Here is a 143433-nt window from a genome sequence, read left to right as displayed (position 1 = left end):
TTTCCTTTACTTGGAAGGGGTTCAAGATTTCCTTGGCTTGAGAACTAACTGCAAACTTGCTGTGAAGACTTTCGGGATCTCCAACTTCTTGAGTGATAATCCGGTTACAGGTGACTTCGTTCTCTTCAACTCCATCTAGCGTGGGATCTTGTCTTGAATTCTTTGCAGATGTGGCCACTTGTTTGCTATCCCGGGTCGAGGAATCTGGTTTCTCCTGGAGGGAATTGCATCACGCGAGTACACCTTTGGGAGCTCCACTTGCACTCTTTTGTCGTATCTCTCGACCAATAAGCCATTTACTTTCTGGACAGGTATCTCAGCCTTTCCATGCATTGTGTAAAGCTTCAGGTTGATCTCTGGACCTTCAACGCCGAGCTTCTTTAATACGGAGGATTTAACAAACGTAGTATCACTAGCGTTGTCCAGGAGTGCATACACCAACACTTCGGACTGTGGGCGGTCCTTGTGATGAAGCCACACGGGGAGAATCATGGAATTAGTCAGGTTGCCGTCTGGGGTGTTGGAGCAATTGCTGACTGCTTCCGGGGTTGTGGCTTCGCTGCCACCGTCATACTTCTTCGGAGATTCTTCTTTGTTCCTTGAATCGTCATGCAAGGACGAAGGATGGGACTTTCCACACACTCCACACTTCAGTCTTGTCGCACAAGCCCTTGAGAGGTGTCCACCGTTAAGGCAACCGAAGCAAAGGCCGTTCTTCCTTATGAAGTCCATGCGATCTGGTAGGCTTCGCTTCATAAACTCTGGGCAATCATCCAGGCAGTGATTTCCTTGGCACGAAGGGCAACGTCCTTGCGATCGTTTTGATTTATTCTTATTCGCCTCTGGCCTTGTAGAAGTTACCAGGCTGTTCGCTGAGGGAAAACGTCTTGTGTTGCGACCTCTGTTGTCACGTGGCGTAGTACTCGTGTCACATGACTCCTTATTTTGCTCTCGCTTTAAGGCGTTGGGAGAGAAGACGGGATCAGTTGCTAATTCAGCCTCCAACTTTACAAATTCCACGAGGTCACTGAAAGAGACGACGTCCTTTGTTTTTTCTCTCCGATCACGTGCGTAGCGGCACCACTTGACACCGCAATAAGACGGAAGTTTTGCGCTGATTTGGATGAGCGTTTCTGTTGAGTTTAACTCGCCCATATACTGCATAGACTTCATAGCCTCTGCAACGGATCAGGAAGTCGGAAAGTTCTTGAATTCCCGCGCTGTCTCCATCGCGAACCCTTGGCCACGCGCGTAATCGAGACTTGAAGCTTTCAGCGACATGATAGGGTTCTCCAAATCTTTGAGCTAACAACTTCTTTGCTTGCTCATAGCCATCGCCTGTATTCATCGCTACGAAGCCTTTGATCACGTCATTAGCCTTTCCGGTCGTGTACTTGCTGAGGAAGAATAATCTATCTCTACTTGCTTCTACTTTACTCTCGATGATTGTCTCGAAGGCTTGTATGAAAGCAGGATAGTCCATAAAGTTTCCGCTGAAAGTAGGCGGTTCCTGTACCGGCAAAGAACTGATTTGTTGCTGCTTTGCAATCGTGGCGCTAAGTTCTGTTTGTTTTTCTTGCAATTTAATTAGTTCTTTAATCGCGCTTTCATTTAGACTACTTGACTCTTGGTTCTGTCCGTTTTCGACCTTTAAGTTTGGTTTCACTTCTGCCGAGTACGAGGGCTCCATTTGTGAAGGGTCTAATTTCAGTATAAATGGCGGAGAATAAGGGTTCATCTTGATTTGTTTTCCGTTTTCTTGATAAGTGAATTTGACATCATTCTTGTTATCTTTGTGGTTATCCTCTTGAACGGTGTTAATTGGCGATTTCTGATTTTGATCATCGGTTAATTTGAGCTCATCATTGTCACCACTCGTCTTATCTTTGCTGTCGATCACTTTGACATGGCCAATCTGCGGTTTCTGGTCAGCGTGACCGTCGGTTTCGAGGTCATAGTCTTCGTTTAAGATCCTTCTCATTGCATTCACTTCTGCCTCGGCCACAGAAATCTCCTTTAGCAATTGCAACCTTCTTATTTCGTGTTCTTGGTCTAGAAACTGCCTTTCGACCTCGAGTCTTGCCTTTCGTGCCGCTGCTTCGATCCTACGTGACCGAGCCGAGACCCCAGAGGTGTTAGATTTCTTAGAGCTTCTAGATCTGGTCTCGCCAGACAGCACGGATTTTGGTTTTGGTTTCTCGATCTCCTTCTCTTCTGAATAGATTTTGTCGACAAGTTTAGTTCTCATTTCCATGAACACTCTATCCTGAAGATCGAACCAACGATACGAGGATTCCCTTTCTTCTTCTGAGTTGAGGAATTCGTGAAATTCGTGATGAGCGTCATTGAATTCTTCTTTTATTTTGTCAATGTTATCGCGTGCGAGCTGCAAGGAAACCCACGGAGGTTGATCGCGATCCAAAAGTTCCTTAATTTTGTCCAGTTCCTTTCGCAATTTGGAGCTGCATGCCTTTTGTTTTGAATCAAGTAAATCCTTGTTATATTCACGTCCCTTTTCAGTGGGTTTTCTTTAGCGTGAATCTTTGATCTCGCCGGACGCCGCGCCCTCGAGTTCTTGACATTCCTTTGAGTTTGTGGTTTTTTCTTCGACAGGTTCGTCTTCGTTTGTTTCAATTTCTTCTTTCTCAGTTGATTTGGAACTCATTGCAAACGACACTTTAGTAGTTCATTGACAATCCAAAACACTTAAGAGGCAACGTTGATATTTTACTGTAGCGGCCGGCGACTCTCGAGCGAACTAGAGGTGTCGTGAGCCGGTGAAGACGACTTTTAAAGATAGGACTACTTTACGGGCTGACGAAATAAAGCACGCTGATGTGTAGGACAAATTGATTTATTTCCTTGACACCAATTGCGATAATCGTTGTTTAGCCGTAAACTGAAATTTGATTAAAAATAAAGCATAAGCTACTAAAGAAACAGTTCTTCTTGTGAGCATTGAGGTCCACGTGATACTTATGTACTTAACTTACACTAAACTGCGACGAAACTAGAAACTAACCTAAACCTTATGACTGCAGGGCAGTAGAAAACAGCAAGTCTATATACGGAATTGCAATAACTAATAAGATACGATCGATAAGAAAACTAACTGAGAATTCCGTGGAAACTAACTATTAAAAGGTAAAGACAACACTTACATATCAGTCCTACGCTTGCCTCTAAAGGTAGACTGCTTTGGCTTCACTAGGCGGTCACTTTTAACTTCTTCAACTTAGGTGACTTGCGTTCGTGGTGAAAGCGAGGATACAACTGGCAAATCTAATAGCTACGTGCACGTACAGAAACTATAAGGCTGAATTGTTCCTTTGATTAGAACGGAACTACGTAATACTGCAGTAAGACTACAATAGATCATTGAGCGTTCATCACATCCAGCATCGCCTTCGCTGGTGATAGTACATGCCAGTGGATTACTGGGTGGTCCGACTCTTAATACATTCAGTTTCTCTGCAGTGTATTTTCCAAGCAAAGTTTTTCCAGGGCCCTTAACAACAGTGAACACATCCAAACAGCTTTTCGCAGAAACTTCACAGTGAATTTCAGCTTCAAATGTTCCCAGTACTTCAATTGGTTCAGTTTGACCATAGGCGAATAACTTCTTGCTGCATTTCTGAGATGTACACTTCACTCCCTTTTGCTTCAAACTTTCCCATGTAGTTTTGTCCACTATGTTGCATGATGCTCTAGAGTCGATTAGTACATCCTTCAACTCTACACCTTCCACTTACAGATGTACAATGCCACTTGTTTTGTTTCCATCATTCACGGCAAAGGCATAATCATCTCTTTGATCCAACTCTTCTTCCACTTGATACGCACCATTTGGATTAGGTCTGCCACTTGGAGGACGTTTAGGATTCTTTGTCTTGCAACAAACAGCCAGATGACCAGTAAAACCACACTTACTGCATGTTTTGTTTAGGGCAGGGCAATTGTGGGCAAAATGACCGGTTTCATTGCATCTGTAGCACTTCGGATGTTCCCCTGGCTTAAAATCTTTCTTCTCAGGTTTTCTCTTCTTTTTCTTTTTGTTTTTCCCCCTATTTGGGGTCGACAGGTCGCACGGCATTCACTTGATCATCTTTGCTCGAGGTCTCCAATGACTGCATTTGAAGTTTGACAGATTCATGTACTCGTGCAACATCTTGAAGGACAGTAAGGGTTCCATCCTGGGCTTTCTCCAAAAATTTCCATTGGAGTTCCAGATCTCTACACTTCTCAATCAATTGATCCCAGATAGCCTCATCCAACTTGTCAAACTCACACGAGACAGCTTTTTGCCAAAGGCGGCACACAAATTGATCGATTGTTTCACCTTCTAATTGTGCCATTTGTCAGAATCCGTGTCTCTCAAAAGGTATGTTCACTTTTGGCGTAAAATAGTTGTCGAGGACGGTTAAACAATTGTCGAAGTTGTTCTGAGCTTCATCTTCTGGTGCAAACATGTAAATTTCTTGCAGTTCCATTCCACCTGAGTGCAGTAATAGAGCCACTTTTTGCGCTTGATTTGTTACACCTTTCGATGTCACATACAAATGAAAAGCACGTTTCCATCGCTTCCATCGAACGGAAAGAGTAGTCGGTTCTCCCTTGGGGTCGAAGCAAGGAAGACCACGAACTTCAAGAGATTTTGGTTCAACAGTGGAGGTTGTCGGTAAACTTGGTTGCGTGTCGCTGGTTTCACCGCTCCCGGTTCCAGGCATGTTGCGAAATTCAACTGAAATATACAGAAGAACCTTTTTCCAGTTTGATACTCATCGCCATATGTGGTGATGGCCGATAAAGCACACGGATTTAACATGGATTAAACTCCTCAAGACTCTTTTATTGCACTGTACAACACGCCATGCTTACAACAAAACGAGATCCTTTTCGAACTTATAGTACATCATGTATACTATCACAAAATGTCTCAAGAGTACTAACAGCTAAACACTACATTGTTGAAACTCTATTTTGTCTATATGTTTACTCTATGTATTTTAATAACAAATTCTATGTATTTGCTAGTCAAATGGAACCTTTACATAGTCTATGTAAAAGCTATGTATTTAAATGAATTTTGAAGTGAGTTGAGGACACTCAAATGAAATAGCCTTTAAATAGCATCTGCATATATTTGAAATACAACTTACATAGCATAGCTTTTACATAACACTTAATGGAGCTGGAATATTCCCTTATAGTGATTACATAGCATCAAAAGGAGAACCTATGCTATGAATAGCCTTTAAATACTATTAACGTACCTTTTAAATAACATTGAAATAGAGTAAACATATGATATAAAGAGCTTTTTAATGGAGGTGAGTATTTTTCAAATTAACATAGGTAAAACATATAATATAAATAGCTTTGAACTAGTTACAACATAGTGTTTAAATAACTTGAAAGTGATAACAATTCTGATTGAATATGTTTTGCATAGAATTCACATAGAAAAATTATAGTGTATAGTGAATGTAAAATGGAAATTGCCCAAAATGTAGAGAAATGACTTAACAGTGTTTTTTTTAGAAAACAGCATAACAAGAATAGACATGGTAAAAAAGGGCTCTTGAGGAATGAACCATTTCTCTTATACAGCAGTTGTAGATTGAGATAAATCTGTTAATTACAACAATATAAAGGGACAAAAAAAGTTAAAATTACAGAACGCAAATGTAAAAATTTCGAAATTGAATTTCTTTTCAATTTGTCCATTCAGTGAAGACTTAGAACAATGACAAATTAAGGATAAAGTATCATTAAGTCACAAAGTCAGTTCTAAAATCAATTGCAAAGACGAACAGTGGTACAATTTACAATAGAAAGTTAAATTTTAAGAAGATAAGGAGGTCTCTCTGGTTCCTGCAGCAGCGGCAGCAGTTTCCTCTCCCTTTAAAAAGAAATAACATGTATGTATACATCAAAATGGAAAAATTAAGCATTGTTTCTATTAATAGTAAGCAATCTAGTAAGAACTTAAAATTTTAATAACAGGATGCGATGATATAAACTGATACCTTTTTTCGTTGTAGGGAAATCAGGCTATTGCATTTCATCCACAGGGCTTGTTTAATGCCACTGCGGGATACAGGTGAAGGCAGTTTCTTCTCTTCTCCATCTTTGGTTTTTTTCAGTACAGGCTCTTTGGTGAGCTTAGCAACAAGCGAAAAATCTGAAATTAATAATAACAAAGATAGACACTAAGTGAGAGTGTTTACACTCATCCTGATAAGGATTTTGTTACGACATTTGTACACTTAAACTTATCTTAAAGACCACCTGTGGGCCAGCCTTACTGAAGTAATGGCTTCATTAACAGCCATTCTACTTGCTTTTCATTTACAGTGAATAATATGGAAAATTTATTCAGCAGCTCCCAAAATTTTCCACATTCTGGGGTTTGTAGTGCTTAATAGTCATAATAATTCCAACATGAGGCCAATGGAGTTAAGCATAAGTATTCTCCACAGCCTATACTGTGTGTACATACCAGTAATTGCTTCAATGATGTCTTGATCAAGTTTATGAAGCCTTCTTCCCTTTATTTCTTCTTTAGGGTAAAATATGGGAAACAGTGTAAGTACCAGTGCTGTGCGTGTGGCAGAGGTTCTTATGGCTGCCTTTACCTTGACTGGGCAGCACCAAACACCATTCAAAATCTCTTCCCACTAGAATTTGAGAAAAAAAGGGTTGCAATAATTTTAGGCTGGCCTGGAGAATATAGATCACACTTTTTATGTTGAATTTACCACAAACTAAATTATGTCCTTCAAGTTTTCTCTGATTAAGCAAACAAACAACTGAACTCACTCTTTTTGATTGGAAAGAGAATGACTAATTGACATTGTGAAGGTGAATTACTCAACATGACACGAGCGTGGGACAAATTTAAACTATTATTTGTATATCTAAATTTGAACCTCACTATTCTGAACTCAGTTATCCCAAGCTCCCTGCTATCTGGAATTGAAATGATTTTTCCTTGAATAAACATTTACTTCTCAGTCATTTACTGTTGCCTATATTAAACCCCCAGCATCTCGTTTTTCTTTTTTTTTCATTCAGCTGTAATTCTGTTGAACATCTTTAAATCAAAAAGTAAAACTTACATTTTTAGTCATACCCATTGATTGTGGGACCTTTCCGTATTTTATAGAGTCGATGGCAGTGGTGCTGGGCTGCAAGGCTTTTAGCGTGTCTGTAATAAAAGGTTAAAAGAATCAAACCATTACTCGAAAAGGTTATTAAAATGACACAACTTTTTATATTTAACTTAACAGTTTCTGACACTGATTGCAACCCTAGTCAGGTAAACCTTCTCCTGGTAGCATCCTATATTTAATAATATATCCAATGCAAAATATCAGATCCTCTGAATTGCAGGCATTTATTTTATTAAGTTGTACTCACTCAATTCTTCTTTTGTTCTCTCTAACTCATTGCGTATTTCTGTCAGTTGCCCTTTCATTTCATCTTTCTCTTCCCTGCATATCACACTGATACACTTTGGAGGCTTGTGCTGTTTGGGCTGTTTTCCTCCAAAGTGTGGATGCAATGGAACTTTTTGGGGGACTTGGAGTAGCTCCTCTGCTGTTTCGGGGGCTTGTACATGTGGCTCTTCTGCTGGATTGCCCCCCAAAATCTGTGTTATGACCAGCTCATCATGCTGGGAGGAAATGTTTAATTCTCTTTCTTTCTGTGCGGAAGATTTCCGTTTTTTCCCCTTTTCTTTCTCTGCCAGCTTATTGGACACTTTCTTACATTTGGCTTTGTTTCCTGTTTTAAGGTGAATGAAAACAAGTATTAGCCAGTGTTTAGTGAACACATCACTAACAATGACAGAATGAATTATGAAAGACAAGGAAGAATACCACAATGTAGTATTACTAATTCTCAAGAAAGTTTTTCAAAATTTACACTTGGGTGTCTTTTACCATGAAAGTTAGGCAGCGTTTTGCTGTTTAGAGTGTTACTTGTGCGCCAGTATTTTCATTATCATTATTATATGGCTCTGTCTCACAAGAACTGGGAACTGCCAAATTCATGAATTTGATTGGTTGAAATCGATATTGAAAGCGGTCTAGATTTTCCCATCTAGGCTGGCATCTACATGTAGATCACTAATGTTTTGCAGTGAAAAAGTTGCAAACCAAAATGCAAGATCATTGACTATTTTCATCTAAGAACATTTATTTATGGAAGTGCCAAAAGGCCTGATGAGAAAAAAAAGTAAAGAGGACGAGCAAACTTTGGCGGAATTAAATTTAGCTCATGGATGTTTGCAAGCAAAGTGTCAGTTAGTACAAACCAGTTACATTAAACTAATTAAATTGTTCTTGTTTGTGCCATATAATAAACATCTTATTAACTGAGCTTAGTCGTTCTGTAAGGGAGGATCTTGACCTCGGTTGTGTGTACAGACCTCACTTCGTTCGGTCTGTACTCGTCCTCAGTCAAGATTCTCCCATACAGACCTCCTGCTCGATTAATAAGAGCTAAGTCTGATCTTTTCCACATTTATCACAGGTTTCACTGCTAATTGTGACCATTTAAATCTAAACATATATTTCTGTATCTTTTACCTGGACCATTTGTTTCCTTAAGTACTGGAGAGCAGGTTGAACCTGAAAATCAGGCACAAAAACAAGTTTCAGCGTTCTTGTCATTTAATACTTTTTTAGTGTTGATTGGTTTTGGTATAATTTGTCTGTTCATTGATTCTTTAGAAGGACTCGCTGGTTTTTATGATGAAAACCCAATGGAAATAGTATTTATTATTAACCATGTATAGAGCAGTTTTCAATTGAGTTTTGGTTTTACTACAATTTGAGATTGGCTGAGCACTCTAATTGGTTTCAATTGAAGTAATTGGTTTGGTTTTGGTTTTATGCATTTGTGATATTTACAGAAGTGAAGCAGTACATACTGTTATTTTCTTCACTGTTGTCACTCTCTTCAGTGTCATCATTTTCCTTGAAGTCTTTTCCATAACTCTTACTCTTTCTCTTCCTTTGAGACTTCTTGCTTGAGCCCTGATTTCCAGTAGTCCCTGAAACTTCTTCCACATTGCTGACATCACCAGGGGTGACCTATTTTTCCAACTGTTCATCTGCATCCTTCTTTTCATCTGTTGAAATGCCAGAACAGAACTTAAGTGCCAATTAATTAACTATGCACAGTACACCTCTTCCTTTCTCACTTAGGGACAAGACCTACAGATCTTGATCTTTCTGCTGAATTACCGTAATTTCCGGCAGTTTACCCGCACGGCAGATTACCCGCACCGGTCGTTTTTGCCAAAATGAGAAAAAAGATTCAGCAGATTACCCGCACTGGCAGATAACCCGCACCAAAAAACAAAAGAAAGTTATGCTAAATAGTTCGAGAACTCACAAATTTGAAGTGATCGAGCGAGACTAAGCCTTTCATGTTCGTGTCCATTTGGAATAAGATAAAAGTTTCTGCTACTTGGCCACCAATAGGGCAGTTAAAAGCACTCTCCTCAGCATTACTTTCTTAAGTTTGATTTTACAAGTTAAATATCCAATGTATTGATGTTTAAGACTTAACGGAATGCGAAGCGTTCGTTGTTGGAGCAATTGATTGTTGAGTGCCATTTTTGTAAGGTCGAGAGAAAGCTGGGACGAATGTAAAAAGTACCCGCGAAACAGCAAAACTGCAATTTAGAACTTATAACAATACCTTTAATGTGCTAAGTAAAAACGATCTTCAAAACTCTTTTAAAACACTAGAAATAACAAACAGTTCTTAATGTGCTAAGTAAAAACGATCTTCAAAACTATTTTATAACACTAGAAATAACAAACAGTTCATTCACTTCTAAAATGTTCGAAAAATACCTGAAACATGCATCCCTTCACTAAAACCTAAATGATCCCAGGCTAGTGTTCAGTTTGATCAAGTTCAGTTTAAAATCCATTAAAGTCCTCATCTTCCGTGTCACTATTTAACAAGTCAATTAAATGGGCATCCATAACAGGATCCAGAGCGGTCGCGGATTCCATTTCGTCATAGTCACTGATGTCCGACTCATCGCTCGCTCTATCCTCGGCACAACCCGTAATGCCTGCCTTGCTGAAACCATTTGTGATTGACGTTGTTTTCACTGCCCTCCATGCTCGAATAACCCAATCGCAGACTTCCGCATGTGTTGCCCTCCTCATTTTCCCGGTTTCGGTGAAGGTGTGTAGGCCCTCCGACATCCACTTTTCCCACTCGGCATGGATATGGTTTTTAAATGAGCGATTCACAGAAATGTCTAATGGCTGCAATTTCTTAGTAAGGCTGCCAGGAATCACTGCAGTGGTTGTTTTGTGCTCGTTTTTGAAAGTGTTCCGAACATCTTCATCAATGTGCGCGCTGAAACTGTCGAAGATCAGAAGCGATGTTCTGTCGAAGAAAGACACAGGTCTTGGTCGCCAAACTTTCTCACCCCAAACAGCCATTCTGTCGCGATCCATCCATCCTTTGCCGTGGCAGTGGACAACCACACCATCTGGGAGCTTTTCTTTTGGCATTGTTTTGCGTTTAAAGATGACCATTGGTTTGAGCTTTTTCCCTGACTCCGAGCACGCAAGTACAACAGTGAAGCCAGTTCTCTCGTGACCGGTGGTTGAAACAGGAACGCTTTCAGCACCGGTTGAACCAACAGTTCTGGAATGAGGAGCATCAAATGACATCGGAACTTCATCCATGTTGAAAACACGATCTGCTTGGATGCCAAGCTCCTCTTTTCTTCGCGAAACAAACTCGCGAAAGTTCACAACTTTCTCCTCCCAGTCATCTGGCAGCTTCTGGCCAACAGTGGTTCTCGCACGCACGGATAGGCGATTTCGGCGCATGAATCTGCTACACCAGCTCGGACCACCAACAAATTCAGCGACATTCATCTGTTTTGCCAATTCCTTCGCTTTGAAACGGATCATAACAGTGGTGACTGCACGGCTCTTTTCTCTTTGGCTGATGACCCACTCTTTCAAAGTTCTCTCCAATGCAGGAAACTTCACTTTACCAGTACAGCAGGTGCGTTGACGCTTTGGCATTTTCATCATTACAGCCTTCTTCTTTCGCCAGTAACGGATCATGGATTCGTCGATCTCAAACTCTGGTGCTGCTGCTCTGTTACCGATTTCATCTGCCCGGGTGATAACTCTCAGCTTGTACTCAAATGTGAAACTTTGTCGTGGGCGTTTCAAACCAGGCATTTTTAAATTGAACTCGTATTAAACTCGTAACTGACTCGTGGATGCACTTATCGTAAATGATTGATGTTTGTAAAACTTATTGAGTCAGTTAGCCTTTTATAACGATTTTACATCGAAGAAAACTTTATTCATTGTTTTTTGTTAACAAAGCAATTTCCAGCATGCAATTAGTAAATTTTCACACCCATTGTTTTCGATATTCATTGAGAGTTGAACTGACTTGTAAAATTCGGCTCGCAATTTTCTCAAAAAAACAATATCTCGGGATCTACTTGGTCTTAGAAATCGCTTGAAATGGGAAAATACTTTTTAAATCAAGGCAGTAAACTGTAAATTTTCCACTGATGCGTCGAGTATTTTTGTATTATTTCTTCACTTGTCAGTGTTTTGTTTACACTCGTGCCGACAATTATATTTTTTATCACGTTCCACTAATTATGCGGCGCCATGAATTCAACAGATCACCAAGATATTTATGGTATCTCAGGTTCTACTGGGTCTAAGAAATTGCTTGAAACGGGAAAATACTCTATAACTCAAGGCTGCGCTAGCTAGGAATATTTCGCTGATGCGTCAAGTATTCTTGCATTTTTTTTTATCACAGTCAATGCTATTTTTTCACTGCACGCGTGCTGACAAACGTCGGCATCATGTTTCAGTTAGGCTTTGTGTTTTCCACAATAAAACACACGTGAAAAGGTTTAAGTGAGAATTTTTCTAAGGAAAAAAAACTAGCTGTGAAATTGACAAGGTAAGAAAACTATCAAAGCACAAACGCGTAGCGAAAAATTTGTTTGTATGGAATTTTTTTTGTATGATTTCATCCAACTTGCATCAGCTATAATCGATCAACGTTTAAAAGAATTTTATAGCAAATAAAGCACGATACAAGAGTTGATAGGACGTGTTTCTCATTTAAACAAATGAGGCATTACATAGGTTTGTGGCAAGCGTATATTTAATGACTCTTATCTTTGTTTTATTTTCTGTCAGTACTATAATAATTACTGTTAAATACTTACGGGAAGATTAAAAAATTATCAGATAACCCGCACCACCCTATTACCCGCAGCAACGGTAGTTTACTGAAAAATTAACGCATTACCCGCGGGTAATCTGCCAGAAATTACAGTACTGATGTGTATTTGTGTATTTGATCTTTTTAACTACCGTACTCATAATTAGCTCTAAATGATAAATTGTCCTTACACTGAAAGAGTACCAGTATTAGTTACTACAGCATGATAAAAAATTCAAGCAGGCATTCTTTTGGAATACCACTGAAGAGCAAGCTACGCCAGGGAATAAGTCAGGTTTATAAATTTAGTAACAAGCTTCATAAAAGTCTGGTAAATGACACTTGAACTTACCATGGAGGAATTGAATCGTGCCCCCCAGATTTCTTTTCCGAATAGCATGCTGACAGTTGCCCCTGGCTCCATCTTTCCTCCATTCATGACTGTTAGCTTCATTGTTAATCTCACTTCAAGTTCTTCTCTTCCTAGTGCTACACCATTCTTTGAACTCCAAGATATTAGAGCATACATCTGAAAGCGAATGAAGAGGTCACATTCATCCATAAAAAATGGTTTAGTTCAATTAGGAATTGAGATAAAATTTGCTTACAGTTTCTTGCATGATCAAACGCGTCAACGTTTCAAGTAGGCTAAGTTATGATCTCCTTTCACCTCTAATCACATCGGTTTGCAGCTTCAAAGCAAATTCACAACTTCAGCTAAGCTTAAGTACATGATAAAATCTTACCTTTTAGAAGTTTCAAGGAAAAACGGGAATTGACGATGTAGAATCTTCCGTAAGTGAGAAGGAAAACAGCCACGGAGGAATCTAGCAACCTTTGTAAACTCAGCTAGACTCTGAGGAATATCACACATCGATCACATTCCATTTTAATTCTGGGAAGCATGTACCCTATTGGATAGCGAGAATTTCACACCTAAAAGATGTCATTTGATTTTTACTGCACTTCAATTAGCTTCAATTCGGTCGCGCTCTTTTAGCTTCGCCGCTTTCAATTTTACCGCCATTGCACCAGGTAACCAGGCTTTTCTGAAATAAAGGAATATGGTGGCCGACTTGCATGTAAGGGTGCACAAATTGCAAGGGAAATTAAAAGGTCAAATGTCCAAGTCAAGGTGGAGTAAATGTTGGTTATATGACCCCACAGTAGAAGTGCCCAGAACAACGAGATGGTGATGTAACATTGAGTTTAGCGATCCTGCTTCTGATGAGGAAATTGATGACATTCGCAGTGAGTTTTCATCAGAAGTATACGAAGACTTGGGAAAGAATACTTCACCATTTAAGAAGCGAAAGCTTTTAGATGAATGTTTGCAAAACAAAAATAGTGATGGTCAATCTTTTTACGACAATGATTCGCCAACTACGGTTGGTGGCCAACTGCTCAACTGCTCCCAGGTAGATCGTGAATTTGCAGAATTTGGCCGAGTAGAGGACAAAACGGTTAATTGTGAAGGTGAGTCTGAAGCTTTTCACAATAAGCTTATTTATAACTCCTGTCTGAACTTTAGCTTTTGGAAAATCCGTCCAGGTTTACCCAGTAACCTTTAAAATGTATTGTTGCTTTGAAATAGAAAGAGATAAGGATTCTGCTACCAGATTGACACATATTTGTGATCCATATGAAGGGACTTATCACTGAGAAAGATCCTGAAGTGTTTCATTATCATGACGGCCCTTTATTAGATGATTTGTCTCTCAATCATGAGATTCCAGACATGGAATTCTTTAAGGAAACCTCTGCTTCAAGCCAAAGCAAAGAAACAGACGAAGATGACTTGCCTTTGTATGAGGACTACAAAAGCACAGTGTTGCAGAGAGTTCCTTGTTAGTCATGGCCTTTGCTGTACGTCATAAACTTTCTGGAATAGCCCTTGAAGATATGTTAGAACTTATTCACTTCCACTGCCCAAAACCTAACAACTGTATTACTGAACTGAAGGAATTTCAACTATTTTTCCAAGCTCTGAAGCAACCAATTTTAAAACATTTTTATTGTCCAAATATGATTTGTAAAGTTTACCCTGGCACATCGCCCCCCGAGGGTGGAGCAAAATGTACAGTATGTGGAACCCCACTTAGTTGTTCATGCTACTTCATTGAAATACCCATTTTGGAGCAGCTAAAGACAATTTTATCACAGAAGTTCATTGCTTTTGATATAGCCAATTTGAAGTCATGAAGTTTTGGTGAGACTTTGTACCTGTCAAACTTAGGGGTTAATTGCTAACAGTTCAATTATTTGTAGTGGAAACAAGATGTTTGGTTTTGTGAAAATACATGTACATGTAGATTCATTGATGGAATTTTTGCTATATCGGGTACAGAATCTGGGTAATTACACTTGTAGGTGTGGCACTGGAACATACGGAAAGACAGTCATACTCAGTGTGAACTAGTCATAAGTGCATTTTGTCTACATAGTGGTACTTTCTTTATCTATCAGTCACTACACTTTTTAATCCATTTACCCATGTTGTGAGGTAGTTGTTGTTTGAAATCCTTCACCAAACCAAGCAACTTCACGGGATGTTATCACATGGCATTAAATAGATTATTGTGCAAATTTTTAATACAATTTTGATAGGTCCCGACATAACTGAGAAACTCCAGTACCGTTTTCAATGAGCCAAGATAGACTCTGATGCAATTGAAGATGTCTACGATGGAGAATTGTACAAGCAACACTCCTGTTCTGATGAATTCTTATTGGATCCACATAACATATCCTTCTTGGGTAACACAGATGGTGTTACACTGATAAGGTCAAATGGCTATGGAGTTTGGCCTGTGTACCTCACAGTCAATGAGATTCCACCACTTGAAAGGTGTGTTTACTTCCTTTCCATAGCATGATATAACATTAATTAACTCCATGTATAAGGTTACTTTCAGACATATAGCCAATTTTTACAAATTAGCATCAGAAATTGACAGTACTCAACATTTTTTGTCTAAATATTGCTACAGTATCAACTGTCACTAATTGGCAGAAATTGGCAATAATTCAAAATCCATCTTGTCATGAATTAATTGATGGTTTGTAGTTTTTTATTCCTTTATTTGTGTTATTTAGAACTGTACTTTATTTTTGTTTTGTATTATTTCTCTTCAGACTCAGTTGTTTCAGTGATATAACCACTGTGCCCATAAAAAGATCTTGAAATGTCTTGTTATTTCCACACCACCAACTGCATATTAGATTTCCTTTTTTTCTTCCTTTTAGTCAGTTTATACTGTTCTACAATCTTTAGTGTCAGTCTCTGGATGAATCAAATACACTTGCACAAGACAACATATTTTACCATTTTATATTTTTTTCCGTAAAAATTGTTCAGCAGAATGTCACACCAGCCTGCATAGCAGGGTCTTGGATGCAGCAAGAGTTAAGGTGTCAGCAAGGAAGAAGTTAATTGTATGGACCTCAGATTGTACCTCTCTGAGAAATCCAAGGTGGATTTAGTTGCTCATTACTTTTACGGTTACTCTTTTGCAGATTTAGGCGTGCCAATCGTATATTCACAGGGCTGTGGTTTGGAAAAGGAAAGCCACATTTTCCAACATTTCTTCAGCCCTTTTCCCTTGCTATACGTGAACTTTATCACAAAGGTAACAAATCATTCAGCTGCTACATGGTAAATAATATGTTGAAAATGTTTTAATTTAGTTAGAGTGATTTCACCATTCGTACAAGGTCTATGTCAGGGACTATGCAAAAGCTGTATACATATATTGTAAAACTTCATTATCCTGTAACATCACCTTTTGAGCCAGTTATTGCAGATTACAGTGCATGCAATGCTGTGGTTAACATTTTGTGAAATCCCTCTTTGACTGTCTATTATATGTGTGTCAGTAAAAGATTCTGTGGTTATTAAAGGTATCTTCCTGGACATGTCAGTTGATGCTCCAGCACGCTCCATGTGGCAGGCTATTAAACAGTTTAATGGTTATTGTGGTTGTGGACGTTGCAAAGAAACTGGAGAACATCTTGACCTTGGTTGTGGTAAAAAGAACAGCAGACAAAGGTGCCATGTGTACCCTTTCAACAAAGCTTTTGCGGCCACAACAGGACATGCTGGGTTAAGAACACATGAGGTCAAAGAACAAGCCCTTGAAGCATTAAGGCAAAGAAGTCAAGGGAAAAGAAATGTAATTTTCATTTTGAACTAAAATGTGCATGTATAAATCTTATTTTCTATATAGAGCTAGGTACAGTGAAAGTGATACAAGCATGAATCTGTAGTAGTAAAGTAGTAGTAAAGAACAATTTACTTATGACAATCAATCATTTTAAGTGGTGTTACTTATAAAGATTCCTGATGCATTAAACAGGGCTGTCATTAAGAGCCGTAAGCCGTAACACCTGTTACGGCTGAGTATGCTTGATTTTCCCTTGATGCTACGGGTGAAATTCCTTGTTGTTTAGAGAATTCACCCACAAAGTAACAAATTTGCTATGAGTGTGGAAAATAAGGCTACAGGTGACTAAAAAATTAATGATAACCCTGCATTAAATAATGTTAATTTCTTTAGTTTGCAGTTGAAGGAATTGTTGGTTTGTCTTGGGGATTTGGTCTCCCACTATATGACGTTGTCAGAGGAACAGTGGTGGATTATATACATTGTGTCTGCGAGGGTGTAGTTGATCAGCTGATTTCAAGGTGGCTTGATAAGTCCAACTCCAAAGTTGAAGAGATCAGTAAGGAGTTAACTTCAGTAACACTAACTTGTGAAATAACCCGTAGTCCAAGGAGTTTAGCAGATGTCAAAGACTGAAAAGGTAATTCAACTTTGCACGTGATGTACTTTTACATGTAGTTACTGATATTGAATGTTGCTTTTAAGAGTAATTCTTTCTTTTTTTGTGATAAATTACATCCACTTTGTGTGGGAAGGATATGCTTACAAGTAGTGACTGGATGAAGTTTACATACTTAGCTTTACCACTGATTACATTGATACGTGACTCTCAAATCAAAACTCCTGTGAGCATTTGGTGATTTCCTTCCATCAATCATACATTCCTTAAATGGTGTTATAGGAATGCTGCTCTTGTTTTCAAAAATGTGGTGGCCATGCACTGCGTACCCTGTTCAGTTAACATGGTTCCTTGTTATTCTTCAGGTTAACGTTAGTGAGTGGTGTATTTGCTCATGCATGGGTTTAACATGATCATAGTAAGATTTCTGCACCCAGGGAAGACATTTGTGACAAAATTCAGGAAATCCTCACCTCCATGTTTGATTACCTAGCCTGGACAGGAAAAGCAAGACAGGATGGTACATGTAGGTGAAAAAATAACCGCATAGATTGGCATAAATAAAAGAACATGCACTAGATGACAATGATCCCTTGACATTTTGTTGGTAAGGAGAGTTACTGAACAATATCCTGGAGTGTACAAAGATGAAGTACAGACTGAGTTGGCTTCAAGGTGACAAAAAGCCATCTCCAGAATGCCTTTTATCTATTTCAACAATAGGTAAAAGGCATGGGACTTAGTTTCACTTCTAAATCCATTGCCTTGCAATCAAACTTGTTAATAAATAAACATCTTTCCATTTATTTATGCTGATCTATGCAATTCTTTTCTCACCTATCATCCTGTCTTGCTTTTCCCATCCAGGCTAGTTAATTAACCGTGGAGGTATTTCTGCAGATTTCCCGAATTTTCTTCACAAATGTCTCCCCGACGTGCAGAAATCTTACTATAATGCTCACACTAAACCTCTGCATGAGCAAATACACCACTTGCTAACAATGTTAACTTGAAGTATAGCAAGCAACCATGTTGAACAAACAGGGTAGACAGTGGCTGCCATATAACCAATGCGTGATTGACGGAAGCAAATTGCTAAAATGCTCGCAGGAGTTTTGATTTGAGGGTCACATATCAATAAAATTGGTGGTAAAAGTGTTTGTTTTTTTTCAGTGATGTTCCTGTTCAGAGTTAACTTAAGTTTTTTTCTCTCCAGCGTCAGAAAAGCTGGCATTTCTTCTTTACTATGCGACACCTTTGCTGAGCAGATACCTCCCCTCTGATCATCTCTTCTTCCTGAGGCTGCTCACTAGTGGTATGTTCAGATTATGTAAGCAGTCCATTTCACAACAAGAATTAAATGAGGCACATACATATTTGAAGCTTTTCGCTGCTCAAGCTCCTGTCTTTTATGGTAAGCACGATGTACATTCGTCAAAGTATAAGGAATTTTTTGGTTGTCTTAGCTTTTTGCAAGAAATCCTTGTTTTGTTTTTGAAGAGAAGTCATTCCTTTCAGTGGGCTGAAGGGATCACAAATTAATTCTGCATTTTTAACCTTGCAATAGGCTGGCATCCTATACGTGGAATAATAGAAAGCACCATTGTTTTCAAGAAATACCATGTACATGTATTCCTTTAATGATTGATTAGCAATCTCCAACTCATTTTATCAGAAATGAATGCATTGAAACTGTTTTCTTCCAGGCAACCAGTTTCAGACCTTTAATGTCCATCAGCTCTTGCATCTTCCAGAAGTTGTGAAAGATCTGGGTCCTCTGTGGTCAAATTCATGCTTTCCATTTGAGGACTACAATGGTGATCTCAGAGAGTTATTCCATGGCACCAAGAATGTGGATGGCCAGGTTTGTTTCCGCATCATGTTCATGTTATAGATGCTTTATCTCATTGCCTACCGATGAGATCATGGCGTACGAGGTAATCTTTAACTAGGAATATATTTTTTAAAGAAAATTATATGTTAAGTGACTGCTCAGACAAGTATTTTACTGTTAAATTTATGTTTTTCACATAATTATTGTTAATGTATAAGTATTACTGTAATGATGCAATCATGTATTGTTTCAGATTGTTACAGCTGTGTCAATAATCCAGAAGTTGCCTGAAATTGCAAGATCCACAACCGCCTCTCCTGAACTCCAGGCATTCTATGAACAGCTAACTAGCAAGTGTTACAATGCACGGTAATCAAATGTTGCATTGTTTATTTTGTTAAGTGTGTGCCAATGAGATTTTGCACATATTATTAGACAGATATTCATCAACACAGTGAAGTTTATATGAGAGCTTTAACAGTACTGATAAGCAATTAAGAGTACCAATTTTTGGTTCCTTTTTTCCGGTTGTGTAGCAATGTGTTCTTTCAGAGAGCACTTTAATTACCAGTGTTCAAAGAATTTGACATGATTAATTTGATAACCATTAACAGGCAAGTCAAAAAAGAGGTCAACATACAGGTAAGTCACTGCTTGGCTAGCAGAAATTGCCAATACCAGTGAATAGCTTGTTCAAAAATTCATTATAATGCCATTTTTACTTTTGACTTCAGGTCAATAAAAGAAGACATTGGAGAAAATGCACATGTTGTTGGTTCTTTGGAACACGTATGGAGTAATTCATCATTTCTTACTGAAGAACAGCTGGCAACACTGCCAATGCATCGAGGGAAAATGTGGGTGTTCCGGCGCTGTCTTATAGGTGGTGTCCTGTTCCACAGCAAGAGTTATAAACGAGTCATTGCAAGAAATGATTACAGTGTGAAATTTCAACATCTTGACAACATGCACTATGTTCCATACATGTTTATGTTAGAGTTGAAGAAAAGTGCCAGGAAGCATTATATAATTATCAAAAGTGTTCTTGTCATTTGCCCTGCAATTACTTTGCCATTGTGGAAGTATTGGAGAAAGATGATGAGCAGCTACCCACATACAGAGGGAGGACAGTTGTTAACCACATCACTAAAGTAAAGACATCAAACAGGTACAGTATTGCTATACCATATCACTTGCTCTGACAACATGTATGTGTACATATAATAACCTGTCATTAGTCTCTGCTACAACAAATTCTACCTTAGAATTGCTAAATTTACCAAGTCTAACCAATGTCCTTGCAGGTTATTAATTTCAAATGAACTTTACCTCAAACACGACATTTGATTAAACAATTTTTTCCCTTGCTTTTAGACTTGTGGCTGTTCCTGTGATGAATGTTATAAGAAAATATCTCAAAGTGGATGTTTCCTCAGGATGTTATATGTGTTTGTTACCAAATCGTTACAAAAAAGACAGCTGAATTTTCAATAATTCATCTGCAACTAAATGCTAAGTACTGATATATGAAAATACATGTACATTATTTCCAAGTTATTTCATCAAAATGTCACTTGTCCATTGTCATTACTTTGACAAAGAATAAGAGTCATTTGATTTTTGACCCAAACATGCTGATCGATACATTTACATTGAAGTATAAGTATATTTAACTCCAATATGTAACCCAGTAGCATTCATTCACTCAATCTACTTTACAATAGATAGTTTCAAATTAATAGGTAATGCACATTTAAAATATCTCCAGAAGCAGGATTCGTTGCTGACTGTCCTTTAGCAAATATACAGCAGTATGTTTAAACTATCATGTATACTGACTTTTGATATTTCACTCAAACATGCTATATGCTATGTAAAATTGTCACATAGTAAATACATAGAATGCATTTACTTTTTATGCCCATTACATAGTAAACAAATAGTTCTATGTAAAAACTATGTCACCCATTACTTGTGATATATTTGACTTGAAAGATATTAAAGCTATGTTAGATGATGACATAGTGAATACATAGGATGCATTCACTTTTCATCTCCATATGTGAAAGCTATGCAACTTGTCACTTAAAAAAATTGGTTTTCATCATGCTATTTAAACGCTATGTTAGACTGCTACATAGTTAATACATACAGTGTAGGAAGTAAGTAAAAGCAGGGCTATCCATTACGTAGTAAATAAATAGCTATTTTAAAACTATGTAAAGATTCTACACAGCATTGACATAGATATTTAAATACTATGTAAATTTCAAATAGCTTTGGCATAGTTCCAAATATGTTTAACATACCCTGAACTATGTAATCAAGTATGTTACATAGTTACCACATAGGCAGTCTGAAGCAATGCATCGCTTAAACATAGTTCAACATAGTGAAAAAATAGTGTCAACATGGGTTTGACATATGCCTGGTTCTACAAGGGATGGATTATGTACTTTGAGCCAGTTAAGAACTTGTATTAACTCTGGTCATACTGCTCGAAAATAAACATGTCCTCTAAATTGTAACTTTCTTTTAAGCTTAAGTATTATTATACCAGGTCTGTCAGGTGGATGAGGAGTTGATTACATGTCTGATCACATTCTACAGGTACATTGCATTTTGCACCGTTAATTCTTCTCTGTGCTTTAGGCATGACAGCAATCTTCTCAAATACTAATTTTTGAGCTATTAGTACTTGCTCTAGTTTTTCTAGGGAAGCTAGTTGTGGGGGTATTTCATCAACATACATGTTATTCACTACAGCCTGACATGGTAATTTTCCTTTTATGACCTTTGAATGACATGTGTTGCATATGTATTGTTTTCCATCAAATGACTGTTGAAAATTGAAATATGTTTGGAAAGTGTACTTCTTGTTTTTGCATGTTATTACTGATTTCTTATAATGTATTTGATTACAGACCATACATATAAAATAAAGCCCTACTCTTATTTTCTTAAACTGGTTAATACATGATTCAACTGATCTGGATTTCTGTAATTCTTCTTTGTAGCATCCATTGTTGAATATTTTTTTAAAATGTCTTATAGAAACCTTTTTTTGGCAAAAGGTTCCATCCTGTCATACGTATGTTTTTTTCTGTGTTTTCTCATGATGCGTTTCCTTTCAATTTCAGTAATTCTACAAGAGCAGCAAATAAATTATATATCATACTCCATAGTCTGACATTCCTGTTTATTTTGAATTATATTATTAATTTCCTCTACTAGATTATTCACACTACGAATGTGTTTTGTGTGTTTCATTGCAGGTGAAGGACTGTCTTCGTATGTCAGAATAGAAATCAGTTGCTTTATTTTTGTATTTTGTTGATAGATACAAGCTATACAGTAACTTGAAATTCACATTAAAAGCCTGTTTTCCCAATGTGGTTCCTTAAAATCAAGGTCTCTAAAGATATTCTGCTTTTAGTTAAATTATTTAATTCTCCTTGACTTACTTCATTAATGTGTACATTAATCTTAGTGTCAAAAATTTTAACACTGTCAGGCATGGCAAAAGATGCAACTAGAGAGTGCTCATTGTGCATTGTGTTGTTAAGCTGAGATCCATTTTCAATGATTGCATCTAAAGTATTTGAGTTCCAGTAACTACAAGGTGAAATGATCGAGTAACATATAGAATAAAGAACTACTGCAAAACAGTGGTCTTTGAAACACTTGTGTTGACCTGATCCTTTTAATACCTGAACTTCTCTTACATTGTTGCTCATTGCCATGTCGTATTTTGTAATTTGTAAACCTTTTAGTTCATACAGATCAGTTGCTCCATATAAACTTTGAAAGTAGTGCACTAAGTTGTCTGTAGATGATATATCTAATAGAACACGTCCCTCGAGGGTGACTTTTACCATAAATATCTCTAGCATGCACGTCAAACACTTGAAAATGGCCATTATCAGCACAGTAACTAATACCCACAGCCATACAACCAACTGTTAAAATAAATAACCTATATCATTCTGATATCAATGACTCAAAAGCTCTTTTCAGGCCCATACAGTATTGATATCCCTCAATGGTAGCCTCACCATGGACATCACCAGTGTAGCTTTCACTGCATTCTAGCTGGTAATCTTCCTCTAGTATTGTAAGCATTGATGGTAAATCTGTTAGCAGTAAAAATGATTGTCTTGATAATTGAGACAAACTGCTATATAGTTGATTTCCAATGTGCATTATTTGTTTTAAGTCATCAGGATTGCCTATTCCTTTCATAGTGTGGTATATTAATGCACATAAACTCATTGCAACATGTTGTCCTGCATTTTGTCCAAATACAACAACATCCCCTTGACTATGTGGTGCTTTTATTGTTTTACTAGGATCCACATGGTGCATACCAGACCAGGGTTTTTCTCTACATCATTACAAAGCTTGTTCTTTGTACAGTTTCCTCTGTGAATTACACCCTTGTACTCACTGTATGGCAAATTACACGAAAAGAACCTTAAGTATTTGAGATATTTCTTTCCATGTTTATCTCTACTAGAACTGTAGACATCTCATTGAAGAGTTAACGTTTCTTCTAAAAATTGGTTTCCTTCTCATTTTTTGTGCAAACCTGGCACTTGTTTTGTGTGTACTTTTCTTTCGTGCTGCAATATTTTTAATAAGACAATGGACTTTCGATGACTTTGGTAGGTTTTTACTTGAACGGCTCCGCGCATAGCTCTGAAGTTTTCTACTTTTCTGAGAGAGGCGTTTTAACATCTTTACTGGTACTCTGCTTGGTTCACGATCACGTTTTTTGCCATGGCATTCACACAAAACACGAGTACAATTATAATAAACATACTTTGCATAACGAGATCTAAATTGTTGTACTTTTATTGACACTGTAACATCATTACATTCATGTACATTAGTCATATTGACAACTTTTTCTAGTAGATCACAGTCATCAAAAGTATTCATCATGTCTTCTACTAAGCACATACAACTCCATGCGAAGAGCAAATCAACATTCATGATCACTTGTACAATTATAATAAACACAGGCTAAAACTATTCCGGAACACACAAAAAGAATCTGGAATGAACTAATAAGTACACAATAAGCCAATCACAGATCGCTAACTCATTAAGTTAACTTCACTGTACTGAATAAGTATTTACCAACCAATCAGGAAGTAGGATGAAGACAGGTCACCAAATTTGAACTCAATGAGTAGAAGTACGACTTCTTTAGTACAAAATAAACCCAATCAGTACGATTGTGAACTTAAAAAGTCTGCCAACAGCAAATCAAAAGCTAACATTCAGAATGAAGCGTTCGTGTTCCCCTTTGCTTACCAAAATATGGCAAAGAAGGCATTAGTTGTCAATCATCGTTTTCCTTACAAAAAGTGCGTCGATAAATTGTCGCGTGAAAAGTTGTCCTGAATATTATATCCTAAAATGTCGCATATGTCAATAAATTAAATAATACAGCATTTAAGTCATATTGATGGCAGCATTTTCGGCGAAAATTGTGCTGTCCGTTGATGTATTTTCAACTTAGTATAAACGCGGCCTCGATTGCCTTGGGTTATCAACAACCTCCCGGGACAACTTACAATCCGGCAGAAACAAATATTTCAATGGAAACCCGTTATTTCTAGCTTAGTTTAACCTCGCATTTAAGTCGGAATTTACAACTAGTAAATAAATTACGGTATCAATTCTCATTCTAATTTACCAGAGCTCTGTTTATCCACGCTTACCTTGGAAAGTCGGAAAACCCTGCCGCCACTGGCGCATTGAATTCAAGGTTTTAACATCCATCCTCATGGCTCGAAGCATTAGTTGTCCCTCGATGTAAATGATATATTTCCCCTCACTTTCGTTGGATTATCAATAAAATTGATACACTGGAGAAACAAGTACTCCAGCACAGGTACATGTAGGTTTACAATCGTTCAGCCTTTGCACAACATTGAACACGCGTCACGCAACGAAATACGAGACTGTTCATGCAATAGACTACGTCACTCGACAGTATGTCACGCTTCAGGAATGGATGCGAAGGTGTCATATGACTTAATTTAGTGCTCGAAAACTCTCACCTTAGTATTCATTGCCTAAATTTCGACTTGGTGAAATAATTCTGGGACTAAATGTGACGTTGCAAACAATGGTTAGGTCGCTTAGATAATCTTTTTGAGGGGAAGAACCAAGAATATAGTAAACAAGTTATCATATTTCACAGACAACAATTCGTTCCAATACCTCTCGACACACTCCTAAAGACTCACTCTATTTCCTTGTTTGTTACTACTGATACTTTCTATTCGATAATCTTGGTGTGAAAGAGCAAGTGATGGCAATGTTCTTCGAAAGGTCCGTGAAACAGCTCAAAGCATCTAGTGCAGTGCAGTGCTTATATTTTATTGCGAGAATATAATGGTTCAAAATAGAGGACCATAGCTATGTGCGTCCATGCCGCCGTTGCAATGCTCAGTACTCAGTGAGTGCAAATGATACTTTTTAAGTAAATCCAGAAGAAGACTACCAAACATCGACAGCTTGACTGAAGATCATCGAGAATTACGCTTAACATTAACTCAGTTGCTACCTCATACTCAATGAGTACAAATTATACTCTTTAAGTAAAACTAGTAGCAAGGCTACCGAAGATCGAGAATTACGCTTAACATTAACTCAATCGCTACCTTATACTCAATGAGTATTAATTACACTCTTTAAGTAAAACACGTAGATAGAGAATTACACTTAACATTAACTCAGTCGCTATCTCATACTCAATGAGTACAAATTATACTCTTTAAGTAAAAGCTACCGAAGATCGATAATTTCACTTAACATTAGCACTATCGCTATCTTGTACTCAACGAGTATAAATTATACTCTTTACATGTAAGTAAAACCAGTAGTAAGACTACTAAACATTGACAGCTTGACTCAATATCATCGAGAATTACAATTGAATATTAAAAAGTGTCATGATTTTCTTTTTAATTACTTTACAAGTTACTACTTTTTAAGTCAAAAAAGATCGGCACAGCTCTATTTGCAACTTCTACAGTGACACTGCCTTTATTCGCAATCAGATTTAGGTCGGCAAAATCGAGACCGAGAATTATACTACACAAGAAATCTGTGGCATATACTCATTGAGTACAAATTAAAACATAAGCACCACTTTGTTTGCAATATATTGCTTGGCAATAAAAAGACCTAGAGGAGAATTAAATCTCGATAAAGCTAAGCAATCGAGTAAGCGGCCCTGGAAATGTCACCGATACGGGTTTATTCTGTCTTAGCATCATGCCCAGTGCTTCTATGATGAAGACTGCCGAACATTATCCTTTAAGATAAATCTGTGGTGACGTTGTACTCAATTAGTACAAATTATACCGCTCTTTTTTGTCAAGAACAGCAATAAGCAAAGACCAAGAATTTTACTTCCAGTTGAAGCTTTGGCGATGTCAAACTCAGTGACTACACATTATATTGTGTAAGTGAAACGCAATACGGTACGGTTACAGAGAACAAATGGTTGCAACCTCAACTACTTTCCTAAGCTGTTTTATTTCTCTTTGCCGTTAGTTTTCTGCTTTGTTCTGATTCCTCCTGGTCGCCTTTTCTTTTTCTATTCCCTGTTTTTATCTCGTTCTTTTTCTTTGCTACCTGAAATGCAGAGTATAGCACACACTGAATAAGACTTATTCGGCCCGAGAAACTGGTGCAGCACTCGGCTATAAATAAGTGCTTTTCTAATACTTCTTATGTTCCAAACAATTCCCGGCGTCACATAATCATGTACTCAGTGCGTTCAACCGTGATGAATAGATGAAAAATTTATTTAGAAACAGGGCTTAAAAATATCCGTTTTCAGCATTGTTCATGTGCAATTCAGCAATTCTCTTAAACTTGCTGAATTTTTGCGGTGTGGATTTCCTGGAGCCAGAAATACTTGAAATTAATAAACACCTCTCTTAATAGCCCTCTTTAGCTTGGGCGGTTTGTTCTCCCATTGTAGACCACGTGATATTCTCTAGAGAGTGTTTCTTTTATCCATCTTAAAATTAATCATTCATACACATGCGACTATTTAAAAGTTTGAAAGCAAGAATTCTCTAGAGTATCAACACGTGGTCTGCAATGGGAAAACAAACCGCCCGAGCTAAAGAGGTCTATTTGGCCTAATGAACTTGCTCAACAGGATTGTTTCGTAGAGAAGCACCACTGTAGCTAAAGCTGCACTTCCGAAGGCAGCTAGTTCTTGGTTTGGATAGACAACACCCAACGCAACAAAGCCAATTCAATGAATGTTACTAGAATTAGAGCAGCACACGGGGCACCGGTTATCATGTAAGGTGAATACCTGTCATACCTGAGTCTTCTTTGGCCGTCCTACGACTACCTAAAATCAGATAAAAGTATAGTTAATGCAGGCAAATCGTTGACTTTTGCATTCATTCCTACTTGGTTTATACGTGCATAAAATTTGTTTACAATAGAAGTAATGTAAGGTGTACTATACTACCTAAAAAGTGTCAGGTTTACGTAGGCTTTTTGCAACTGTAATATTTGAAAAATCTTGTATAAATACTTAACAGCGGAATATATGTTAGAACGTATTAGGAACATGAAATTAACACAAGCTATTAAACTTATAGTACTACCTCTGGAAACTTGTTAACTTTTTCTACAAGCATTGCACGTTTCCCATCCATATCTGTTTCGTTTTCTCCTGGCAATGAATTTTCTCTCAGATCTTTTTGGCTGAAGGGCGAGAGAAGGGAAATGAACCACCCTTCTTTGCCCATCTCTAACAGTTGTTCTTCACTGGCAGAAGGCCACAGCTTCCTTATTTCCTGTTCTGACGAAAGGTACTCCTTCCACCATCCACGCTGGCAGATATCGAGTCTCATGCGACACTTCTCAACTTTGTTTGCTAGCTCTTGTATTTCCAAAGATTCCTTGTAATCTGGTCGGAGGAGACTTGGTGGAAGAACAGAAGTTGGAGAGTGATGATGAACAACAATGAAAGAAACAAGATGAGGTAAGAATGGGAAAATTTCTTGGGATGAATAGTGCTGATTGATTCACTGATTGAAATCTTGCAAATTCGTAAGCCACTGCCATTTCCCTCTCTTCAAGGTCCATCCCAAAGTCAATGAGAACTGGGTGGTGTACTGCTCTAATTGGGGTCAAGAGACCTATGATTGGAAAGGTCTTAAAGGTGAAAGAAAACAGTATTACATTAGGCTGGCTAATTGGTGGATACAAGCACACTTGGAGTGACTGGAATTGAAGAGGGTAGGAAAGCACCAAAAGCAGGAAATACCGCTAGAAGATGTACTTATGAAAGTAGAATTTGTTGAAAAAAAGGGGAAAAAATAGTTAAGCAATGAAACAATAATGAAACTTAAAGAGAAATACAATGATAAAGAGAAAGCCCTATAAGATAAAGATTGTTTTACTCTCGTTTTATCACAAACTGAAACATTTGTTTTAGAACCTTGTCCTGTCAATCTGTGACAATTTGAAGTTCCGCTGTTCCTCAGTGTAGCAGATATTTGGTGAGGAATCTTGTATGTCACACATAGGTCAACCGTATGTTTGAATTACTCGCATTAAAATTAGACATTTTGATTGCCATGTCGATTGCCTCAGTTCGCTTTCCTACAACTAAGAAAAAAGCTATTGTACTCATTGAGTATGACATCGCCACAGCCAATTGAGTATAACTTGTACTCGCTGAGTACAAGATAGCAATTGAGTTAATGTTAAGCGTAATTCTCGATCTTCAGTAGCCTTGCTACTAGTTTTACTTAGAGTATAATTTGTACTCATTAGCTCTCATTGAGTACGAGATAGCGATTGACTTAATGTTAAGTGTAATTATCGATCTTCGGTAGCTTTTACTTAAAGAGTATAATTTGTACTCATTGAGTACGAGATAGCGATTGAGATACAGTTAAGTGTTATTCACGATCTTCGGTAGCTTTTACTTAAAGAGTATAATTTGTACTCATTGAGTACGAGATAGCGATTGAGATACAGGTAAGTGTTATTCACAATCTTCGGTAGCTTTTACTCAAAGAGTATAATTTGTACTCATTGAGTACGAGATAGCGATTGAGATACAGTTAAGAGTTATTCACGATCTTCGGTAGCTTTTACTCAAAGAGTATAATTTGTACTCATTGAGTACGAGATAGCGATTGAGATACAGTTAAGAGTTATTCACGATCTTCGGTAGCTTTTACTCAAAGAGTATAATTTGTACTCATTGAGTACGAGATAGCGATTGAGATACAGTTAAGTGTTATTCACGATCTTCGGTAGCTTTTACTTAAAAAGTATAATTTGTACTCATTGAGTACGAGATAGCGATTGAGTCAATGTTAAGTGGTCTTAAGTGTAATTCTCGATCTTCGGTAGCTTCTACTTAGAGTATAATCTGTACTCGTTGAGTATGAGATAGCAATTGAGTTAATGTTAAGGGTAATTCTCGATCTTCGGTAGCCTTGCTACTAGTTTTACTTAAAGAGTATAATTTGTACTCATTGAGTACGTTATAGCGATTGAGTTAATGTTAAGTGTAATTCTCTGTCTACGTGTTTTACTTAAAGAGTGTAATTTATACTCATTGAGTATAAGGTAGTGATTGAGTTAATGTCTAGCGTAATTCTCGATCTTCAGTCAAGCTGTCGATGTTTGGTAGTCTTCTTCTGGATTTACTTAAAAAGTATCATTTGCACTCACTGAGTATTGAGCATTGCAACGGCGGCATGGACGCACATAGCTATGGTCCTCTATTGTGAACCATTATATTCTTGCAATAAAATATAAGCACTGCACTGCACTAGATGCTTTGAGCTGTTTCACGGACCTTTCGAAGAACATTGCCATCACTTGCTCTTTCACACCAAGATTATCGAGTAGAAAGTATCAGTAGTAACAAACAAGGAAATAGAGTGAGTCTTTAGGAGTGTGTCGAGAGGTATTGGAACGAATTGTTGTCTGTGAAATATGATAACTTGTTTACTATATTCTTGGTTCTTCCCCTCAAAAAGATTATCTAAGCGACCTAACCATTGTTTGCAACGTCACATTTAGTCCCAGAATTATTTCACCAAGTCGAAATTTAGGCAATGAATACTAAGGTGAGAGTTTTCGAGCACTAAATTAAGTCATATGACACCTTCGCATCCATTCCTGAAGCGTGACATACTGTCGAGTGACGTAGTCTATTGCATGAACAGTCTCGTATTTCGTCGCGTGACGCGTGTTCAATGTTGTGCAAAGGCTGAACGATTGTAAACCTACATGTACCTGTGCTGGAGTACTTGTGTTTCTCCAGTGTATCAATTTTATTGATAATCCAATGAAAGTGAGGGGAAATATATCATTTACATCGAGGGACAACTAATGCTTCGAGTCATGAGGATGGATGTTAAAACCTTGAATTCAATGCGCCAGTGGCGGCAGGGTTTTCCGACTTTCCAAGGTAAGCGTGGATAAACAGAGCTCTGGTAAATTAGAATGAGAATTGATACCGTAATTTATTTACTAGTTGTAAATTCCGACTTAAATGCGAGGTTAAACTAAGCTAGAAATAACGGGTTTCCATTGAAATATTTGTTTCTGCCGGATTGTAAGTTGTCCCGGGAGGTTGTTGATAACCCAAGGCAATCGAGGCCGCGTTTATACTAAGTTGAAAATACATCAACGGACAGCACAATTTTCGCCGAAAATGCTGCCATCAATATGACTTAAATGCTGTATTATTTAATTTATTGACATATGCGACATTTTAGGATATAATATTCAGGACAACTTTTCACGCTACAATTTATCAACGTGCTTTTTGTAAGGAAAACGATGATTGACAACTAATGCCTTCTTTGCCATATTTTGGTAAGCAAAGGGGAACACGAACGCTTCATTCTGAATGTTAGCTTTTGATTTGCTGTTGGCAGACTTTTTAAGTTCACAATCGTACTGATTGGGTTTATTTTGTACTAAAGAAGTCGTACTTCTACTCATTGAGTTCAAATTTGGTGACCTGTCTTCATCCTACTTCCTGATTGGTTGGTAAATACTTATTCAGTACAGTGAAGTTAACTTAATGAGTTAGCGATCTGTGATTGGCTTATTGTGTACTTATTAGTTCATTCCAGATTCTTTTTGTGTGTTCCGGAATAGTTTTAGCCTGTGTTAATAGTAATTTTGCATGCAACACCAAATCGTACATTACAACTATTGAAGCCAGTAAAAACCAATAACAGAAACAGGATATTTAACAGAAGAGCTAAGCTTAGATATTTAACCTTACTATTCAAGTTGCTTCCGTCAGTGAAGAAACAGGACTCTTCAATGACAATCAGTTCGTTTAATCTTAACGATGAACGAGTCCTATTACAGTAAGATAGTATACAATACAATAAGTTCCTGATTCTACTACACACAAATGATAATGGATGAATCAAGTTACATAAAATAATAAGCAACAATGCAAGAGCACTTAGGTGTTTGTAGAAAAAACATGGCCGACTCAGCAATATAGTCAGCGGTAAAACCTATGAGTCCCAGGACCCGGTGGTCAGCGGTAAATTCTTCATCCCCCCAGTTCAGGAAGCTACGGTCTGCGATAGGTTGACGAACTCAAGGTTGTAGCCACTTGCCTGTCTCTGGTTCAAAGCGCTTCGGTGGCCTTCTGATATGGCATGCATGCAAGGGCTGGTCCAGCATAGGTGGTGGCTGTGTTAAGGTTACCGTATACCTTCAGGGGTGTCTCACGTCCAAGCGATGAGGCACGTCCGGTTTAAGCTGTAGATACCTAAACCCCTATATCAAATTAAAGCTTATAGAACTGGCTATCAAACCATACCAAAAATTTTGAAATAAAATGAAGTGCCGATTTTTTCACGGCCACTAAATGCGAGCGTCCTAATCACCTTTTGGAAGCTACAAGTCAAAGCGAATTTTGTTTTTCGCCAGTTTATTTTTTCCCTCGGTTTCAGGACAAAAAGCGCTAAAAAAGCGTGTCTGCGTTTTGCCATATTCAATTGCAGTAAAAAGTTACAGAACATTTTCAAAATAGGATTTAAAAAATGTGAAGTGATCATACAAAAATTGCTCTCGGAGAAGAAATATTTCGAAATAAACAATTCGCAGACACGTTTCTGGTTTTTATATGTTAATCTAGCTACTGTTCAAATTTGAGGGCAATCAAACAAATCCCCTTTGAGTTGTAACTCTTTAAAGTGTGCTTCAAGTGAAAAAATTTATTCAAGAAAACAGCGCGAAGAAAAATCTCTTGCTTCGCAAACAAACTCTGCCCACAAACGCCTTCAACTGGGTTCTCAGATCACTAAGCCAATCAGCGCTTGGAAAATTTACTACCATTAACTCGCGGTGAAATTTACGCGTGAATCTCGAAAAAACCCTTGTGTTTCGCAATCCGCTCAAGGCGGAGAGATAATTTTTCTGTAGCTCGGTTTTTCTTGAAGCTGGTCTGGCAAAATGGGGAAGACAAAAAAGGATACGAATGCTAGAGTGGCTGGGCGACGAGAACAAACTGAACAAAAGAAAGCGTGGCGGAGCAAATGTGCATGGATAATATTCCAATGGATCTCAATGAGTTGGGCGATTCATCGGTATCGGACTCAACAAAAGAGTCAATGTACACGTCGCTGTTATAGCTGTTGAGTTACCAAACTTTTACAGAATCTTTCTCTACTCTTGACTCGATCTTTTTGCCTGCTTGATACGATAGCTACAGCTTCATCCGCGAGGCCAACTTTCGCTTCTTCACTCATTGATGTGTTTTCATTCGTTCTTCGCTTTTTCGAACTGGTAAACAGAGTTTTCCGTGGTCCATGTTTACTTATAACTTAATAGAATTACATCTAATACGAAAAATGCTTGGATCTGAGTAGCCAGCCAATTCGTGGTATCCATATATTCCCGCGAAAGTAGTCTCAGTTGATTGCGTACACGTTATAGGGCTGTCAATCAAGAGGGAACTTTTACTTCCGGCTGTAACGTAAAACCTCCATTTCTCCGCCAATATTGAGTTTTTTTCAATTTTGTTTTCAGAAATTAGATATTACTCTTCGACCATTACTTTGAACCAAAAATCCAAATTTGAAGAAAATTGCCGATCTGAAGGTATACTGTAACCTTAATGCAGCTGGGTTGAGGTATTGGTGGAAGTGCCAGGGGGCTGCAGGTATCTGGTTGTGCCTGACTCGGAGGGTCGTGAATGGGTGTTGCATCTTGTGTAATGGATGGTGGGGGGACATCTGTAGGTGTGGCGCGTGGTGCAGTCAATGATGGCTGGGGTGCTTCCTGTGGTCATGGGGGTGGCGACGGTGGACTTCAGTGGGATGGGGGCTCAACAATGCCAGTAGGTAGAGACAGTGCGGGGGACTGTTGCAGGATGGAGGGTGTAGCTGGTGTGTAAGCATGTAGAAAGCGAAGGTTATGCAGGGTGAGTTTTCCGGAGCCATCCACCTTTACCCGCTACTGGTCGTAGCCAGGCGATTCCACTACTGTTCCTGATCTGTCCCATTTTGTGAGGTGGGTTCCCCGCTGGTTCTGGATGAACACTCTTTCCCCAATGGGGTCTGGAGTGGGTCGTCAGGGATTCAGTGGTACGAGTGAGTCTTGTGCAGAGAGCCTCCTCTTTAGCCGCCCACGCCTGGTGCCAAAGAGGGCGGATGTGGGGGTTGGAGAACTTCTCTAGTTTGTTGACAAAGGACAGTGTGTCTCGTAGGGGGCAACCGAAGATAATCTGCACTAGTGAAAGGTTTCAGTCTCGATCGGGCGTGTTTTGAAGCTGCAGCATGGTGCGCAGGAAGCGGTCGTGGTCGACACTGCCTGTGGGACCCGTGTTACACATCAGGAGGTGCTTGGCAGTTTTTACTGCAACTTCTGCCCTGCCGTTGGACTGTGGAAAGCCAGCAGAAGAGAGGCGGTGCCATACACCCCATAAGCGGAGGAAATTCTCTGTTTCCCCTGCTGTGAACTCTGGGCCACCGTTGCTGGAGAGCTCTTCCAGCACACCAAATGTTGCAAAGAAGGAGCGCAGATGGCATACAAGACCGGCAGAGCCTCCGAGATTGGTACCTGCTGTTGAGCTGAGGACTTCTACCCATCCTGAGAGCTTATCTCCTACTACGAGGTAGTCGCGGCCACTGTAGTCAAAGAAGTCGGCGAAAACCGCTTCAAATGGTGTCGATGGTGGTGAGGAGGGTAGGGGCGGTGTTGCGGCCTGTGATGGGGTGTTTCTGTTGCAGTCTGCACATCCCTCCCTGGTTTCACGGATGTCCTTTGACATCCCTGGCCAGAAGATGATGGCACGTGCACGGCATTCCATGGCAGAGGTTCCCTGGTGCGCAGCATGGAGGTGCTTGAGGAGCTGGGGGCGAAGAGATGACAGGACTACTACCCGGTCCTGATACAATAAGACACCCTTGTGCGAATATATTGACTCACAGATGGGCCAGAGGTTGGAAAGGGCAGGCTCTGTGCGGTCAAAGTTTGTGATGCCTTGCTCAACAAGCTTGAGGAGGTGGCTCGGATTCATCTGTGGCCATTTCTTGGGCGAGGAGTGACCATGAGATGATTCCGAGCTCTTGGGTGTCGTGGCAGATAGAGGCCATTAGTGCTGACTCTGCAATTTCAGTGTCGTTTGACAAGTCTAGTGAGTTCTCACTTCCTGAAGGGGAGGGGTGCCTTGAGGTTGCATCAGCAGCATGGTTGCTGGTGCCTGGCAGGTGTACAACTTGAAAGCGCCATGGGAGGGTTCGCTGCTTGAGATGAAATAGGCGTGAGTTTGATATCTTGTGAGTTTGATATCTTCACCAGTGGTTTATGGTCTGTAACTATGACAAGGTTGTTGCAACCCTAGGTAAAGTAGCGTGTCTGCTCGAGGCCCCAGGCGATGGTAAGTGCTTCCCCCGTGACGGCTGCATAACGCTGCTCTGCTGAGGACAGGAATCGTGAGCCGGCCAGGGTGATTCTCCATCCCCAGGGCAGCAATCAGGGATACCTGAAGGACAGTTGCAGTGCTGTTGGAGGAGGAAGTACCTGATACCACACCGAGACCAGTCGGGGCGGAGGCAGGTGCATCGCTGCATGTCATAGATTTTGACGCCTTGATGGATGGATTCAATAATTGATTCCTTAGATTTCTGGAACGCTGACTCAAGCTCCAGCGACCACGAGAACTTGGAGCATGGGCTAAGAAACAGCTTGAAGGGGGCCATAATGTCGCACAGCTGGGCGTAGTTAGACACCTGGTTGACAAGGCCAAACCAGCTCCTGATATCCGTAGTGTTAGTCGGGGAGGGGAAGTCTCTGATGGTGTCAAGATACTTTGGTAGGGGTTCAATGGCGCTATGCGACACTCTGAAACCAGCAAAGTCTACAGTCCTCTCCGCAAATTGAAACTTGTCGGGGTGTAGAACGATGCCTGCTTGGCTGACGCGGGTGAGGAAGTCGATTGTTCTCCACCAGTGCTGCTCTAGATCGCTACCATAGTGGACCATGTCATTGACGCATCGCTCCTTGCGCTCGTACTTAGCCAGGACAGCATCGAAGCGGCAATTGTAGCCATCACCCAAGGACAAAAAGCCTTGTGGTGCACCTGTGTAGCGCCATCGGCCAAATGGGGTGATGAAGGTGGTGAGGTGGCGATCAGATTCATGCAGGGGGATGCTGTGGTAGCCATTCCAGGCGTCCATGACTGTCTTCCATGTGTCCTTCGGGATTTGACGTTCAAGGTGAAAAGGGGACTCCATGGCGAATGTTTCTCGTTGGCAGAACTTCTTCAATGGTGAGAGGTCAACCGTGTGCCGCAGGGAGCCATCATGCTTCCGTGTGATCCCATGTGGTGACACCATGTCACAGGTTCACGATAAGGTACATGTTCAATAACTCCTAGAGCCTCGTCACGGAGGAGATCCTCGTATACTCGCTGCTGCCAATGAAGAGGAACACTGGCTGGGGTGTGGCAGGCCCTGGGTGTGGCAGCAGGATCGCTATCGTTGAGCGGGAAGTCGCTTGACAGGAGGCCGAGGTTGAGCAACGACTCATAGGATAGGTACATGTCCTGAACGAAGCTGCTGACGTAGACCATCGAGCAGCATGACAACACTTTGCCCTTAGGAGACCATGTAGTGAGCTTAGCGAAGAAGGCTCCTTCGATCGAGATTGGGGAGCAGTTGGTGGCTGACAGACTTAAACGTATGGGATGTAGGTTGGCGTGAGTAAGGCCGCGGGTAAGAAAGTCTGCGAATGACCATAAGTCAGACTGCGATCCGGTATCTGCTATGGCAGTTACATCAGCATGGATGTCGCAGGACTGGTGCGAGTTCCCGGTGTTGCCCTGGGTCGACTTGTCAAGCAAGATGGTGATAGCTACTCTGGGGTGCTCTCGAAGGGGTGCTCTCGAAGGCGGGCTCTCATCCATTCCCCCTTGGAGAAGATATGGTGGCTCAGACAGGGTGGTAAAGGCTTGTTGATTGTACTGTGTAGTATGACCGCCGGTTCGACGACACCGTCGGCGCTTGTGGTGTGAACCGGCTGCACTTGTCTGAAATGCCGCGATTTTGGAGAGGGATCTGTTTCCAAGTCCTGTATGTTTGGCGAGGTATCCTGGGAAGAGCGTTTTTTTGTGCTTTCTCCGGCAATGGGAGCGGTAGCAGTTGATGCAGACTTGGTGGAGTTGGGTATTCCAACCCCATGCCCCTTCTGTAAATATTTTAAACATTATCTTGCAATCAGGGCAAACTGTCTCTTTATTCCTGTCTGCTTGGGGTGGGGCTTTGACAGGGGCTGTATTGCGCTGGTTCTGGAATGTCAACAGCAGATAGTGTGGAGGATGGCAGGGCGTTGCATGCCATTTCCTTGCCTTCTATAAGAGCAACAATATCATTTACCGGTTTGGTGAGGATGTCTTTCGTCCCCAGTCTACATGTTAAAATGAAATTTGTTTTGCATTTCTATGAAGAGCTAAATCAGGGATCAAACACCTTGAGCAATTTAGCCAGAGCTGTTTTCTTTCAAAATATTTTTTGGGCATGTCGCAGGACATGACTCAGTAAATTATACCAGAATGAACTCAAGACATTGTTTTTGAAAAGAAAACAGATGTTGTGGTTGGACATTTGATTTTACAACAAGTAAAATGGTACAGAAAAAAGAAAAGCTGAATGGCTAAAAAAACAAAGACCAAAAACAAAGTATAACACAACTGATATGGATGTATCTCAATATGCTTCACTGACCTTTTATAGCAGAAATTATCTTTGGATCCAGTGGCGCAAGGTCTTTGGTCCCGTAAACTGTAGACTGCATCAAGGTTGCTTTAGGGAATAGTTTGTCTGCCAAGCAGAGAGCCATCCCTGATGGTTTTGATGCTGCTTTGACGAAAATGTAGTCATTTCTCCCTAGCTGTACGTTTCCAGATCCACCAATTTCAACTGTATCTATATAAATGATAAATAAAAATCAACATGATAACATCAACATCAACAGTCCCTATCAATTTGAAATTCAGGTAAATTAACCGCAAGTAACTGGGAAAGCTGACAGATGGGAATACTACAAAGTATCAAAGATAGCCTAATGGTGCTCATACATCATCAAGTGTCCAAATGAAGTAGGAGCTATGCAGTCTGACCTGAAAAATAGCTAAAAGCACAAAATGTCATTCACAGAAACATTTGACACTTTCATTGAAACGTTATCAATTTTACTTTTATTATTATTATTTTAATTTACAAACAGTTTACAACGTGTAATAAATGTCTACTTACTTAACAATATATTTGTTTGTTAACCTAATTACTTTACAACTTTGCATAAACCTATGCTTAGTAACCCTAAAAAATGAGAAGACAAAAAAGTAAAGCAAAAAAGACAAAAAATACAAATGTTACAAAAGAAATCTATATATAGTCTTGAACTTTGTAATTTTGTTATTATGAACAGCAATTTCCCGTTGTATATTGATTTTCGTTTGTTAATCAATTTTACTTTTTAGTGTTTTATCGTTTATACTGTCACGATGCATCACTATGAACATAGGCATACTATGGTATCTTTGCTAGCCAAATAAAGATGAAAATACCTGTCAATTCAGTATTAAGTAACATGTCTACATCTGCCAGTGGTGTCCTCTGTAGTGACTGGACCTGACTTAGGTACCTTGCATTCCTCGGCATTGTTTGGACCTGAACTGAGTGCTCTGTATTCCTCTGCATTGACTGGACCTGATCTGGGTACTCCAGAGACTGGCTTAAATAGGGATCAGGTGTTGAAAACTGCAACGGAGGGGCACACTGTGAGGTTTGATGCTGGACTGAAGACGCCGGAACAGATTTCATTAGGTTCAGGATCTTGTCAAGCTTGGCTTCCTGCCTTGCAAAGGAACACTCAAGCCATTTCAGTATTGTTCGTGCAAGGCGAAGCTCTGTGGCTGCATCATTTCCTTGGCATACTTGAAGTAAACAAAGTCATTGTAAGTTTGTGATGTATAATAAATTTTAGATACATTTTACAAACGGGGTTAAAGTAAATTACTGCACTATAAGTAATCTTAAAGTGCCTATAAACCCCAAAATTATTTTTGGCTCATATAAATCTTTGTATATTTCCGAGTAAAATGGCGAAAAAATTTTTGTTTTTGGTCAAAACCGCAATTTTTTATGAATTTTTGAAGTCCGGGTTTGTCTACCCCATGACTGGGTAAAAGGGAGACTAGGACTAGTGACGTAAAACCCGCACATTAGCAACAGGGAAAACAAAGCAATAACAGAGACAAAACAACAAAAGCAGAAACGTAGTTTTCGTTGTATGCGGGTGAAAACAATTTTTATTCGGCCAACATTTGTCATTAGCATGCACGTTGATCAAGAAATGGCTTCGAACGACTTCAGTTTGTCCTCCAGTTCAGATTCTGAAGTCTCGGAAATGGAAGATTACGAGTTGGAAGTCGAAGGTTCGCCAAACTTGAGTTATATGGCTAGCGATGAGGAAGGCACGCAAGAGGCATATGCCGACGATTGGCTGGCAGATGAAGAATGGTTAACGTTGTATGAAAGGGACAGAAAGCAGGAAGAGGCGCTAGAGAAGACGCTCCAAAAGTGCCTTAATGGTGCAGAAAAAGTCCAAACGTGCTCTGGTTCTTCCTGAGTGGACAGCAGTGGAGAAGAAGGGGCTAATTTCTTGCTCTTTCTCCAACGCTTAGACTGATAAGCACTTGTACTGGCACTTTCCATTCTACTAGCACTTTCCATTGCATCTTTCCGTCTCTGAAATAATGTAGACAGGTCGCAGTTAGTACTTGCACTTGAACATACAGTACTCTGCACAACCGTTAATGTAAAGGAAAATGAAAGAAACATTCTCAATCAACAATAAAAAACCTCAGCTCATTTCGTCAGGTAGACTGACTGATAATGAAAAATATCTCACCTTTTGTTTGCCTCATTTGCTTTCGGATTCATCTGCAGCTTTGTTGCTTGAAACACAACGAGCATGCTTTGTTGGAAAAATGCAAATGCCAATCTCATCCCTCTTGAGCATCCGAACCAGATCATCGGCAAATCGGTTTGTGTATGCTTCCTCTGAGAAGTGCTCAGAGCACACCACCGAATGCTCGCTGGGTTCCCAATGTGCGCGTTTTGACTTTACAAAATTGATCCACTTTCTCCTTCACCTCTGCTTTTTGGAGTCAGCTTTACCGTAAAAAGGTATGGGATGAAGCAGTATCCCTTTCTCTTTGTTGCGAACATTGCTACAACCAAAAACAACACATCTCTCAGGCATATTGCTTCGGTTCTGGTCAGCTACGATCAAAATCACAACACGCTGCAACATGCGAAAATCATAGTCAGGGTTTTATGTCACAAATTACGCTCGACCCATTCCCTTTCTGCAAGTTCTGCAGCTTGGCAAGGGGTTATCAAATCTCGATTTTCCGCCACTTTAAAAATTCATAGAAAATTCTGGTTTCAACCAAAAACAAACATTTTTGCACCATTTTGCTCAGAATTATACAAAGATTTGTTTAAGCCAAAAATAATTTTTGGGTTTATAGGCACTTTAAGACTTGAAGACATTGAAGATTCATACATTGTAATCAAATGACATTTCCTAAGATTACGATAAATTTCTGTTATAGTGTTGGGCGTCTTTCCTCCTCTGTGACAGCTTTCTATAGAATGTGAAGTATACTTCCCTTCAAAAAACATTTCAAAAAGCAACAGTTTTATTCTATGCTTACCTCTGTTACATTATCCAGACTCTGCATTGCTCAACTCATGAGATTTCCCATATTTGGAATTTCAATCTCTCCTCCTTCAGAGTAATCTCCTAGATCAGCAGTAGGTGGAGGCGATGTTTCTTTGATAGGCCTGACAGGTTGAGGTGGACGCTGAGAAATCAGTGAAAACAACGGAGTATCATCCTCTGCATCAGAACTGTCTTCGGACGACTCAACGACTTGTTGCTCTTTGGCTGGTGATGTAACCTCCAAAATCTGCTGAATTGAACAAATTGGCAAATTAGCAGCTTGTAATGACACAAATACGAGAAAAGTGCAGAGGAGCAACGACTATTAGGAAGTCTACAACAAAAATAAATAATCAGCAGTTCTCCAACAGATTTATTGCATTTACTCCATATTTATATATTGCTATTTACTCCATACATTACGGTCATTTCAATACGAGTTGATTCGATACAAGCTGTATTTGCAAAAGTAAACTAAAAAAGAATACTGTTAGGGTTTCTACTGCAATTTTTGTACATATTGTTATATGAGAGTTGACTCAGGAGTCAGAGCACGAATATTTTTTAGTTCCGAAACATTGAGATTTTATAGTATGCCCAAGAAAAAAAATATCCTCAAAGACAAACCCAAAATAATACTTGAAATCGCTTGGCATTTCTGGACAAAGATTTATTATCCTAAGAAGAATTGAATGAGATGTTCCATGGAAATTCTTTAGGAATTTCAGACTGCCAGGCATCTAGTTTTTTGAAAACGGCTCCTGCCTGCCGGGTATCCAGACACAATGTGTTTCCTCCCAACTGCTTTAGGTAAATTGAGGTTGTATCAAATTAACTTCAGTTTGTATCAAATTGACTTCAAGTTGTATTGAAACGACTGAACACCATACTACTTACAAAAATTGTGATTAAACTCAAACGCAGGCTCCTGATCTCCAGGATTTCGTGAGCCTTTTTTTTCTGCAGTTTTTGTGCGTGTCACACATGATGGTCTAAGCGAAAGAGGGACTATTGGTAGTGTACAAACGATTGTGACATTTTAAGACTGTTCAATCGTTTCAAACTGTTAAACGACAAAAACTGATATCGTTAGGTGATATTTGCTTAAAAAGTAATTGAAAATATTAACTACTAGTTTTGTAAGCCATAGATTGAGAAAATGTGCTGCACACTCAAGCCAAAGCATGATCTGTTTGTTCCAAAACTGTTAAATGACGAAAACTGAAACCGTTGGCTGATACGAACGTAAAGAGTCATTGAAAACAATTTCCGTTATATTGCACAGAACTCATTTCTTTGACTATTAGTTTCGTAAGCCATCAATTGAGAAAAAGTACCAGGCATTCTAATGAATAACATTGGCGCGTTCAAGCCAAATCTTAAGCAAGAGGATCTGGCTCTTCAAAACATGATTAAGCTAATGCAAGACTACCTTGAATTTTAGAGTCACCCATTGTCTTAACAACTGAACCAAACTGTAGCATAATGTGAGTGTTTTGGCTCGACCATAAACAAGTGCTATATAAACGAATAAGGTTAAGTTTTTGCTCAAACCAAATTGTAAACAAGTGTCAAGTTGTTCAAAGCACAATTAACTGGGCTAAAAATTAACTTCACTGCTTGGTCGCCACTTGGACCAGTATCCCTGAACTCTTAGTGGCCCAGGCCAAAATGAAGTGGCCCTCAAATTTCCTCGACTAACATACAAAGCATTTTTAAACCATTTTTACTTGAATAAATGACCCATGGCTTTTAACTTCTGCCCCCCAAAATGGATTAATTATTAATATACACTGAGTTATTGTTTAAATGAACACAATTTATTTCTTTTAAGTGTCTGTTATGTCACTTATGTGCACTGCAGTTACATTTATAGGTATTTATTGATATGTTTTGCTAATGCATGACATGTTTTAAAAAGTTTCGTCAATTTGTCCATAGTGTCCCTGTTAAGGGTAAACAAGAATTTGGCCACTGGGGTTTCACGTGGATTTTTCTTCGCAAGTAAAATTGCTCTTGCTGATTTATGATTCCAACAATCCTCATGAAGCTTAATGGACTTGACTTTTAACTGGGCATTTCCAGAAACAAAACTATTCTTGTGACCAACTGTCGCGTCTGCAGCTGTTGCCTCTTTGCACACTTTGCAAAACATTAAGTTATCTTCGAACACTAACCATGGCCTTCCCTGTTTCCGACTGGTCTGAAATGACTGCTGTCTTTGGCTTTTCTCGTACAGTCAGTTACTCTCCAGAACATCGTCCTTGCTTTTGGCTTTTTTCGGCGGCAGCTGTTCACATCCAGAGAGGTATTTCCACATTTTGTATTCTAAACTCAAGCAGTTTGCCGATATTTGTGTTTCCAAATGTACCGCACAGACCTCTGGGTAAGTCTGGAGTCACGTGTCAATAAAATCAAAATGGCGTCTACATATCAGAGCGATCTAAAAACTTGATCACGAACGGCTTTAAATTTTGCACTTTAGAACTAACTTTTACTACAGATTGATGAACTTAGAGTTCAGGAAAGAACAGAAAGAAAAGAAAGGTACTCCAAGGAAAGAGCATTTTATTTCATCTTTATTGTTATCCTTTGCGTACTTCTCAAATCGTAGTCGCCCTTCGGGCGATCAAACCTCAATTCTTAGTGGCCCTGGGCTCTTTTTAATCACCACTGGCAACCGTGCGACTGCCAAGTTTTAACCCTGTGATTAAACTAATTCAGGAAGCTATGAATTTAAATTTCAGTTGTATAATTTTTCAGCGACAATTTCTGGTTACATTTTTCTATCCTTAAGTTTTTATGTTAATATTCTTAAACTCCACAAACTCATCTTTCTAACAAACCGGCTCAGTTGTAATTACTTATAAACAAACAGTTTTACAGACCTGCCCCTTCGGTTTCTCGTTGCCCTTGTTTGCTTTGGTAATTTTTTTCTTTGTAGGAGCTGATTCTGGGATCTGGAGATTGAGAGCAACAGGTGGTGAAATTCTTCCAGGAAAAGAGTCAATTTCAAATTAACTCTTGTTGATGGAGTTTGATCTAAAATACAAAACAAATACTTACCAGTTTTCGCTTCGCTTTTGCTCGACAAGGTGCCAGTGTTCCCTCTGATCTGGAAGATCCCTGACTTGTTTCAAATGGGTAGCACTCTGTCACTGCAGAGAACTCTTTTTTGGTCTTTCTCCACAGTAACATTCTGTCCCTGCTTTAGTGGGGATGGATCCACAATGCAGGTGCGATAAACATCAGAACACTTCCCGCGACTCCAGTTAACATGAGCAATTTTTTTCTCCATGACCCAAGGTAACAAAAGGTGAGTAGTTTTGATTTAAAGAAGATGATAAGTGAAAATCGACATCAATTTCAGACCTTCTATAGTTCTCTGTAGTGTCAGCTGGATCAAGAATACTTCAGTTTCATTAGCTTATTGACTTTCAATTATCGTCATAATTTTTGAAAACAATAGTTTTGCGTATCCGCACATGCTATTGATATTATAATACAGCAGTCACAAGCTCTCTAATTACTCATGGCCTTTGTTTTCCTTTGAGAGTGAACTTTTTTAAATAACAATGCTATCAACTTGAATGAACCGCCTTTGTGAAAACACCATTTTATCTTCCAAAATTTGCAAGACAATTAAGAGCAGATGTTCCCAATGGTGAAACATATCACGGCAACATCCAAAAAATAAATTCCGCTCATATTCTCAGGTTTGGTAGGTCTTAGTGTGAAACAAATCATGACATGCTTCGTTTAGCTGAATATCGATTTATTTGCGAGAAAATCGATAATAACTGAATTCCGTCAAAATGCCGCTTTTGGAGCTTAAAATTTAAGACGAATCTCGAAGCTTCACATCACAAACTGAAACAACCTAGAGCGATAGAAACTATCAAATCTTGAAAACAAACACCAAAACATATGTTGACAGCAATTTGAGCAATTCTTGTCTATTTATTTACAAAATCTAATTAAATGTATCCGACCTACTTTTAACTGGACTAAAAATAGGTCAAAAGAAATGTGTTATTTAACTATGTGCTACACAAAATAATTGGCTGAAAATCTGGCTTTTGGAAGGCAATAAGTAGGTCTTTCGATCTCCAAAGGATTTTTTGGGGAAATGATTCGGAGCGATTTAATCAAATTTGAAAGTTGGATAAGATGCGCTGATTCGACGGTGCCGTTAATCGGCCAGAAATGTACACATACACACACAAACTCAATTGTTTGGCATGTACAATTTATTTAATATGATATCCTCCTACCTTCATGTTGCGGTATCAAAAAAGAGGGCTGCGGTCCTGAAATTGCTGAATCGTTCACAAAAAAGCAATATAACTTAGCGGAATAGTGCAGCGCTGCCTCCCAATCATGAGTTGTTCACACAGCATATTCGGGGTTTTTCTGATTCGAGGTTTCTCTGTTCCCATCTCGTTGAAAATGAGGCTGCAATCACTCCATGTAAAATAACTTTGTTTAAATATAAGTCTTGAATCGAACAGCGAATCAGATGCGGGCAAAAATGTCGTTATCTCAAGGACATCTGTTTTTCATTTAGTGGGATAATGCAAATTAAGGTTACAGTATACCTTCGGGTCGGCCATTTTCTTCAAATTTGGATTTTTGGGTCAAAATAGTGATCGAAGAATAATCTCTAATTTCTAAAAAAAATTTTTGAAAAAGGCTAAATATTGGTGGAGAAATGGCGGTTTTACGTTTTCACCAGAAGTAAAAGTTTACCTCTTGATTGACAGCCCTATGGCGCGTATGCAATCAACCGAGACGATTTTTGGGGAATTACCTATATGGATGTCACGAATTGACTGCTCAGTTGATCAGCATTGTTGCTCTGACTACCCAGCATTTTTGGTATTAGGTGTGTCTCTATTAAGTTATAAGTAAACATAGACCACGTTTAAACCATGGACCAGTTCGAAAAAGTGAAAACAGCAAAGAACGAATGAAAACACATCAATGAGTGAAGAAGCAAAAGTTCGCCATGCGGATGAAGCTATAGTTATCGTATAAGGCGGGCAAATATTCGTGGTAAGAGAAAAGAAACGTTCTGTAAAAATTTCGGAACTTGACAGCAATAACAGGGATGCTGACAGAGACTCTTCTGATGAGTCCGATATCGACGAATCATCGGACTCATTGAGACCATTTGAAATATTATCCATGCACAGTTGCCCACACACAGTTGCTCCCTGCACTTTCTTGTGTTTGTTTCCTTCGCTCAGCCACTCTAGCGTTCATATCCTTTTTAGTCTTCCCAATTTTGCCAGACCAGCCTCAAGAAAAACTGAGCTACAGAAAAATTATCTCTCTGCCTTCGGTTCCTCGAGCGCATTGCGAAACACAAGAGTTTTAGAAATTCGCGCATAAATTTCACCAGGAGGTTAACGGTAGTAAACTTTCCCTGCACTGATTGGCTTAGTTATCTGAGAACCCAGTTGAAGGCATTTGTGGGCGGAGTTTGTTTGCGAAGCAGAAAATTTTTCTTAGTACTGTTTTCTTGAATAAATTTTTTCACTTGAAGCAGACACTTTAAAGAGTTATAACTCGAAGGGAATTTGTTCAATTGCTCTTAAATTTGGACAGTGGCTAGTTTAACATATAAACTACAAAAGTGTGTCTGGGAATTGTTAATTTCAAAATACTTTTTCTTCAAGAGCGATTTTTGTACGATCACTCCACATTTTTCTAATCCTATTTTGAAAATGTTCTGTAACTTTTTACTGCAACTGAATATGCCAAAACACAGACAAGTTTTTTAAGTGCTTTGGGCCCTGAAACCGAGGAAAAAATTAAATTGGCGAAAAACGAAATTCGCTTTGACTTGTAGCTTTCAAAAGGTGATTCAGGCACTTGCATTTAGTGGTCGTGAAAAATTAAACAATTCATTTTCTTTCAAAATTCTTGGTATAGTTTGATAGCCAGCTCCATAAGCTTTAATTTGATATAGGGGTTTAGGTATCTACAGCTTAAACTGCAGGTGCTACATCGCTTGTGCGCGAGACACCCCTCAAGGTATACTGTAACCTTAATTCATAATGAGGTGAACTGAAATCGACAACTGCGGCAAAGAAACTTTGGAGGGTAGGCAGGGGGGTTGTGTTCGCGTTTCACGCACAAATTTTAACAAAATTCACGTGCCACTTATAGTTTTAGCTGCTTTTAATCATATTTTTTCATAAATTCGCGAATCACGTATCTCTTTTAGTTGTTTTTCACCTGTGACACAAATTTTTGCCTTCGTTACTTGTCACGCATAAACTCTTTCCACCCTCTTTGGACTCGGTCCTTTACTATATATGTCAAAACTGAGTTTCGTTCAAAACAATATTCACTTTTATTTCCATTTCTGCGAGGCCGAGAGTTTTAGTATTCCCCATCCTAGCTCTAGAGATATTTATTTTTATATTACTTCTTGAATAAAAAAAGCGTGCAAAAAGTCAATTCACCTGAGCCAACTTGAAGAAACACTCCTGTCCTCTTTAATATGATCTGAGAATCACGTTTCCGTATTCCTCTGTCACTAGACCCTCTGGTCCACCCCAAACCAAGCTTTGCACGATGCGAGGGACATATTGTCATAGAATGTATGTTAACAGGAGAAGAGAATATGGCTGCTTGGCTAAGAATGAGGTCAACTTCGTCTTTTGGTCCGAAAAACCAAAACTGGTTGAATGGCTATCAGTCCGCTTTGAACAGGTTAGTAGAGGTATGATTACTGTTTCTTCTTTCCTAGATCGTTTGTCGAAGCCACAGGTTCCTCCAACTATACTTTTGAACGAGCAGCAAACATCCATAATGCAAAAGATGACACGGAACACAATATTGACGGTGTTTACATCTTGTCTTGTTTCAAAATGCCAATTAAAGCGAATTTCTATAACTGAAATAAATTGACAATTGACGGGCTTCGATAAAACGAAGAACACGGACCATTCCTGAAAATTTCAGAACATTAGTCAATCATTTATACAATGATTACTTTAGCGGTTTCTTGAGTTTGTGATACAAAGAAATGTTTTCATTACCGAAAACCATTTTAGACTACTGATAGGGAAAGATAAATGTGAATATGACCACATGCTACCTAGGCCGCAGTATTCCTGAGTACTTCCCTTACAAGGGTGTAGCCTCTGGAGAAGAAGTAATATAAAAATGAATATCTGTAGAGCTAGGATAGGGGATACTAGAACTCTTGGCCTCGCAGAAATGGAAATTAAAGTGAATATTATTTTGAACGAAACTCAGTTTTGAGATATGTAATAAAGGACCAAGTCCAAAGAGGGTGGAAAGAGTTTATGCATGACAACTAACGAAGGCAAAAATTTGTGTCACAGGTGAAAAACAACTAAGAGAGATACGTGATTCGCGAATTTATGAAAAAATATGGTTAAAAGCAGCTAAAACTATAAGTGGCACGTGAATTTTGTTAAAATTTGTGTGTGAAATGCAAACACAACCCCCCTGTCTACCCTCCAAAGTTTCTTTGCCACAGTTGTCGATTTCAGTTTACCTCATTTTGAATTAATTTGTGTTATCCCACTAAATGAAAAACAGATGTCCTTGAGATAACGACATTGTTGCCTGCATCTGATTCGCTGTTCGATTCAAGACTTATATTTAAACAAAGTTATTTAACGTGGAGTGATTACAGCCTCATTTTCAACGAGATGGGAACAGAGAAACCTCGAATCAGAAAAACCCCAAATACGCTGTGTAAACAACTCATGATTGGGAGGCAGCGCTGCACTATTCCGCTAAGTTATATTGCTTTTTTGTGAACGATTCAGCAATTTCAGGACCACAGCGCTCTTTTTTGATACCGCAACATGAGGGTAGGAGGATATCATATTAAATAAATTGTAGATTGAACTTCAAATGCCAAACAATTGAGTTTGCGTGTGTATGTGTACATTTCTGGCCAATTAACGGCACCGTCGAATCGGTGCATCTTATCCAACTTTCAAATTTGATTAAATCGCTCTGAATCATTTCCCCAAAAAATCCTTTGGAGATCGAAAGACCTACTTATTGCCTTCCAAAAGCCAGATTTTCAGCCAATTATTTTGTGTAGCACATAGTTAAATAACACATTTCTTTTGACCTATTTTTAGTCCAGTTAAAAGTAGGTCGGATACATTTAATTAGATTTTGTAAATAAATAGACAAGAATTGCTCAAATTGCTGTCAACATATGTTTTGGTGTTTGTTTTCAAGATTTGATAGTTTTTATCGCTCTAGGTTGTTTCAGTTTGTGACGCGAAGCTTCGAGATTCGTCTTAAATTTTGAGCTCCAAAAGCGGCATTTTGATGGAATTCGGTTATTATCGATATTCTCGCAAGTAAATCGATATTCAGCCAAACGAAGCATGCCGTGATTTGTTTCACACTAAGGCCTACCAAAGCTGAGAATATGAGGAGAATTTAGTTTTTGGCTATTGCCACGATATTTTGAAAATGTTTGATTTTTGGACATATTTGCTCTTAACTGTTTCGGAACGTAAAAGCCGCGAGCGAAGTGTTCATTTTCTGACAAAAGGTAATGAGCTTCTTGAGGAACATTTAAAAGCTGAACTTTGTGCACACATTTGTTCGGAAATAATAAATGAGAAAGAGAAAACAGTGGAACTTCATTTCTCACTTCTACGCTTTTTACAGATAAATGATCATTCACCGAATGCACTTTACATGTTAATTTGACGCTCTTGATGACTTTAACAACAGGTATACAAATTTTGGTCATACTAATTTTTTTGGAAAAAAAAATTGAGTGTTGTTTCCACAAACCTATTGATATTCTAGTCAAAGAAATAACTTTTGTTTTGTATTTTTTTCTAAGTGGTCTTAGTACGAATGTAAATGCGTGATAAGTCTGTGATAAAGGCCTTTGTTTTCCTTTGAGAGTGGAATTGAAAAAAACACAATGCCATCAACTTGGATGAACCGCCTTCATGAAAACACTATTTTATCTTCCAACTTTTGCAAGACAAATAACTGTTTTGGAACATAAATGCCGGAAACGAAATGTTCAGTTTCTGACGAAAGGTAATGAGCCTCTTGACTGAACTTTGTGCACGCATTTGTTAGGAAATAATAAATGAGAAAGAAAAAACGGTGGAACTTTATTTCTCAGTTCTCCGTTTTTTACAGATAAACAATCATCGTCGAATGCACTTCACACACTAATTTGACGCCCTTAATGACTTTAATAACATGTATACAATTTTTGGTCATTCTTAGTTTTTTTTGGAAAAAATAAACTGAGCATTGTTTCCATGAATCTAAATCAAAGAAATAACTTGTTTTGTAGTTTTTTTCGTAAGTGGTCTTAAAACAAATGTAAACACGCAATAAGTCCATAAATGTATTACATTTTGATGATCAAAATAAACAAGTGATTTTGTTTTTTTATTCATTGCAGTGTTTTCTTAAAGAAGTAATAATAATGATAAAAAGATCTCCCTTTGTTTCTATCGAGTTATAGAAACACAAGTGAAAGTTTGGAAACAACTCGAAAAAGCTGTTGAAATTCTTGCCTTCCCACTGTATTTCTTGTTCTCCCTAACTTCCACTTGTGTTCCTATAACTCAAGAGAAACACGGAACATGTTTAATACAATGGGATGCTCATATAGTATAATGGAAGGCTCATAGTATTACCTTATTTCATATTGAAAAAATGGACGTAATGCGAGGATCTATTGTTGGTCATTGACTTTTATCAGGTGTGGTGGCTCCTAAAAGAGCTGTTTTTAGCAACCTACAGAGCAATGTTGAATCTGAATTCGACAAAGCAGGGCACTGTGGCTCCTAAAAGAGCCGTTGTTTTTATGTTTTGTTGCAGTGCCTTGAGCCTCAACCACAGCTGGAATTGCCTTGTGCAATACGTGATCAATGTATTTTCCACACTTCTTCGGTGTGACTTTTTTCCTCCAGAACTTCTTGATACCATCCACCAGTTCTTGCTTGTTGCATGGCTTCACCTTTGATTCCAAGAAGAACTTGAGTTCATGCTACAAGTCTTCTATAGGGTTGAAATCTGGACTCTCTGGAAGGATATGCCACCAGTTGATATTTTTTCTTTGAAGATGCAAATCTTTGTGGGATGGTGTCCCACAAATGTGTTCAACCGTGTTGCAGATGGAACACTTGTCACTAAAAATGATGTGAAAAGTATCGCCACTCTCTGTGATGTGCTGAGCATACTCCAATCTCTTTACTTTGTTGGCTTCGCATATCATCTGACAGTAAGCATTCCGCTGAAGCATCCAGCCTTGTTGCTTGCGAGATCTTCGCACTGCGGACGAACTCACTGCAACGCCACGTTTTGCCAGCGCCTTCTGGATCTGAGTGCTCGTCATCTCATCATTGCTTTGCATTAGCTGATCTATAAAATATCTACACATAGCTTGGTGGGTCTTCCAGAACATGGTAGATATGCTACGGAGCCGGTGAGTCAAAGTTTTTTTATTCGTCTTACACTGGCAAAACTGACAAGTAAGCCTTGTCCTTTTAGCAATTTAAATATCTCAGCTGGATGGAGATCTTGCTTGTAAAGAAGCTCAACTCGTGTTCACATGTAATTGGAAACTTTCAGCATGATTACCACAAGAGAGTTTCAACAAGTGAGTCTTATAGAGCTGTTGTGTAAACGGACAAGCTTACACATTGTGAGATGACAGGTACTCTTCCAGTGTCAGGAGAGGACAGAGAGTATTATCAGGCTGATAACTGCCTATATCAATGTTACTTTCCCTCTTATTGGGTTTACTGGTCCAGGTTCAACAGGTGGATGGATTGTCTTTGTTGCCCTGTAACGAGCACGAGTAGTATAAGTAGCTTTATCGTTAAATCCTTTAAAGAGAGCTGTTCGAATGGCCATAGAGACTTGAGGTATTTAAGTACTGTAGCAACATCCCAGATTTTTTTTATTTGGATTGTGGTTTCCATGTCTCGTATATTCCCTTTAAGAACTGGGTGACTAGTGGATGAGAGCTGAAGGGGTGGGAACCTCTAATATTGAGGATTGATGACAAGGCAGATCTTGCAGTGTTTATCATGGAGTAACTGAATCCTTGATTGTATAAATACATTAGGAATTGAAGAGCTTCACTTATCTGGGGAGAACTATGATCGATTTTCCTTTCACAACAAAATGCCAGCCATTTTTCCAGATAGGTTTTGTACTGTTTTTGAGTTCCTTTCCTCCAGGAAGCCATGAGGATGTTGGTAATGTCTGGAGAAAGGTTTTGCTGTGTGAAGGTGTTCTTGATAAAGGACACACCATCAAGTGCAGGCTCTTGTGTAGTGGGTGTGGCTCCTTGAAGTGGGCATGGCATAGCAGGTTTGCTGATTGTTTGAAGATCCATGGTTGGCTGTATAACAGTTGCAGAACAAGTGGGAACCATGTCTGTGTTGGCCACTCAGGGATCAGTAGTATTCCCTGTGCCTTGTCTTGTAAAATATTTTGCACACACCTTGGAATCACACTGAAAGGTGGAAATGCAAAAAAGTTAAAATTACTCCAATCTATGGAGAATGCATCAACATAGGTGCATTCTGGGTCTGGTTTCCAGGAGTAATAAACATCCAATTGGTTATTAAGCCTACTGGCAAACAGATCAATGTTTAACTCAAGATACACTGAAAGTATCTCTTGAAAGTACTCTTTGCTTAGTGACCACTCATGCTTGTCTGAAAAGTTACGGAATTTATTGTCAGCACTAGTGTTGAGCTTTCCAGCTATGTGTACTGCTGACACCCAGATATTCTTATTTATACACCAAGTCCACATTGCTTTGGCTAAAGTATTTAGCTGGGTTGACTTGCTGCCACCCATGTTGGTTATGTAGGCCACAGCAGTTGTGTTGTCAATCTGTAGTTGGACATGAGTGTTACTTGTGGTGTGGCAAAAAGCCTTAAGAGCAAAGAATGCAGCCCGCAATTCTAGAATATTAATGTGGTTGGTGGTCTCAGCATCTGTCCACCTTCCACCTATTTCCTGATTCCCGAGAACTGCCCCCCAGCCTTTTTTGGAAGCATCTGTTTTTATAACCATGCTGGGATTGGGTTGTACAATATCTCGTTGTACGGTAGGCATATTTGCAATCCACCATTTCAGTTCAGCTATGGAGTTACTCGTTAGTTGCATATGGGATTCGTAGTTCCCTTTGTTAATTTTAGTGCTTGGATTTTGTCAGACTCCAGTGAACGGTAATGTAGTGGCCCATATTGGGCTCCACGGAAATTGGGTACTATAAGCCCTATCACTTCAGCAACTTCTGTTATCGTAGGATTGTGTTTAGTAAGTAAATGTTGACAGGCTGTAACTACTTTCTGGATTTTTCTTTCAGTAGGAGTTACTGTCATATCATTTGAATCAAGGACAAACCCCAGAAATGTAAGTCACTGAGTAGGGATTATAACTGATTTGGTAGGATGTAAGTGAAACCCTACTTTCTTAAATAGCGAAGCTGTGACTTTAATATTCTCAAGGCACGCAGATGATGTGTCACCTTGTAAGTAAGAATCATCAATGTAGCCTAGGCTCAGATACCCTAGGTTGTGCAGTGTGGCATAAACTGGTTTAAGGAGTTTAGTAAAAACTCGTGGTGCACAACTGAGTCCATTTGCCATGCATGTATACTCGTAAAGTGTACCATTAAATATAAATTTCATGTGTTTTTGGTGTGCATAAAAAATGGGTACTGTGTAATAGGCATCTTTTAGATCAATTGAGGCAATGAAGCATCCAGGCTTCATCATTTTCACTGCCATTTCTAAGGTATCCATTTTAAAATGGTGGTACTGAACAAATTCATTGAAAGCTCGTAAATTGAGTATCATCCAGTAAGTGCCATCAGGTTTAGGTCGGAGAAATATCGGGGAAATAAATTCTCCTGGTTCATGCCTGGAGTGTTTGACAACTCCTTTATTGATAAGGGTTTCAATTTCATTAGCAACAATAGCATGCTGCATGTGATTAAACACGTTTGACCGCACATTGTCTTGCTCTGGCCTTAAGCCTGGAGTGAATTCTATTTTCACTCCCGTAACAAATTCTAAAATTGTGGGGTCTGATGTTATGGCCTGCCATTCAGACAAGGTGCTGACAATTTGGCCCACTCAAAAACATGGCTGATTGTTAGATAAAGCATGTAGTTCAGTATCTTTACTATCAGCAGTTGTTTGTTTTGTACATACCGTAGTTTCTCGGTTATAAGGCGCACTCGGCTATAAGACGCACCCCAAACTTGGCAACTTAATCATGCAAAGTTCCCAAACTGAAAATTATGTGAAAATACTCGGTTATAAGACGCACCAAGAAATGAAGAGTTCATAAAGATAAAATTTTATTCTCTTGGCACAATTAGCACGCGAACTCTCTGTAAACGTGAACAAAAGTGAAAAAGTCACACAGTTAATGATATACACGAAAACAAAAGCTAAAAGTTCGCACCTCTAATGATAAACTTGAGTGTAAACAAACAACGCATACACGTTAATTTCAGCTTTCCTGCTCAGGAAACATATTTCGTTTTTTATAAAGATTCTATTAAATATTCAACGATCCGAGTTTGTATTATAAAAACATCAACAAGCTGAACTTAAACACAGTCGCAAAACTTACTGATACGTTCTCATCGTAAACAGTCAAATCTCAATCGTAAATATGCCAAGCTCTCGCCGTCATTCGTATGACCTCAACTTCAAGTTGAAAATCGTTGCAGAGGCCGAGGCTGTAAACAACAACCGTGAAATCGCTCGTGAATACGGCATTTCAGAATCCATGGTTAGGAAATGGCGTAACCAACAACACGTTTTGTTTTCCGGTGAGCTGCGGATGACAGCAAAGCGTGCATCTATGGGACGCTTCCAACCAAAGTATGCTGAGATGGATCAGCAATTAGCCGACTGGTTCAGCGATCAGCGAAGTCAAGGTAAGCATTGTTGAGTTTATTTTTCCATTTCCAGTAATCTGGGGTAATGTGCTTGTCACTGATGATCCATAAATCTGTTTATGTTCATTGTATTTGATCAAGGAACTGACATTTTATTTTAATTGTTGTTGCAGGTCTGTCAGTTAGCAGCATGATGCTTCGATTCAAGGCAAAAGAACTCAGCACCGACCCTGAATTTAAAGCATCCGATGGCTGGTACACGAACTGGAAACGTCGTCACTCCATCTCCATGAGAGCGAAGACCACTCTTGCTCAACGACTCCCGGCCGACATGGAAAACAAGGTCATCCAATTTCATCGATTTGTCCTGAGATCTCGCCAGCGTTGGGGGTATGAGTTAAGTCGTATCCTCAATATGGACGAAACGCCAATGCGGTTTGAGCTGCCAGCCACCAGAACCTTGGAGTTCACCGGGAATAGAACAGTTCCAGTGTTGTCATGCGGTGCCGACAAGCAGAGTTTCACAGTTGCACTAACGGTGAAAGCGAACGGCGAGAAACTTCCCCCGAAGGTCATATTCAAAGGAGTTTGACAGCTGAAAATCAACGTGCCACCAAGGATGCAGGTCTCCGTTCACAAGAAGGGCTGGATGGACGAAGAAGGTAAGCTAAAACACTGTTTATTCTGAGCAGCATCTTTTCGACAAGCGAGCGAGACGAGTAAACTTCTTGTTTCTCAGAAACGAGATTCGAATTTCATTGTTGACGTATCGTGTTACCTAGCACGTACACGCGTATGCAAATTTCAGTTTGTTAGCTTTTCTCGTGCAGTTGTTTAACACAATGCGGCCTTGATAATAAAGCTTTCTAGCATTCTGAGACTATTTCTTATTAATTTCTAGGAGTAATGGAGTGGATTCGACGCAATCTTCGGTACACCCCAGACCAAAGAGCTCTCCTCGTGTGGGATTCATTCCGTGGGCATTTGACAAACGCCGTGAAAGATCTTCTGGCGAGGCAAAATGTAGAAGTCGCAGTTATTCCTGGTGGACTTACGCCCGTGTTGCAGCCCCTGGACAAGTCTATCAACAAACCTTTTAAGACCAAGGTGCGATCCCAATACCAGACTTGGATGGTGAACGGTCCGTTCACTTACACTCCGTCGGGGAAGAAGCGTGCGCCGAGCAAAGAACTGGTTTTGCAGTGGATCCAAAAGGCATGGCAAGAGATACCCGCTGATTTGATCGCGAACTCATTCAAGTGCTGTGGAATATCAAATGCTCTGGACGGCACCGAGGACAAAGCTGTGTGGGACGAAGAAGAAGCTGGAGAGGAGGAAGCAGATGATGAACTGGAGAACGAGTTTGACACGGATAGCGAGGAGGAAGACTAGACATCACAAATTTCAAAACAACAACAACGGCTCTTTTCAGAGCCACCCGGTTCTTTTCAGAACCACCAAATCTTAAAAAAGTCAAGGACCAATGTTTAGTGTCTTTTATTTGTCTAGTTTTAACTGTAAGTTCCGGTAAAATTGCTGTCGTTAGATTTTTTTGCGCAAAAATATTCGGCTATAAGGCGCACCCCAATTTTGGCAAAAACTTCCCACGAGAAAACAGATTTTCCTCGAAAAAACCATGCACCTTATAACCGAGAAACTACGGTACCTTTGTTGCGGGCGTAATTGGCATTAGTTTTGTTTCGTGTCTCCCTCCTTGAATTTTGATCTTGGGCAACGGCCTTTGGATAAAAAATCATTCCTTGGCCGTTGGTATGGCTGGTATCGCCGATTGCCTTGATACCCCTGATTGCGCTGGGAGCTCGAGCTGTATTTCCTGCCGTGAGCTCGCGCTTGTTGTGGCCTGACTTTCTTGGCCAGTTTGTTGGGATCGGAAATATCCTTTGTTAGTTTGGATAGATCCCCTAACAAGTACTCTGAAGTAGGAGGGATTGTAGTAGAAGTACAGAGGGCCAAGTAGTCGTGATGTAGGTCTTTCTTCATTGCAAGGCGCCTCAGTGCATTCATATCATGAAAGCGTTGCATGGCCAATGTTATGGCATCTGTCAATGTTGACACTACTGCTTTGTCTTTCGCTTTGGCATCTTTATCTTGTTTGAGCATCAAATTAGTGGCTTTGATCATAGCAACAATGGAGGCAACAAGTGCATTCTGTGACTTTTGAGATTTTGAGTCGCTGGTGCAAACTTGCACGGGAATTTGACTCCAGATAAGTGGATTCACTCTTAAGGTTCATAACCCCTAGACATTTCCGGGCTGTGGATATTTCTCAATTTTAGTTTGGACTTTTTCCTCCTGTAGTTTATCCCTGAGGAGTCCGTCCATGAGCTTTACAAGCCTTTCATCCACTTCATCTCCCGTTTTTTCACTGATGTCAAGTTCCTGGACTATTTCGGCAAGCAGTTTGCTGCCTGAGGCCTTTTCTGTTGGCTTATTGCTGGTGTCCCCAGGCGGCTGTTCGTCCACGCCTGCAGCGGTTAATTCTTCGTCGTCCTGTTCTACGTTATCATCCCATTCATCCTCATAAACGGTTTCCACCAAAGGAGCGACTGTTTTTTTAAGGTCTTTCAACTCAGTCAACACTGACTTGAACATTTCAACAAGAGTTGGTTCCTTTGAGCTGCCAGCCAAGCCCACGCTCGTATCATCATTCTTGTCGGTCACCACCATTTCTATGAAGCTTGTCGGTGGATCAGTTTTGCTTGTCCAACTGCGTTGGAATGTTAGCTTCCGTTTCAATAACTACCAACTACGTTGGTGTTATGTTATTTCTGTTACGGCCCAGTAGTTTTTCCAACTGCATAGGAAATAGGCAGAGCTTTTGTAAAATTTATCGGGAGATCGTCGATCTTCGATGTTTTTCGCGCTTCAACACACGTGCAATGACTCGCGCATGCGCCGTGCTATCTCATGGGATCTCCTTGCCCATGGTCATGTGATAGAATTAAATTAGCTTTTGTCTGAAGATTTGTCCGTCTTAACTTACTTTTGAAACGCTGCATTTACTTGATTTTTTCTGTAATATGTTGAGTTTGAAAGACTTGCTAAGAATGATTTAAATCATGAAACTTGAAGGCAGTTACAGATCACTCAAGAACACTGAAAATAGCTACTAGATTTGCATGTTTCGACAATACAGTGATAGTAAAGGTGTTGGAAACCTCTATCCCTTATTGTTCATTACCAGTTTGTACTCTCAAGTGTGAAAGCATTCCTACTTCTTCTGGTATTGAGAGCTTCGTTTCATCTTCGAGACCCCAAGATTAAAGTTCTGGAAGATTATCCGCAAGAAATTATCAAGCGCTGGCGAAAACAAATGTTGAAGTTAAAGGAAGCAAAAAGAAACAGTATGAAGGTATCTTTTAGTAAAGCAGAACCAGACAAACTCTATATTAATGGTAAATTCGCTCCAGTGTAATATTCTGTTTGGTTAAGCTATGCACTTTTAATTACGTTTCTCCATTCGAGAGGTTACGGTTATTTCCATATAAATTATTATTTTTGTGATTTGATATTGATTTAGCAGGCAGAAAGTTTTACAAATTGCATTCAATGGCTAACAAGTTAAGGTGGGAGCTATGAATGTTAGATGGAGTTTAATTTGTTCCATCTTTCATTCTTAGAGGTGGATTATGTGTTTATTCGTTTATGTGTGTTCTCTTGTTGTAAATTACTCAGTTTTATTTCAGTGGGAAGTTTGTTTGTAGCAATTGCACTATTGAGCTGTAAGCAAAGAAAGTTCTTGTTTGTATTTAACTCAAAACAATCGGGAACAAAGTTATTATGGTTGTTCTTGATTTCTTCAACCTTCACTTTTTTGTTGAGAATTTTAGCTTTTAGATTTGGAGCTTATTGTTTATTGACGTTAAAATCTCGTCAGCTGCTCTAAAAATAGTTTCTTTGAACGTAAGGGGAGTTAGCAATTTCAAGAAAAGATGCACCATTTTCACATGGTGTTGCAGAAAGAATGCAGACGTGATTTTTTTACAGAAAATGCATTCAAATAAAGCAACAGAAAATCAATGGCAAGATGAATGGGGCAGAAAAATGCAACAAGGCGAATTGTACAGTGCTTTGTGCAGTTCTGGATCCCTTGGGGCGCCTTATTATTTCTAAAGTTCAAGTTGATGATAAAGTATATGTACTTGTCAATATTTATGCACCTAACAAAGATAAAGACTCGATCCAATTTTTTAAGAAATTGCATACCTTGCATCAAACTGAAAATTTAGATTCCGAGGAGAACATTATTGTAGGCGGAGATTTCAATTGTCCATTAAACCCAACTTTAGATAAAAGAGGTGGAATAATGATACCAAGGAAATCGGTCGTGAACAGTATAGAATGTTTGTAAAGTGAATTAGATCTGGTCAATATCTGGAGAATTAAAAATCCTCACAAAAAGTTACACTTGGAGTCAAAAATCACCTGCTATATTGTGTCGTCTAGATTTTTGGCTTATCTCCAATAATATTTGCGATTTTGTAAATTCAACCAATATTATCCCTGCAATAAGAACTGATCATGCGGCAATTTGTTTAAACCTTGACAAAATTGGAGAGGCAAAAGGACCTGGCATGTGGAAAATGAATGTTTTGCTATTAAATGATGAAGAATATTTAGATTATCTGAGTGTTAACATACCTAAATGGAAATCAGAGGGAGAAAAAGAATTATCTGATAAATGTTGCATTTGGGACTGGATTAAATACTATATTCGAATGCACGCTATCAGGTATTCTAAAGAAAAAGCTAAAAAGAGAAATGACAAAGAAAGGATGATTCAACAGAAATATGAGGAAGCTACGCGGCATTTTGAAAAAGATCCAAATGATTACAACAGATCTTGGTTCAATGAAATTAAAGAGAAACTGGAATTATTTTATGAAGAGAAACCAAATGGAATTATTGTACGTGCAAGAGCTCGCTGGCATGAGCACAGAGAAAGAAGCACTAAGTACTTTTTGAACTTAGAAAAGAGAAATCATGTTAAAAAACACATCAAAAAATTAGTAATTAGCGGTGCTATAACAACAGACCCATACCAAATACTTTCTGAACAAAAAAATTTTATTACAACTTGTACGAAACTAAAGTGGTAGACAAGGATTCTATCAAGTCTTTTCTAAACAATTTAAGTATACCGCAATTATCTGAAGAACAAAAACTATCTTGTGAAGGCCAGATTACCATAGAAGAGTGCAAAAAGATTTTAGAAACTTTTCAAAACAAGTCTCCAGGGAATGACGGAATCCCAATTGAATTCTATAAAAACTGTTGGGATCTTAATTGCATTAATAAATCCTTCATAAAGGAAGAAATGTCCAATTCCCAAAAGCAAGCTGTCATTACTTTAATAGAGAAACAAGGGAAAGATTGCACACTAATCGAAAATTGGAGACCCATCTCGCTGGTCAATGTTGATGCTAAAATAATCTCATAAGTGATTGCTTCAAGAATTAAAAATGTTTTACCGTATATCATTCACGGCAATCAAACTGGTTATGTCAAAGATCGCTATATTAGTGAGACAGTAAGATTGATTCTTGACATCATGGATTTCACAGAAAAAGAGAATATCCCTGGTTTGATGATATTTATTGATTTTCATAAAGCATTTGACACTTTAGAGTGGAACTTTCTGTTTAACTGTCTAGACACCTTTAATTTTGGCCATGAATTTAAGGGATGGATAAGTACTTTTATAAAAATATTCAAAGTTGTGTAATAAATAATGGCCTGTCTTCAGAATATTTTAACCTTACACGTGGAGTTAGGGAAGGTGACCCTTTGTCTCCTTATCTTTTTCTTTTAGTTGTTGAAACCTTAGCAATTGCCATTAGGGAAAATGTGGAAATAAAAGGAACTGTTATTGATAAACAAGAGACCAAATTATTACAATATGCTGATGATACAATGGTGGTTCTCTCTGATACAGAGTCGGCCTATAAACTTTTTCAATTGCTAGACAATTTTAAAAAAGTATCAGGTTTAAAGGTAAATAGTTCAAAGACAGAGGGACTCTGGATAGGATCTTTAAAAGGAAGTGAAATGAAACCACTTGGAATCAAATGGCCACAAGGTCCCATAAAAGCCCTAGGAATCTTCTTCTCGTACGATAAAAAATTGCTCTATTTGAAAAACTTCACGGAAAAACTTGACAAGATAAAAAAGTTAACTAATATCTGGTCCTCTAGAGGATTATCCCTTTACGGAAAGGTGACTGTAATAAAATCTTTGCTCCTACCGAAGGTTGTGTACATGTCATCTTTGTTACCTACCCCTGAAAATATAATTAAAGAATTAAACCATTTGATTTACAATCTTTTATGGAAAGGTAAAGACAAAATAACGAGAAAATCTGCGATAAATGATTATGAAGGAGGAGGCATCAAAATGGTTGATATTGAGAGCATGATTAAATCTCTCCGTCTCGCCTGGTTGAAAAGAATCTTTGGCGATAATTCTGGCGCATGGAAAAATTATTTAGAATATCTTCTAAAAGAAACAGGTGGTCTGGTTCTTTTTAATTGCAACTATAACGTGAAAGATTTAACTATCTGTTCTGAATTCTACATGGAGTTACTGAAATGGTGGTCTGAATTTCGGAAAGATAATGCGGTTAAAACTAATTGAAAGGCCGCATGCAAGAATGTCCCCTAGATTTTTTGGCCATTTTGAAAGTGTTCAAAAATAGCTGAATTTTGGCATGTAGGCTTCGTTTTTCCTGAGAAACATTGCTCTGAACTTTTTTTGGCTGGGATGCTCTTCGTTCTCGAGAAAAAACGTCTGCAAAAAGCTCAGTTTTCTAAGCGGCATCTTTAGGAGATCTTTTGTTGAACAAAAAACAAAAGAAACCTTATTATTTTGTTGAACAGCAAACAGGCAGACTGTTTATGGTGTATTCCACTGAATCTTAGCTGTCTTAAAGTCAAAGGAAAATAGTATATAGAGCGGAAATCTGGGAACAGATTGTTTACATCGGTTATTGTGACGTGAACACAACACATGAATTGATTGAGCGGCAAACGAAATACCATCGAACAAAAAAGGGATGTGCCACGTTAGAGCTCTGTCAACTAATATCTTAAGCATTGTGTTAAAGTACCTTGTATGCCTGCCTGGTGGTTGAGAGGCATCATAAAGCCTTGATAAACCCGTAAGTCATCAGCACATTTTAAAGAATCAAAATGTGTTCTGAAACTTCGAAGGTAGCTGATATACCCTAATCGTGTTATCGGCGTTCAAAGTCAGATTGAGCCAGGCAGCAAAGTCCAAGAGCAGTTCTTGCCCAAGACAAATACCCTCTCGTGAGTTGTGGCCCATTTGCCAAGCGTTGCTAGTGTCAAAGTTTGGAAACCGAGAACTGGTTTGAGTGATAAAATTTGTCTTGTATCGACCGCCATGTTTTCCCGTGCACGAGGTGTAAAGACCCTTCCCGGCATGCATTGCAATCACGTTCTGCTCGCGTTTCTTGAACTGGTAACTAGATTGTTTCGGCTTTTTTCATTTAAAGATAATAATGGCCAACCAGTAGTGATCGATCGTAACATAGATCTGTGATCCAGGTTGCATTGATTTTATTTCATATCGGCATGATTTGTAGTGTTTTGAACTTCTGGGATCAGAGGACATGCAGATGTATGGAGACCCGTACGTTGCGCAGAAGGGTTAATTTGTTAATCTGTTAGGCGGTGCATGACATAAAGCTACAATTGCGTTTATCAAAAAATATGTATTTAGACGTTGCTGTATTTGGAAAAGTGCTTATTTGTTTATTTGTTCAGTGCAGATAATCATTGTCCCAGGTAACCAAAGTAAGTTCCAGATGTTAACACTATTTTCCGGCCGCCATATTTTACCTATTTAAACCTGAAATCAACATTTTTGAGCTTATACGTTGCGTGAAATTAACATTTTGCTGTTTTCTAAGTGAAATCAATATCCTTTCCGTCACGCGTTACGTGAAATCAACATTTTTACCTATTTAGACCTCAAATCAACATTTTTGAGATTATACGCTGTGTTAAATCAACATTTTTCTGTTTTCTAAGTGAAATCAACATCCTTGCCATCACGCATTAAGGTGAAATCAGTATTTTTACCTATTTAGACCTGAAATTAACAATTTTTAGCTTATAACTTGCATGAAATTAACATTTTGCTGTTTTCTAAGGGAAATCAACATCCTTGCCGTCACGCGTCAACGTGAAATCAGCATTTTTACCTATTTAGACCTGAAATCAACATTTTTGAGCTTATACACTGCGTGAAATTAACATTTCACTGTTTTCTAAGTGAAATCAACATCCTTGCCGTCACATGTTAACGTGAAATCAGCATTTTTACCTATTTAGACCTGAAATCAACATTTTTGAGCTTATACACTGCGTGAAGTTAACATTTCGCTGTTTTCTAAGTGAAATCAACATCCTTCCCGTCACGGGTTAACATGAAATCAACATTTAAACCTTTTTTGACCTAAAATCAACATTTTTGAGCTTTTACGTTGCGTGAAATTGACATTTAGCTGCTTTCTAAGAGAAATCAACATCCTTGCTGTCGCGTGTTAACATGAGTCAACATTTTAAGCACTTTTGACCTGAAATCAACAAATTTGAGCTTATATAAGTTGCGTGAAATTGACATTTTGCTGGTTTCTAAGTAAAATCAAAGTCCTTGCGGTCGCAGCGGCCGATCCTTTGTTATGATAAACCAAGGCGAGACTTCGACTTATAACAAAGGCTTGGCTTGGCTAGGCTATTATAACAAAGGATCGGTTCTGTTTATCATAACAAAGGCCCAGCTTCGTTTATTTGAAGGACTTGGCGGGAAAAGGGCGTCAGGTGTTTTAATCAAAAGTGAACTTTGTCAAAAACACTCCAAATTTCGCATGCAGTTTCGTTCAGGTATGTTAAGTGATGTCCTGTAGTTTTCGCACTTAAGTTCGCTTCGTTCTCAAGATATTGCGTATGCAATAAACCACTCGGTTTTTCCAACCTGTGTGCCTTTTTTGCATACATTATTTCTCGAGAACGAAAAGCAACCCAGCGAAAAAAACTTCAGAGCAATATTTCTCAGGTGAAACGAAGCCCACATGCCAAAATTCAGCTAGTTTTAAGCACTTTCAAAAATGACCGAAAAATCTAGGGGACGTTCTTGCACACGGCCTTTCAATTGGCTTTACTGAATTTGGAATAACCAGGAAATAAGAATAAACAACAAACCAGTCTTTTATAAAAGGTACTTTAATTATGGAATTCAGACAGTGGGAGACTTGCGTTTCGATCTTAACAACATCGATTCTTATGAACTAATCGCAAAACACATACAGAAGACGAACGTTCTGGAATGGACTGGTCTTCGTCACTCTGTACCGTTCAATTTAAGAATGCTTATCATAATCCAGATCATACAGCCCTAAATCCATCTTTCAAAATTGACTGCAGCCTATTTGATGTAACTAAAAAGAAATCAAAAGACTATTACTCTCTTTTTGTCCGTAAAAAGGCTTGCTTTCCTAATAACGTAAGAAAATTAAAGTGTGAATTTAATTTAACTGATGAGGCACTGAAAAAGGCTTTTTCTCTTTCCCATTCGGTTGCTTTTGAGCCATATGTCAAGGCCTTTCAGTTCAAAATATTGAACTCTATACTCTACACGAATTCCAAATTACGCAAAATTGGGTACATTGCAGATTATCTATGTTCTTTCTGCAAACGTGAATCAGAAACAATGCAGCATTTCTTTTATGATTGCTCTTATTCAATTTCTTTCTGGAAAGATTCGAAGTATATTACTTATCTTTGACAGAACAGCAGATACATCTTAAATTGAAGGATATATTAATCGGTCTTTTAATACCATAACTTCCCTTACTTAATTATCTGTTACTTATAAGAATAATTTATTTATGGGCATGTAGAAGGAATAAAGAACTTCGAAGTATATGAGGTTTTAAATCAAAAGTCAAATTAAAGTATGAGACTGAAAAATACATCTGTACAAAAAATAATAATTTACATATGTTTAGGAAGAAATGGGCAATATAAATACTAGATGTAGTTGAATAACTTAGAATATGTCAGGCTCAAATAGGTGTGACTTTGCTATGTAAACTTGTTCATAGTGTGTGTACGTGGAAGAAAAGATCTTTCCAATGATACCCAGGTCAGAGTGATGGGCCCAGTGGAGCCTGAGATATGCACAAAAATGCTCAAAAAGTTGAGTGAAAAACTCAGAGCAAAATTTCCTGCCCCTACACGTGGCAACTCCATGGTAAAAATTGCCTGTCTCAATGATGCTTTCTCAGAATGTTTTAAACTGGAAGCAAGCCCTGTAGAAGGTTAATCACTGCAGCAAAAAGAAAGTGGGCTTGACCGTTTGATAGGGGTAAAGACTAAAAACACCTCATCAGGACAACCAAAAGGTGACCATGGCTGCTTAATAGAGATGGCCAATTAAAATAACATTTCACAGTTTCCATGAAACCAAACCAGCACAAAACAAAGTTGTAAGATTTTTTACAACTTGGCTGAGTCATCCAGCACACTCCCCTCCCTCTCCCACACATGCTTTTTTAACACAACAAAACTTTACAAACCCCTCCCCTGGTTTGCAGCTTTTCCTAGTGTCTGATTTCGCCCGATCTCCACATAGAAACAAAATGTCACAAATTAACGCCTGAAGTGTTTTAGTGAGATTCCGTGATAATAATTGGGAGCTGAGAAAGGATTTTTGTAGACCTGTCATGTCAGAAATCATGTGTTGGAGAGGGAGGAGAGTGCGCAGTGGATGACGCGTATGGTACCTGACCCAACTTTTTTTTCCCACATTTTTATTTCCATTATTAAATACAAAGTACAGCACTATTATTAAGTGTCAATAACATAATTACAAAATGTTGATAATGTAATAAGCTCCGGAGCCGGTTAAGTTTATCAAGCTTTAATCAAGGAGTGAATCCAAGATGGCTGACTCACATGGTTAACAACTAAGATATACAGGCATCATGGGAAATTAATCAGCCTCGCAAGGCATGATGGCTAACACGCTTTTCTCTTTATAATAGAACATCAAATATATTATTTTTTCTTTTTTTTTTTTTAACAAAACAGACAACCACTAGACATAATAATAATAATAAAACTAATCAATCAAGTCCCTATTCAGAGAGTTTGTTTGTCTCTTTAGTACTTGTCCCAATAATCATATAAGGTCCAAAGCCCTGTTTGTAGGGTTGGTCGTCCATCCCATCCTCCGAAAGGACGTCTACAGCAATGGGTAGTGTTCACCTGCAAGAAATAAAAGGCAGGTCGGTTCAAGAGTTAGTCTGAGTAACGAGCTGGACGTCGAGTTACTCGGCCACTCTGGGTGACAGTTTGTCCAACAGGTGAACTGGATGCTGCAGGACGGGAGGGTGCCACTGGTGAGGATAGTGTGGGTGGCTGGATTGTGGCACAAGGTGGCAAGGGGGACACAGGAAGTGGGGTTTCAGGTGCTGGAGATGATTCAGATGAAGGTACTGTGGGTGCAGTTGCTGGCACTGGTGATGAATCTGCTGTTGGTCTGGACTGCAAATGGAGTCGTGGCACACCAGCACGTGATGAATATGGTCGCAGCTTATCTGGGAGGGTTGGTACAGGCCTGGGCTGAGGTGGTGTTAGACTGCTTTGAGAGGGGGCAAGCTGTACCTGAGTCCGATTTCGTCTAATTTGTGAGGTGCCAGTCTGTATTAGGTAGGATCGTGGACCAGCAGGACTCACTATCTGTCCAGGAATCCAAGCCTTAGCTGAGGAGGATGGTGGTGGCTTGGCGTAGACATAGCTTCCAGGAGGTAGCTTGGGAAGTGGTGGTCCAACACGCTTGTCGTATGCTTTCTTTTGCTGTGATTTGCGGTGGAGGTGCTCAAGCACCACGGTGTCGCGTGGGGAGGTGCGAGGTTCTAAGGTGGCGGCAGACTGTGGTAGATCCGTGCGAAGGGTGCGGCCAAACAAACGTTGAGCTGGGGAGGTGTGTCCAGCAGGTGGAGTGTTGCGAACAGAGAGTAACGCTAAGTCCACATCTTCCGCAGTGAGAGGAATGTGTTTGGTAGACTTCACTGAGGCTTCAGCTCTGCCATTAGACTGAGACCAATAAGGTGATTAGGTAATGTGATGAAATTTATATTTCTCTGCAAATGTTTTGAATGCCTCAGATGTGAATTGAGCTCCATTGTCTGTGATGAGGGTATGGGGAACGCCGTGACGTCCAAAGTGTTGTTTGGTTGCTTGTATGACCGCTGAGGCCTGGGTGGAGGGAAGCCGATCAAGTTCGTAATAGTCACTGTAATGGTCCACATCATACTTGAAAATTCCCATGCGTGTGCTGTCAGCAAGGCCTAGTAGTGGGGCATAGTACTGCCGAGAAGTAATGACTTGAGCCACTATGTCATAAGACATGCCACGACGAGTGCAGTGAAGTGTGACTTGGCCTCTGGTTGGGATGATGGATTTTGAATAATCCAGTAGTCGAACCACTGAGGGTTTAATTTGGATAGGTGGCAGCTGATTAAGGTCATTGACATGAATTGTATTGCACGAACAACCAGAGTCAACTTGAAATCTGAAGTGCTTTGATGGAGGTGATGATGATGTGGGACCGATGTTGAGGTCAACATAGATTCCTTTGGCTGCAGATTGCACCTGATAAACCTCATGAGTGACAATGTAGTCGGCTTGTGGGTCAGCTTCTGCATCTGCAGCTGACTCTGATACAACATGTATGGACGTGGCCCGGCACACTTGTTTCCAGTGACCCCGTTTTCCACAGCCATGGCAAGTGTCATTGGAGGCAGGACAGTCACGGCGGTTGGCATGTGGTGCACGCCCACACCACAGGCAGGTCGAAGCACTGGAAGGGCCAGGAGGTCGGTCCTTTACACGTCGATTCGGATGGTGAGGAGTCTTGGATTTGTCCACTGCTGGGGTAACCTTATGTGCTGCTTCCTCGAGGTGGTGTTTTGTTATGGCAGATTCAGTTTTCAGTCCAGCCTCAAAGTCACACGCTTTGGAAATTACCTGAGCGAAGGTCAGTGTTGATAAGTTTTCTCTGGCAATGATATTGCTTCGGAAGGGCTTAAAAGTATCATTGAGGCCAATAACAAAAATGCCCCTTTGTAAACGATCGTCTACTACTGTGGGAAAATTACATTTCTGATATTCCAACCTGACCAGTGTGTGCCAATCTTGTATTGACATACCAGGTTCTTGTTTCAGAATACGTAGAAAATTGTGAGTACTTTGAATGATAGGCTCGTCTCCAAGGTAGTGCTGTGAAAGCTGCGTGAGCCATCTAGCTGGATGTTGTTTGTCATCATCAGGAATTTGATGGTCGATTGTGGTTGTGAGCACGTCCCATTCGGCCGGAGGAAAGGCTCGGCGAAGTGCGGCCATAACTTTCGGCCTTTTTGTTGCAATCCAGTAGTCGTTGCTGTCGACTGCTTTGGCGGGGTCTACATAGTCCTCCATTATGCAAAAATCTCGAAAGTTAGCCAAGAAAAACTTGAACGCTCGGCGGCGATCGTCAGAGTTAGCGTCGAAGATTGGTCGATCTTTTCCCATGGCGGCGAGCGGAGCGAGAAAGAAAACAGTCACAGACTACAGAGGCAAGAGCTTATTACATGGTGTCAGGAGTGGGATATACAGGCATCATGGGAAATTAATCAGCCTCGCAAGGCATGATGGCTAACAATAATAATATAATTATTTGAACTATACAGTATAAAAAATCATACTTAACTATCAATAAATAATTTCCATTTGGCCTGAAATTTCCTTTGTGTGTTGTTTTTTAAGGCTGTGTACTTTTCAGTCTTATATTTCATATTAATCATTTCTTTAAAAACAGTAATATTTGGGCTGAGACTTCGTTTACGACTCGTCCAGATATGCCATTTTGCAACAATTAAAAGTAATTTAGTAAGTCACGTACTTCATCTAATTTGCCTATCAAAACATCCTGCAAGGAAAATTCAACCTGTTTACCAGAAAGTGCAAACTAGAAATTTTTGAAATCTTTCCAAAACTGGTTAGTATGAAAACATTCATAAAATAAATGATTAACAGTTTCTGAGCTAACTCTACAAAATGTGCAAGAATGGCTAGATGAGAATTAGTGAAAGTGATATTTAAAATCTTGAATTGGAAGCTTCTGATAAACATTTCAGATGAGACAGTCTTCACTTTTATGAACGCTTTAGTAACAGCTGAATCTGCTAAACCAAAGTCTTCTTTCAGTTTAGCAAAGCCCCTTGAGACTCATGCCTTACCCGAAACAAGCAATTCATAAGTGTTTATTTTTACATACAGTAGGATTAAATTTTTTCTCCCCACATTGAAATTCCAAACAGCTCTCTAGTTCACTTTCGGTCACATCCAAATCCTTCAGGTGGGCAGGAACAGCAGAACGAATTCCTGACCAGACTAAAAAATTTGTATGCTTCAAACCTTTACTTTTAGCAGTATTATAAGATTCTATATTATTCTTGTTGAATTGCAAGTGGTTAATAGCAGAGCTCCGGCGGCCCAAAGGGCCACCAAGCGGAGCCCCATACCCATATAGGGAAGGAAAGGAAACCCATGAATTAATTTTCTCATGGTTATCATGGTTAGCGGTATTGCTCGTGGGCGCGTACGCACGACGGCGACGACGACGACGATGGAGTCGCGCAAGATGGCGGCCATACTCCAGCTAATAGGTTGACAGAGACATGCACCCTCGGTTTGTAGCGGGAGAATGCCATTTTTCTTGGCGGGATTTTTAAAGAAAAACGATAGCGGAGGTTGATCTAATATTTTTAAGACAGGGTTCCACTGAAGCAATAAACAGAAAGCAAGAATTAACAGGCAAAGAAGTAGCGAAGAAGATCGCGAAAAAGACTGAGCGGACCAGCGCTGGGGAAGGAGGCGAAACAGTGCTGAACAATGCCGTGAATTATAGCTAGTCAAGGGCTAGAGAAAGGAAGTGAAATAATACCGAACAATGGCGTGAACCAAAGCTAACGAGGGCTATAGAAAGGAGGCGAAAGTACCCGACAAACTGATTCAGAAGACTGCCGAACTCCCCATGGCCAAGTTCAAAATTCGCGCAAACGTGATGCTGTGCAGCCGTGCAAGAAAATTCAAAAGTCACCTGATTTGGTCAGGTGATGAACAAGAGAAATCAAACGTACCCGAGTGTTTTAGAGAAATTACAAAACAGTAAGCGTAGCGGAAAGAAGTGGTTGATTCGTTGGTCTATCGCAAATATAACTTCAGTTCAGTCTTCACAACTTTTGGTGCAAGTTTCTGCCTGGAAGATTTTCACTGGCCGAACTGAATTGCCAACTTGCGGTAAGTGACTTTTGTTGTTGCGTTTGCTATGAAAATTAACAAGTTGCCTCGGCGATAGAAGCTTATTTTCAATTGGAATCCATTAAAAGTCTTGCTTATTTGAAGCCATGCTGTAAGAGATTTTAAAAATTGCATCGTTTTAATTTCGCTCGTGTCTAAACAATAACACATGGGTCGCTTTGGAGGTTGCTGGAAGTTGTAAACAAATTAAGTTTTCTGTCGATTTTCGTCGTCAACTTAAGCTTATAACCTCACGTCTAAAAATTAGCTTAACCAAAACCGTACTTGTAAACACGGCCGGGCGAGTTTTGAAGTTTTCTCTGAGTTAGTTAGCACTGCCGCTTCGTAGACTGCTAAAATTTCTTCTTCTGTTGTTGAAAACCAAGAAAGGTCTTCAAACCATTTTAAGCCGAAGCGAACAGGATTTGCTAAATTTACTTTTGCTCATATGTGAATATTTGCATATTGTGATTACAAAGTATGGAGATTTCCTCGTTTTGTTAGTTCGATTTATTCGGTTTGGCAAAATGCTTTTGTGAATTCCGAAGTTAATTTGGTTGAAGAGTGGTAAAGCTACTGCCAATAAAATGACTGCAAAGCTAAATTAAGCCGTCGGCAAAAATACAGACTCTCAGTAATATTCAAATTTAAGCGTGAATAATTTTTAAACTTTAACACCGCAAGCTTAAACGAATTTTCTTTATCCTCTCTTTTATTCGGTCACCTTTCATTGAGAAGGGATTTGCTGTTGATACTCGAGCTCAGATGTAGTGATATGCATCTTGTGTTTATAATGTAGATTTCCTCGTTTTATTTTGTTGTCTGTCCAATCAGTTCGGTTTGGTGAAATGCTTACATAGTCCAAAATGTCGAGTCGACGATTATGCATGGCAATCCTGTCTGCAAATAAAGCTCTGCTTTGATTTTGATTGGCTATTTCATTTTATTTGTGCCATTGCTTTGGGTTGGGGGTACATGGACCCTATTTTCTCAATAAGAGGTTATTCCCCAACACGGTATTTACACTTAATATGTTCCTAAAAAGTGAGATGGTACTAATTAACTTGGTAAATTGAACAGTGTAATAGAAGTTCTTGCCCTGACCATTTCTTGGTAATATGAATAACTTTTACATACATATATGCACAATTTAGTTGGAGAGAGCGTTCTCCTATCTCCACTCTCTCTCTCTGCTGTCTTCTTCGCAGTAATTTTTTATCAACTAACTTATTAAATGAATGTCACGGACTGTTTTCTTTGTTGTGCATGCATACTTTTTTGCTCGTCGAAGAAAGTTTCGGTTTCTTCCAGGCTGTACAGTTTCCTTTCTCCTGTCCTGTACCAATTCGTTTGTGATATAACTTTGTGAATTCTCTATTCTCCTTAAATTTTATCTCATCAGGTTGATAGAATGCACTCTCAGAGTGTTCCATCATTGTCTTCAGTCGCTACAATTTTCTGGAAAAAACGCAATAGTTTTCTTAATTTCCTTTTACTTTGTGTTAGGACTTTTTAGCATGCCTGTAATTGGCCCATGGGCATTACGGGAGAATAATTTTCAAGTAAAGAATTACCTTCATTTTAGTGTTGAATATTTTAAATTGTTATGAATTAGGCATTTCTTTTTATTTTTTATTTTTTATATTTTTTATGTTTTCCCCTCTGGGCTTCTGGTATTAACATATCAACTGAGTGCTGTATTAACTGAGCTCGTTTACTGGCCAATAATAATTTAACTCTCACACAAATGTTTGGAGTTAAATGGCTGAGGGAAAGCCCAAAGCCGGATTTATTAAAATAATCGATTTGTAATTCATACAAAAATTTACAATCTGTTAGAAATATTTTGGCCCAGTAAAGGTGAGGGCAACCAAAACGCCAAAAGCATTATAATGAAAATTATGATGCTGCCCCACCCCAGGAAATACAGCACTCACAAAAAGTGGCAAAAATAAAAACATCACAACTGGTCAAATATACTTATTCACTATATAGGAAAATATTGAGACTGCTGCCCTTGCTAATCAGTCTAATATAGTCCTTGAATTACTGGAGATATGGATACTGCTGCCCTTGCTAATCAGTCCCATAAATCCCAAGCAAGCATTATGACAAGAACATAATAAGAAATGGAGTATGACCTTTAAAGAACAGGTTTTAAACGATGAAACTAGTCAAAACTACTGAATCAAAAAGAAGGAAAATATGGAGACTGCTGCCCTTGCTAATCAGTCCCATAAATCCTTAACAAGCATTATTAATGAACACTGCTTATCAATTCGATAGCAACCATTAGAGAATAGGTTTTAAACAACAGGAGATATAGGAACTGCTGCCCTTGCTAATCAGTGCCATAAATCCTGAACAAGCAGTATTAAAGAACATTGCTAATCAATTGGATATAAACCATTAGAGAATAGGTTTTAAACCACACAAGATACAGGAACTGCTGCCCTTGCTAATCAGTCCCGTATATCCAGGAAATTATTACAGAACCATAATTATAAATGACCGAAACAGCTACATGTACTCATACTAATCAGTGTCATATTTCCTGAATAAGCTGGATGAGCTCCAGTGTAAGCTGCAGGTCTTACAACAAAAGGAACTAGGTTGATACCGAAGGAATGCGAATATATTTATGAAAGGCATTGGACTTCCACCTGCCCAAAACCCGTATCTGGGTATCAGATAAACCCCGGTCCACAACATAAGAAGCAGCCCCAATCCTAAAACTGTGGCCCTTATAACGTGCCGGGTTGAGCCCACAGAATTTAAGCGCTAAAGACAGTTGGTCGGTAAAGGTGGTACGAGAAACTGGATGACCAAGTGATGTCATGAAAAGGGGGCCGGGTTTATTACCCCGCAGAGCTAAATAATCTAACATCAACTGGACTGGGCAAAAAGTAGGAGCACGAGTGATAACAATAGAAAAAGGGGGTTGGTTGTAATTGTGTTTAAAATCATGAAATGTAAGCTTTAATGAAACTATACCATTGGAGTCATTCACCAGCTTCACTACCTGATGGATTTGTAAAGGTTGAGGACCATGCCTTTTAGTGGAAGTCATTTCACCGACTCTCAGAAAGGCATAGAAGGCAATCGAGCACATGGCTTGAAATTGACAAATTTGATACCGGGAACATGAAAATCTAGAAGCCGCTTCAATGATTTAGTGCAAAATTGGAAGAGTAATTGGAAGCCGGCTATCCAGACGGGCGCCCAGTTTACTGTAACCCTTGAGCATTTGCATAATAAAAAATGCTTGAGAAGGGTCTGGAAATCCAGACAGCTTATGGGAATATCCCAATGCAGAAACATAACTTTTAACTGTCGATGGAGCATAATGATTATCAAACAAATAAGCAATAAACAGTGCCAAATTAGGGGGTGAAATAGGAAGTCCCATAGGAACCCCATGAAAAGTTGAATGTAAAAACTGATTATATAGCTTCCAAGCCCTTTTGTAAGTAGGAAGGGACGATGGCTGAAGGCTTGATTTCACAAGGGTTGAGACTATGGTGGCCAGTTCTGAGGCTGCAGAAACCGGGGAATCTCTGTGGGGCATTGATCCATATGAGCTGGAGCCAAACGTCTGAAAGTCTGTACCTGTAATTGAGACAGAGAGTCCGCTAAATTGTTGTAGATTCCGGGGATGTGTTTTGCCTTGAAGACAATGTTATGTCGTAAACAAATAGAAACCAGCTTCCTAACAAAACTCATCAACGGTTTGTCTTTGCATGATTGCTTGTTGATAACATGAACAAGTGCCTCGTTGTCGGTAAAGAACAAGACACATTGATTACTCATTTCATGTCCCCACAGGTACAAACTTAAGACGATCGGATAAAACTCTAAGATAGCAATATTACAATAAGCCCAAGCTTGTGGCCATCTCCCATAGCACCATCTGCTACCAAAAACTGCACCAAAACCAATTGCACCCGAGGCATCTGTGTAAAGGCTCAATTTGCAAGAACTGTGCCAGGCATCATCAATGAAAAAGGACCGGCCATTGAATTCAGCCAGGAATGAGAGCCAAACTTTTAGATCCTCTTTGACCTCCTCATTAAGCCGAATAAGATGATGAGGCGACTTGACCCCTACCGTAAGGTCAATCAGTCTCCTTAAAAAGGCTCTACCTGGCTTGATGACCGAGCAGGCAAAATTTAATAGGCCAATCAATGACTGGACCTCCTTCAGAGATGCCTTTTTACGCTTCAAAAATTCTGAAATCAACAGTGTGCTTTTGTGAATTTTGTCAAGAGGTAGGCGAGCCTCTGAACAGATGGAATCCAATTCAATACCTGCAAATAACAAGGTAGTGGCAGGGCCACAAGTTTTTTCAGGTGCCATGGGAATGCCTAAGTAAGAACAGAGACTCAAAAACTGATTTAATTGGTCTTGACATAATTTAGCTGACGAGGCTACAATCAGAAAATCATCTAAAAGATGCAAAATGTGATCAATGTTCAATTTCTGTCTTGCAATCCATTCCACTGCAGAACTGAAAGTCTCAAAGGTGAGACAAGAACTAGAACATCCCATAGGCATGCACCGGTCGTAATAATACAAGCCCCTCCACTGCATACCAAGCAAATTGTAATCATCTGGACGAATTGGTATAATCCTAAAGGCATTTTTAATGTCAGTTTTCGCCAAAAAGCATCCCGGACCTGCCATTTTGATAAATTGAATTGCATCATCAACAGTAGCATAGCAAACCCTGGTATGCTCAGAGTCAATACCATCATTGACTGAGGAGCCCTTTGGATAAGACAGGTGGTGTATCAAACGAAACTCACCTGGGGTCTTTTTAGGCACAACTCCCAATGGGGATATACGGAATGGTTGAAGTGGAGGAAAATGAAAAGGACCGGCTAACCTATGGGAATCAAGCTCTTTCTTAATTTTATCGTCTACAACCATGGGGTGTAGAAAAGCAGAAACAAGGTTTTTGGCTGTTGAAGACACTCTTTCGCCTTGAAATTGAATTGGAAAGCCGAAACTGAAACCAGAGTAAAGAAATTCCGCAGTGGAATGGTTGTACCCCGACAGCAGAGAAATCAACCTATCAACTTTTACTGGCGTTAGGAGATTTGGACTTGGCAGACTGGGTGTTATTACTGGCTGGCTTACTTGGGGGACGAAAATTACACTGAGTTGCCCTATGGTCCCCTGAACACTTGTAACAGGAATGCTTAAAAGAACAGCCTGGACAAACCAGGCCCCGGTGATATTTAAAACAAAAACCGGCAGGAACTCTAGGCAAATTTGCCCGCACCCGGGGCTTAGCAGCATGTTCAGGTTGTGGCCTCCTGGTTATAGGAGATTGAGCACGAAGCCACAATTCCCCATGCAAAACCCCCCAAGGAAAGGAAGAGGCCTGTCGTTGCCATAGAAAACGAAAGTTTTGGTCATAATAACTCCAATTGTGACCCCTGGCCGCCAAGTCCTGGATGATCTCGCCATATTTCATCAAGGCAGGGGCCTCGGCTGGGTACTTAGAGGTGTAAACCCCTACAAAAATTAAAAAGCAGCTATTCCATGCTTCAATGGTCGTAATCTTCTTTGGTTTGGAGACTGGCTCCAGGCAGAGAGAGGGGATGGAACCCTTCTCAGCATTACATGTATCTACTGTTACACTATATTTATTTTCTAACTGAGGATTTGCAATAAGGGTTCCAAAATCAATATATTCCTCATTCCATATCTTGGCCCTGATCTTATCGGAGACACGAGCATCAAGTGGTAGACTGGATGATACAAACAACTGGTCAGGTCTGATGGTCTCACCTGTTAGGCTCTTCTGGACAGCTGTGATGGAGCCCTGGACAAGGGAACTGCCTCCAGTTAAGGGGTCTGTGAAGGGAACCTCAGCTAGGGCATCTGGAGGGGGCGCAACACTGTTGTTGGCATCCATCCGACGCGACACTTCGTCAGCCACCCTGTTGACAAGTTGGTCAATCAACTCAGGGGGAAGTATGGAAGTTGACACCGGAGACACCACGGAAGCTTCTGGTTCTGAATGGGTTGCCCCGGTTCCTGAGGACTTCACAGATGTTCGTCTGCCACTCTTCTGCTTCTTCGCAGCTGGCGGTTTAGCAGTAGAGGCTGAAAGCCTGACTGAACGTTTAGGCGGCATAACTGCAAAGAGAACTCACATAATGGCAGAAACTGAAGCTCTTCTAAACAAGAAAATTAAGCTTAGAAACTGTTAAAGGATAAATAAAATGTAAATAAGTAAAGGGCAGGGACAAGCCATGTCAGACAAAGAGTCGACGCACCAGCAAGCCCTATAAATGCCCAAAAAAACACAGCGGGCGAAGCCTCAAAAATAAAAATAATTTTGAGGGCGAAACCTCAAAGGCAAAAATAAAACAACCTTGAGGGCGAAACCTCGAAGGTAAATAATTATAACAACCCTGAGGGCGAAACCTCAAAGGCAAAGATCTAACAACCTTGAGGGCGAAACCTCGAAGGTAAATAATGATAACAACCTTCAGCAAAACCTCAAAGGTGAATAAAAACCTTGAGGGCAAAACCTCGAAGGTAAATAACAACCACCACCTTGAGGGCGAAACCTCGAAGGCAAATATAAAACCTTGAGGGGAAAACCTCAAAGGTAAATAACGATAACAACCTTGAGGGCGAAACCTCGAAGGTAAATAATGATAACAACCTTGAGCAAAACCTCAAAGGTAAATAAAAACCTTGAGGGCGAAACCTCGAAGGCAAATATAAAACCTTGAGGGGAAAACCTCAAAGGTAAATAACAATAACAACCTTAAGGGCGAAACCTCAAAGGTATATAATGATAACAGGCCTCGAGGGCAAAACCTCAAAGGTAAACATTAACATAAGCCTTATAAAAGTCAAAAACCATTCAAAAATGATAGATACATTTATAGATACCCATCACAGGCCAGTAAAACAACTGAAGTATCAATGAAGGAGGCTACATCACATGTATTCATGGTTGGCAATAACCGATTGTGCCACAAGTACCAAAACAATATTAACGTCATAAAAGGGCGGGAGGGGGTATGATGAAATACATGCAGCCTAAGACCTAAGACGACCCAAAGCTTGCAGTATGGCACCCCAGTAGCTCCGATATAAGAAATACTGCCCCAAAGGATTAACATGAACGCCATCCGCTAAATACAAGTCCTTATGGGGACTAGAAAAATCCTTGTGAGTCCAACAGAAAGCGTTGGGAAAGGGCTCTAACACAACACGAACATAATTGTTCAGGATCGCAGCGCGTTGAAGAAAATTCTCCCAATCTGTGAAGGAAACGCCGCGTGGAATGACATGGCGAACTCCGACCATAGTCACCGAAAAAACGTCCAAAAGCGACCTGACAAGCTCCTCTATGGACGAGCCAACAACCTCCGGTCTTACGTTCGAAAGATCGTTCGTACCGACCTCCAGAATGACTACATCTGGAGCAAGGCGCGTGACCACGTGGAGGTCATAGCGACGGAGCTTTTCAACGGTTCGACCGCCAACACCGAACAAATGCACCGTAGCAGTCCCTTCAAGGTGAAAATTACTATCCGCACGAGCGTCGAAAGGAGCCTGCAAGTCGGATTGTAGTCGCCTCACGAATGAATGGCCCAAAATGAGGACTTTCGGGATGGCGCTCGCCATGACAACACGCATGAAATTGAACTCGTGAAAGAATTGTACGCTCCTAACGGGAGAAAAACAGATACGGAAACGAAACAAAAGGATCCGAAAACTAAAGAATGCCTAAACGATGTGCAAAATGAAAAAATGCTTACCGTACTTTCGCAGAGTTCAAATGAGTGTCTTCGCTCGTTGATAAAAACTGAGCGAATGCACGACCACGCTTGCTAGCGAGGTCACTAAGCAAGCCGTTTGCCTAGAGGGGTTGCGATGTATTGACCTTCACCTCCACCCCTACCTTGTGTCACGCAATGCTACGTGACTGTAACCAACAAAAGACCAGAGGGATAAAACATAAAAATTCTATTCGCAGGCAAATATTTTATTTATTTTAGTCGCACGCAATGTTTTATGATTTTACTGAGGTATACCATGTAAATGTAAATAATGCACTGGAATTGGCCAATCAGAGTGTGCATTATATCGGCTTTAAACACAAACAATATATATAATAAATGACTTGTATGTGAATGATATTTTTATTACAGAGAACTGGACAGGGCAAGAACTTCTCCTTCTTTTGTGAATTTATATATTAATTCCTCTCAGTGCTGTCAAAATGTCTCAGGAACCTTCATTTCTGATAATCTATTATTTTCCACCATACCTACGGCACAGAAGCTCACCAAATCCTAACTGATAACTAACATGTGTGTATCTCTAGCCTTTGATGTGTGCTACATGTATATTCTGTTATCCTGCCTTAACTGCTAGAAACAATTTTGACAGAGCTGTTGCAACAGTTTCACTTAAATTGAATTCCAGTAACAGCGCTACATGTAGCAGTGTTATTGAGTATGAACTTTATGGAGGATTTTAACTTTTTTTTTTTTTATGATTACAGACGACAACAAAACATACATGTGTATACATAACCTGATGTTGGTGTTGGTTACAAACCGTAGTTCATAATAGTCATCCTATTACAGGTAAGGGGGAAAAGTTCAGAGAGTTTAGAACATTTCTTCCCCCAGCACACCTTAGCTTCTGTCTATAGGTGCAATAATTGAGAGGTTATGTATATATACGAAGAGTAATGTAAAGTTCCTGTATAAACTAAACAGCATTAAAATCTGACATTTGAACGCCTCCTTTGCTAAAATTAGTCACAATTTAATTGTTATCACTCCCTGTGAATTCATAGAGATTCCAGAGGCAAATTATCACCTAATGTGGAAGTCCTGTCTTCAAGTGAGGGAAAATGACACAAAAGAGTTACAATGAAAGTAAAAAGAATTGTGAATGTTGATATGGTGTACATTATACATCATGTAAAGGTATTTGGTGAGTGCCAAAGGCATAACATTTCATGTATTGCTTTTTCAGGGCAAATTATATAACAGTGACGTTTTAAAAGGTGTGATCAGAAAAATGAGTACATTGTCCAGGCAGCACCAGTTTATGGACGGCATGTGCAGACAGTAAGAGGAACTGTAAGCACTACCACGTAAGTTAGTTTTATGCTTATGACTTCTTGTTCTTGAATCTTGTGTCATTTCATCACAAGAATAGGTAATGAAAGATGCAATAGTTGTTGCAATATATTTTTGAAGGAAAACTTATAAGTCTGCCTATGCTGGATAACAGCCATGTGTAAACTGAATGTGAAGCAAACACTCTGTTAAAGATGGGGCAACCCTAAAACCCAGAAACCGGAATCCAGAATCTGGAACCAAAAACCAGAATCCAGAAACCGGAAACCGGAATCCACGAATCAAAGAAAATAAGTTCTTCAAATACGCGAAAATTGTTTTGCTTATCTTTTTGACTGTAAAAAGTAAGCTGCCAAGTAAAAAGGACCTCAAACTTAACCTTTTTTGAAACACAAATTCCCTGTCTGTTGAAATCGTGCAACCGTTATTTTTAGTGAGGGCTATGATTATGAGAATCTCAGTAGAGTGCGTCTTAATTTTATTCCAAGCACCTTGAGAGTGTCTAAAATAAGCTTGCTGGTAATTGCCATTTTGTTTAAAAAGTGATCTTCATCTTCAATTTACCAGGAGTATAAATTTATCCTTTATGTTGCGTAGATACTGAACAAGATAGAAAATGTCATAGAGAACAGGATATCCGTCACTAGCAGCCCCCTGTACATTGACAGTCACGTCCCCACTTTCGAAGTCCAAAGGCTAACCCATCTGGTCTAAATAAGAAATTTGATTTTTCCAACAGATACAAGACCAATTCCAGATTAACACAATTTCCACACTGATACTGTGACAAATCAGCCTTTCATATTCTTGGTGGCCATCATATTAAAACAATTTGTAGAAATGTTGCACACTTACTTCCGTCTGCTTCTCACTTGCTAACAGATCAGACCACATGTTGTTAAAAGATGCTAAAAGACTGCCAGAAACTCACTGCAATAGCCTATAATAGCTTGTTGTTAATGTGCTGCTCACCAGTCTTCTCAGAGCAATTTGATCTAGACAGGAAGCGGGCTCTCACTAGGGGCAGCTTGAACAAAAGATGGGTAACTTAGCCTAGGAGCAGGCTCTCGTGTTTGGGCTAGGGACGTGAGTGGCAAAGCTGCATGAAGGCTCTTGGTGACATGCCAATGCAGAAAAACACTAGACCCCTATTTAGCCTGCTCAGACACTAGAGACAGATACTAGAGCCTGCTAGCAGGCTATGAGTAACTCTATGCACCCAAAAAATCAGTAACCCTGACTGGATAGTGATGTACCCAATGGATAGCTTTATGCAGCTTTTGAACAACCGTGCCAGATATATAGCTAAGGGTTGTTCAGAACTAGTCAATAATTTTTTAGCAATTACAGTCTGTGGCTGAAGTAAAGCCAAGAAAATAAATAACAACAAAATAATTTTTGCTCATATTTATTTATTAGACATTGCTGAAGTGAATTATTTCTATCATCATTCATAATATCTGGATTCCAGATTCTGGTTTTTGGTTCCGGATTCTGGATTCCAGATTCTGGATTCTGGATTTCGGTTTCCAAATTCAGTGTTTTAGGGTTGCCCCAGATGATGTATGTGCATATGTTAATCTTGAATAATCTGAAATTTCAGAGAGTTTAAAAATATCATATCATATCTGTGATGGTTCTGAGGTGGAGGGCTGTTACATGTACATGTAAATGTCTCATGCACGATTTTTCACTCGTTATGATTCAGGAGCAAATAGTTTCTGTATCTGTTGATGTGCAACAATCTACACCAATATTTCAACCTAATAATGTACAGTGTATATTAATTAACCAAATTATGCTGTTTTTAGTTGACTAGTGCTACTGGAGTAATGTGATGTTGAAGTGCACAAATTTACAAACACACCCAGTGCCAACTTGTCAAATATATGAACTGGCCAGACAGTGTAGATTACAAAATTCTCTGAAAGGTAAGATGTTTCTTAAACGTTATTTTGTAATTAATGATTTCTCAGACATTGTTTTCTTCAAGAAAAGATTCATACCCCACATGGAGGTTTTTTCTCTATTAGAGCTCTTGATTCCTGATACTTTAATTTGGAATTTCTAAAGACTGGCCATGAATGGGTGTTGGGTGTGAATATCTTCTGAAACTGCACATTCATTCATTGAGTAAGCAAGAACATCAGTATTTATCCTGACAAACTCTGATAATTTTCTTCTGGAAGCTGAACTCATATACAGTTGTACAGATATATGTACAACCAAACAGCCTGGATGACCCTGTGGTTGGGACTCTGCACATTGTTGTAACCCTCAATGTTCCAGTTTCTTGTTTGAAGCAAATTACATTTGCTCTTGAAAGCAAGTGGCAAAGTTCATAACAGTTATGTAAGTTTGCTTTGTATTTCAGGGCAGAGCCTGCCACAGTGAAAGTTGGAGTACCAATCCCTAGCATTTGATTCACTACTAACACTCAGTAAACAACTAACAATGAAGTACACTGTATATCAAAGAAAGGAATTACATGCCTGTTCCTGTCCGTCAATATACGAACAGTTTATAGATGGGGAGCCCGTATTAAAACATCAAAGATTTTCAAAGCAACCATGGCCTGGTGAGATATTTCTGAGGAAATATAAATTTAAGGTCCTTATGATTGCTTATAGGCATTTATCTTTATTGTAAACAATATCTCACTGAGTGGATTTTTCTTGTGTACTAATTGTTGTAGAACACAGAGATCACTGTTATGACAGAGATATTAATTTGTGAAAAGTTCTATAAACAAATGCATCTGGGAACAAATTAATTTATCATGGATGCAGCTTCTGAGAGATCCCCAATATTAATGGAACATACACTGTTCATACATGTAAAAGAGTTCAGTAATTCATTACTTATGATTGTAATGCTTTGTTTGGTTTCTCTGTATTTACAGACAACTTGATGGGATTATAAATTCTGCACCAAGTTCACTGAATAAACTGACTTGGAGGTTCAGTTCTGCAACCCATCCTGTTTGTAGTAATAGCATAGCTGCAACATTGTGACAGATACACTGCATTACATTATTAAGAAACACATATTAACTAATTATTTTTAAGTGTCTTTTAAATTAATCAGTTTTTTCTTAGAGATAATTTACTCATGGTTTATTTAAATAATTGGCTTTTTGGCTTTAAAATGATATTTATTGAGCTTTTAAATCAATTTTGTGATAATCTGCATTGGACATGGCATAAATTGATATTTTGCCAACACGAAATGGAGAACTGGGTCTTAAGCAAAGTTGCAGGATTAGCATTTTTGTAGAGAGAAAGGGTTGAGAAATTTGTGACATTCTACAGACAGCCTTGCCATTCGCAATGTCCGATAAGGTTAATTTGTTCCATTCTGTTGTAGAAATAGTGTTCTCTAATTTATAAATTATTTCAATCTGTTGTTTAAATGATTGCCTTATAACCCCCTGTCTGGCTTTGGTGCATGTAGGATATTGATATATTTTTTTTTATCCATTTTGCTGTAAATTACCTTAATTGATGTGTCAATCAAAACATATCTTGGATATGCTGGGCTCTTCTGACAAATGTACCTATGCCTGATAACCTTGGAGTGCATTTGGTTGTGTAGTGCAGACAAAATACATGTACATGATATAACTTCCTCTTAGCGTACTGATAATTCTTGGTATAATTTAATCATAGCAAAATTAATTAATGGAACCCAATAACAGCTCTTGTAGTCCACAATGCCAGTCGAGAAAAAGAACAAATCACATTGAAATTGAATACTAAAATTACTATTAGAAGCCTATGCAAGTATTCATGATCAGCAAAAAAAAAAAATATCTTAATTACCATCCATGTGAGGGTGATTTTGCTTATTGCAACCCTTCCAGCAGGAGGAGACTCCATACAATAGTGAAGATGGCTAAATATATCTTTGGGGACAGGTTAGAAAACAAAACTTTCCAACTTTTCACATATGTATACTGTTTTGGTATTTTTGTGAGATTTCATTTGGTAGAGATTCAGGGACTGAGTATATTGTAACCACTGCATTTCAATCAGTCCCCACAACAAAAAAATGTGTAAACTTCTTTTGTGTGGGAGTCCCCATGTTAGCTGAGGAAGAATATAATGATTAATAACAATGCCTTGTCTTTCTGAATAAGGTAGGAAAGAACAAGAAATGCCACCAAAAAGCACAGAAGACAGTTCTGTTATGTGATCAAGATTTTTGGTGGCTTCCAAGAAATCCTTGAAATCATGGCTCTATACTTCATAATCACACCATCTTACACCTCGATCTGCTGATGTAATACTAGTTCCGGCTAAAACTATTAAATCATTCGCAATTTACCTCATACAAGTTGGATTATTTTCATTAGTGTCATTCCGAAAAATAACTGAGGAGCTCCGTTTTTAGGCTGGCCTAAATCTATATATTAAGGAGGATACTTGCTTTAACATAATTTGAACAATATATTGTTCTATTATCTATCTTAATATCTTTGTTGTTCCAAATTATATTGTAAGATGTAGATGGCTTTGTTGAAAAGGCAATTCTAAAGTCAGCCCACCAGTGGAGAAGTTCTCTATAAAAAGTGGAATTAATTTTACAGTCTTTGACATCGTAATTACAACTAAATAGAAAAACCCCGCCAAAGCCTCATGCAAATGAGTAATATAAGCTTTCCATGGGGACGAGCCTTCTGAAAAAAATCTACCAAGCCAAGCTAATCTTGACGACTTAACATACATTTCAAGATCTATTAAGTTCAAGCCTCCATATTTCAAGTCATTTACAGCTGCCAGTCTAGCTATTTTATGTGTCCCTTTCCATAAAAAACTATAAATAATAGTGTTTAATTGTTTTATAAATTCTTCTGGAGTTGTTAGAACTGAGAACACATAGCATTTTGGGAAGTAGAAGTGATTTAATGACGGTAACTTTGCCAAATAGTGAGAGACCTCAGCAATTCCATAACCGTATTTGTGTTCGAATGTCTTTTAATTTATCATAAAAAATTTTTCTGTAATTGGTCAGTATCATTATAGGTAAATACCATCCCCAGGGCTTCGACACTTTTGCTCCACTTTAGCCCCAGGGGTGTCTCTGTATTTTGTCTGCATGAACCAATCCACATTGCCTCAGTTTTAGTATGATTAACCTTTAAGCCTGAACAAATTGTAAATCGATCAAGCAATTGAAGGATGAGTTTTACACATTCAATATTGGGTACAAACAGAGTAAGGTCATCAGCATATTGTACCAGCTTAAATTCTTCCTGCCCTATCATTAGGCATTAATTTTGTAAAGACACCAAAAACATTATTTTTAAGAGAGCTTTAGAACACCTGGCATAATTTTAATTATTTATTTATTCATTTATTTATTTTAGCATATCTTAAAACACAATTTTATCTCGTTTACATATAGATATAAATTCTTAAAATTCTTAGATATCTTTTTAATTGTAAATTTAGTTAGCATCGGGCAGGCGAAGAGCCACCCTGTGGATATACTGCCTGAAGTGCCATTATTATTATTATTATTATTATTATTATTATTATTATTATTAGGCCTTGAATGTCTTCTCTGCTTCGAATAGCGAGTGCTAAAATTTCGGCTGCAATAATAAATAAATATGGTGATAACGGGTCTCCTTGTCTTACTCCTCTCTGTAATTCAAAATATGGTGTACAAATACCATTATTTAATACACAACTAGTTATGTCTCTATAAAATGTTTCTACCCATCTTATGAGGGTAGGCCCAAAACCGAAAGCATCTAAGCATTTTAGCATAAAATTCCAGTCAATACTATCAAACGCCTTTTCAAAATCAATAAACAATAATATGCCTGGTATATTTTGTTGTTTTGTATACTCCATAACGTCTATAATTGACCTTGCCACTTCACCAATGAACCTGCCCTTAACATAACCTGTTTGGTTAGTATGTATTAACTCTGGAAGGACTTTGATAATTCTTACTGCAATTACTTTGGAAGCAATTTTGGCATCTACATTAATTAAGGATATTGGTCTCCAATTTTCTAAATAGTTTCTATCTTTTCCTTTCTTTTCAATGAGTGTAATTAAAGCTTGCTTTTGAGAGGAAGACATTTCCTTATTATCAAAGGCCTCATTAAAAGATGCAATCATAAATTCACCTATTAAGGGCCAGAAAGTTTTGTAGAACTCTATTGGAATGCCATCATTTCTGGGTGTTTTACCCACTTGAAAGGAACCCAAGATAGACTCGCACTCCTGAAAGGTTTTTTTTTTTTGCAACGTGAACTTTGTTCGTCAGAGAGTTTCAATATATTTGGGTTTTCCAGAAAGCTTTTAGCTTGTTCACTGTTTGTCTACTATATTTGAAAGCTCAAATGTTCCAAGAAATAAACACTTAATGATTCCTTTATCTGAAACATATCTCACATACAAAATAAGCTGTTCAAGAATGGCAATGTCAGTTGTTTCATCAGCCAAGATAGCAAAGAAAGGTGAAGCCTTTACTTCAAAATGTCATCAGAGCTTCAACAACTTCCTGCATGAACCGTTCCGATGTATACTTTGCATTGTCTGCTTTTCTTATATTTTGAAGATATTCACATCCCAGTGACTCACACAGTTCAATCAATGACTCAAAGTTGGTTGTGTGTGACACTTCGGCCTTTATAAGCCAGCACATACATTTTAAGTGGCCAATAAATGCCTTTCGTTCAGCACTCAACACTTCTTTAGAGGCACTTTCTATACCACCATCAACAGCTGTTAAACCAAGTTGAACTTCCATATTAACTGCAACATTGTGGTGATTTGTTTTTTCGTGTTCTTTTAAAGCTTCCCGCTTGAAGTTGAAACACGGAACATCAACCCAAACAGCACATCCTTGTCTTACTCTCTGGGGTCTTTGGTTATGTTTTCTACACAACTTGCATAACATACAATTGTGATTATTACTCCCACTGTCATTGTTTATAGTAGTCTCAAGCCACGGAAAGTCCTTCAGCCAAGCTGGATCAAAACCTGATTTTCGGTGTTTTGAATTAACAGATGTTGAGAGCTCCGACTTCCCCAGCCACATTACTTTCTCCTTTGTGTCTCTTTTCCAGAGAAAAAAATTAACTTAACTTACTTTGGGAAGCTATTCTTTTCTTTTCTGAACACGCTGAGCCCACTGAGTTCGCCATTTTTGACACGACTGACACCTTGAAGTGTCCTTCTGTTCTCGGGACAATTTAAAGATGGCTGCCATTCCATGAAACCAATGCATCACAGGTTTGAACAAATTCATGTAAGGGTAAATCACTTAAATAACCAAATTAATTGCAAGAAAACACAGTAAAAAAAAAAACACCAAGCAATGTTTCATCAACTTTATTGAGTGATTTCTTCTTTACTTATGGATAGGAATTCCCATTTCCAAATCTCAAATTAAGCTTACATTGGGTTAAATCTTCATTTTTAAGCCAGGAAGCAACGATTTTCAAGCGAATCAAGCCAGGCGGCCCGCCTGGCCTAAAATACCTAGGGAGAACACTGCTCTCAGTATAACAACTGCCTGGGTACACGTAGCAAAGTGTCTAGTTTTTCATATTTTTAGACAGGGACTCTTAAGCGCTGTTGAGCTTTTAGAAACTCCTCTTCGTCTTCTTTGCCAGAAATAAAACCAAGCTCCACTGACCTTGAATCAGTTGTCACTCTTTGCCAGACGATCTCCCTCTTCACAGTGTTATCAGCCACCATGTCCCCCCTTAAACTAAGAAGAAAATGAGTCTGCTTGTCTGTAAACTTTCAGTAAAAGCGAGAGGATTCACCTTGATTGGAAACAGCCACTGATACTGATTGGGTATTTACGTCACAGCTTCAAGGAACATCATTACCTTCTCTGTATGACGCGCCATCTGTAGCAAAATTACTTTTCAACATATTGCGACATATTACGACTCATATTACAACATATTACGACTCATCATGTGTCAAAAAAGACATGAAACAGGTCGAAATAGGTCGAAATAAGTAATGTGATATCATCATGTCATGTAATTCTATCTTGAAATAAGATGGTTGTCATGGCTATACCATGTAATGCAAAGCTCGTAATGACTCATACCATGTAACGTGAAGCCGGTAGTGACGTTCGAACCCTTAGTTACCACCTGTTGTTAAGGACGGAAACTGTTCTCCTACATGAAGCCTATTTACCCCAGTTTCTCTCGGTTCGATACAGTTCCGCCATATTTTGATTGTCGACTTTAGGTGTTTCGAAGATTTATCTCAGCAAAAGAAGTCGCTTTTCTTATTCATATCGTTGTAATCTCCTTTTTCTTGTCGCACCGAGGGTCACCAACACATCTTGCGCTTTTAAAGTGTTGTGGTGCTATGACGCCTACAAAGTTCTTCGTGGTTTTGTTTCTGATTTCTGTGGTTTATGTGGATAGGTGAGTTAATTGTAATGTAGATCCTTAATAAGATATCTTTATTTTTACAATTCCGTCTATTTGCCTTGCTTTAATGTTAAGTTTCTTTTCACACACATTATTTTAAAAAGTCGTATGTGGACTTTAAATATAAAGTGAAGTTTAAATTGTGATGTGCTGACAATAATTGGTTTCTATTTTATCCCTATATTTATTTTAATGATGATAGTTAATGAAAATTAAGTGCGGAAATGACATCTAAAATCTAGCCTGGGGTCGGAGGGAATATTTCTGCCATTTTAACTCCTGTTCATGTTTTTGTTTGTTACTTTCCTATGTATTTTGTTTAGGCAAGATGCCAACAGAGAGAGGGAATATTTCTGCCATTTTAACTCCTGTTCATGTTTTTGTTTGTTACTTTCCTATGCATTGTGTTCAGGCAAGATGCCAACAGGCAACTGCAGCGCTTTGTGGCATCCATTTTGTCCCTTCTGCAGGAATTAAATAGGTGCCACAATTCTCCTTTGAATAGGGAGAATGCAGAGTTTTTCACATGCATCAGGTCATTGCCTTTGTTGAAAGATCCTCTGAGTTTTCACAAAATGATGTCAACAACCTAAGACGGCTATCCAGAGAGCTCAGCTTAATCAAGGATTTATTTAGGGTGCTACCTGTTTTCACTCCCAGCTCCTACCGTGCTCCTGTTAGGTATACAGGCGCTGTAGGCCGTCCTTCTTATGAAATTTCTAGAGAACAGATCATGCTTTTACATTCCTGTTACTTTTCGTGGACCAGCATTGCTAACATTCTTGGTGTGTCTAGATGGACCATACGTAGGTGGGCCATTGATCTAGACATACCTCCTTCATTTTTAACGTAATCCCCAATCCAGCAAGTAGAATTGCAGCAAATTGTGCAAGAGGAGCTTGTTTCAATGCCTCGTTGTGGGGAAAGATACATGCAAGGTGCACTACGAAGATGTGGGATCTGCATCCAGAGATGGCGGGTGCGTGATGCCCTGATCACCCTGGATCCAATTGGTAGAGCTTGTCGCTGGGCACAGCAAATACCACGTAGGCCTTACAGAGTGCCACATCTCAATTTTCTCTGGCACATTGACAGCAACCTGAAATTGCGTCACTGGCGATTTGTCATCCATGGTTGCATTGACGGTTACTCTTGGTTGATTGTTTATCTCAGGTGCAGTAACAACAACAGGGCAGCAACAGTGCTTGCCTTGTTTCAAGAATCAATCAATATCTGGGGATTGCCTTCCAGAGTCAGAGCAGATGACGGAGGAGAAAACATCGTAGTTTGTGACCTAATGATTCAATACAGGGGTGAAGGTCGTGGAAGTTTCATCACCGGGCCGAGTGTTCACAACACAAGGATTGAAAGATTATGGCGTGAGGTGGTTCACTGCATTTTATATATTTTTAAAAACATATTTTTACATATGGAGCAAATTGGTTTACTTAGTCGCAATAATGATATTGATCTCTTTGCCTTACATTATGTTTACATCCCAAGGATCAATAATACACTAGCACAGTTTATTGAGACATTTAATAATCATGGACTCTCTACTGAGCATAGCCTTTCTCCGCATCAGTTATGGATTTCTGGTATTCTGCAACATCATTCTTCCAATTACTCTGGTGTAAGAGGTATTATGGATGATAGCCTGCCAGATGATTTAGTCATGTATGGGGATGACCCCAATGCACCACTACCTCAGGAGAATGAATTATCAGGAGTGGAGGTGGCTCCAATTTCACTATATGTTCCAGAACATGTCATTATGGTGCTACAAGAATCATTTCATCCGGAGGAGGAGGATGGAAACCGGGGAATTAATGTTTATTTTCAAGTCAGGCAATTTCTACTGCTTTATTTTGGTTCTACAATTTAACCATTAAATCAAGCTGGATTCAGATCTGCAAGAATATGGATATGTGGGCAAATGCTGGCTCTTAAATTTCATGCACATGGAATTTTAGTAGAGACTGTTGCAGCATACACTATCCTCAGACAAGGAATATGTGGTAAAAGCTGACTCCTGAAATTTACAGACAAGTGTCATTTCAGTTGAGGATGGCAGCTTTTTTGATAAGTTTCACTTGTGCTATTGATCATACCTTGTTTCTGTCAGTCATGTTTTAGTGCAAGGATATTTGTCTGGAGTTCGTGAACTGGCATAATTATTGTTGGAACAGTGAGTCATCACTTCCTTTTTTTCAAATGCAAGGACAGATTGCTTCAAGTGTTAAAGAAATATATTTCATGACCCAGTAATAACCCGAACTGGTGTTGTCTTATTTTTCCTCATTTTCAATAATTACAAGCTTGCAAGTGAAAAAAAGGGTAACATCTACAGGTCAAGTGGTGGTTTGCCAGTTATCTTAGTTACATGGTTGCTTCGGACATCACTTTTCAAAATTCCCTAACCCTTCTCTGATCATAATGAAATTTTCCATGACCAAATATGAAATGTCAGATTTAGTGGCTGTTTCTGACCTCAAATTACAGCCCTTTTTTCACTCTGATGACTGTAACAGAGACTGACTAGTTTTCATCAAATTTTTCTTCTTTGTTATGTAAAAATATCATGAAATTCACGGTGACACCAAATGTTTCTTCCAGACAATTAAATCAGGTCTGTTGACATTTTTAATTTTCCCGTGAATTTTCTTCACGTTGTTATTTTTCCCTTTATTCAGTTAAAATTTCCTGACTTTTCCCTTGGGGATTTTTTCACCTCTTTCTGTACTAAACAAAATTGCGTTTTCAGTATTGCAGTATGTTTGTTAAGTTTATTTCACTGAGTTTGTCGCCTCAATTAGAGTGCACGAGCACATGCTCCCCTGCCAGTGAAGCTTGATAGGCACAAAATATAAGTCAACATCTTTCTGTTACACGAGCAATATACAGGTAACTACTGACAGTATATCGCAAGAGATAACTTTAAATTGTGGCTTGAGATATTTGAGTTATTTTCATACTTTAAGCAAGTCTTAAAGGTAATTCGGGGTATGTGCACATAAAGTGAATTCTTCAACTTGTTCCATATTCTATCATTTGAATGGTTTATCATGTTAGATCAAAGACTATTTTGTTGCAGAAAATTAATTTGTAATTACCAGTATCTTTTGCTGATAATAAAGTTCCTTATTCGGATTACTTGTTTCCTTTGGAAAAAATTGTGGGCCAAATGCTTTCCGAAACGAGCTTATGATATTGTTCAAAGGGGACCTTTTTGTCAATACGGCAGCCATTTTGATTTTGATTCAAATAGCTATTATCAGATACTTAGGAGGCAAATACCTACTCATTAGCCCCCTGAGAATCCCATAATAGCTATTTTTAACAACTGAGTTCACAATGGCACTGTATTGGCAATAAGCTCCAATGAACACGTTGACCCTTAAGAGTCAATTTGTAATGAGTATATGGTGTGATTTCTAATGTCTGCCACAGTGTGACTTTTACTTGTCTCCAACTGATTTTTTGGAAAGCTTGCTGTGCAACTAAATTGGGCCGGGCTATGTTTGGGTCTAGATATATTCTCATGCAGGCTTTTCACAGCTTCCCCTTACCCTTTTTAAATTATCACTTTCCTTGTGCAACCCCTTTTCACTTTACTTTTGCCACCCCGATAGTGTTTCCATTAACTGCCTGTGTGCTCCCTTCCACTAAAAACATGACCAACATGAAAATTTCTTGTCAGGTCAGACTTTATTGTCTTTGAATGTCAACTCACTGTTAAAAAATAATATACTTTTTTGCTATAGGTGATCTGAGTGATACTGGAATGTTACTTCAGTGGGAGTGTAGCTGAACAAGAGGAAATCCGACTGTTCAACACTTAAAGATATTAAAATGGACGGGATGGGTCTTAGAATAGCGAGTTTTGCTTGATTTTATTCTTTTTGCAACTGACATGTACAAACATCTTGTTATCCGAACCTTATTTTGACAACCAGATGCTTTTCTCCTAGACAAAAGGCTAAGGCCTACAAACTACTTTAAGCAATTAGATTATGAGCTAGAGATTTCTATCACGTGCTGCATCCTCGTCAACTATCACACATAGAAATCAAGAGCAAATAATCTAATTGTTTTAGTATAAATCTACTAGTCTAAGTTACCTTTATGTTTTATCTTTTGTCTATGCTTACCAAGAAAAATAACTCTCCATCCATTATTCACTTATCAATTTTTGTAAATACTTCTTTTCAGAATCTATGTTCTGTTTTGTCAACTAAGGGAGATAAGGATTTTTATAAGAATTATTTCAATCAACATTCATTGAATCAGACCTTACATTAAACTTTCAATGATAATCATACTTCTGCTGACTGTATTCAGTTTCTTTTCTGTGCCCTGCAAAATGTCATTAAGCAGGCAATATTTGGTGAATTTATATCAAAAGAGAACAGCAAAACAATTTTGGACAGCTCTGTCATTTGAAAGCAGAAAATCATACACCCATCCTACACGAGACTTTAACCTCCCCTACCATTTACATTAACAACTTTTCCCTCTTACACACTTGAGGACAAGTTGATATCTGGCATTATAATCCATCAGATATTTTAGCTAGCACGCAGTTGGTGTAAATGTGTCACATGACTGATTATACACCAGATAAAATTGAGGTGATGTTCCCCAATTTTCAAAACTTAGCGTGTTGCAAAAAATATTCAATAGACAATAAACACAACAGCCTTCATTTGGCAGGAAAATATTCGCATCTATTTGTCCGTGGACATCATCTGTTCCTCAGAGAGCACATTGGTCCTCTCAAAAACCTGTGTGCACTCCTCAGAACAGATAATTTTCACGGAAAAATATCCTGGCATGTTTTCGTATGTAGTCTATATAAGCCACACATCAAAAGCTAGCTGCAAATTAAGCTGTAGTTTTGGCTACACCCTAACTATAGGAAGAGCATGATATTTTTCAATGTTTTTCCGTTTTTAATTTTGAATACTTTTCAATACAAACTGTGACCTTCACACTACACCAGAGAAATTTGAGATTGCTTGTGTTTGAGGTAAACTTGTGCAGAGAAATCACATGGTTTTTGTGATGTCATCATCTTTGAAAAGCTTCATTTTCAAACTTTTTCATCCATGCTGGCATTTTCAAATTCCTCCAGTTTGTAGAGCAGAGCATTTTTGAAAAGTTCCATTTTTCCTGCCAGATTATATTGTGGACAGTAGGCCTAACTTAAAAATAAAGTTGCATGTGTTTTCAAATTTCTCTTGTGTAGTGTGGAAGAGACCATAAGGCTGCTAATCATACCTAAGGCTAAGGCAGTTAGTATATTTTCTGGAGTTAGACAAACAATACCAATTATATACTTATACTAAACAAATACAGACCCATTGTTATGGCAATGGTTTCCTGGTTCCCCCCCTCATTTCTAAGAGGGTATTATCCTGCTTTCTTTGGTCAGATGTACATTGGAATTCTCTTACTCTACTCAACTGTGTGTAGTGTGACCAAATGTTTCACAATAGATACGGAGTAGCATTCCAAGTCTCAGGGGGTATCATCAAGTAACCAACTTGACTCATTGTTGCCAGGCATAAAAAAATTGTAAAAAGGTCGATAATGGGACATTTATGCTCTGGCGTGATTTACAGGTGTAAACTATGAGTAGATCGGTTACTTTGTATAAAACGGAAATATGCTTCAAAACGTTGCTCATTGAAAGAATGCTGATCTAGACTTTCATTTAAGTAGAAATATAAATGCATGAAATCAAAAACTCAGTTGTACCAATCTCTTAAAACGTAAGTGAATAAATTTTCCATTTGCTTGGTGCAGAAAAGTTTAAAAAGTCTGTTGAGTTCCCCTGGTTGATCAATCACGCCAAAGCATGTTTTAAATATGCTAAAATCAATGAAAAACCTTTTAATTCCAATGAATGCTGCAGTTCTCAACTGATTCAGGAGTCAGCATTTTAAATTGGCTGAAGATAATGTGTGCTGCAAGTCTCAACTGGAAACACTCAAGTGAATTTCAGGAGTCAGCATTTCCCACGTATCCATTCTCTGAAGAAACAAGTCAGGCATTTCCTTCATTGAACTAGGTTCTTGACTCAAATGAAAATGGTCATTTCAGGGATCAGTTTCACTTAAGTCTTCCCCGTAACTGGACCTCAGGACACAATTTGGCTCAATTTGAAACTGTGCCACAGACATGGTTTCATGGTCAGGAACTAGTCTCCAGATGTTTCCGTCAACTTGATAGGTTAGGGAGATGGTTGTTGAGCCTTCAGGTAGCAAATTTCTGACTCGTTGGTACAACTCCTGTGTTTAATTTAAAATGCAAGCAGATGAGATAAGAGGCCCTTAGAAGTAGTTTCTCACCAAATTGCTTTACATAACAACAAATATATTATTTTAGTAGACAATGGATTGTGCCCACCCAATCACACCGATAATATTCGTTGATTTCCCAGAAGAGGTTATACACAGCTTAAATTTCAGCCATCTCCTGGAGTTGCAAACACCTGAGAGAGACATCTGCTGTACATTGATGTCAAGTTGATATTTCCTGATTACTTCTTTTATAATGGAAATTTTAAAAAGTTCAGTTGCGGTCATTAATTTTATGATGGGAATAATCATGGCATCTGACAGGCGAGAATTGTGAAAAAAAAAGCTCTCCAATCAGCCTAGGTCTGGGATTTTAAATGAGGATCTGGGCAAGTCTCTGATTTTACCACTCTATATCCTTAACTTTGTAGTTACTCCCTAATTACTGCTTAGTTTTTCCAATAGTGACTTCAGTATATTGCATTATAGTGGTTCATTGTTTCAGTTGTGTCTCTTGGAAGTGTGTGATTCAAGATTAGGCTGAATTGAATAACAAGAAACATGGGCCTGAGACTTACAAACTCATGGCCGTTTACATTTTGATGGCTCATGACAGTTTTGTTCAAATACAAAAGCCTATTTTTGGGGAAACATTGTTCACATGCACCTTAACTGCCCATAGCATCATAAATTGAGCCCCTTAGGATGATATTTTTGAGTAGCATATCCATGACTCCATGGTGTCATATAATAAAAAGGGGAGCCTTGAGACAAGGGCAAATTGAATTTCACCATCAAAACTTTCCAATATTGAAGGGGCAACAACAAACCAAGTGATGCAGGGTACATTAGAAATGACAAATTATGTGGTCTTGTGCATACATCTGGGTTATAATATTATTAGATGGTCTTGTGCATACATCTGGGTTATAATATTAATGGTAAATGAAAGGCATCAAAATCTGCATTTCTTCAGAGTATTCACATTACCCACCTTCAATGGACTTTCCCATGAAATATCCAACTGGTGCCTTTCTCCATCTGGCAAAATAACGATGACACAAGTCAATTCATCCGATCTCAGCCTCTTTGTTGGTGGTGGATTTGTGGCCTCATCTGGTTCTGGTTGTGACTGGAATACAAATTCACAGATTATAAATGTATTACCCATTATTCATTATTGGATTTAAATTTGTCTTGTATGATTTGTTGATTAATAACTTATTTAGGCTTGAGAAACACCTTGAAAGATGGTGTATATATATGCTGGACATCCATGCTTCCAAAATAATGCCTTCAAAGTATTTTTCGTGGTACAGAAAAAGCCAACAAGCCTGTTTTCTACAGTGGTAAGGTTATGATAGGGGTACATGCATTACAACCATTAACCATGGCAATGGCTTGAATTAGCAAGAAGCAACAAGAGAATAGTTTATCTGTTGCATTACTAATATCAAATGTGATACCTCAGGGGCTGGTTCATCGTCTGTTTGACAGGCTTTTGTATTCCTCTGCCTTTTTGCCTGAAGCAAATAAGGAACTAATCAGATGTGCTAGAACATCACTTGATATAATTAGCCAGTATTTAAAAATTATTGTACAGTTCTTTTCATATCATGGAGTGCCAAAGTGCTGCTAGTTTTTCACACCTTCTCTCTGTCATTCTGGAGTGACTCTTCATAGTCCAGATCCTGCTGCCTCTTCAGTTCCCTTTCCTCTTGTAGTCTGAGCCTATGAATTAATATTGCACAATAAAAAGGTGATGGATTGATAGATTGATTGATTGATTGAGGGATTCATTGATTGATTGATTGATTGATTTGATTGAATGTAATCGAATAGCTTGACAAAATAGCTGGTAACATGTACTTATATTTAAAACATGAATTATTTCATGAGCAGAGTAAAATATAAAATCAATCGTGTTCAATGTTTCACATTCTAATTTAAGATATAATTTTAATTTTGAAGTCATACACTTCCAGCACATCTCATTATCATAGTGTAACAATAACATGATAAAAGTTGAATAAAGTTGTATACCAGTTTCTCTTGTGTTCTTGAAATGTTGTAAGTTTGTCCTCCAGAGCTCCCTTCAGTTCAGCTACAGTGGGTGGGCCTATGAATGAAACATCATGCGCTCATGAGGCATACATGAGTGACTGAGTAACAAAGGCAAAACAGTTTCAATAATTATTACAAAATAAAAGTAATGTTTCATTGGAGATTGAGTCATTTAGAACATAATCCAACTGCGATTGTGTGGAATAATTAATTACCTGACATCTTGAGCAAAACTCTCTTTTTGCCACCAACACTGCAAACTATAGCCATCGTACCTGTATTACTTTCATCTTTTAAAGTGGCCAAGGCTGAAACCAAGCAACCATGATGAATTCAAATTGATTTTTTATTTCCCATTTTTTGATACAGCAAAAGAAGTACTTGATTATAGTTAATTATAGTCCAAAACAGACAATATTAAATATTAATATAATGTTGTCTAACAAGTTGCAAGTTAGGGTGAATGTTCTTCGTGACAAAAAAATTAAACATAGTATATAATGATGTAGTGTTAGAGTAAATGTCCTGCCGTGGCCCAATCTAGTCTTTTTTTAACAGTCAGGACTTTCCAGTTTGGGAAAGTACCTCACAAACATGCTAGGACTTTGCAGGACCTGTATTTATGCTAATGTTAATTTTAACATATACTACCTTGCTTCCCAGCGGTTCCACCAGATGATTGCACCCAAAACAGAAAGTGCTCATTCACCAAGTCAATAATTTCTCTGTTTTCAAAAATCGTCCTGAAAAAAAAATTATCATTAATATTAGATTACTTAACATTTAACAAATGTCATTTGGCACCAGGTTAAGATAACCCATTCCTGTCACACATGTTATTTGCAACCATTTAGTAACAAATAAGCTTATAATGGGCCTATATAATATTGCATGTCAAATCAGATTTTGTTACCTCCACAGTAGCCACTGCCTCTCTCTACAGACACACATTAGTGCAGGTCGACAGTGTTCTCTTTCCACTCTGGCCATTTGCATGAGCTAAAATAGTAAGTCGATAAGAATTTTTTATGACAGTTATTAATTTATTAATAATGCTAAAGAAGGATGATATACCAGTTGCTAATGCAAATGATTTGTCAGATATGTAATACCAGTTAATATCCACTTTAAAAAGCCCGTCAGCTGGCATTGTTTCACTCACCACATGGAAGTTGCATGGATGACTAAATGGCAGGCTTGCAGATTGTGTCATTGCAATGGATGTCTGCATTGCACTTGCTGGCTGGCCTGCAAAACAAGAAACACCTTTTTTGTACTACATGGTATTGAATGTTAATATTAATTAATACAAACCGTACTGGGCTAAGTGCACTTGGATCCTCCAATGGGAAGACTGATAAGATTAGTTTTGTTGTGCAGTTTGTATTTGATACAATATGTTAACTCTTACCAGGAGTTTGAGGTAATAAATCAAGCAACACACTTGCATCTGGTAATTCCTGAAAAGAATTTTGGAACACAAGACATGTCAAGTAAAAATGCTGCATAAAAGACATTGTGTTCATTTCTAATATGCAATCATTGAAACTTCAACAATTCTTATGTTAAATTTTATGTACTTTGAGAAAAAAACTCTCTCAAGGTTACCAGTCTGCCAGTGCTTCAGGTGATAACTGATAAAGCAATATGTTAACCTCATGGGTCCTGAATCTGTGACTTAGTCAAGGAAAAAGCAATATTAAAAAAAGAGCACTCACCTGTAACTGTTGTATTTGGATTCTCAGCAGATGGCCTGGGAACTCCAGCTGTGATTACAGAGGCAGTTAAACCTGAAACACGTAACAGTAAATAAATGTACTTGTATTAGTTTTCAGTTCCCTTTCAGTGCCACATACGTTATTAATAAAAAAAATACTTAGCAAACCATGTAGTGAAGCAGTATCATGGTGCAAAGTGCAAGCACAGCTCTGACACATGCATAGTAGTCACAGTGTAGCTCTCCACTGCTGTACACTCCCTGTCTGTTTGTGCTATTAATTCAAATGGAATTTATTTTCCCATAAACTGATCAAATCATATCATATGTTCAGCCTGTCATGCAAAAGCCTAGCATAATGATAACATTAACTCCAAATCAAATATGATCAAATCAACAAATAAAGAAGCCTTGACTGCGCTTTGTTCTGTTGTAAAGCACACAGGAAGCGGTAGAGCATGAAAGAAGTGTAGGGGAAAACACGAGACGAAGTCGAGTGTTTTTCCCCACTTCTTGTAAACAGAGACAGTTCAATTGTTTCTTATCATTGCTTTACTTCTTAAGAGCCAGTGCCCATAACTATGGACCAAACAACGGCACAAGTCGAAAAATCGATTTCGCTCATTTTTTGCCCATAGATTGGCCCTAGCTAGTAAACAAACGGACCATAGTTTCTGCTAATGCAGCTTTTTTGGGGAGAAATTTGCAAAAAACGATTTCGCCCCGATTGAGCTCAAAATCTACTTCCTGTTATGCTAAATTTTCTCAAAGTTTGATTGCTTTGCGCATCGCACAGCAGCTACTTGAAAATCTTTCAATGGTTTTTACATTCAGCTCAGGTCTTCATGGTATGACTGAGCGAAAAATAAAATAAATCGAGGTTTCGTTTGAGCCCGAAACGAGATCGAACAGAAACGCAAAATATTATGATGTGTTGCAAACGAATTATAGCACTAAAATATCGCCATATTTTTCTATGGGCTATAACTTTAAATGCCATAAAAACACTTTCTACGGGTTAACTGTACACCCACCTGTTTGAAAATCAAAAAATATCTCTGGGCAAATGGTTTTAAGTCCCCGCCTTGGCCTGTGCTTCTCATAAATTTTTCCCTGAACCGCCGTGAGAATGTAAACAATTGCGTGACGCTGGCGGTCACCCTGAATACATAATAGGCTGATTTAGCAAGAGAACGGGAAGGTCACGACGACGCGCACAGTACAAATACCCAAATATGGTCAAATTAGAACAGAATCCAGGTTATTCCGCACGCCCTGCAGTGGTCATCTGACCATATTTGGGTATTTCTACTGTGCGCGCCGTTGTCAAGTGACGTTCCTGTTCTCTTGCTAAATCAGCCTAATTCGTTTCCAACAAACCGCAGATAGCTATGGGTGAAAAAAGAAAAACATAATGGACCACTTTTAACTTTAATATTTTGAAAGTCATCGCTTTGGAAATTTCGTTAATTAAAAACGCCAATTAAAAGCAATTTACTTGGAGTTCGGGTGTTAGTGCTATGTCGTTTTAAGCTGTCGTTCTTTCTTTGATCATTTTAATTACAAGAATGAGTTCTAGAAAGAAAATCATTCTAAGTTCATTTGTTAAGCATAATGACAAGTTGATATTGTTGGTTTGTAGCCTTACGTGATCTGAAGGAACGCTACAGTGATTAAATTTGTATTTGTTGATTTCGACGGATCGATTTTCGGTTAAACCTTTCTATTTGTACCAGCACATTTAGTGCCTTTTCTCCTGTTAAAAAGTCGGAAAAAGTAAAGTAAACAAATCCTAAAAGTTTAAATCATAAATTAGAAGCATCGACAACGCGAGTGTCTCGGTAAGCTGTTAATTTGAACAATTACTGTGCTGGACAGATTGCTTTCCAGGTTAGCGCGTACAACTGAAATGCTCAATGCTTTTTTTCTTTTTTTCTTCAGACTTAAAACTTAAGGTTAGAGTTAGGCTAAACCCTAAACTGTTTTGGCGGCCAACCTATTTTTGGCTAATTGCTTAATCAAATTATATATATATTTCATTGAAATTCGCACTTCCATGACCGACTTCCCCGAACAAAACAAGATGGATGTTCGCTTTTCATTTAAGACTACAATCCTGGTCAAAAGTGTTGGGACAGTTACGGCAGATGACTTCACAGGCAGCCTCTCTTAAGACCAAAACCACGCAAGCCCGCCTACCCCCCTACCCCCTGTCAATGTTGATAAAAATCTTGAAGAAAACAAATCCTTGACAATAGCTTCAGAATAGCCACGTTTCAAGAATTGTTCACCTCCTAGAACAGCATTCTCGAACTAAAGAGACGATAAGATAGATATTCACGTCTTACTCCAATAATAGCGATTTTTCAGCAATCGCGTTTGGTTCCAACACAACTGTCTAACCACTTTCTATTGTCCCTTTCTCCTTTTTTCCCACATCCGATCTAGTCTTCAGAATAGCTTCATTTTCATGCAACATTGCCAGGGGGGAGGGGGGTCAATTGTACTTGCTTCTATTCATCTTTTGTTCTAAAACGTTAAGGACGTAGTTGAAATCGTGGGTTTTAGCGTGCAAGAAGGGGAGGTGTCCCAACAACTTATGGCCAGGATTGTAGATTTACACTAGAGGAAATTGTTCTGGATTCGTGATGAATCCCGAACGTTTTAGTGCCGGATTGATTTTGCCGTTTACACAAAAGTGGACAAATCCGAAATAAAAACTTCCCGGTTTGGTCATGTCTCCGGAGATTTTGAACCCGGAATTTAAAGTGGGAACTTTGAATCCGAAAACTTTTGAATCCGGAGAGTTTGCTGTGTAAACGATTTTCTCTCCAATCCGGATATTTTTCCGCCTGTGATCTTTTGAGTTTGTGTGTAACGAAAATGGCAGATTACATGATCCAGTCGTAGTCGAGCCGTAGGCACATTGATGGCCATTTGATGGCGGTCGCTAGGTGATTACCTCGTCCTGTTTCAGGTGTAGGTAATCACTTTTATAATGGGTAATGCCATACTCCTCAGAAACCCAATTTATACTTTACTGCGCAAATGACGACGATGGCACGATCAAAAACCTGACGGTTCTAGATATGAAGTAAAGACCAGAATAAATACCTGGAGGGACCTGACATGATGGACAGCAGTACCGTGGTCAGCGAGTTGAAAGAAAACTTCAGACTGTCTCAACCTACCCCTAGCCTAATTTTCGGAGGCATTTTGTTTCTCGTTGTCAAGGCAACACACTGCTTGTTAACCCTTCCATCATGAATGTTGCCGGAGTTATCGTCGTGTGTAAACGGTTAAGAATCCGAATATCCTTTCACTGTAAACCCCTACTAATCCGAATACTCTAAAATTGATGAATCTGAGAACTTTTACGAATCCAAAAAAAACTCCTTTAGTGTAAACCTAGTCCTAGATCGACCACTGTAATGTTTATTTGTCTACCAGTGTTATGATCTGCAAATTTCAGTTAAATGATCAAACAACCAAAGTAGAAAAGATGATTTTTTTCTCAGTATGATTGAAACTTAAGTGCAATTTCTTCCTCGGCTAATTCAATTCAAGAAATTCCGGGTTTTCTAGCTGAGTTTGAGCATATTGTGTAGGTACAAATTTTCTACACAGGTAGAAGAGCTGAGATGCCGTCACGCAGTTAGTAGTTTATAGAAATTATGGTATTTCCACTTGACTTTATTTGTCATTTTCTCTTGTTTGTCAGTCAATGATTCAATTGGCAAACCATAGAGGACTGGTTAAGTGTATCTCTAAAACTGCCACTGTATTATAAGTTATCAGTGAAATCTATGAAACAAACAAGTGTTAAAATCATTTCCCGAAGTACTGTAGTAACATTCTTTATCAGGAATGTCGTGGGTGTTGCAATGCAAATGAAAAAACATATATATTTATACTAACTTAAACAAAACAAAAAAAAACATTTTCCATTATTTTATTCACACAACTTTTCAAAAATTGCTTTCATCGGATTGCTGGAAATGAGTATTTTACTTGAGAGTGGCTCTCTGCGTCACGCAGTTGTTTACATCCCAATGGTGGATTTTGGGCAAAATCTACGAGAAACACAGGCCAAGGCGGGCGACTTGAAACCATTTGCCCAGAGATATTTTTTGATATCCTAACAGGTGGGTGTATATTTAACCCGTAGAAGGTGTTTTTATGGTATTTAAAGTTATAGCCCATAGAAAAATATGGCGATGTTATAATGCAATAATCCTCCTGCGGCATACTGTAAAATTTTCCGTGTCAGTTTTATCTCTTTTCGGGCCCAAAACTAACTTTGATTTATTTTATTTTTCGCTCAGACTTACGACGAAGACCTGAACTGAATATAAAATCTATTGAAAGATTCTCAAGTAGCTGTTCTGTGGAGCGCGAAGCAATCGAATATTCGGAAAATTCAGCAAAACCAGAAGTAGATTTTGAGCCCAGTCGGGTCGAAATCGTTTTTGGCGTATTTCTACGAAAGAAAGCTGTATTAGCAGAAACTAACTATGGTCCATTTCTATTCTTACTAGGACCTATCTATGGACAAAATACAAGCGAAATCAATTTTTTGACTTGTGCCATTGATAGGCGATTTAGGTCCATTTTTATAGGCATTCACTCTTAAGTATAATTTCTGCCTTCGTAACAAATATAATGTCTTTTATCAAAGTACTGTTTAGGTTGAGAATTTGTTTATTTCATTAGGTGTTTTGTCAGTGGGAATCTAGCAAAACTTGTTATTTTAGTACAGTTTTAACACTACTGTTGCTAACAATGGTCTCTATGAGCCATATTTACTACAAACAAATAGCTCGTTTCCATTGCGTTTGTCTGAATCACAGGGGATGTTTAATTTGGCGCAAATTTGTCAAAATTCCGACGCAATCATTTGAAAGCCAACTTACCGTCATCAACCCGTGCTCTGTTCTCTGATAAAGCACACACTTTCAGCCAATCAGAGTGCATGTTATATGGAAACTTTATCGTAATATACATTATACAAATGGTCCTTCAAGAATTCATATGTACAGATACGTACACAGAAAGAGAAGGCTACTAATTGAAACTTTGATCTTTTACTGCAACCTTTGTTAATCTAAAATTATGGATGCTTAATTGTTGTTGGGTTGTTAAGATAAGTGCAGCTTTTACTCTATAAATCTTTAAAATGACTTTAACCAATGCATTTTGACAAAACATGCCATACAGTACCTGGTGGCCTTGGGATGGTGTGGTTTGAGGTCACGGGGTTTGGTGTAGCAGTCCTGCTGACAGGTACCTGGGCCACATTACTGGTATCTCTTTCTCTTGGTAATGTTGCACGCCATCTACGACCCCGTTCTTCCATTTCAACATCATCTAATCTAAAGATACTCAGAGGATCATCGTCACTGTCTTGCATAGCCTCATCAGTACCACTTGTGGTGTTTGGCAGTCCCAAGACAGTGGTAGTGGTTGTTGTTATTGTTGTCACTGTAGTAGTGGTGGGGACAGTGTTGTTACCAGTTGTGACAGTACTTCCTGGTTGATGACTTACCCCAAGAGATTCTTCAGATTGCTTACCAGAACCTATGCCATCACTGACACTAAGTGGTAGAAGCCCTCCTCTGACAGATGCTTCAGCACTTCTCCCAGCTTCAGCACCAGTCACAATGCCAATTGTTGAGGGATGTGTAAAAGTTGTCATGGTTGGAATGGTCCCTACACCGATATGCCTATCCAGCCCGCTCCCTGACCCCGTTGTAACAGTAACAATGTTAGTTGCTGCTGTGTATGTTGAAGGGGTAGTACTGAGTGGATTTCCCAAGCTGGCATTTCCAGTCAACCCATTCCCTGACCCCATGGTAACAGTGTCAGCATTGGTTGTAGCAGTATGTGTTGATGTAGTACGGGATGGAGTTTGTACTCTATTACGCCTACCCAACACAGTCCCTGCCCCCGAGGTAACAGTATCGGCATTGGTTGTAGCAACATCAGCTGATGTACATGTAGGAATACCGCGAGGATCTCCTCCTCCTACATGTGGTCTGTTATGCCCACCTGACACTGCATGCATGGTAACAGTACCACCATTGGTTGTGACAGTGCATGTCAATGTAGTACGGGGGGGAGATCTTACTCTGTTACGCCTACCTGACACAATCTCTGCCCCGGACTGAACAGTATCACCATTGGTTGTCACAGTGCGTGTCGATGTAGTACGGGGTGGAGATGCGAATCTGTTATGCCTACCTGACACAATCCCTGCCCCCGACTGAACAGTATCAGTATTGGTTGTAACAGTGTGTGTCGATGTAGTACAGGGTGGAGATCCTAATCTGTTACGCCTACCTGACACAATCCCTGCCCCCCACTGAGCAGTATCAGCATTGGTTGTCACAGTGCGTGTCGATTTGGTACAGGGTGGAGATCCTAATCTGTTACGCCTACCTGACACAATCCCTGCCCCCCACTGAGCAGTATCTGCATTGGTTGTCACAGTACGTGTCAATTTGGTACAGGGTAGAGATCCTAATCTGTTATGCCTACCTGACATAATCCCTGCCCCTGACTGAGCAGTATCACCACTGGTTGTCACAGTGCGTGTTGATGTAGTACGGGGGGAGAGCCTAATCTGTTATGCCTACCTGACACAATCCCTGCCCCTGACTGAGCAGTATTACCATTGGTTGTCACTGGGAGTGTCGATGTAGTATGGGGTGGAGATCCTGATCTGTCACACCTACCCAACACAATCCCCACCCCTGACTGAACAGTACCACCATTGGTTGTCACAGTGTGTGTCGATGTAGTACGGGATGGAGATCCTGATCTGTTACGCCTACCTGACACAATCCGTGCCCCCGACTGAACAGTATCAGTATTGGTTGTCACAGTGCGAGTTGATGTGGTACGGGGTGGAGATCGTACTCTGTTATGCCTACCTGACACATTCCCTGCCCCCGACTGAACAGTATCAGCATTGACTGTGACAGTGCGTGTCGATGTAGTAAGGGGTGGAGATCCTAATCTGTTACGCCTACCTGACACAATCCCTGCCCCCCACTGAGCAGTATCAGCATTGGTTGTCACAGTGCGTGTCGATTTGGTACAGGGTGGAGATCCTAATCTGTTATGCCTACCTGACACAATCCCTGCCCCCCACTGAGCAGTATCTGCATTGGTTGTCACAGTACGTGTCAATTTGGTACAGGGTAGAGATCCTAATCTGTTATGCCTACCTGACATAATCCCTGCCCCTGACTGAGCAGTATCACCACTGGTTGTCACAGTGCGTGTTGATGTAGTACGGGGGGAGAGCCTAATCTGTTATGCCTACCTGACACAATCCCTGCCCCTGACTGAGCAGTATTACCATTGGTTGTCACTGGGAGTGTCGATGTAGTATGGGGTGGAGATCCTGATCTGTCACACCTACCCAACACAATCCCCACCCCTGACTGAACAGTACCACCATTGGTTGTCACAGTGTGTGTCGATGTAGTACGGGATGGAGATCCTGATCTGTTACGCCTACCTGACACAATCCGTGCCCCCGACTGAACAGTATCAGCATTGGTTGTCACAGTGCCAGTTGATGTGGTACGGGGTGGAGATCGTACTCTGTTATGCCTACCTGACACATTCCCTGCCCCCGACTGAAAAGTATCAGCATTGACTGTGACAGTGCTGTCGATGTAGTAAGGGGTGGAGATCCTAATCTGTTACGCCTACCTGACACAATCCCTGCCCTTGATTGAACTGTGTCCGCATTGGATGTTACAGTTTGTGTCAATGTAGTGTGGGTTGTAGATCCCACTCTGGTATGCCTCCCTGGCACAACCCCTGACCTACCTGTACCTGTGTCATTAGTGTTTGTCAAAGTTGGGCTGTTTGGTGGACGTGCCCTTATGCTGCTAGAGCTGTTGTGGTAACTGTTTATTCCATCTACACTACTAGCATGGGTTGTGGCAGTACGAGTGGAGGTGGATCTATTGCTTACACCCCTTACCCTGGAATCTGCCTGCTGTCCTCCCCCAGATCCAGAGGCTGTACCTTGGGCTGTGGCCACTATTTACCAACCAGAAAAGAAAAGAGTATTCACAGTGATATTGAACCTTTCAAAGTGCTGTCGCAATCTGAGAGAAGATTACTAGTCAAGAAGCCATTCATTCAAGGAGAAATTAGTTCACACCATTGATTCTTAACTTAACAAGTTGGAGATTGACTACAAAATCTAGATATCTGGATCCTGTACAATCAATCAACGGCATTATGTTGGTTAAACTCGCTGGGTTTCCTTCAAGAATCGCCCTCATTGGCATCAGTAAAGTTTCTTGATAACATGTAATAATTAGGGGCCCCTGTGAGCAAGTACTCTCTTGTACCTAGCTTGGTCATTCTGACCACCAAGATATTGATGATTAGGCCCCTGTAGGTGCTCCCCTAACTTGAGTGCCAAGAGAGAAAATCTCATGGGTCAACCTTCAGGGAATTTTCAAGTAAGCTTCCAGAAAAGTATGGGCATGATATTTGATATCGCATTGGTTTAAACGTTGGCTTGAATGCAATGGAAAATTCAATTACCTTGAGGAAGATAGCCTTGCCTAAATGATAAGCCTCGGCTTGATTTCCGTCCTTTAAAAAAGATGTCATAAATTTAATACAAAACATTTTATGAAGTAAGTGCAATTGAACCATTTAAACCCTGCCATCTGAGTAGCCATAGTTATTTTACTTGACATTGCAGCATCAGAATTTTAATACTGATTTACATACATTATTCAATTGATATAACAAATTCACACCCACCTCCTCGTGATGCTGATGGTCTAGGTGGCCGATCCTGTAGAGAAAAAACAAAATTTTGTTCTCTAAAAAAATTATTGTATATAAAAAAGATATCAGAGGAATAAGAGAAGTAAGGGATTTAGTTTAATTGTTCAAGTTTACTGTCTACAGTTAGGTTAATTCTACACAAAGGTGTCATGATTACTTGTGCCTATAATTTTTTTTTAGAAACATCTCTTCATTTGCACTTATTTGTTTCTTAAACATTCAAGCATTCAAGCAAAATGTACTAGGTCTGTGTTAAACACTATGCAAGGACATTTTTCAGCAGGACACCTGTGAGCTTATTTTGTAAACTTATAAAAAATATATTTAAGAGTGAATGCCTATAAAAATGGACCTAAATCGCCTATCAATGGCACAAGTTGAAAAATTGATTTCGCTTGTATTTTGTCCATAGATAGGTCCTAGTAAGAATAGAAACGGACCATAGTTAGTTTCTGCTAATACAGCTTTCTTTGGTAGAAATACGCCAAAAACGATTTCGACCCGACTGGGCTCAAAATCTACTTCTGGTTTTGCTGAATTTTCCGAATATTCGATTGCTTCGCGCTCCACAGAACAGCTACTTGAGAATCTTTCAATAGATTTTATATTCAGTTCAGGTCTTCGTCGTAAGTCTGAGCGAAAAATAAAATAAATCAAAGTTAGTTTTGGGCCCGAAAAGAGATAAAACTGACACGGAAAATTTTACAGTATGCCACAGGAGGATTATTGCATTATAACATCGCCATATTTTTCTATGGGCTATAACTTTAAATACCATAAAAACACCTTCTACGGGTTAAATATACACCCACCTGTTAGGATATCAAAAAATATCTCTGGGCAAATGGTTTCAAGTCGCCCGCCTTGGCCTGTGTTTCTCGTAGATTTTGCCCAAAATCCACCATTGGGATGTAAACAACTGCGTGATGCGGAGAGCCACTCTTGAGTAAAATATTCATTTCCAGCAATCCGATGAAAGCAATTTTTGAAAAGTTGTGTGAATAAAATAATGGAAAATGTTTTTTTTTGTTTTGTTTAAGTTAGTATAAATATATATGTTTTTTCATTTGCATTGCAACACCCACGACATCCCTGATAAAGAATGTTACTACAGTACTTCGGGAAATGATTTTAACACTTGTTTGTTTCATAGATTTCACTGATAACTTATAATACAGTGGCAGTTTTAGAGATACACTTAACCAGTCCTCTATGGTTTGCCAATTGAATCATTGACTGACAAACAAGAGAAAATGACAAATAAAGTCAAGTGGAAATACCATAATTTCTATAAACTACTAACTGCGTGACGGCATCTCAGCTCTTCTAGCTGTGTAGAAAATTTGTACCTACACAATATGCTCAAACTCAGCTAGAAAACCTGGAATTTCTTGAGTTGAATTAGCCGAGGAAGAAATTGCGTTTAAGTTTCAATCATACTGGGAAAAAAAATCATCTTTTCTACTTTGGTTGTTTGATCAATTACCTGAAATTTGCAGATCATATCACTGGTAGACAAATCATGTAAACATTACAGTGGTCGATTTAGGACTAGGTTTACACTAAAGGAGTTTTTTTGGATTCGTAAAAGTTCCTGGATTCATCAATTTTAGAGTATTCGGATTAGTAGAGGTTTACAGTGAAAGGATATTCGGATTCTTAACCATTTATACACAACGATAACTCCGGGAACATTCATGATGGAATGGTTAACAAGCAGTTTGTTGCCTCGACGACGAGAAACAAAATGCCTCCGAAAATAAGGCTAGGGGTAGGTTGAGACAGTCTGAAGCTTTCTTTCAACTCGCTGACCACGGTACTGTTATCCATCATGTCAGGTCCCTCCAGGTATTTATTCTGGTCTTTACTTAATATCTAGAACCGTCGAGGTTTTTGATCATGCCATCGTCGTCATCTGCGCAGTAAAGTATAAATTGGGTTTCTGAGGAGTATGGCATTACCCATTATAAAAGTGATTATCTACGCCTGAAACAGCACGAGGTAATCACCCAGCGACCGCCATCAAATGGCCATCAATGTGACTACGACTCGACTACGTCTGGATCATGTAATCCACCATTTTCGTTCCACCGCAAACTCAAAAGATCACAGGCGAAAAAATATCCGGATTCGAGAGAAAATCGTTTACACGACAAAACTCTCCGGATTCAAAAGTTTTCGGATTCAAAGTTCCCACTTTAAATTCCGGATTCAAAATCTCCGGAGTCACGACCAAACCGAGGAGTTTTTATTTCGGATTCGTCCACTTTTGTGTAAACGGCAAAATCAATCCGGCACTAAAACGTTCAGGATTCATCACAAATCCGGAACAATTTCCTCTAGTGTAAACCTACAATCCTGGCCATAAGTTGTTGGGACACCTCCCCTTATTGCGCGCTAAAATCCACGATTTCAACTACATCCTTAACGTTTTAGAACAAAAGGTGAATAGAAGCAAGTACAATTGACTCCCCTCCCCCCTAGCAATGTTGCATGAAAATGAAGCTATTCTGAAGACTAGATCGGATGTGGGAAAAAAGGAAAAAGGGACAATAGAAAGTGGTTAGATAGTTGTGTTGGAACCAAACACGATTGCTTAAAAATCACTATTATTGGAATATCTTATCGTCTCTTTAGTTCGACAATACTGTTCTAGGAGGCAAACAATTCTTGAAACGTGGCTATTCTGAAGCTATTATCAAGGATTTTTTTTTTCTTCAAGATTTTTATCAACATTGACAGGGGGGAGAGGGGTAGGCAGGCTTGCGCGGTTTTGGTCTTAAGAGAGGCTGCCTGTGAAGTCATCTGCCGTAACTGTCCCAACACTTTTGACCAGGATTGTAGTCTTAAATGAACAGCGAACATCCATCTTGTTTTGTTCGCGGAAGTCGGTCACAGAAGAGCGAATTTCAATGAAATATATATATATAATTTGATTAAGCAATTAGCCAAAAATAGGTTGGCCGCCAAAACAGTTTAGGGTTTAGCCTAACTCTAACCTTAAGTTTTAAGACTGAAGAAAAAAAGAAAAAAAGCATTGAGTATTTCAGTTGTTTGAAACAGAAACATTCGTGCTCAATGAACTATATGTATAGTACGTGCGTAACCTGGAAAGCAATCCGTCCAGCACAGTAATTGTTCAAATTAACAGTTTACCGAGACACTCGCACTGTCGATGCCTCTTATATATGATTTAAACTTTTAGGATTTGTTTACTTTACTTTTTCCAACTCTTCAGCAGGAGGAAAGGCACTAAATGTGCTGGTACAAATAAAAAGGTTTAACCGAAAATCGATCCGTCGTAATCAACAAATACAAATTTAATCACTGTAGCGTTCCTTCAGATCACGTAAGGCTACAAACCAACAATATCAACTTGTCATTACGCTTAACAAATGAACTTAGAACGATTTTCTTTCTAGAACTCGTTCTTGTAATTAAAATGATCAAAGAAAGACCGACAGCCTAAAACGACATAGCAGTAACACCCGAACTCCAAGTAAATTATTTTAATTGGCGTTTTTAATTAACGAAATTTCCAAAGTGATGACTTTCAAAATATTAAAGTTAAAAGTGGTCCATTATGTTTTTCTTTTTTCACCCAAATATTCTAAGATAGCCATCCGCGGTTTGTTGGAAACGAATTATGTATTCAGGATGACCGCCAGCGTCACGCAATTGTTTACATTCTCACGGCGGTTCAGGGAAAAATTTATGAGAAGCACAGGCCAAGACGGGCGACTTAAAACAATTTGCCCAGAGATATTTTTTGATTTTCAAACAGGTGGGTGTACAGTTAACCCGTAGAAAGTGTTTCTATGGCATTTAAAGTTATAGCCCATAGAAAAATATGGCGATATTTTAGTGCTATAATTCGTTTGCAACACATCGTAATATTTTGCGTTTCTGTTCGATCTCGTTTCGGGCTTAAACGAAACCTCGATTTATTTTATTTTTCGCTCAGTCATACCATGAAGACCTGAGCTGAATGTAAAAACCATTGAAAGATTCTCAAGTAGCTGTTCTGCGGAGCGCGAAGCAATCAAATATTCGGAAAATTCAGCAAAACCGGAAGTAGATTTTGAGCCCAATCGGAAAAAAATCGTTTTTCGCAAATTTCTCCCCCAAAAGGCTGCATTAGCAGAAACTAACTATGGTCCGTTTGTTTACTAGCTAGGGCCAATCTATGGGCAAAAAATGAGCAAAATCGATTTTTCGACTTGTGCCGTTGTTTGGTCCATAGTTATGGGCACTGGCTCTTAAATGTAAATATGAACGAGTACCTCATGATCACTAGGGCTGCTCTTTATTAAGCGCAGGTACAGTGCACCCTGGCCACACACTTTCTTCAATTCCCTGGCAGAAAACCCTGAAAATGGCCGGACAGCATGGATCAACACGTTTCTCGAGCTTTTATCAGTTGCGAGAATTTCAAAGCAGTACTCTCCATCACTAAGAGGCAGAGTAATATTACCCATGAATAAAGCGTTTCAATTTATTTCATACTGTAGACCAATACTACAGAGCTGAAAAAAAAAAACTGCTGAAAACAGGGTGATTGTTTTAATTAGAGTTTCCAAAGATTTTGTCTATCAGAGCCTGTCTTTAATTGGGTGCTGATCTTCTTGTCTTGGCTGGACTAATCTTATTATTAAAAGCAATGTACATACTGCCAGGTTACCGCAGTTATCATCAAATGTTATCAATGTGGCCAATGCATTTTTCTGCTATATGAAACAGGTGTTAGAAAACATTAATAGGATCAGAATTAATAAAACCTGTTTTGTATAGTGTAGAATAGGTGTATGAGTTTCTGCTTTCAAAAGTCATTTTGAAAGCAATTTACATTGATATATATAGATGTGTAAACGATGTTGGTTTGCCAACGATGATGCCTTGGAGAAAAGGATCCAATGGATACAGAACGCTTCTTCTTTAAATAATTACAGGTTGAATAAACAGAAGAAGATGCAAACTTTTCTCGTAGGAGGTCTTTAATTCAAGTGGACGTTTCGCCCATTCGGGCTTCTTCAACACTAAGAATATCAATACTTGGAATAAAATTTACAAAAAGTGAAAAAGGTTAAATAAGTTACAAAACAATAACTTACAAAGAGAACAAAGAAATAAATTTTTTTTTCACATAAGATTAATAAGAATTACGTAATAATCAAAATAGCAAAATGCCCGCTAAAAAGCAAATAAAAACAAATAAAATACAGCAGCAAGATGGTGTTAATTGTAGCGAATCCTATTCCTGGAATGAAACTCGCACCTTTTGTTGAGTCCATGAGGTGTGAGGGTGCATAATTGAGCACACCAAAAGGCCTCTCTTGTGAGCAAACGGTCATCAAGACTATTATTATTGACACAGATTACACAACTGTTCAATAATTCAAAATTCAAAATCTGCCAGAGCATGAGGCTCTTTGTTAAAATGAATAGCAACTTGACAAGTACGTTTTTGGTGATCATAGAAGACTTGTGGTTGCAGAAACGAATTTTAAATTCGTTACTTGTGGACCCAACATATTGCACATTGCACTTCTTGCACATAACCAAGTAACCAATGGCAGTGCCACAGCACAATGTAATAAGCCAAAGGGGATTCCCCTGTTTGTGGGTTTTAATGGTTCCAAAAGCCTTGGCAGGCTTGGCATTACCATTGATAACCCAATTAGCAGTTTCCTCATTAATTTGGCCCTTCTCAAACCACTTTGTACTCCATTGTGTGATGACACTAACATAGTCAGCACTTGGATCATGCTCAAGCTTTTGATAGTGGAGTGGATTCTCTAACTGTTCTTTCATTGTGGTGTCGTAATCACTTTTATCAATCACCACAAATTTAGACCCCTTGTCTTGAATTTTGATGGTAACATTGTCAACCTGCTTAAGTGTAGCCAGAGCCTGTCTCTCTCCAACGGAAAGATTGTCATGAATAAAGCGGACATTCTCTGGGTCAAACAACTCAGTTCTAACGGAATCTAAGAAGAGTTCAAGCTCAGGAACATGGGACACGGGAGCCTTCCAACTCGAAACTTTCTTAACGGTGGGAAAGAGGCTGAGGGGGACTGGTGCTTATTACATCATGCTGTGGCACTGCCATTGAGAACCTTTCAGCATTTACAGAATTTTAAGCCTCTAGCCCAAAATTTGCCATCGTTTGTCAAGGATACCGCACATTTGTTGCAGAGAATCGAGGAACTTAACAAAACAGGCCCCTTTCCCAAGGACAGTCTTTTAGTTTCATGGGACATGGTTGCTATGTTTCCCAACATTGACAATAATTTGGGAATTAATGCTGTTATAGAAGCCTTAGAGGCTAGGCCAGTCAAATTTCCATCTACTGATTGCATAGTTGAGGCCGTACAAATTTGTCTCAAGCACAATAATTCGTTTTTTGAAGATGACAACTTTCTTCAGATTCATGGTACGGCTATGGGTCCCAAAAACGCATGCAGTTACGCTGATCTAGCCATGGGAATTATTGATAAGAAAGCCAAATCAGGGAAAATTAAACCCAACCTATGGTGGAGGTACAGGGATGACATTTTTGATCTTTGGACCCAAGGGCCTGCTAAACTCGATGAGTTCACGCATTATATTAATTCTTTGTACTCCACCATTAAATTTACTCTAGTTTCTTCTCCCAATTCACTTAACGTACTAGATCTTACTCTCAATCTGGTGGACAGTTTCATCCAGACTGATATCTACTCCAAACCTACGGATAACCATAGTTACTTGCTACGGAATAGCGCACACCCTGCCCATGTTACCAGGGCCATTCCCTATGGAGTAGCTACCAGGATCCAAAGGAATTGTTCTACTGATGAGGCATGTAGTAAACGCTCTTCTCATGACAAGAGATCTCTATAAAACCACATTAAGTATTAACTTTGTTCTTAAAATGAATGAAATTAACAAAGAAATGATAATTAATTAAACAATGGCTCAATTTAAAAACATTAAAATTGCTAAGTCATACACTCTATTTTATCACCACTATAAAATTAAGCAATACAAATTAAGCACGTACAATTTTTCTATGAAGTTATGGAAGCATGAGTGAACTTTTGGAAGAAACTGAAATGCTGTTGGAACAGGAGCCATTAGCCAAGTGTTTCTAACGTTTTTCAAGTTCTTCAAAATTTTCATGAGTGGTTCTATAAATCAATGGAATCACGGAGAACATGTTGTTTTCTATTTCATTTAGAAAGTACCAAGACTTAAAAAAAGAAAACAACTTGCTCAGGGCTGTCATTAAGTTTTCATTCAACTGTAGCCTTGATCTCCACACCTGTCACAAATTTGTTACTTTATGGATGAATTAAACCTACAACAGCAAAGTTCAACTGTAACATCAAGGACCCATCCAACATGTTCAGCCGTAACTGGTGCTAAGGGGTACAGCCCTTATTGATAGCTCTGTTGCTTACTTTGATGTTCAAAATGAAAATTCTCTTTGCTTGTGCCATCATTACTTCGACACCTCATGCTAATATTTATTTCTATTAAACAATTAGATAATGAGCTCAAGATTTCTATCAAGAAAGCGAACATGAATAATATAATTTTTGGCACTACTAAGGTTGATTTTGTGACAGTGGATGGTATAATTAAGTAAAATACCTGAGTTGCCAAAGCATCCACTTTGCAAACTGGCACAACAACTTATCACATGATCAATTTCAAGAGTTAATTGTACATGCAAAAGAGCACCTTGTGGATCGGAGTTAGGCTTAGGATTAGACAACCCAACAGTATGGGTTGGGATGGAAGGATAACTAGAATTCAGGTGTGGACAAGTACAGTTGGAACTTCACTTGTCCAGGAAGCAAAGTTTGAATTTCCAGGAGGGTCTGCAGGGAGCTGGGTGGTTTACACACAAACAAAAACAAAACAAATGCAATCAAAACTATGTAAAGGGTTGGGTACCTCCCCCATTAAAGATCTTCAACCAATTCCACAAATCAGCAATAGTATGATTTAACATGTTCAATTATATATCTCACTCAAAATGTTTGTTCAGACATGCCTTTTAAAAAAATCTAATTGATGCATGCTTACTATGATAAATATTGTTATGAGTGTGACAAATTTATTGACAATAATTTAATGGTATATAATTTAATGGTATATATGTGTCTATTTTATGCACTGAAAAATCAGTCATAGACTTGTTTCATTTGACTTTACCAACAAACATTTTAAATACAAAATAGCATCTAAGGGACCCCTACTTTGCCACCCTGATTGTGTTTTAGCCATAAACAAGTGCATTGCAGTTGCAAATTACATTTAGGAAACGGTCATTGACACCACTTCACTTTAAATTAAATGCTTATTGACAATTAATTAAATTACATGTCAACAACCTGGTCACTTTCCTCCTCTTCCTGTCTCTCTTCATCATCATCAGAATCTTCCTGTGAATCAAACAATAATTGGCTGAACTTCATTTAATGGAACCACTACTAAATGAACTACATTTGACTTCATAACAATTGTCTTATTGTCTTGTGAAGAAGTTCAGTGTTTGTTCCCTGTAAACTGACTGCAATTTATTTTGTCAAATCATGCAGTTATCCTTGTGGATGGTTCTAATAAGGCAGTCACGGTTGTTAAGACAAACCTTGTTAAATTACATTGTACATTTTATATACATGCTGATGGAATTCAAGATCTGACTCAATTGAGTCGTGAACCTTTCCAATAAACCTGCACATCCATGACAATCAATATCTGATTGAACAGAGAGCAATAAAACTTTATATTCCAAATTGTTTGCAACAAGTATATTACACTTTGATTTAACAACAACATAGTTCTGAATGCTGCCGCTAAAATAAAAATAGAGATTGTTTGACCAAACAAATTCCTTTCCTGTACATATGTAAAATTAGCTGAATGATCAACATATTTTTGTATACTTACGGGGATTCCTGGACTGGGTGTTTTGGCAAGGTAGCTGTGTAGGCTCTCAAAGACTTCTTCAAACTCCCCATTGTCGGATCCCTACATGGCAAGAAGTTATTTTTCACACAATTTAAGACTAACTGGTATGCATGTAGCACATATATATTTTCAGCTATTAAAAGCAAATATATGCACATTGACTGAGACTTTCAATTTTATATCAAACCATCAAACGTTTTGAAACATGCAAACATGGCTTGACGATATAGTGAACCCTCTCGCAATTAGCCATACGTATTAAATTGGGATTAAATAAATAAGCTTAAATTTTAAATAAATAACTCAAAATTTAAGGTCACTCGGAACCTTGTGTACAAAAATTTCTTTGAAACTTTGCCAAAAGTTGCGTCATTAAAAATTTAATTTAATTTAACTTCTTAAAATTGAATAATAGAAAACCATAAATTCACCATGACGTTTTTGAATTATAAGCCCCTAAAGCTGTAGTTAATGGTGTTTTTAGCAGGTCATACTGTTGCTATGGTAACCTGTTGTGTCACGAAAATGATAACAATGTGTTCACCAATGATCATGCATTTTTTTAATAACATGTGTGTAGCTTCAAGTGATAAAGAGTAGTTGTAAATGACCCAGCGCAATCTAAGTGCTAGAAACTGTTTTGAGCCACCTTAAGCTATCCAAATAAAACTGATTACAATTCCGATCATACGAAATTATATCCAAAATTATGTGCAAGGCAAGGTTAGTTAGGGGAAAAAAAAAGTGCTATTATTTTTGCTAATCGGTTCGGTCGAGTTAAGCATTCTTATCTGACTAGACTATTGCTCAGCTAACAAAATATGGGGTTCAAGATTGGGTAGTAGTTGGACCAAACAACAGCGTCTTTAGTTCGCTGACCGATAGAAGAGAAGTTAATCAATCGATACCAACCTCACTGAGTGATGGGGGAATCAATTCCTCCTGATGGCCATCCTGATCACTGAACTCTTCCGAACTGTAGACGGAGTCCCTGTCATTGTGATCTCTCGCCTGCAAAGAGTTTGCTCTAATTAATCACTAGCACTTTGAACTTCTGCTCGGGAGCGATAAAACGACAGGCGACTTTATTTCGCAATGCGAAGAATGTAGGTTTAAAAACTGTATAAGAATTAAACGTATTTGGTCGGAGCAGCTAAACTTCGTGTCAATGATACGTGAATCGAGGTTCAAATGCACGAAAATGCGCGGAAGTTCAGATCAATTCACGAATTCTCGTTAGAAGCTTGGACACCGCTGAATTAGAAATAGAAACTTGCGACTCCAGTATGATGCTGCGTTAAACTGTGAAATGAGTTCGTGATTGCTGAATCACGTCTTGAAATTATGACTGATATAAAAGGCACATAGACAGCAAAAGAATGCCTTTGTCATCTGCAATTATTTAACGCACGGCTCAGGAAAAGGAAATTTCAGACATACCTCTGTATCACTGATGCTAAGTTGTGGACTTGCTGGCAAACTCATTTCTAATTAGCTTTCGGGCAAACTAACGAGTAGCGTGAAAAAGCGTTTTCTTTTAGTGGTCCTAAGTGGTCCTCGGTGTATCGGCAAAGCGATGCTGAAGTATAAATTGCCTCGTGGAACATGCACACGTTTCTAACTGCAATACCTGTCATTCCAAATGAGCTGTCAAGATCCAGGGCCTGGGGAATATCAACAAAACAAATAGTTCTCTATTTGAATTGATCTGGCAGAAATAGAAAAGATCTTTTGGACCTCTCCGATTCGTCAATCAATTATGGGTATCCGCCTACACCAGTTGACAGATTTAACAGAGTGTTGCTTGTTTCATGGCTACAAAGAGCTTTGTAAATTTGCTGGCCTCTTTGTATGGGATCCCCCATCTTGTTGTAGGCTCGATTTCCGCCGCTTTCTCGAGTCTGGTCTACGTGAAGCATGGGCTCCTTTCCCGAAGAGTGGCCGGTAATCAAGCCTAATCTCGTTAATCGTTGCTCATAAATGTGTATTCTCGTTAGCCTGTTAGCTTACAAATGCCTGGTGGCTGTTTAGTTTTGGATTTAAGAATTTGATGACTCCACCTGAAAACGCTCTATAAATAGGGCTGACAGATTAACAGATTAACCCTTCTGCGCAACGTACGGGTCTCCATACAGGTCTCTAATGCGGCACATCTCTTTTTTGTTTGATGGCAATTTCGTTTGACGCTCGATTGATTCACGTGTCGTGTTCACGTCACAATAACTGGTGTAAACAATTTGTTCCCAGATTTTCGCTCTATATGCTGTGGGATTTGGTTTTGACTTCATACACTATAAACAGTCTGCCTGTTTGCTGTTCAACAAATAAACTCCTAAAGACATGGCTAGGAAAAGCCAAGTTTTTTGCATATGTTTTAACTCGAAAACAAAGCAAAAACCAGCGGCAAAAATACAAAATACAAAAATTCTAATTGAAATCGCATGACATTTCTAAACAAATATCTACAGTTTTAAGAAGGATTGGATGGGTTTTTCTGTTGAAATTCTAGAATGATTTCAGACTGCCAGGTATGTAGTATTTTGAAAACACTTGCCGTGTGCCGGGTATCTAGACAACGAAATTTCTATTGTGATAAAAATGGATTCTCTGTCTTAATGGTAAGGAATCATCCAACCAACAGTCATATTTTGATAGAGGCTACAGTTATTTCATAGCAAACACAAGCAAATATTATGAAAACACTGTCAAACCACCAGGCCGCCTTCTACTTCATTAAAAACTTAAATAAAAATAGGTACAACAAATAAGATGCGTTTACTTACTTTGATCAGCTAGAGAAAGGAGTACACCCGCAACTCGAAGGAGTCTCCTTTTTGTCGTGTTCAATGGGTCCATCGCTACACTGAACTGTACAAATACCCAGGATATTAGCCTACATGTGCTGAAAGAGCACAACAAGAAAGCTGGCGGTCAAGTAGCCGCGAAAACGGGACAAATGGAGCCGAAAGCTGAGAGAGCCTGGGGAAGAGGTCTAACCCCTCCCCTCTCCTTCCCTCCCACTCTCAACCAATGATCACTGAAGCGTAGACACAAATTCAAAAGTCAAGTTGAAAATTTCCGATGTGGAGTTTGCAATATGACTCGGTGAGTGGCAAAATGCATGGAGCTAGTATCGAATACAAAGTTTGCATATCAGTCAAATGTAGAGTACTGGTTCTGGTATCAATACTAATAAAAAGTAGCAGTGTATGACGATTACTTCAATGTTTAGTATAATTCCTGGTGTCGAGTTGAAAATGAATGGTTCGACTGTAATTTTGACGAAGCGCGTTAAAAATGTACAGCGAGGAATGTCAAATACAAACCTTGAGTTCAAAAAACGGAAAGATAAGTGAAAAAACGTCTTCCAATGATGTGAAATCTAAAAGAAGAGTGTAAAATTTCAAATGGAGCTGTGAAATTCAATCGTTGAAGTTGAAAATTTAAATGATGAAGTTAAAATTCAACCAATGAATTTTGGTGGGATTGTACGCCATATGTTTAGGCTCTCGGTCAGTGGGGTCAATCGAAAATTAAAGCGCGCAGGCGACGGGCAGGGACTGGTAGAGTTTACAGCCCACACGTTGAATAACTTCAGCCTACATTCCATTAAGATGCAGAGTTGCTCAGAGACCCTCCATTTTAAGTTTTCCCCTTCACCCTAGAGGTCTCTAGAGGATACGGGTAGTCGGTTGTACCTTATTTAATGTTATGTAAATTAGAGAAAGAAGCGAAGAGAAAATCACAAAAAGTCAATATCATCTCTCTTTTAGGGACACTTGTTTGGTGTTTCTCATGGCTTATTCCATCATTCCAAGGGTTTACAGTTAAAACATCCACTGAAAACGAAGAACGAACTCAACTAAACTTGAAGTGTTCACTGTTACGCGATCGATTTCACAACAATAACTGCCGCGAAATGGTATCAGTTTGCAAACTTGGGCAGAACCGGCAATCAAACAGGTTTCAAAGGCGGCAAATTGGAAAAAAAAATTTCTTTTCTCCGCGCTCGCAACCTCGCGTAGACGCTCCAATCGCATGCACTTGAAACTTAAACATCTGGCAGGCAGTCTACCTTCTCATCGGGGTAGTTCCACTATTTTTCGTGCGATCTTTTTTCAGGGATTTCGCTGTCAAGAGAAACGGGGAGTCTTACTTTTATTTGACCGTGTTAAAAAAATAATAACAAGATAGACACAAAAATATCAGACAAACAACCTCGTTCCCAGGGTCTATTTTCTTCCTGCCCCTCTCTCACTCCAGGGGCTGGGAAGAAGAGAAACCCTGGGAATGAGATTGACCGACAAAAGCCGGCTAGGCACTATTCATATACTCGACTGAAAGATATACCAATTTTGAGTAACGATGAAATTTTCCGGTCATATTTATGCTTTCTGGACAAGCAGGAACTAGGCAGAAATCTTAGAGAGGAAAATTTTACTTTGGAGTAGGTTTGAGCAAGAGCGGCCAATGAAGAAGAAATTAACTAATAATAACTTTTACAAGGAAGTAAAAAAGTCCAACTCCACACAATTTGGAAAAAAGATTTTCAAAGTACCGTCATTGACAGTACAGAGAGACACTTACTATGATCTTTAAATAAAATCATGACACAATGTTTTTGGAAAATAAGTTATTGGAAATTGGAACTTGAAAAAGAAACTTTTTTACATCGTTAAATAAGAAAAAAGTGAAAATGTAAAATCACTGTATATTGGAAGAAAGATGAAATTTGAAAATATTCTATTGTTCTAGTTGTAAAATTATTTTATATTGGGAAATATAACAAATTTCCTGAAAAAAATGAAGAAATATTTATTGGAAAATTGAGAAAATGGAAAATTTATTTTACATTAGATATTACGAGAAACTTATAAAAATGCGAAATTATTATACAGTATTGGCAAGAACATATTATCATAATCTATTGGCATTGGAAAATCGGAGAAAGTTGAAAAATTAGTTATTATTGCCAAATCAAAATTCTTTTGAAATATTATAAAATAAAAAAAATTGGAAAAAAATCATTATATATTGTATAGGAAAATTATTCTAAATTGCAAAATATGAGAACATTGGGGAACATGTCATTTATAGGAAAAAAGAGAAAAATGAAATTGATTTTATACCATGAAAAAAGAAAAACATGAAAAAAATTTAAATGTGAAATTGAAAAAATTATAATAATTTAAAAAAAGGGGATCTTTGAAAATTATTTTATATCAAAAAGTACGAAAAAACGAGAAACAATTATACCGGTAGTGAAAAAGAACATAAAATTATTTTAGTTAAATAATAAAACAAAATTGGAGAGTTATTTCTATTGGCAAAACGAGACGAAAGAAATGCAGAAAAATTATTACTCATGGGAAGATAACATGAAATTTAAAAACAAAATAAGAGCCGAAAATCACGGTAAAAGAAAAAATTAAGAGAAATTAACACGTGTGTTGTTTTGGTAGTGGTGGTGGTGGTGCACAATAGTGCTCGGTGCTGGTGCTGGTGCTGGTGCTGGCTGCTGATGTGTATTGCCTCTCCCTCCTCGTCTTCCGATCCTGGCCGAGGGACAGGCCCTTGCCTTGTGGCCCATTCCTCGGCAGTTAAAACAGCGCACTATGGGAGATAAGATAATTAATATATATGAATGTAAAATTTACAAATTTCGAATGTTACATAGGAAATGATACACAGGGTTGTGTAGAAGAGGACTTTTTATGCGATTGTTCCGATCTTACTAGTTATGCAACACTTTTGAGTGGTATACCATGGAATATCCCACGAGTCGCTTTTATGCCAACCTTTAGGCGAGTTTGTATACCAAGAAAATTCAACTGACGAGTGGTATATTCCATGTTATATAATAATTACATGAATGCGCGCGCTCAGATTGGACAATCAGTTATGGTTTATTGAGCCAGTCAACTCATAGAAATTTCGCGTGTTTTCTAACCCTAAGCAATAGACCACAAGTTTCTATGGTTTAGAGGCATGATAAACCACTTGAATTCGTAAATAAATCACCTGCGGCTAGTGATTTACAAAATCTTCTAATGTTCTTCCAACATCCCGCGTGGTTTAGGAGTCTATAAACCATTAAAACTTGTGGTCTATTCCTTAAGTGTACCAGGAGAGAGCGTTGTGTAAATGATTTACACCAAGCCATAGAGAATTTAATACGAGACTAATGACTAATGGCAAGCACGGGAAAAACGGTACACACGAGATAGTCACAATAATATTGATCTTGCAGTTTAATTGACTTTTGATAGGTCAAAAATACTGGCGGGAGAATTTTGCGGATACACTGGGCTATAGTGGATCCACATGGTATGCCGAAATTCATGATCATTAACAGGACAAACGTGTAAAAAAATAACTTCCGAATTTGTTAAATGGAGACTTTGGCTCTCAAACTGACTTCGAAAGAAAAAACAGAACTTGAACCTTTTCATTTTATAATTGGAGCAGATCGTTCACTTCAGGTCAAAACAAAATAGCAAACGCCTGAGTATTTTTTACAAGGCTTGACATAAACTTTATCGAGAAAACTTGCAAATTTACTTGTGGATCCTCTTAGGAAACGATTCAATGTGAGATGTTCCAAATAGTAATTAGCGTGCTATGAATATATTTTTAGCGGAATCTGTCGCAATAACAACATCTAACATCGACTCATTAACTATTAAACTGTGTTTTCAGTTCCATGCATGGTAAAGATACCTATTTGTTTTTTCTTCACAACAATGCCAGGAAAGACAGTCACCAACTGCTATGAACACTAACCTTTCCTCAACTGCAGGCAGTTTCTTAAGTCACCTTCAAAAACTCTAACTCTTCGTAATTCATCTCTTCTTCCCCCTTCTTCTGCTTCTTCTTCTCTACGTTCATCTCTTTCTGCATCGCATTCTACGAGGAAAAGGACCCACAATCAGTACATATGTTCTTCAATTACAACAACTGTGGACTTTGAAAATCATAAAAAGTAAGAAAACAATTTTTCTGCAGTGTAATACCTCTTTGCACTCGTCTTATCCGTCTCCTTCGGTTGTCGCGCTCGCGTCTTCTGCTCGAGCGTTCTCTCTCTCATGCATCTATAAATGACCACAGAAGAACCGATTAGTTAACTAAGCAGATAATTATCAATCAAAAGGCATCCTAGTTGGTAAACATGAATTGTGATCCGTGCCAAAAAGGAAGCAAACATAAAATAAAGACTGGCAGTTACCATCATCGCTAACACTTGAATCGCGTCTGCTCGACTCTCATCCGCTTGCCATGTGTTTACGAAATCTGCAATAGTGAAGAATAATGACACGCAAACATGAGTTCAAAATAAAAAAATTAAAAGTTTGTAAGTCAGTAGGTTCACAATGCTATTTCCTTTATCTGCATGCTTCAGGCATTTCTTTGAAATGTGTTGTTGGTACATAAGACCGAGCGCTTTTACAGCATTGTTGTACTCAACTTTTTAACAGCAGTAATGTTTTTTTCTGTAGCCTAAACCCAAGTCAAATAAAACCGACACCACATTTTAAACCATTCTAGAAAATAAACTGCAGTTCTGGGGCCCCTGTTTCTGTGCTTACTCCAAAGGCAAACTCTGTAGATTTTTATGCGTCTCAATCATTTAACTGAGCACGGGGCCACAGCGATTTTGTCATTCCAATATCAACTATAAATGGTCTCTGCGGCATGCCTTTGCAGCAAAAAAGGAAATCGTACAAAAATATAAGAAATTCAGACAAGATTTCCAAGAAGGTGATGTATCCTTAAACACGGGTTTGAAACAATTTGTAATGAAAACTTACTGATTGCAACTGCTACCCACTCAGCGTTACCTGCTCAAAAACCACCTACAAAGAAAGTGGCCGTGATGTCCGCATTTTATTCCACCACCGCATTATTCCCTAGGTTTGGGTCGGCTTTGTCCTCTTTGTCCTCTCTCAAAATAGCGCAAGCCAGTGGACCCCTAAAGAACTGTATGGAGCTGACAACAATTACTTTCAATCTTGGTAAAATGTGTGATAATTGACCAAGTTAAAGCCCACGTGGGTCAAGCGTTGCCGCTCCAAAAATACATTTAAAAAATTATGCGTCTTCTAACTCTGAAACAATAAATTGGGCACAGAATGCTTAATTCGAAATCAAGTCTGACAGTTGCAAATAACTCTCATAGATAGGGATGAATTTTGGGCAGATAATCAATGCATGATCTGAAAGTTCTTGGTTTTTGAGTTGAATAACAGCAGCCTTCACGACAGACGTTTGTATGAATAACGATAGGATATATTTCGCACCTGCAAAAACTGGGCGGCGGCAGGAACTATTCTTGCCAACGGAAACAATACTTGCGAGATCACACTTATCAATTCTTTAATGTTTTAAACAATAATGCACAGTTTTTTCTTTGATAATACAGATTGATTACACTTGGCTATTTATCCACTGGGAAGTTAAACAAAGGAATATAAAGAGTTTAGGAAAATGACGCTATGAGCGTTAGCCTGTCGTCAAGTCAAAGAAGGAAAATACCGCGGTGGCAGTTAAGATATCTTAGTGCTGCCAAAAAAAACAATTTGAAATGCCGCGACGAATTTGTGTTAGAACGCTGTGAAAGCATAGAGGCAAAATAGCTTGGAGCTTAATTAAGAGCAGAATAGCTATCAACTTTAAATTGGTTAAGGTAAATCTGACTGCCTTAATTGATGAGTTCATGGGCCTGATCTTTACACTTATGTCATCCAAGAAAAGTCGAAAACACTGCTATGGCGTTTGATTTTCCTTAATTAGTTTCATCCAATTGAAAAATAGCACGTTAATGTAAAAAATTTGAGATTCTTAAGAGTCACTAAATCACTAAATCGCTAAGTTGCTAAATTTACGTTAATGTCAAGTCAAGTCATATGACTTGGGCACAAAATTGAAAAACCATACATGCCAAAATTTCTGAATGGTGCGTTTGCATGGTCCTACTTGTAGCAAGCAATATTAATGAGGGTTATAAGTTTTGCGATTTTGGCGGGAAAATATATGTTAAATATATGTATAAATAAGTGCTGGCAAATTTAATATTGTGGGGTAACCCTGTGATCGACTAGCATCCCAACCGGGGTAGTAGAAATACTGCTAATCGCTTCATGGTACAGAAACCAGGATAAGCTTTGGCCTGATGGGCCACCTGTTTCATATGCAGACTTTAGTTCCACTTCGGAGTTGCTGTTTGCCTCTTTTTTAGAATAAATGCTCGTGCAAAACATTTCACATGAAAATTACTTGATTTTCAAGAGAGTACAGGTGACATGCATTTTCATACAAAAGTTTTGCACAGACTCGTTTTGCCACAGAGGCAAGAGTCAACTATTCATCCATGAGCTGGCTCAGGGAGCCTTTGATTCGTTTTAACAAGTCTGTACAAAGTGTCACCTATATGGAAACAGCGAAAGCCTATGCTAAGTGTACCATAGTCAGTTCTTGGCATTCATATTGTGTGGGGTGCAGTGTGCAGAATGGAGAGTGGTAAAAAATACCTTTTTTACAGTGGTCTTTCTATCGGAACATCTGGAACAGACTACTTTCTCCAGCCTTATGATTTGAAATTATCAAAGAAAAACTGTGTTGGGTGAGTGCCTTGCGTCATTCTGTTATTCTTTAAAGTCCAGAAAAAAATTGTAAAGTGAATTGAACATATAAATATAAACGTGATTCAGTCTGCTTTTGTTGTTAAATAAACATTGCGTTACATGGCAGCGTGACATTCGCAACATGATACAGGATAGAGTAATAAAGGTATCATTGTTGAGCCCAGGAGAGGGTTCCCCAGTTTACAGGGAGATGACATGAATAAACTTCCTAAAACTTTAATTGCAAATTAGAATCATATTTCTAGTTTTACTTGACATGACTTCTTCTATTGCAAGATTTAATAACTAATTATAAGGTAACCTGAATTACAAAAAGAAACATTTAAGACGAAAATGAACAACTCCTCATAACAAAACTAGCAAAATACAACTGACAATGTCATTTAATTTCTTTCGGTCTCGAGGAGAATCTCTTGAAACTTAGCTTCAGTAAATTAGTTTCCTACTTGAAATTCTGCTAGAACTGTCATTTTACATTGTACTTCGAACTGGCAACTTAACTTCTCATAACAAAAGTACTAACATCAGTCAATACAATTGACAATGTTAGTTTTTTTTTTTGGTACCAAGATAAAAGTATAAACTCAGCTTGACTGAATTAGTTCTTCTACATTGAACTTTTTAAAACTTAATTTCAGAAACAATCTGTCATCATACATTGAACTGGAACAGCTAGGCAACTCAACTCCTCATAACAAAACTACTGACTTCAGTCAACACAATTGACACTGAATTGACAATGTTAGTTTCTTTTGCTCCCAAGGTGAAACTAGAAACTTAGTTTCGTTAAAGTAGTTCTACTCGTAATTCTGATCTGCTAAGACCCAATTTCAGAAACAATCTGTCATCACACATTGAGCTGCAATAGCTAGGCAACTCAGTGCTGACAACCAAAATATCAACATATGTCTATACAATTGACAATCTTAGTTCTTGCGGTTCCAAAGTGAGACTATAAACTTAGCTTGACTAAATTAGTTCATCTACAATTGACAATGTTGGTTTCTTTCACTCCCTGAGGAGAAACTATAAACTTAGCTTCATTGACATAGTTCTACTCAAAATTCTGCTTATAGTTAATTTCAGAAACAATCTGTGATTGCACATTGTATTTCAGTTTGAAATTTTGTACCACGAGCAGTTTTTTTTAGTAATCTCACCTTCTCCAAGTGAGTTAATATCACTGTCAAGGATCGTCTTCAACACATCCACCTCATCATTAGTCTAGCAGTTTGGCCATCTTCTTGAGCAGCGACAATCTTTGCCATTATGCTCCGTTAGCTTTGGGAGAGTTGCATGCTGTGTCCACAGTGATCACATTGTACAATGTTGTCCAAGGTAACTTGTACTAGTTTTCTGGTACAATTGATGCATTTGCTGAAGTGTTCCACTTTCTCAATGGAGAGAATGTTGTCAATCGCAAAAACTTTGCCTAGCTTACGAGTGTCATCACGATCTTCAACAGCAATCACGCTGAAGGATTCATCTTCTACAACAGTGACCCGTGTGTGTTTTTGTGGTGGAAATCTTTTTCTGTCCAGACCAAAGACGAATCCCCACAGGACTTTTTACAGTAGATATGACCCAGTCTCAATTGTGGAATATTGGTGTCCCATATGTCAAGACAAATAGATCCAGTGGTATTGGCCAACACAGCTTCACCTACATTAATAGTGGTAGACACTTTTTGTCCTTTGTGCTGTACAGTATGTGGGGATCCAAGGTTGATTATCTTTCCTACCATTTCGACCTCATCCCATTCTTCACAGGAGGCAATTGCCTCCGATACTGTCACTCTTTTGTACCGGCATGTTGCGCTGTTGGTAAACTGGAAGGCATACTCCGACAGTTTAGAAACTGAGACATGACTGATATCATTGCGAATGATTTTCTTTTCATCATCAGTGTATGTGTACTTCTAGAGCTTTATCGGTGTACAGCATTTATCACTTTCCTTGAAGAGGGATCGTTTGTACAATGAGTATTAAGAGTGTCCATGGGTGCACCAGGCAAGTCTGCTACATGCCATCTCACCGATTTCAATGAAACTTAGCCAGTATATAGGGTCTACCCCAAAACTCAGAAAGACACATTGGTTTCAGTTTTGGATCTTTCAGGGGGGAGGTAGGTCACCCCCCTGGTTTTACTAAATTTTTGCCAAGAAAATTGTCTCAATATAGGCAAAATGTATGAAGCTCTCAGAACAACTGTATTTAACCTATTGCTACCAGGTTTTGTACACATATTGGTATATCTATAGTGAATGCAAGAACCAAGTGACAATCTATTTGATCAGCCGCTTGTCAATCAATGGACATAAATATGTGGCTGTGTTTTTAGACCTTCAAATGTTTGACGATTTTGAGGTCAAATATCTCCCCTTGCCAAAAAGGTATGACACTAATTTCAACATTCCTTTGTCCATCGATCATTTATCTTTAAAAAACAGTTAAAACATCTTTGGGCACTGCCGTATTTTCGCTTCGGATGCCACTTGAAAACTGCACCTAAAACAAGCTTAATTTAACCTTATCCGTTATACAATGCTGGCAAAAGTGACCACTAAAGATAATAAATCGACATTTTCAAGCTCTTTTAACAAGAAAGCTGCACCAGAAGGGAAAGTAAGGCTAAAAGGTTTTGAGACTTTAAGAAGAAATTGAAGATTACGTGTTTTTAGAGATACGTGTCACCAAAATATCGATAGTAAAATCGCAGTGTTTGTGATTTGACGTTTGTTATTTTGAGATTTGCTTGCAAAATCAGCTGTTGGCTTTCGTACGGCATAAAACACTTTTCAGTCTTTCATTCAGCTGTTTATTATCAAGAGGTCGTGCTGTTTATAATGCCGTGAGGAGATTTTACGGTCACATGCCGAGTTGTTGTTGACAAGTACATTCCAGCTAGTGTGCAGCAACATAAACTAACACGAGCAAAAAATGACATTACCAGGAAATCTTTCTTTACTGACTAAAAAGGAAATGCAGTTCTAACAAATTCATTGGTTCAACCATGCATAATTCTAGAGGAAAAGACTGCAATTGTATTATTATTGTCACTTACCACGGGTTACCACCATTGAAAATTTCCTCCCACAAGTATTTGTAGCGTGACCTGATAACCTCTCAGAATTCCAACGAATTGTTCATCCCTTCAGTTAAGAAACGCTTTCAGAATGTTCTACAAATCTCTATAAGTACATTTATCTACTTTCTGGCCTGCATATATCCGCATTTTTTTTAACTACATGTTCTGACTAAATCTGTGTCTCTCTCAATCGCCAGCGTTGAATAGCGTTACATAAAGTTTAAGCCAGCAATGTGTTGACCAGCAGATCTCCACATGTTTCCCACCATTTGCATCTTCAGTCGACTCTTCAGTCATATCCAGTTGTTCGCATAGGGAAAGATAGTGAATTTGAAAAAAGTTAGATTAGCAGTAAACATTTACATTTTTTCTAGCTCACTTGTATTAGTACCTTCCCACCTGTAGTCTTCCCTACGGAGGGCAGGTAGGGCCTCGTGTGGGCTAACTTTTTTGCTTTCTTTCACTAATCCATATCAGACTGGGGTGTAACGGGGCCTAGGACAGCTTTCAGCTATGTTCTAATTGAATTAAATCTGCATGAAAAAATGTGAATTAATTAAAATGGGTCACTCTTCAGGGCTCCTTGTTGTAATATCGTTTCTCAAATGGCATGTTTTAGGATGGTGTTCCTCATTAACTTCTGGATTGCAAGGTTAGATGGTTACTTTTTAACTGGTATTTATTAAGTAATGAAAGACGTTGAGATGCTTTCATGACAAAATTGGCAGTTTATTTGTATAATTCTAACAAAATGGTTGTTATTGTAATTTTATAGAGTGAATGTGAATATGGTTTGCAACTGTACTAGACAGTCTGGAAAGATGCCACAACTGTGTAATAATGTTTGTTGATTGCCTCCTTTTATGTTACAGCTGACAGTTAGTGATCCATGCTGACTGTATAATTTCTGATACAAGATAAGTCCAGTAATTCCAAAAGCACAAAATTATCAATATACAATAACAAACATAGTACAAGCAACAGAATTCAGGAAGTAAAGTTGATGTGGCCAGGCATAACTGTTACTCATGAACTGTGGATTGAAGAGATGCCTCGTTGGTAATTAAATCAGGAGATGTGCGGCACAGATTTCCTTTTACTGGAGAGTGTTACTGCTAGGTTGTATTTCCTGTGTGTTGTTTGAATATATTTTTCAAAACAAAACGGTTAAAGTGGAAGCTAAAAGCTAAACAGCTTAGGTGATTCTATGGAAAAAGGAATGTCTTAAATTTCCTTAAACTTTGTCCATTTGATTATTATATTACCAATGTTAAAAAACTGCAAGGAAAATTGGAGCCACTGTGCCATTTTCACGCCATAGAGATAACCATTATAATTACCATACTATCTTAGCAATTGTATTGTCTTGTTCCTTATTTGTGAAAATGAAAACTGGCGTGAAACATGGCAGACATGACACTGATTTTTACTGACACTGGCTCTTAATTGCTCTCCTTGAGCATTGCCGTGAGAAGATTGAACTCAATCCAAAGAAGTTGCATTTAAGAAAGCAAGAAGTACCGTACATTGGCCACTAGCTAACTCCAGATGGTTAGGAGCCTGATCCAAACAAAGTGAAGGCAATTGTGAAGATGCCTACTCCTGTGGATAAACTGTCCTTGCAAAGACTGCTTGGAATGATCACCTACAGAGGAAAATTTCTTCCACACCTTTCTGATGTGGCAGAATCATTAAGACGCCTGCTTGATAGAGATGGGGAATGGCATTGGGATGATGCACATGAAATTGCACTAAACCACGTGAAGCAGCTGATCACAAGAGAACATGTTCAGGTATTTCGACAACACTAAAGAAGTAACCTTGCTGTGTGACACCGAGTCTGGCCTTGGTGCTGTAATCATGCAGGAAGGTCAGCCTGTAGCTTTCAGCTCAAGAGCATTAACAAACACTGAGAAGAATTATGCGCAGATAGAAAAAGAGTTGCTCAGTATCGTTCATGGTTGCATTCGTTTTGATCAGAAGCTGAAAAATGTCATCAAGGTTGGTTAGCCTGATAAGAGAGAAGAAGTACCACCTGAAATCAGGAACTACTTCCACTTTAAAGAAGAATTTACCATTCAAGATGGTATTCTTTTCAAAGGGAATCAGGTGATCATCCCTGAAGCGCTTAGACCACTGATGGTAAAGAAAGTCCACTCAAGCCACATTAGTATAGATGGTTGTTTATTTTGGCCTGGTATTTCAGCTGAAATCAAGGATTCCATTGGCTTTTGCGATACATGCAACAGCTACCAGAAGAACCAGCAGAAAGAGCCTCTTATACCTCATGATCCTCCCAAACACCCTTGGTCTCATGTAGCAGCAGACCTCTTCTTGGTCAGATTACTTTGAGCTGAATCAACTACCAATGCAAGCACTGTCATCACCTCCTTCAAGAGTCAGTTTGCACGTCATGGCATACTGGACATGCTTTATAGTGACAATGGGCTGCAGTTTTCGTCGAGAGTTCCAAGAATTTGCATCAGATTGGCAATTTGACAACTAAACGTCATCACCCCATTACCCCCAGTCAAATGGAAAGATCGAACATGCCATCAAGTCAGCAAAGAAACAACTAACCAAGGTGAAGGCAAGCAGCCAAGACCATATCTTTCTATTCTTGATTGACGCAATATGCCATCTGCCTGCATTGAAACTTCACCAGTTCAAAGATTGTTTGGGAGACAAACAAAGACCCGCCTGCTGATGGCTAGAAAACTGCTCCAACCTAAAATTGTGGAAAGTACTGAGAAGAAGTTAAAGGAAAGAAAGTCGAATCAAGTACACTATTACAACGGAGGGACAAAAGAATTAGTTGACCTGCAATCAGGTGACACCATGCACACGAGGTCGTTACTGACTGATAGAAATTGTAGAAGAAAGCAACTGTAATCAAGCAAGTTGCACATCGTTCTTATGAAGTAGATCTACAAGGCAAAGTGTATAGAAGAAACTGAAGGCACCTAGTGAAGACAAGGGAATCATCACCACCAAAGTTCGAACCAGACATATCCTTACCCACTGAAGAAATGCAGCCATCAACCTCAGAGGAGGTCCACAAAAGTTTCGAACCTGTTGAACAAGCCCAAGGCTCTCTCCCTGTGCTCTCTGAAAGTTTGCAGGTGACACCTCTGATGTGTACCAGATCTGGAAAAACTGTTCATATTATGCTGAATCCATTTCAGGACTGTGTTTAGGTCTAAGGACATGCTGGGGTTTTTCTGACTGTGTTTGTGTTTTATAGTTTATTGAGACACTTCTTTTGTTGCTCATGTTTGAAGAGAGGAAAGATGTGGCAATATGCGTGACATTATGTTGCAATACTGGTGAGTCAGAGTGCGGGCTCACGAGCAATGTAGTTTTCCTGTGGTCCATGCGGTCCACATGGCCGACATTAAAGTCTTATGTTGAGTTTCTACTGTTCTTGTTGTTCCTTGAAGTCATAAGGATCATCACAGGGTATAAAAATGAATGCAGAAAAACTATACATGTATATGTTTAATTTGATGTGAAGTTTATATGAAATAATTCATATATGAACTGCGGTTGTAAATGAAAGTGAAGAATGATCATCGCAGTAAATTTTCCAATTTAAGCAATTGGAAAGAAGAAGCCTGAAAAAATCAGGGCTTCAACGGGATTCGAATGAATAAAAAATAAGCTACTTATTTAAATGTGGTGTCCAAGTGATATAGGATTTAAGAAAGAAAATGCCAGTTACCAATGGCATGCTTTCCCTAAAGAAACATTGAAGCTAAAATAATTCCTTTAACCTGAAAAAGTTATTCCTATGTAAAGCATCTGCAAATTCTGGTAGAGTACCATGTAAGTTTGAATCTCTATGAAGACTAGAAATTTAGGAACATGGAAAGCACAGGAAATTCAAACCCTTGTTTGTTTGTACCAATAAATGTTCCAACTGCTCTCTATATATGATTCAAATAGTTGCTTGATACATTTAAATATTTATATGGTATGCAGAGTTTCATATTCAGCTAAATTAAATATATAATGATCTCATACATGATACACATAATGAATTGTTTTGAAAAATATTCAAACAGCTTTCATGGAAATATAAATAGACTTATGATCACTGTAGTAAGACTCCAAGGTACCTGTTGATTGCACACATTGTGCTACATTGGTATAAACATGATGTATCTGTGTACGGTAGTCAGTAGTATACTGGTTAATCAACGGAATGGATCCTTTTTGTCTGTTAAAAGATATTTTGTTTAAGAGTCTTTTGTTGATCTGTATTTGCCTACAATAGATCAATATTGAAATCCCCAAGCAGTACAGTTGGAATTGTAGGTTCTGTTAATACTGAGTTGTGACAATGAGTAAGAGCATTAATTAACTACGAATTGTAACTTTAGTTTTCAAGTGATAGATACCAATGATATGAATATTTGGAATTGGTTGGCTTAAATCCATAAGAGTAACTTCCAAATTATTAAAGTTACATCTGTATGGAATTTTAACACAATTCAAATCATTCTTAATGTACTCAGCAGTTCCATAGCAAGTTCTTATGTTACACTAAGTAAAGTCATTTCTGTAAAGCATAAATTCACAAAGCTGATATGTATCAATTCTCTATCTGACAAGCAAAGTTTTGATTCAACAAGAATGTTGACATCAGCTTTTTGAATGCTGTAATCACTTTACACATCATCCATGGGGAGGTGGAGAGATCTAACATTCTGAAACAAGATCGTTTTTGTTTGGGGTGAATTGTCTGTCTGTAACACTGCTAAAGGCACAAGGCCTGCTTGTGTTCTTAGTCTGCTCATTTCACCTTTAACTCTCTCACTAACCTTTATTTTGTTTTCATTCAAAGTAGACGCTCTAAGAGCGTTTACTCAGGCTTCGTTATTAGTACATGTATTGGACACAATAAAAGCAAATAAAAGAATCAGGATATTTTAGCACAAGACTTCCACTTAGATATTTAGTATTCATTACTGGCTTCATTGAGTATCCTTATCCAATCGCAAGTTGTGAGTTTAAACCATTTTGGTTCAAGAATCAAGAACAGCTGTCTATGCATTTATGGAGAACTTGTTTGCAAAGAATTTTCCAGGTCTCTTTACAACTTTAACATGGCAATTACATTGTACATCCTAGTGGAAATTGTACGAAGTTTATTTACTGGTCATGGTGATCCGAGTGAATTGTGCAGCTAAACATCTTTGCCGTGATGCGATCTTAAACCCTTTTCGAGAGTCAGATCTTCTTTAGAGAGCGAATAATCTCTTTTGAGAGAGCCAAAACAAATATCATGATAAACTCCTTTGCAAAAACAACAGTTTACGACAAGGTGTCAAATAATTTGCATAAACTTTCAAGTTACATTTTTTGCGGATAACTTCCAAGAATTTGCAACCTTTAATGCAGTTTATGAAGAAATATTCAAGCTACATATTTTTTACTGAATCAAGGTAGAAGTATTTTTAAAAAGGAACTCATTTATAAGGGAAGATGCAGTATTCTGCTTTGCTATTTATTTGGTTTCGTACTTGTCTAGTCAGTGGTGTCATGTAACATGATTTTCCTTAGCAGTCAGAGACAGTTTTCTAACAGAATTGGCGATTGCTAAGAGTGTTAAGTATATTTGAACTAATAGTGGAATAAATTTGGCTAAACTATCGTTAATGCAGATTTTCCTTTGGACTTGGCAAGAACATTTGTTCGTAAATAATCCCGCACAATTTGCCTCCAATATCATACAGTGATATTTTTGTTTCCTGCACCCTACTAGAAAGCCAACTAACTTGGAGGTAAGATATGTAATTCAAATTACCGAAAGTCTTATCTTCACAAATTTGGAAATCGACATATTTTGCGTGGTGCAAGAAACAAGTCGCATGGTTTAATAAGCCACTAGTCCAAAAACGTTTTTGTATTTGGTTCGTTTTATTGCGATATGATTTGCTTTACTGTCATGTTTTAAGAGTGTGTCCATGGGTGCACCAGGCAAGTCTGCAACATGCCATCTCACCGATTTCAATGAAACTTAGCCAGTATAAAGGGTCTACCCCAAAACTCAGAAAGACACATTGATTTCGGTTTTGGATCTTTCAGGGGGGAAGTAGGTCACTCCCCCTGGTTTTACTAGATTTTTGCCAAGAAAATTGCCTCAATATAGGCAAAATGTATGAAGCTCTCAGAATGACTGTATTCAACAGATTGCTGCCAAGTTTGGTACACATATTGGTATATCTATAGTGAATGCAAGAGCCTAGTGACAGTCTATTTGATCAGCCGCTTGTCAATCAATGGACATAAATATGTGACTGTGTTTTTAGACCTTCAAATATTTGACGATTTTAAGGTCAAATATCTCCCCTTGCCAAAAAGGTATGACACTAATTTCAACGTTCCTTTGTCCATGGATCATTTATCTTTAAAAAACAGTTAAAACATCTTTGGGCACTGCCGTATTTTCGCTTCAGATGCCACTTGAAAACTGCACCTAAAACAAGCTTACTTTAACCTTATCCGTCATACAATGCTGGCAAAAGCGGCCACTAAAGAAAATAAATCGACATTTACAAGCTCGTTTAACAAGAAAACTGCACCAGAAGGGAAGTAAGGCTAAAAGGTTTCGAGATTTTGAGAAGAAATTGAAGATTATGCGTTTTTAGAGATGTGTCACCAAAATATCGATAGTAAAATCGCAGTGTTTGTGATTTGACGTTTGTTATTTTGAGATTTGCTCGCAAAATCAGCTGTTGGCTTTCGTATGGCATAAAACACTTTTCAGTCTTTCATTCAACTCTTTATTATCAAGAGGTCGTGTTGTTTATAATGCCCTTAGGAGATTTCAGGGTCACATGCCGAGTTGTTGTTGACAAGTACATTCCAGCTAGTGTGCAGTAACATAACCTTGCACAAGCTAAAAATGACATTACGAGGAAATCTTCCTTTACTGACTAAAAAGGAAATGCAGTTTTAAGAAATTTGTTAGTTCAGTAATGCATAATTCCAGTAAAAAAGACTACAATTATTGTGTTATTATTGTCACTTACCAAGGCTTACTGCCACCTAAAATTTCCACACATAAATGGTATTTGTAGCGTGACACGACCTGGTAACCTTTCATGAGAATTCCAACAAATTATTCGTCCCTTCCGCTAAGCAACGCTTTTGGGATGTCCTGGAAACCTCTAGAGTACATTTGGCTGCTATGTGAGCTGGTTTATCGCCATTTCGAATTATTTTTACGCTATGTGACTTTCTAGGCCTCTCGCCAGTAAATGTGCGCCAGCACTCTTTTGAGACAGCCGGTACACAGCTGCGTGATAGGGGGATGTTGTTGCTTCGAACTGATCGATACAAAAGTCAACCTTGACCTTCCGATGTTTTTCTTAAAGAACCTTTGTCATTTTTAACAGCATTTCTGTTGCAATATGTATTTTTTTTTTCGAGAGATTATTACTGTTCAAAATCCGGTGACAATGAAACTTGACGCCAACGTAATGTTTCGTGACACCAAAGAAATATGCTCGCGACGTCAAAGTACATAAACACGCGTTATGTCTACATTTGTGTAATCAAAAGCGCTCGAGCGCATCATTAAGAAGTTTACAGTAAATAATTCTCAAAAATAGCTTTTCATTTCAACTGAGTTGATATTAGGCCTGTTCAATCCAAACCAATTGGGTAAGATTTTTAACAGCCGTAAATCGTGATCATTAGCTTAGATCTTATCAGATCTAAAATAATCACGCGTGGGAAATTTGAGAGAAATGAAAGTATCTCAAACACTTGTTGCGTCTGAGAAAGAGCTCATTTTAGCTTGTACTGGTTTATTTGGTCATTCTGACGGCCGCGATTTCACAATATGCCCCAAACATCGTGCAGAACTTGGGGTGAGATTCAGACCTTCAATAAAATGTCGGCATCCTCTTCACGGCAATCGGAGGCGCAAGGTTGAGAGGGGAATAAATCTGAAAATGGCAAAAGAAATCAAAGCAAAGTGGAACACTGTTGTTCCATTTTGTGCAGGTAATTTTAGATTGTATTTTTTGTACTGATTAAAGTAGTCTGATTGTAAACTAACCTTGAAATAAAAAAGTTTGGAGGAGCAATCTACTTATTAGCCGGTTATCTAAAATCAATTTTCCAAAGAAGTCGGGTATGCAAATGAAGTTTACTTAAAAAGATAAACCCTATCACTTACTAGGTATATGCAGATACTGTTGAGACGCCCATACAAATAATATGGAAGAGGGTGAGCCACCCTCTGAGATCCCCACCGAGACACAGGGATCCTGTAGTCCCTTCGAAATTTCAGCTACACAAGAGGGGGAGTCTATGGATTACTCTAGTTATAGATATACAGGGCAGGGAACAACAGCCATTGCGAACAATTGAGATGTTCTAAGTGAGATGTTCTCCTGTCAAGAAGAAGGATGCATCAAGACGTTCAAGTCATTCGCCGCCCTCCAAAAGCACCTGGACGTCAGGAAACACATGGTAAAGCTAGCAAAGGAGTCCGTGTACGACGAGATCAAACGGAAATGGACGGAGGCGTGTCATTCCGTAGGTGGTGGCTACATTCGTGGTCAGACATCAGCCAGCAGTTCTGACGACCAATCCCCCGCCATGGCTGGCCAAGTGGAACACGGATGGACTCTTCGGAGAACACGGAAATCAGTGACCTTTTCGGAAAAACTGAAGAGCTATCTGTTAGATATGTTCTGGATGAGAAGAAACTGGTAAGAAGGCAACCGCTTCCGATGTGGCCTTTAGAATGAAGTCTTTAAGAGACAAGACTGGTCAGAAAATGTTCACCAAGATCGACTGGTTGACGGAGCAACAGATCGTTCGATACTTTAGCCGACTTTCTGCCCTGAATAAGAGTGGCCCACTACAAAGGACCAGCTCTGTAAGTATGAATGAGGACGAGGAAGCTGATGCCGATGATCTTGCTGCTGAGGCTGAAACTGTCCGAAGAAGGCTGCAGATAAGGAGAGAACTTGGACTTTAGATCATTAGTTTTGATAGGGGTGCAATTATCACCTTGTAAAGAAGTAGGAGGGAGGGTCTGGATAGGACGTTAAAAATGCCAGTTGTAAATGTAACTTTTGACAATAGACCATTTTACAGTTGTCTGTTCAGTGGCCTGCACGGATTTTGAATGGCAACGAGGCTGCAGATGACCTTTTCTTGATAAAGACCTCACTGCTTTTGTTGTGTAAATCAAGTTGTTCGCATGCTCACTAGTTGGCAATGAGGACCGCAGAGAGGTCTATATCAAAGCAAGGTCACCTTCAGCCTCGCTTGCATTCATAGGCCAGGTAACTAAGCACACAATTGTAAAATGACCTGTTCATCATTGGTTGGTGCCATCTATCAGTTGATTTTAATTTAGCTTAATTTTGTTTTGTCGGAACTGATTTAGGTGAAAAGTCACAAGAGATAAGAACACAATACTAGTTTGTAAAAATAATAACTTCTTAAATAATTAACATTAATTAAAAATGCAGAATTATTAGCCAAATAGGATCGAAAAAGATTAAAATAAAAGAGCAATCAAGTGTTTTATTAGAGTGGTTTTTCATTTGAGCCTCAAAGTAATTGGTTTTGCATCACTTTGCTACACGATTGACTTAAAAGTCTCGCGCCACTTTCTTATTCAGTCACAAGTAAAAGCAAAACCAATGTTGCCCTGATCTAACGCGCTTTCTCCCGTTTTACCTCTGCGTCAGTTACATGTTATTACTTCGATTTTGATTGGTTCACTGCATTGTTTGTCCTTTGTGATTGGCGAGAGTGACTACTTTGGTTTTAGTTTTACGATACTCAATTAAAAACCACTCTTGTTGTCAGTAAAACGGACTACAAATGTCAGTAGCCCGTTACATTTTAAAGGCGATTTTTCAGTTGTTAGTGAAAATTTTAGCAATTTGTCAGTTGTCACTTAATCCTGCCCAAACCCCCCAAGTCTGATATGGATTGTTGAAAGAAAGCAAAAAAGTTATCCCTACCTGCCCTCCGTAGGGAAGACTGCAAGTGGGAAGGTACTAATAGAAGTGAGCTAGAAAAAATGTAAATGTTTACTGCTAATCTAACTTTTTCCAAATTCATTATCTTTCCCTATGCGAACAACTGAATATGACTGAAGAGTCGACTGAAGATGCAATTCAACGCTGGCGATCGAGAGAGGTACAGATTTAGTCAGAACAACATGTATTTAAAAAAAATGCGGATATGTGCCGGCCAGAAAGTAGATAAATGTACTTATAGAGATTTGTAGAACATTCTGAAAGCGTTTCTTTACTGAAGGGATGAACAATTTGTTGGAATTCTGGAAGGTTGTCAGGTCACGGTACAAGTACTTCCAGGAGGAAATTTTCGATGGTGGTAACCCATGGTAAGTGACAATAATAATACAACTGCAGTCTTTTCCTCTAGAATTATGCGTGGTTGAACCAACGAATTTGTTAGAACTGCATTTCCTTTTTAGTCAGTAAAGGAAGATTTCCTCATAATGTCATTTTTAGCTTGTGCAAGGTTATGTTGCTGCACACTACCTGGAATGTACTTGTCAACAACAACTCGGCATGTGACCCTGAAATCTCCTCAGGGCATTATAAACAGCACGACCTCTTGATAATAAACAGCTGAATGAAAGACTGAAAAGTGTTTTATGCCGCACGAAAGCCAACAGCTGATTTTGCGAGCAAATCTCAAAATAACAAATGTCAAATCACAAACACTGCGATTTTACTATCGATATTTTGGTGACACGTATCTCTAAAAACGCGTAATCTCATCAATTTCTTCTCAAAATCTCAAAACCTTTTAGCCTTACTTTTCCTTCTGGTGCAGTTTTCTTGTTAAACAAGTTTGTAAATGTCGATTTATTTTCTTTAGTGGCCGCTTTTGCCAGCATTGTATGATGGATAGGGTTAAAGTAAGCTTGTTTTAGTGCATTTTTCAAGTGGCATCCGAAGCGAAAATACGGCAGTGCCCAAAGATGTTTTAACTTTTTTAAAGATAAATGATCCATGGACAAAGGAATGTTGAAATTAGTGTCATACCTTTTTGGCAAGGGGAGATATTTGACCTTTAAAGCGTCAAATATTTGAAGGTCTAAAAACACAGTCACGTATTTATGTCCATTGATTGACAAGCGGCTGATCAAATAGAGTGTCAATAGGCTCTTGCATTCACTATAGATATACCAATATGTGTACCAAACTTGGCAGCAATCTGTTGAATACAGTCATTCTGAGAGCTTCATACATTTTGCCTATATTGGGGCAATTTTCTTGACAAAAATCTAGTAAAACCAGGGGGGTGACCTACTTCCCCCCTGAAAGATCCAAAACCGAAACCAATGTGTCTTTCTGAGTTTTGGGGTAGACCCTTTATACTGGCTAAGTTTCATTGAAATCGGTGAGATGGCATGTAGCAGACTTGCCTGGTGCACCCATGGACATGCTCTTAAATAGTAACAGCAGTAGCCACATACCGTCATTGAGTGCCTATTTTTTGTCAGTGTTTTCATAGTTTAAACTCGTACAATATCTTTGTATGTGAGATGAATGTATAAGGTGTGATTATTGCCAAAACTTTCTTGGCAAAACACAGCATTCTGCCATGAAGAGCAAGCAATGTCGCATTCTCGTCCCAATTCCACAGTCTACGCATGGAACCCCTGGGACCATGACCCCCTTTTGGCCACCAACAAAGGCTTGCATTTTATGACTCTGGCTTTCCTTCCAAAGCCTGAGTAATTGGCTAGGTGGAAAATGCGGCGCCAGGGTATGGGTTACGGGGTACGGGGTCCCCGGGTAAGGGGTCCTGGGGTGTGGAAAACGCGGGGTCTGATGGAAAACAATTTTTTCACCAAAATATGAATCTTCCTCACTAAAATGAGAAGCCAAAATTTTGTTAACTTATATTGCGATGAATATTAATTCAGCATCTCGGCCTGAAACGCATTGCTCGATCAAAAAAGCAAATTAAACATTTTGTGAGAAAGAAAACCATTCAAGAGCCAACGTGTCGTGCATTGGTTTTCTTTCAGGGCATCTATTTTATTTTGGGAAGAAATGAAAACATTCTAAAGCCAACGTACTGTGCATTGTAAGGGGGTGTTGTTTTGTTACCTGACACATTTTGGGACTTTCCATGTACCATCTGAAAAACTTTGTCTGTGTACTTTTGACCTACTGTGAGAAGTGTATTGTTTTGAAATGAATATTGCATGTCCCATAAAATTTATGTTCCTACATATTTGAATGTAAAACAGTCCAGAAAATGTTCTTTTCTTATACGGTTTTGCTTTGGCTGTCTGCTGAAATGCTATCTCTTGGGGAGCACACCTCACTTTCCCGCCTCCCCACGCTCATAACCATGTCATTCCAATGCAAACCCCCTTCCAATTAAAAACACTATTTGCAGATGTAAGGAATAAAATATGTTGCTTTATTTTATGTCACTAAAATGAATGGAAGATAAAACAAAAGTCACTTGAGTGACTTTGTTTTCTCATTTAAGATGTGATATTCTTTAGAGAATTGTTCTTTTATCCAACTAAGGTAAGCTGTTCATTCGTATGCACGCGACTGAAAATTGGAAAGAAAGAATTCTCAAAAGTATCATAACCTGGTCTGTAATAAATGAAGCAAAAAGAAAACCAGAAAGCGAGTAAGATCTATTACAACACAACATATGGAGACCTCCAGGTTAGGAACATGGCTCAAAATTGTTTCAATTACAAACGTTCAAAGTTAATTGCTATTGAATGGACCTTTTCAGCAATATGGCAGCCATTTTGAATTCTATTGTTTCAAATAGCTATTATGGGATGTTCAGTAGGGAAATAAATACTAATTTGCCCCCCTTCCTTGAGCATCCCATAATAGCTATTTGGAACAATAGAATATAAAATGGCTGCCGTATCACCAAAAAGGTCCATTATACCTGCTTCCTTAAAATAGTTAATGTACTACAAGTTTCAACTGGAACGTCCACCTTCAGTTTCCTATATCCCTCAATAATGCTAGTGTTTAATTTATTACTTAGTAGAAACCCAACACTTCTTTACTGTTCTGTTTCAAACGAAAATCATTCTAACTGAAAATAACGTGATTCAGAACATTCGCTTTAAATGAAGTAAAAAACAAAATAAAAGCACAAAGCAACATAAAGCGCCTGTGCATGGTATTCTGTGAAAAAATATCACCTAAGGAAATGTAATTACACATAATTATATCTTTTTTGGAAAAAATGCCAGCAAACAAAAAGTCCTATAGCCCTTTTTTTGGTCCAGCAGTGAGCGCAATAAATGTGTATATCAAGTTACGACTTACTCAATTAAACGCCGGTTACCCTGTAAGTAGGACTGTAAGAAATGGCAACAAAAATTGCCCTAGAATATAAGGAATAAACATCGAGCTTAGCTAAAATATAGAAACAAAGTATGCCTGGCCCAGCCGGGTTTAAAGGGTTTAAAAAGTTTAAAGGAGGTTTAAAAGATTATAAATCGAGAAAATACAGTAATCTTGAAATGCCAGTTTGGTATAGTTGCTCACATTAGTTTCAGCGCGAATAATCTCCACTCTGGTGTATATGAATTTCGTTTTTGGTGTCTTCATACAGTGTACAAAACATTTCCTTCTGATAAAGTCAAAGTGATATTCTCGTTACATCAACTACTGACTGGGACCTCACTAGTGATATGCCACTCTTGTTTCATAAATGATCAGACCAACTCCAGGTTTACAATTACTTGTGTCGTATTCCATGTAGCTTTTGTATACATTAGTCGTACACTGAACGCTTAGGTCTGCAGTCAAAGATGAATTAAAGTGTATGGAAAGGCTTTTTCATGGTTAAGGATACTACACAAAACGATCTTTAAAGTACAGTAAGCTAGCAAAAGTAAAGGCGAATCCAGACAAGGTAGGGATCCTCAGTAAAAATGCATTTGGCCAGATTTTAAAACGAAAACATTCTGGATTCTCTACAGCGATGAATGTTAATAAATCAAGGCTGCTTCACAAATGTGACACAAGTGTAGGGGAAAGCAAGTTTGACAAAGCAACTGTAGGACTGTGGGCAAGAAACCATTGTAATGTAGCTGATCTGGGCGTGGCACTAATTTTGCATTTTCGGCGTGCTTTCAATTTTTTCCAGTTAAGGTGCACGCCTTACGAAGAGAACTTGTTGATTTTTTTGCTTGCATTACCGTGCTTGTTTTCGTGTCACACCTTAGAAGTACTGATTTACCTGTTACGTTTTCGCGATCTTGTTTTCAAGGGATGTCTAAATTCCCAGGTGATCTCTGATAAACTGCCTGTGGACATATGTGAGAAGGGATTCTATATCTAAATTCACGAAACAAGACCTTCCATCAAAGTTTGGTTGTTTTCTTTCAACGGACAGAACATTGCAGTGGAAGTGTACATTCAAAGGCTTTCTGTAGAGACAGCCTTGGTATGACCACTCTCTTGCCATTTTGGAGACGATCTTCTCCTGGTGGAGCAGGAATGGTTGCATTAGGCTTCAGTGTATTGCCACAACCAAAGCATACACTAGTCTGAGGAGGGCAGTATTGCAGAAGGTAAACAATAAACTGTCCTTGGGCAGGAGAGGGGAAACATGGGATGTTAAGAGTGACTTCCTGTAAATACTACAGATAGGTGTGCAAAATGCGAAAATCGAATTCCCTCAAACTTTTTCACAAGAAAGCCCTCTGGAAACTATTTAGGAAAATACAACTTTTAGTTCATTTGGATTTATATTTTTTAAGTAAAGCGATTTTTTAATTTTCACCCTTGGAGAAGCCCTCGAACCACTGAAAAATGTGCTTCATATTTGCGACTCGTGTAAGAAAACTAAAACAATTATCAAAACTATTTCAATATTACACAATTCAATGACCCTTCCTTTACAAAGTACAGTTATTAGAATTGGAAAAGATTCAAACCTTAATTTTCAAAAAAGTTTCAAATTTACCCTCCTAAACAGCATTATCAGGAAGCTCAATTTTCAACAGTAAAACTCCCTACCTGGTACATGGATTCCGCTGTAAAGATGGTATTCTATAGAAAGAGTAAGGTTTCCTCTATCGTTCTGTGAAATAAAATTTTGGGGCAACTCAAACTACGAATTTAGACAACGGAAAATATTTACGGTACTTGCTTGAAGTTTATGACCTTTGAACTTACAGTTGTCTTCATGAATACAAGAGATAACCTAAACAACAGTTGAAATCTTAGCCTGAATGCGACCCTTTCTCCCATTTTTATGATTAATAGTTATTTTGTTATCTTCTGTGGGCAATTTTATCGAAAGTAATATTTTTTTTACGCTGAAAAGGAGTTCTAACTTGTTTATGAGTATGTGCGTATTTGTTTACTGATGCGGAAATTTGTGGACATTAAATTTATTCCATCTAAGTTCTATTTCGTGTGCTGCAAGGCATTTCGTGTTCTCATTAAAACAAAGTGGTATTGCCAAGTAGAAGGTTTTCTCAGATTTTAAAACAACATATAACTTTTGACTTACCGTCCACATGCATGGCTTGATTTACTCAGCAGTGTTACACCGGGTGTGATAGCGGTGAGATGGCGTGATGATAATTGACAAATCGCTTTTCGCGAATCAAATTCATCAAAAAATATGTATATATAATACCTTTCTTTAGTAAAGTCTGCAAATTTTGACTCTCATTGCTGTGAAATAAAAAACCTGGAACTACTATTTTTATGCCGCGGTCGTGTGATCCTCAAGTGTGGTATCACATGACAGTAACAACTAAGAAATGGCCACCTGCAGTCATTT

The 143433-nt window shown here is 38.6% G+C and overlaps 9 protein-coding genes, 7 long non-coding RNA genes and 4 pseudogenes across 20 annotated transcripts in view; 5 read left to right on the top strand and 15 right to left on the bottom strand.

Moving 5' to 3' along the window:
- Position 1, bottom strand: part of LOC110055153 (uncharacterized) — a 4187-nt gene extending 4186 nt beyond the window's left edge. Inside the window, exon 1 of the mRNA XM_089291357.1 lies at position 1. This exon is cut by the window's left edge and continues 3863 nt beyond it. Within this exon, the coding sequence (XP_089147483.1) occupies position 1 (1 nt within the window).
- Positions 2–2838: 2837 nt separating this feature from the next.
- LOC110064389 (uncharacterized) lies at positions 2839–13069 on the bottom strand (annotated as a pseudogene). Its single transcript, XR_016208080.1, has 8 exons — positions 12608–13069; positions 8939–9139; positions 8595–8636; positions 7423–7788; positions 7122–7210; positions 6503–6680; positions 6030–6184; positions 2839–5902 (listed from the first exon to the last, which is right to left on the bottom strand). The product of XR_016208080.1 is annotated as an uncharacterized LOC110064389 (transcript).
- Positions 13070–13897: 828 nt separating this feature from the next.
- Positions 13898–20900, top strand: LOC110064388 (uncharacterized; annotated as a pseudogene). Its single transcript, XR_016208079.1, has 11 exons — positions 13898–14450; positions 14626–14663; positions 14863–15103; positions 15772–15884; positions 16120–16427; positions 16812–17058; positions 18254–18451; positions 18744–18901; positions 19125–19240; positions 19606–20039; positions 20246–20900. The product of XR_016208079.1 is annotated as an uncharacterized LOC110064388 (transcript).
- Positions 20901–21491: 591 nt separating this feature from the next.
- On the bottom strand, positions 21492–24812 carry LOC149111152 (uncharacterized). The gene is made up of 2 exons (XR_016207804.1): positions 24601–24812; positions 21492–23004 (listed from the first exon to the last, which is right to left on the bottom strand). It is a non-coding gene; the product is annotated as an uncharacterized LOC149111152 (long non-coding RNA).
- A 1092-nt stretch (positions 24813–25904) lies between these two features.
- LOC149111151 (uncharacterized) lies at positions 25905–27846 on the bottom strand. Its single transcript, XM_089291322.1, has 3 exons — positions 27526–27846; positions 27234–27263; positions 25905–26527 (listed from the first exon to the last, which is right to left on the bottom strand). The coding sequence occupies exons 1-3, from the start codon at positions 27772–27774 to the stop codon at positions 26417–26419; spliced, it is 390 nt and encodes a 129-aa protein (XP_089147448.1). The 5' UTR covers positions 27775–27846; the 3' UTR covers positions 25905–26416.
- A 10-nt stretch (positions 27847–27856) lies between these two features.
- Positions 27857–28187, top strand: LOC149111150 (uncharacterized). Its single transcript, XR_016207800.1, has 2 exons — positions 27857–27905; positions 28004–28187. It is a non-coding gene; the product is annotated as an uncharacterized LOC149111150 (long non-coding RNA).
- A 2442-nt stretch (positions 28188–30629) lies between these two features.
- Positions 30630–38250, bottom strand: LOC149111149 (uncharacterized; annotated as a pseudogene). The gene is made up of 3 exons (XR_016208078.1): positions 37995–38250; positions 37322–37350; positions 30630–36864 (listed from the first exon to the last, which is right to left on the bottom strand). The product of XR_016208078.1 is annotated as an uncharacterized LOC149111149 (transcript).
- A 3970-nt stretch (positions 38251–42220) lies between these two features.
- On the top strand, positions 42221–47552 carry LOC149111148 (uncharacterized). Its single transcript, XR_016207799.1, has 2 exons — positions 42221–43475; positions 46711–47552. It is a non-coding gene; the product is annotated as an uncharacterized LOC149111148 (long non-coding RNA).
- Positions 47553–51295: 3743 nt separating this feature from the next.
- Positions 51296–52333, bottom strand: LOC149111147 (uncharacterized). Its single transcript, XM_089292389.1, has one exon. The coding sequence runs from the start codon at positions 52331–52333 to the stop codon at positions 51296–51298; it is 1038 nt and encodes a 345-aa protein (XP_089148515.1).
- A 1177-nt stretch (positions 52334–53510) lies between these two features.
- LOC149111146 (uncharacterized) lies at positions 53511–56225 on the bottom strand. Its single transcript, XM_089291320.1, has one exon. The coding sequence runs from the start codon at positions 56223–56225 to the stop codon at positions 55773–55775; it is 453 nt and encodes a 150-aa protein (XP_089147446.1). The 3' UTR covers positions 53511–55772.
- LOC149111145 (uncharacterized) lies at positions 53511–56771 on the bottom strand. The gene has a single exon (XM_089291321.1). It carries the CDS (start codon positions 56769–56771, stop codon positions 56343–56345), a length of 429 nt encoding a protein of 142 aa, XP_089147447.1. The 3' UTR covers positions 53511–56342.
- Positions 56772–59153: 2382 nt separating this feature from the next.
- On the bottom strand, positions 59154–61549 carry LOC149111144 (uncharacterized). The gene is made up of 2 exons (XR_016207798.1): positions 61210–61549; positions 59154–60384 (listed from the first exon to the last, which is right to left on the bottom strand). It is a non-coding gene; the product is annotated as an uncharacterized LOC149111144 (long non-coding RNA).
- A 3636-nt stretch (positions 61550–65185) lies between these two features.
- LOC149111143 (uncharacterized) lies at positions 65186–69699 on the bottom strand. The gene has a single exon (XM_089291488.1). It carries the CDS (start codon positions 67700–67702, stop codon positions 66245–66247), a length of 1458 nt encoding a protein of 485 aa, XP_089147614.1. The 5' UTR covers positions 67703–69699; the 3' UTR covers positions 65186–66244.
- Positions 69700–71222: 1523 nt separating this feature from the next.
- Positions 71223–78247, bottom strand: LOC149111141 (uncharacterized; annotated as a pseudogene). Its single transcript, XR_016207832.1, has 3 exons — positions 76186–78247; positions 75269–76154; positions 71223–73081 (listed from the first exon to the last, which is right to left on the bottom strand). The product of XR_016207832.1 is annotated as an uncharacterized LOC149111141 (transcript).
- On the bottom strand, positions 76538–77128 carry LOC149111142 (platelet-activating factor acetylhydrolase IB subunit alpha1-like). Its single transcript, XM_089292388.1, has one exon. The coding sequence runs from the start codon at positions 77126–77128 to the stop codon at positions 76538–76540; it is 591 nt and encodes a 196-aa protein (XP_089148514.1).
- Positions 78248–78257: 10 nt separating the features above from the next.
- Positions 78258–84228, top strand: LOC149111140 (uncharacterized). Its single transcript, XR_016207834.1, has 4 exons — positions 78258–78614; positions 80412–80531; positions 80975–81178; positions 81503–84228. It is a non-coding gene; the product is annotated as an uncharacterized LOC149111140 (long non-coding RNA).
- On the bottom strand, positions 83931–86719 carry LOC149111139 (uncharacterized). The gene is made up of 2 exons (XR_016207837.1): positions 86459–86719; positions 83931–86334 (listed from the first exon to the last, which is right to left on the bottom strand). It is a non-coding gene; the product is annotated as an uncharacterized LOC149111139 (long non-coding RNA).
- A 321-nt stretch (positions 86720–87040) lies between these two features.
- Positions 87041–92843, top strand: LOC149111138 (uncharacterized). The gene is made up of 2 exons (XM_089291496.1): positions 87041–88406; positions 90787–92843. Exons 1-2 carry the CDS (start codon positions 87930–87932, stop codon positions 90793–90795), a joined length of 486 nt encoding a protein of 161 aa, XP_089147622.1. The 5' UTR covers positions 87041–87929; the 3' UTR covers positions 90796–92843.
- LOC110047773 (uncharacterized) lies at positions 90889–117855 on the bottom strand. The gene is made up of 23 exons (XM_089292387.1): positions 117676–117855; positions 116523–116556; positions 115805–115903; positions 114872–114952; positions 114313–114363; positions 110215–110383; positions 105905–105938; positions 105680–105730; positions 104680–105163; positions 104433–104527; positions 103856–104268; positions 102326–103727; positions 97048–97178; positions 96800–96848; positions 96551–96636; positions 96302–96387; positions 96040–96131; positions 95604–95696; positions 95368–95443; positions 94974–95055; positions 94791–94847; positions 94319–94456; positions 90889–93315 (listed from the first exon to the last, which is right to left on the bottom strand). The coding sequence occupies exons 4-23, from the start codon at positions 114940–114942 to the stop codon at positions 93124–93126; spliced, it is 3852 nt and encodes a 1283-aa protein (XP_089148513.1). The 5' UTR covers positions 114943–114952; positions 115805–115903; positions 116523–116556; positions 117676–117855; the 3' UTR covers positions 90889–93123.
- Positions 117856–120207: 2352 nt separating this feature from the next.
- LOC149111137 (uncharacterized) lies at positions 120208–122603 on the bottom strand. The gene is made up of 4 exons (XR_016207835.1): positions 122118–122603; positions 121906–121983; positions 121676–121798; positions 120208–120505 (listed from the first exon to the last, which is right to left on the bottom strand). It is a non-coding gene; the product is annotated as an uncharacterized LOC149111137 (long non-coding RNA).
- Positions 122604–143433: the final 20830 nt, after the last annotated feature.

The sequence above is a fragment of the Orbicella faveolata genome, unplaced genomic scaffold (assembly GCF_042242905.1).
Source record: "Orbicella faveolata isolate gen_17 unplaced genomic scaffold, um_ofav_v1 contig_24, whole genome shotgun sequence".
Lineage (NCBI taxonomy): Eukaryota > Metazoa > Cnidaria > Anthozoa > Scleractinia > Merulinidae > Orbicella > Orbicella faveolata.
Note: the sequence above shows the minus strand (reverse complement) of the source record. Positions and strands in the feature narration are given on the sequence as shown.

What these genes read in the sequence shown, in the direction of transcription:
- LOC149111151 (XM_089291322.1), bottom strand. Translation starts at nt 27,774, where the DNA reads ATGAGACTCGATATCTGCCAGCGTGGATGGTGGAAGGAGTACCTTTCG. An exon ending in AAGTTAACAAGTTTCCAGAG is followed by an intron (nt 27,264 to 27,525) that starts GTAGTACTATAA and finishes ATCTGATTTTAG; the next exon opens with GTAGTCGTAGGACGGCCAAA. An exon ending in GACGGCCAAAGAAGACTCAG is followed by an intron (nt 26,528 to 27,233) that starts GTATGACAGGTA and finishes TCTGCATTTCAG; the next exon opens with GTAGCAAAGAAAAAGAACGA.
- LOC149111146 (XM_089291320.1), bottom strand. Translation starts at nt 56,225, where the DNA reads ATGATCAAAGCCACTAATTTGATGCTCAAACAAGATAAAGATGCCAAA.
- LOC149111147 (XM_089292389.1), bottom strand. Translation starts at nt 52,333, where the DNA reads ATGCAACTAACGAGTAACTCCATAGCTGAACTGAAATGGTGGATTGCA.
- LOC110047773 (XM_089292387.1), bottom strand. Translation starts at nt 114,942, where the DNA reads ATGGGGAGTTTGAAGAAGTCTTTGAGAGCCTACACAGCTACCTTGCCA. An exon ending in GTACCACATCAACTGGCACT is followed by an intron (nt 104,528 to 104,679) that starts GTGACAACCAAT and finishes TGTGTTGGGTAG; the next exon opens with GTGTGACAGATCAGGATCTC. An exon ending in AGTCACAGATTCAGGACCCA is followed by an intron (nt 96,849 to 97,047) that starts TGAGGTTAACAT and finishes AATTCTTTTCAG; the next exon opens with GAATTACCAGATGCAAGTGT.
- LOC149111143 (XM_089291488.1), bottom strand. Translation starts at nt 67,702, where the DNA reads ATGGGAAAAGATCGACCAATCTTCGACGCTAACTCTGACGATCGCCGC.
- LOC149111145 (XM_089291321.1), bottom strand. Translation starts at nt 56,771, where the DNA reads ATGGTGGTGACCGACAAGAATGATGATACGAGCGTGGGCTTGGCTGGC.
- LOC149111138 (XM_089291496.1), top strand. Translation starts at nt 87,930, where the DNA reads ATGCCTCGTTGTGGGGAAAGATACATGCAAGGTGCACTACGAAGATGT.
- LOC149111142 (XM_089292388.1), bottom strand. Translation starts at nt 77,128, where the DNA reads ATGGCGAGCGCCATCCCGAAAGTCCTCATTTTGGGCCATTCATTCGTG.